Source organism: Candida dubliniensis, chromosome 3 (genome assembly GCF_000026945.1).
Source record: "Candida dubliniensis CD36 chromosome 3, complete sequence".
Classification (NCBI taxonomy): domain Eukaryota; kingdom Fungi; phylum Ascomycota; class Pichiomycetes; order Serinales; family Debaryomycetaceae; genus Candida; species Candida dubliniensis.
The window spans coordinates 1-136,856 of NC_012862.1; the positions used below are offsets into that span (position 1 = coordinate 1).

At 36.3% G+C, this 136,856-nt stretch overlaps 60 protein-coding genes and 2 pseudogenes across 60 annotated transcripts in view, besides 5 other annotated features; 32 read left to right on the forward strand and 30 right to left on the reverse strand. All coding sequences in view use genetic code 12, as the record gives it.

Annotated features, from left to right (window-relative positions):
- Positions 1-3,833: 3,833 nt before the first annotated feature.
- CD36_80010 lies at positions 3,834-7,974 on the reverse strand (annotated as a pseudogene).
- Positions 3,834-7,974: a sequence feature (Similar to S. cerevisiae YRF1, (HPR5)).
- A 2,722-nt stretch (positions 7,975-10,696) lies between these two features.
- Positions 10,697-10,943: a mobile genetic element ((subtelomeric)).
- A 463-nt stretch (positions 10,944-11,406) lies between these two features.
- On the forward strand, positions 11,407-13,032 carry CD36_80030 (annotated as a pseudogene).
- Positions 11,407-13,032: a sequence feature (tranposable element;~incomplete sequence; in-frame stop codon).
- Positions 11,446-14,040: a mobile genetic element (Gag & PR ORFs + duplicated fragment, (subtelomeric)).
- CD36_80040 (retrotransposon tca3 polyprotein, putative) lies at positions 12,869-13,516 on the forward strand (the record flags this gene model as incomplete). Its single annotated transcript, XM_002418910.1, has 1 exon — positions 12,869-13,516. The coding sequence occupies one exon, from the start codon at positions 12,869-12,871 to the stop codon at positions 13,514-13,516; it is 648 nt and encodes a 215-aa protein (XP_002418955.1).
- CD36_80050 (retrotransposon-related protein, putative) lies at positions 13,552-14,049 on the forward strand (the record flags this gene model as incomplete). The annotated part of the gene is made up of 1 exon (XM_002418911.1): positions 13,552-14,049. One exon carries the CDS (start codon positions 13,552-13,554, stop codon positions 14,047-14,049), a length of 498 nt encoding a protein of 165 aa, XP_002418956.1.
- Positions 13,975-14,571, reverse strand: CD36_80060 (retrotransposon-related protein, putative; the record flags this gene model as incomplete). Its single annotated transcript, XM_002418912.1, has 1 exon — positions 13,975-14,571. One exon carries the CDS (start codon positions 14,569-14,571, stop codon positions 13,975-13,977), a length of 597 nt encoding a protein of 198 aa, XP_002418957.1.
- Positions 14,059-14,944: a mobile genetic element (partial ORF1 (subtelomeric)).
- Positions 14,561-15,004, reverse strand: CD36_80070 (retrotransposon-related protein, putative; the record flags this gene model as incomplete). Its single annotated transcript, XM_002418913.1, has 1 exon — positions 14,561-15,004. One exon carries the CDS (start codon positions 15,002-15,004, stop codon positions 14,561-14,563), a length of 444 nt encoding a protein of 147 aa, XP_002418958.1.
- Positions 15,005-17,642: 2,638 nt separating this feature from the next.
- Positions 17,643-18,050, forward strand: CD36_80110 (40S ribosomal protein S24; the record flags this gene model as incomplete). Its single annotated transcript, XM_002418914.1, has 1 exon — positions 17,643-18,050. One exon carries the CDS (start codon positions 17,643-17,645, stop codon positions 18,048-18,050), a length of 408 nt encoding a protein of 135 aa, XP_002418959.1.
- A 27-nt stretch (positions 18,051-18,077) lies between these two features.
- On the forward strand, positions 18,078-18,851 carry CD36_80120 (component of spliceosome involved in mRNA splicing, putative; the record flags this gene model as incomplete). Its single annotated transcript, XM_002418915.1, has 1 exon — positions 18,078-18,851. One exon carries the CDS (start codon positions 18,078-18,080, stop codon positions 18,849-18,851), a length of 774 nt encoding a protein of 257 aa, XP_002418960.1.
- Positions 18,848-21,307, reverse strand: CD36_80130 (exocyst complex component, putative; the record flags this gene model as incomplete). The annotated part of the gene is made up of 1 exon (XM_002418916.1): positions 18,848-21,307. One exon carries the CDS (start codon positions 21,305-21,307, stop codon positions 18,848-18,850), a length of 2,460 nt encoding a protein of 819 aa, XP_002418961.1.
- A 74-nt stretch (positions 21,308-21,381) lies between these two features.
- On the reverse strand, positions 21,382-23,145 carry CD36_80140 (mRNA polyadenylation regulating protein, putative; the record flags this gene model as incomplete). Its single annotated transcript, XM_002418917.1, has 1 exon — positions 21,382-23,145. One exon carries the CDS (start codon positions 23,143-23,145, stop codon positions 21,382-21,384), a length of 1,764 nt encoding a protein of 587 aa, XP_002418962.1.
- Positions 23,146-23,258: 113 nt separating this feature from the next.
- Positions 23,259-24,716, reverse strand: CD36_80150 (conserved hypothetical protein; the record flags this gene model as incomplete). The annotated part of the gene is made up of 1 exon (XM_002418918.1): positions 23,259-24,716. One exon carries the CDS (start codon positions 24,714-24,716, stop codon positions 23,259-23,261), a length of 1,458 nt encoding a protein of 485 aa, XP_002418963.1.
- A 54-nt stretch (positions 24,717-24,770) lies between these two features.
- Positions 24,771-25,118, reverse strand: CD36_80160 (vacuolar transporter chaperone (VTC), putative; the record flags this gene model as incomplete). Its single annotated transcript, XM_002418919.1, has 1 exon — positions 24,771-25,118. One exon carries the CDS (start codon positions 25,116-25,118, stop codon positions 24,771-24,773), a length of 348 nt encoding a protein of 115 aa, XP_002418964.1.
- A 156-nt stretch (positions 25,119-25,274) lies between these two features.
- CD36_80170 (allantoinase, putative) lies at positions 25,275-27,071 on the reverse strand (the record flags this gene model as incomplete). The annotated part of the gene is made up of 1 exon (XM_002418920.1): positions 25,275-27,071. One exon carries the CDS (start codon positions 27,069-27,071, stop codon positions 25,275-25,277), a length of 1,797 nt encoding a protein of 598 aa, XP_002418965.1.
- Positions 27,072-27,197: 126 nt separating this feature from the next.
- Positions 27,198-28,346, reverse strand: CD36_80180 (2-enoyl thioester reductase; the record flags this gene model as incomplete). The annotated part of the gene is made up of 1 exon (XM_002418921.1): positions 27,198-28,346. One exon carries the CDS (start codon positions 28,344-28,346, stop codon positions 27,198-27,200), a length of 1,149 nt encoding a protein of 382 aa, XP_002418966.1.
- Positions 28,347-28,420: 74 nt separating this feature from the next.
- CD36_80190 (conserved hypothetical protein) lies at positions 28,421-29,149 on the reverse strand (the record flags this gene model as incomplete). Its single annotated transcript, XM_002418922.1, has 1 exon — positions 28,421-29,149. The coding sequence occupies one exon, from the start codon at positions 29,147-29,149 to the stop codon at positions 28,421-28,423; it is 729 nt and encodes a 242-aa protein (XP_002418967.1).
- Positions 29,150-29,852: 703 nt separating this feature from the next.
- CD36_80200 (myo-inositol transporter, putative) lies at positions 29,853-31,742 on the forward strand (the record flags this gene model as incomplete). Its single annotated transcript, XM_002418923.1, has 1 exon — positions 29,853-31,742. One exon carries the CDS (start codon positions 29,853-29,855, stop codon positions 31,740-31,742), a length of 1,890 nt encoding a protein of 629 aa, XP_002418968.1.
- A 52-nt stretch (positions 31,743-31,794) lies between these two features.
- On the reverse strand, positions 31,795-33,168 carry CD36_80210 (ADP-ribosylation factor GTPase-activating protein (ARF GAP), putative; the record flags this gene model as incomplete). The annotated part of the gene is made up of 1 exon (XM_002418924.1): positions 31,795-33,168. The coding sequence occupies one exon, from the start codon at positions 33,166-33,168 to the stop codon at positions 31,795-31,797; it is 1,374 nt and encodes a 457-aa protein (XP_002418969.1).
- A 166-nt stretch (positions 33,169-33,334) lies between these two features.
- On the reverse strand, positions 33,335-34,615 carry CD36_80220 (import inner membrane translocase subunit, mitochondrial precursor, putative; the record flags this gene model as incomplete). Its single annotated transcript, XM_002418925.1, has 1 exon — positions 33,335-34,615. One exon carries the CDS (start codon positions 34,613-34,615, stop codon positions 33,335-33,337), a length of 1,281 nt encoding a protein of 426 aa, XP_002418970.1.
- Positions 34,616-34,741: 126 nt separating this feature from the next.
- On the reverse strand, positions 34,742-36,112 carry CD36_80230 (kynurenine 3-hydroxylase, putative; the record flags this gene model as incomplete). Its single annotated transcript, XM_002418926.1, has 1 exon — positions 34,742-36,112. The coding sequence occupies one exon, from the start codon at positions 36,110-36,112 to the stop codon at positions 34,742-34,744; it is 1,371 nt and encodes a 456-aa protein (XP_002418971.1).
- Positions 36,113-36,246: 134 nt separating this feature from the next.
- On the reverse strand, positions 36,247-37,773 carry CD36_80240 (GTPase activating protein (GAP), putative; the record flags this gene model as incomplete). Its single annotated transcript, XM_002418927.1, has 1 exon — positions 36,247-37,773. The coding sequence occupies one exon, from the start codon at positions 37,771-37,773 to the stop codon at positions 36,247-36,249; it is 1,527 nt and encodes a 508-aa protein (XP_002418972.1).
- A 159-nt stretch (positions 37,774-37,932) lies between these two features.
- CD36_80250 (ubiquitin-like-specific protease, putative) lies at positions 37,933-40,479 on the reverse strand (the record flags this gene model as incomplete). The annotated part of the gene is made up of 1 exon (XM_002418928.1): positions 37,933-40,479. One exon carries the CDS (start codon positions 40,477-40,479, stop codon positions 37,933-37,935), a length of 2,547 nt encoding a protein of 848 aa, XP_002418973.1.
- A 644-nt stretch (positions 40,480-41,123) lies between these two features.
- CD36_80260 (26s protease regulatory subunit, putative) lies at positions 41,124-42,449 on the forward strand (the record flags this gene model as incomplete). Its single annotated transcript, XM_002418929.1, has 1 exon — positions 41,124-42,449. The coding sequence occupies one exon, from the start codon at positions 41,124-41,126 to the stop codon at positions 42,447-42,449; it is 1,326 nt and encodes a 441-aa protein (XP_002418974.1).
- Positions 42,450-42,573: 124 nt separating this feature from the next.
- Positions 42,574-44,934, forward strand: CD36_80270 (conserved hypothetical protein; the record flags this gene model as incomplete). Its single annotated transcript, XM_002418930.1, has 1 exon — positions 42,574-44,934. The coding sequence occupies one exon, from the start codon at positions 42,574-42,576 to the stop codon at positions 44,932-44,934; it is 2,361 nt and encodes a 786-aa protein (XP_002418975.1).
- Positions 44,935-44,964: 30 nt separating this feature from the next.
- On the reverse strand, positions 44,965-45,354 carry CD36_80280 (RING finger protein, putative; the record flags this gene model as incomplete). The annotated part of the gene is made up of 1 exon (XM_002418931.1): positions 44,965-45,354. One exon carries the CDS (start codon positions 45,352-45,354, stop codon positions 44,965-44,967), a length of 390 nt encoding a protein of 129 aa, XP_002418976.1.
- A 1,656-nt stretch (positions 45,355-47,010) lies between these two features.
- On the forward strand, positions 47,011-47,775 carry CD36_80290 ((dl)-glycerol-3-phosphatase, putative; the record flags this gene model as incomplete). The annotated part of the gene is made up of 1 exon (XM_002418932.1): positions 47,011-47,775. One exon carries the CDS (start codon positions 47,011-47,013, stop codon positions 47,773-47,775), a length of 765 nt encoding a protein of 254 aa, XP_002418977.1.
- A 371-nt stretch (positions 47,776-48,146) lies between these two features.
- On the forward strand, positions 48,147-50,252 carry CD36_80300 (U3 small nucleolar RNA-associated protein, putative; the record flags this gene model as incomplete). The annotated part of the gene is made up of 1 exon (XM_002418933.1): positions 48,147-50,252. The coding sequence occupies one exon, from the start codon at positions 48,147-48,149 to the stop codon at positions 50,250-50,252; it is 2,106 nt and encodes a 701-aa protein (XP_002418978.1).
- A 187-nt stretch (positions 50,253-50,439) lies between these two features.
- Positions 50,440-50,793, forward strand: CD36_80310 (protein FMP36 (found in mitochondrial proteome protein 36) homologue, mitochondrial precursor, putative; the record flags this gene model as incomplete). The annotated part of the gene is made up of 1 exon (XM_002418934.1): positions 50,440-50,793. The coding sequence occupies one exon, from the start codon at positions 50,440-50,442 to the stop codon at positions 50,791-50,793; it is 354 nt and encodes a 117-aa protein (XP_002418979.1).
- Positions 50,794-50,934: 141 nt separating this feature from the next.
- On the forward strand, positions 50,935-51,558 carry CD36_80320 (tRNA 2'-phosphotransferase, putative; the record flags this gene model as incomplete). Its single annotated transcript, XM_002418935.1, has 1 exon — positions 50,935-51,558. The coding sequence occupies one exon, from the start codon at positions 50,935-50,937 to the stop codon at positions 51,556-51,558; it is 624 nt and encodes a 207-aa protein (XP_002418980.1).
- Positions 51,559-53,955: 2,397 nt separating this feature from the next.
- Positions 53,956-54,678, forward strand: CD36_80330 (conserved hypothetical protein; the record flags this gene model as incomplete). Its single annotated transcript, XM_002418936.1, has 1 exon — positions 53,956-54,678. One exon carries the CDS (start codon positions 53,956-53,958, stop codon positions 54,676-54,678), a length of 723 nt encoding a protein of 240 aa, XP_002418981.1.
- Positions 54,679-55,005: 327 nt separating this feature from the next.
- Positions 55,006-55,644, reverse strand: CD36_80340 (U3 small nucleolar RNA-associated protein, putative; the record flags this gene model as incomplete). The annotated part of the gene is made up of 1 exon (XM_002418937.1): positions 55,006-55,644. The coding sequence occupies one exon, from the start codon at positions 55,642-55,644 to the stop codon at positions 55,006-55,008; it is 639 nt and encodes a 212-aa protein (XP_002418982.1).
- Positions 55,645-55,790: 146 nt separating this feature from the next.
- Positions 55,791-57,815, reverse strand: CD36_80350 (DNA replication origin binding protein, putative; the record flags this gene model as incomplete). Its single annotated transcript, XM_002418938.1, has 1 exon — positions 55,791-57,815. One exon carries the CDS (start codon positions 57,813-57,815, stop codon positions 55,791-55,793), a length of 2,025 nt encoding a protein of 674 aa, XP_002418983.1.
- A 212-nt stretch (positions 57,816-58,027) lies between these two features.
- On the forward strand, positions 58,028-58,840 carry CD36_80360 (metal homeostasis factor, putative; the record flags this gene model as incomplete). Its single annotated transcript, XM_002418939.1, has 1 exon — positions 58,028-58,840. One exon carries the CDS (start codon positions 58,028-58,030, stop codon positions 58,838-58,840), a length of 813 nt encoding a protein of 270 aa, XP_002418984.1.
- A 51-nt stretch (positions 58,841-58,891) lies between these two features.
- On the reverse strand, positions 58,892-61,798 carry CD36_80370 (triacylglycerol lipase, putative; the record flags this gene model as incomplete). Its single annotated transcript, XM_002418940.1, has 1 exon — positions 58,892-61,798. One exon carries the CDS (start codon positions 61,796-61,798, stop codon positions 58,892-58,894), a length of 2,907 nt encoding a protein of 968 aa, XP_002418985.1.
- Positions 61,799-62,356: 558 nt separating this feature from the next.
- On the forward strand, positions 62,357-64,930 carry CD36_80380 (ribonuclease Z, putative; the record flags this gene model as incomplete). Its single annotated transcript, XM_002418941.1, has 1 exon — positions 62,357-64,930. One exon carries the CDS (start codon positions 62,357-62,359, stop codon positions 64,928-64,930), a length of 2,574 nt encoding a protein of 857 aa, XP_002418986.1.
- A 198-nt stretch (positions 64,931-65,128) lies between these two features.
- On the forward strand, positions 65,129-65,701 carry CD36_80390 (telomerase subunit, putative; the record flags this gene model as incomplete). The annotated part of the gene is made up of 1 exon (XM_002418942.1): positions 65,129-65,701. The coding sequence occupies one exon, from the start codon at positions 65,129-65,131 to the stop codon at positions 65,699-65,701; it is 573 nt and encodes a 190-aa protein (XP_002418987.1).
- A 128-nt stretch (positions 65,702-65,829) lies between these two features.
- CD36_80400 (conserved hypothetical protein) lies at positions 65,830-66,459 on the forward strand (the record flags this gene model as incomplete). The annotated part of the gene is made up of 1 exon (XM_002418943.1): positions 65,830-66,459. One exon carries the CDS (start codon positions 65,830-65,832, stop codon positions 66,457-66,459), a length of 630 nt encoding a protein of 209 aa, XP_002418988.1.
- Positions 66,460-66,553: 94 nt separating this feature from the next.
- Positions 66,554-67,660, reverse strand: CD36_80410 (mitochondrial 54S ribosomal protein RML2; the record flags this gene model as incomplete). Its single annotated transcript, XM_002418944.1, has 1 exon — positions 66,554-67,660. One exon carries the CDS (start codon positions 67,658-67,660, stop codon positions 66,554-66,556), a length of 1,107 nt encoding a protein of 368 aa, XP_002418989.1.
- A 293-nt stretch (positions 67,661-67,953) lies between these two features.
- Positions 67,954-68,571, forward strand: CD36_80420 (ATP synthase subunit, mitochondrial precursor, putative; the record flags this gene model as incomplete). Its single annotated transcript, XM_002418945.1, has 1 exon — positions 67,954-68,571. One exon carries the CDS (start codon positions 67,954-67,956, stop codon positions 68,569-68,571), a length of 618 nt encoding a protein of 205 aa, XP_002418990.1.
- A 425-nt stretch (positions 68,572-68,996) lies between these two features.
- On the forward strand, positions 68,997-70,442 carry CD36_80430 (uncharacterized protein yil039w homologue, putative; the record flags this gene model as incomplete). Its single annotated transcript, XM_002418946.1, has 1 exon — positions 68,997-70,442. The coding sequence occupies one exon, from the start codon at positions 68,997-68,999 to the stop codon at positions 70,440-70,442; it is 1,446 nt and encodes a 481-aa protein (XP_002418991.1).
- A 156-nt stretch (positions 70,443-70,598) lies between these two features.
- On the reverse strand, positions 70,599-71,393 carry CD36_80440 (nuclear thiol peroxidase, putative; the record flags this gene model as incomplete). The annotated part of the gene is made up of 1 exon (XM_002418947.1): positions 70,599-71,393. The coding sequence occupies one exon, from the start codon at positions 71,391-71,393 to the stop codon at positions 70,599-70,601; it is 795 nt and encodes a 264-aa protein (XP_002418992.1).
- Positions 71,394-72,689: 1,296 nt separating this feature from the next.
- On the forward strand, positions 72,690-74,315 carry CD36_80450 (histone acetyltransferase subunit, putative; the record flags this gene model as incomplete). Its single annotated transcript, XM_002418948.1, has 1 exon — positions 72,690-74,315. The coding sequence occupies one exon, from the start codon at positions 72,690-72,692 to the stop codon at positions 74,313-74,315; it is 1,626 nt and encodes a 541-aa protein (XP_002418993.1).
- Positions 74,316-74,331: 16 nt separating this feature from the next.
- On the reverse strand, positions 74,332-75,543 carry CD36_80460 (pre-mRNA-splicing factor, putative; the record flags this gene model as incomplete). Its single annotated transcript, XM_002418949.1, has 1 exon — positions 74,332-75,543. The coding sequence occupies one exon, from the start codon at positions 75,541-75,543 to the stop codon at positions 74,332-74,334; it is 1,212 nt and encodes a 403-aa protein (XP_002418994.1).
- A 97-nt stretch (positions 75,544-75,640) lies between these two features.
- Positions 75,641-76,738, forward strand: CD36_80470 (cell wall biogenesis protein, putative; the record flags this gene model as incomplete). The annotated part of the gene is made up of 1 exon (XM_002418950.1): positions 75,641-76,738. One exon carries the CDS (start codon positions 75,641-75,643, stop codon positions 76,736-76,738), a length of 1,098 nt encoding a protein of 365 aa, XP_002418995.1.
- Positions 76,739-76,902: 164 nt separating this feature from the next.
- CD36_80480 (NEDD8-conjugating enzyme, putative) lies at positions 76,903-77,487 on the forward strand (the record flags this gene model as incomplete). Its single annotated transcript, XM_002418951.1, has 1 exon — positions 76,903-77,487. The coding sequence occupies one exon, from the start codon at positions 76,903-76,905 to the stop codon at positions 77,485-77,487; it is 585 nt and encodes a 194-aa protein (XP_002418996.1).
- A 97-nt stretch (positions 77,488-77,584) lies between these two features.
- On the reverse strand, positions 77,585-79,054 carry CD36_80490 (microtubule plus-end binding protein, putative; the record flags this gene model as incomplete). The annotated part of the gene is made up of 1 exon (XM_002418952.1): positions 77,585-79,054. The coding sequence occupies one exon, from the start codon at positions 79,052-79,054 to the stop codon at positions 77,585-77,587; it is 1,470 nt and encodes a 489-aa protein (XP_002418997.1).
- A 691-nt stretch (positions 79,055-79,745) lies between these two features.
- On the reverse strand, positions 79,746-80,648 carry CD36_80500 (increased sodium tolerance protein 1 homologue, putative; the record flags this gene model as incomplete). The annotated part of the gene is made up of 1 exon (XM_002418953.1): positions 79,746-80,648. The coding sequence occupies one exon, from the start codon at positions 80,646-80,648 to the stop codon at positions 79,746-79,748; it is 903 nt and encodes a 300-aa protein (XP_002418998.1).
- Positions 80,649-80,812: 164 nt separating this feature from the next.
- On the reverse strand, positions 80,813-82,915 carry CD36_80510 (serine/threonine-protein kinase, putative; the record flags this gene model as incomplete). Its single annotated transcript, XM_002418954.1, has 1 exon — positions 80,813-82,915. One exon carries the CDS (start codon positions 82,913-82,915, stop codon positions 80,813-80,815), a length of 2,103 nt encoding a protein of 700 aa, XP_002418999.1.
- A 1,482-nt stretch (positions 82,916-84,397) lies between these two features.
- On the reverse strand, positions 84,398-85,699 carry CD36_80520 (U3 small nucleolar RNA-associated protein Sof1 homologue, putative; the record flags this gene model as incomplete). The annotated part of the gene is made up of 1 exon (XM_002418955.1): positions 84,398-85,699. The coding sequence occupies one exon, from the start codon at positions 85,697-85,699 to the stop codon at positions 84,398-84,400; it is 1,302 nt and encodes a 433-aa protein (XP_002419000.1).
- Positions 85,700-86,365: 666 nt separating this feature from the next.
- Positions 86,366-87,751, reverse strand: CD36_80530 (plasma membrane-associated protein phosphatase, putative; the record flags this gene model as incomplete). The annotated part of the gene is made up of 1 exon (XM_002418956.1): positions 86,366-87,751. One exon carries the CDS (start codon positions 87,749-87,751, stop codon positions 86,366-86,368), a length of 1,386 nt encoding a protein of 461 aa, XP_002419001.1.
- Positions 87,752-91,762: 4,011 nt separating this feature from the next.
- Positions 91,763-95,569, forward strand: CD36_80540 (cell wall mannoprotein, putative; the record flags this gene model as incomplete). Its single annotated transcript, XM_002418957.1, has 1 exon — positions 91,763-95,569. One exon carries the CDS (start codon positions 91,763-91,765, stop codon positions 95,567-95,569), a length of 3,807 nt encoding a protein of 1,268 aa, XP_002419002.1.
- Positions 95,570-98,670: 3,101 nt separating this feature from the next.
- Positions 98,671-100,275, forward strand: CD36_80550 (hyphally regulated cell wall protein, putative; the record flags this gene model as incomplete). The annotated part of the gene is made up of 1 exon (XM_002418958.1): positions 98,671-100,275. The coding sequence occupies one exon, from the start codon at positions 98,671-98,673 to the stop codon at positions 100,273-100,275; it is 1,605 nt and encodes a 534-aa protein (XP_002419003.1).
- A 516-nt stretch (positions 100,276-100,791) lies between these two features.
- Positions 100,792-101,520, forward strand: CD36_80560 (conserved oligomeric Golgi complex subunit, putative; the record flags this gene model as incomplete). The annotated part of the gene is made up of 1 exon (XM_002418959.1): positions 100,792-101,520. One exon carries the CDS (start codon positions 100,792-100,794, stop codon positions 101,518-101,520), a length of 729 nt encoding a protein of 242 aa, XP_002419004.1.
- Positions 101,521-101,618: 98 nt separating this feature from the next.
- Positions 101,619-102,034, reverse strand: CD36_80570 (protein Pet191 homologue, mitochondrial precursor, putative; the record flags this gene model as incomplete). Its single annotated transcript, XM_002418960.1, has 2 exons — positions 101,619-101,961; positions 102,024-102,034. 2 exons carry the CDS (start codon positions 102,032-102,034, stop codon positions 101,619-101,621), a joined length of 354 nt encoding a protein of 117 aa, XP_002419005.1.
- A 470-nt stretch (positions 102,035-102,504) lies between these two features.
- On the forward strand, positions 102,505-106,209 carry CD36_80580 (regulator of (H+)-ATPase in vacuolar membrane, putative; the record flags this gene model as incomplete). The annotated part of the gene is made up of 1 exon (XM_002418961.1): positions 102,505-106,209. The coding sequence occupies one exon, from the start codon at positions 102,505-102,507 to the stop codon at positions 106,207-106,209; it is 3,705 nt and encodes a 1,234-aa protein (XP_002419006.1).
- A 738-nt stretch (positions 106,210-106,947) lies between these two features.
- Positions 106,948-108,432, forward strand: CD36_80590 (cysteine sulfinic acid decarboxylase (EC 4.1.1.29), putative; the record flags this gene model as incomplete). The annotated part of the gene is made up of 1 exon (XM_002418962.1): positions 106,948-108,432. One exon carries the CDS (start codon positions 106,948-106,950, stop codon positions 108,430-108,432), a length of 1,485 nt encoding a protein of 494 aa, XP_002419007.1.
- Positions 108,433-110,533: 2,101 nt separating this feature from the next.
- CD36_80600 (conserved hypothetical protein) lies at positions 110,534-112,063 on the forward strand (the record flags this gene model as incomplete). The annotated part of the gene is made up of 1 exon (XM_002418963.1): positions 110,534-112,063. The coding sequence occupies one exon, from the start codon at positions 110,534-110,536 to the stop codon at positions 112,061-112,063; it is 1,530 nt and encodes a 509-aa protein (XP_002419008.1).
- Positions 112,064-112,325: 262 nt separating this feature from the next.
- CD36_80610 (pre-mRNA-splicing factor, putative) lies at positions 112,326-115,889 on the forward strand (the record flags this gene model as incomplete). The annotated part of the gene is made up of 1 exon (XM_002418964.1): positions 112,326-115,889. One exon carries the CDS (start codon positions 112,326-112,328, stop codon positions 115,887-115,889), a length of 3,564 nt encoding a protein of 1,187 aa, XP_002419009.1.
- A 431-nt stretch (positions 115,890-116,320) lies between these two features.
- On the reverse strand, positions 116,321-118,438 carry CD36_80620 (fork head protein, putative; the record flags this gene model as incomplete). The annotated part of the gene is made up of 2 exons (XM_002418965.1): positions 116,321-116,808; positions 116,872-118,438. The coding sequence occupies 2 exons, from the start codon at positions 118,436-118,438 to the stop codon at positions 116,321-116,323; spliced, it is 2,055 nt and encodes a 684-aa protein (XP_002419010.1).
- A 1,667-nt stretch (positions 118,439-120,105) lies between these two features.
- CD36_80630 (COMPASS histone methyltransferase subunit, putative) lies at positions 120,106-121,443 on the reverse strand (the record flags this gene model as incomplete). The annotated part of the gene is made up of 1 exon (XM_002418966.1): positions 120,106-121,443. One exon carries the CDS (start codon positions 121,441-121,443, stop codon positions 120,106-120,108), a length of 1,338 nt encoding a protein of 445 aa, XP_002419011.1.
- Positions 121,444-121,677: 234 nt separating this feature from the next.
- CD36_80640 (vacuolar protein sorting-associated protein, putative) lies at positions 121,678-125,727 on the forward strand (the record flags this gene model as incomplete). The annotated part of the gene is made up of 1 exon (XM_002418967.1): positions 121,678-125,727. One exon carries the CDS (start codon positions 121,678-121,680, stop codon positions 125,725-125,727), a length of 4,050 nt encoding a protein of 1,349 aa, XP_002419012.1.
- Positions 125,728-126,614: 887 nt separating this feature from the next.
- Positions 126,615-129,941, forward strand: CD36_80650 (chitin synthase, putative; the record flags this gene model as incomplete). Its single annotated transcript, XM_002418968.1, has 1 exon — positions 126,615-129,941. The coding sequence occupies one exon, from the start codon at positions 126,615-126,617 to the stop codon at positions 129,939-129,941; it is 3,327 nt and encodes a 1,108-aa protein (XP_002419013.1).
- Positions 129,942-136,261: 6,320 nt separating this feature from the next.
- Positions 136,262-136,856, forward strand: part of CD36_80660 (plasma membrane H+-ATPase, putative) — a gene marked incomplete at both ends in the record, with an annotated part of 2,688 nt that continues 2,093 nt past the window's right edge. The window contains one exon of the mRNA XM_002418969.1: positions 136,262-136,856. This exon is cut by the window's right edge and continues 2,093 nt beyond it. Coding sequence (XP_002419014.1) covers positions 136,262-136,856 — 595 coding nt within the window.

Below are 136,856 nucleotides of genomic sequence, written 5' to 3' on the forward strand. Positions count from 1 at the left end.
GATCTACAAAAATCCGGAACCCAGGTCATAGCAAATACCTTCATTTTTATAAACTTCTCCTCTTTTCGCCGTTTTTACTTGCACAAATCATGAAACTTTTAAAAACCAACCCTCCATTGCCTCTTCTTGTTAATTGTTTTGCTTTTCTTCTTCTCTGATATCACTTCTATCTCCAAGTCTGATTTCATCTTCTAATCTTCATTGTTCCTTGTTCAGTGATTCTTTGTTTGATTTTGTTAACAAATTTCAACCCAACCCCCAACCTCAGGTAACTTTTCTCTCAGATTTTTTGTAAACTTGAGGTAAACCTTTTTTCTCGCCCCGGATTTATCCCGTTTTTTGCCCTCCCTTAAATCCGGGAATTACAAAAACCACTCTGAAAGCTGCACACGACATTCTGGGAATTACAAAAAAAGTCGCGCGACATGTTCTTCCCATACAAATGACCATGTTTTTGTAATTCCCAAAAAAATCTATTTCTGTTCATATCTCTACACACACTGCTCCAATCACTCTCAAACCAAGTGCATTGAATTTCTACACACCAAAACCACCTACACACCCCTTGACACCTCCTAAGAACTGGTAGTTTTTGTTCTGGTAAATTTTTGTAATTCCCATTTGTAATTCCCAAAATTCCTTGTAATTCCCAAATCGCGCACTAACAAAATTCGCACCAAAAAAAAATTTTGTAGTTCCCAAATCACTTTTCCATATGTATGTATTTGATATGCATTAATCTTCTACAATTCCGTGAATTGACTGGCCTTCTTTCAAAATACTATCCATGATGTTTCATTCTCTGATTTGCTTTGTCAAATCCAACAGAATTTCCAATCCCCCGTTCACTTCCATGTCCATTCTCTGATAGTGCTTCTTCAATTCTTTAAACTTTGAATTTGATCTGCATTAGCTTTTTCTCTGTCCGACATGCCTGGCGTTATTTCACTCAAACATTCCATTGAGTTTTTTTCATTCTCGAGCTAGACAACTGTCTTAAATTCTTAGCCTGGTTTGATTCTCTCTCATTTCTTGCCATTGCAATTGTTATCCTTCACTTGACTCCATCTGTTTTGACAACTCCCATCTTTAACTTAGTGCCATCTAATTTGACAACTTTGAATTTAAATTTTTCTTCTGTCACCCTGCTGTTTTGACCTTTTCTTGAATATCTAGCAACTCATAGCAGCATTCACAATTGCATATTTCATTTCATCTGATTGATTGAATATCTGATTGAATGAATAACTGATTTGTTGTTGATTTGTCGAAGAAGAAAGTGATACAATTTTTTTTTTTTTGTTGCGTTGTCTTTTCCCCACGTTACACCTACACTACACCATAAACTCTGAATGACAAACAATCGATTAAATACATAATCTACTCCTTACACAATCTACTTAAAATCTGCTCAACCTCCGAAGTCTTCCGCTCATAATCCTCTAACAACTTCTTCTCTTTGCAAGTCATCTTCTTATTATCGTCTATCTCGCCACTCCACAGCTGCCCCATAATCAGATTAATAACACGTCGCATCTGTCCTGCACTCACTTTACTCTGATCCCGTCCAGTCCCTGAAAGTGTCTTCTTCATCGTGTGTTTTGTCAAGTCAAAATCACCAATCCCACCTTCTTGTTCTCCTCTCGCATTAAGCAACTGCATCACCGCAACATCAACATCGTATACTTCTCCATACACATTGTAATACTGATTTAGCTAGACTGACAAACTTGATTGACATTTTAACCAAAGAATTGAAGTAGATGCACCAAACAAGCAACAAGTACTTATTACTACTCTCCTGTGTGATTGTCTATTTTTACCGGAAGATGTTTTTCCAATCCCAATTTGAGATAAATTTATTTCTGAAATATAGCCATTGAATTTAATTAGGTGCTCCAAATTCAAGCCTGTGTGATTGTCTTGTCTATTCTTCCCGGACATTGTTTGTTTCAATTGTCGAGTCTTCTGCCAATCAATCTATTCCAGAAAAGTGAGATGTAGCCATTGAATCAATTGAATGTGTCTTCCACAAATAACCGTTTTATCTATTCTTCAACAATGCATAATACAACTTCTTCTCTTATACTCATTGTCTTGGCCAAGTTCTCAAACAAAATCAGTAGCACTTCAAATTCTTGCAAACTTGACTGCCTTTCCATCCACATGTGCTTTGATTAGGCTAATTGTGTTAGATGTTGAACATTGCTAATGAGAGTTCCATCGTTGCAAATTTTCCAACAGGTTAAATCATTTCAGAAATCAGTATTTCTAGGTTTCAAATATTCTATTTCCCCATTCTTATATCAGTAGTAGCTTTATCATGCCTGTGATAGTGAAGTGTCAATGAAGATGAGAAGAGTATTAGTTGATTGTTGTCATTTTTTTCTTGCCAGCTGTAAAGTTTCGTCGACTCGCGAATTAGAAAACCGGGGAGTCGTTTCCTAATCCGGAAAAATTGTTATAGCTTAAATAAACATTGTTTTCTGTCTAAATAAACCCTCGAGAATCTTCACACAGAAGTACCCATCGATCTTTTTTGGGTCAACATTCTTGTAAAAATAAACCTAAATTCTTACAATATCGATGAAATACGCTGCTACTCGATCAAGACACTAGTCGTTGAGCCTTGCACTATAACCCTTTGTTGTTTTTCCTGCCACCTTTCAACAAAAACCTGACGCCCTAATAACTCAGTGAAAAAGAGCGAACCACACACAGTATTGTACAAAACCCATCTTAAATGACCTACCTAGCTATCTCCAAATTTCAACCTTCCCATCTCTTCGGGTTCGCCCTCTGCACTCCTTCAAAGTTAACCCAAAATATGCCCTTTTCCATGAAATTCTGATTTTTCCGGTCGTGTGCGCAAAAAGAAGCTTTTTTTCTCTTGACCTTAAAATCAACCAACTTTTCCAATCAACAGCAGATCAGTCTATATTAACGTTATAAACCTAAAAACTATATAAATCGCTTCTCCAGATGATATAGATTGCTTTGATACCCTTACCTTTACTATACGACCAAAATTGGGCGAGTTATAAAGTGCTAAAAAACATGACGCATGTCACCTTCCTAACAAAATTCTATATATCTGACACCTTGTCAGTGCGCATAGATTAAGATTGCAAAATCTCTGCCATTTTTTTTAGCCAGCCATTTGTTCCAGCTAGTTATTTTTTCAACGCTCCAAAAAAAAAAAAAAAAAAATTTATCATTTCTTCGTCCAACCATCTATCCATCCGTACGTCCTCCCCACCACCAACATGTCCTGTCATAGCTCATACCCGTTGTCTTAGATTAGTCACGTTGCCTATTTTGTCATCCCGTCTTTGTTGTGCTACATCTTCACATGTCTGTGTTACCCAGTTTGCCTTTGTCGTGGCATGTCTTTGTTAGTCAACTTGTCCTTGTTGTTACGTCTTTGCCTCCTCCCTGTTATGACTTGTTGTTGAATGTCTTGAGTTTTGTCATTCGTCCTTGAATTATCACCTTGTCTTCTATATCCCGTTTTTGTTACTTGCCTTAGATTACTTGTGTTTATCTTGACATGTCTCAGATTAGTCAATTTGCCTTTGTCATGACTTGTCCCCACTTGTCTTACATTAATCAACTCGTGTTTGCCCCGTATTTGCCATAACTTGTCGATAACTTTCTCAGATTAATCAAATTGTCCTTGTTGTGTCGTATTTGCCTACTTCCTGTTGTCACTTGTCCTAGATTAATCAACTTGCGTTTGTCACTAGATTATTCAACTTGTTCTTGTTCAACTTGTTCTTGTTCAACTTGTTCTTGTTCATCTTGCATTCGTCTTACACGCATTTTACATCCTATTTCTTATCCTTCAACTCCTTATACACCAGAACCAATATATGTTGATACAATCCTACCACCTGTGAACGCATCATAGCACGCATCCAATGATTAAACACTTGCATATCTCCCCTAAACCGTCTACATCTTGCATCAACAAACACAGTATAGAAATACAACAACGTCTTGTTCCCAATACAGCCATTGTGACCCTCATTTAAGCATCCACATTCTCGACATACATTTTCCCTGGGTACCTCAAAGTACGTCTCCCTAGCATGCTTCTCCCATTCCTGACCAGCAATTTGCACAGCACTCCCAGTCGATTCAGCTCCTAAAACTTTAAGCATCCACTCCTCCGGTTTAAATTTATTAATCTTCGACAAAACTCGTGCATACGTTTCATTCAAAATGTCTCTTCTACTGTTCAACTTCAACCCAGTATCATCCAAAAACAGACACACCAAAAGTTTCTCATCATAGGCTTGAATCATCTTGTCCAAATCATTTTCAATAACCCAATTCAATTGAATCCCACCTTGTCCATACTGCACAACCTCACAAACTTCATCCCCGCTCATTCCTCCAAATATAATCCTGCAAGCTAGACTTTGATGCACAATGTTATATCGCTCGCAACAGTTTCTCGAACACTCCTCATCATTCATAAAACACCAATCACACACCCCTTCAACCCTCACAACCGGATTACCTTCTAACGTCGTTTTATAGAACTTAAACCACAAATGAAGATTGTCAATACTAATAAATGTATACTTTTTGTCAAGCTCTTCCAATTTCCTCTTTGCCTGTTCTAGGTCACTCTCCTGCTCTTGTGCACTCTCTTCAGCTCGCCGTCTCTTAAATGCAGCCCCCAGCGCCTGCACCATTACTTTAACAATATCCCTTGTTTCACCATGTGTGTTCAGCACCCCACAACAGTTAAAATGCCCATCCCATTTTAACAGGTAAAACTGACAAATTTGTTTCTTAATGCACTCACCAACATCAACACTCTCATCATACCCACCGTCTCGATCACCACTGAGAAATAAAACATACAGCGGCTTGCTTCTAAGTCTACCTATGACTTGAATAACTTCCGGAACCGTTGCCAATCTGTCTAATCTTCGATATATCCAAGCCTACCGAAGCAGCTTTCGTGGCAAGTATAATCCGTGTCCTACTAATCTGCTTGTGAGCCAACGCAATGTCACTAGTTTCAGAACTGATGCTCACACTGTTCGGGAAAATATCACCAAACTCTCTAAGCGTCGCGAGGCAGCTAAAATAAACGAAAATGATCCTCTCGGAATAGCTCTCTAAAAACTGTTCAACAACACCAACCAAACAACCAACCCTCTTCTCATCATCACTCACAAATTTCGACTCAATATAAACATTCCGGTTCGGCTCACTGACAACCGCATTATATAGCTTCGGCGACAACAACTTTTCTTCCATCACAGATGCAAAATTCTGCGGCAACGTCGCACCCAAACTAATAACCTTTTTGAATGATCGTAATATCAGGTACTTGATTCTAGATAATTCGCGAAATTCGCGCTCCTCTAACAAGACCTGGGCTTCGTCTAAAACCAACAAAAACAACTCACCCGAATTTCCATAGCTTTGTCTGAAATTCAAAAAAAAATCCTTCACATGTGTCTTGGTAAGACTCTCAATCGTACCCACAATCAAATCAATACTATCATCAAACGCATCTAGATGCTTCACATTCAATACATTAACAAACTTTGACATCCGTTTCTCAAACTCAACAGCAACAACATTATACGGCAACACCAAAAAACTCACCTTCCGTTTACCACCTTCTCTTCTATATTTCATCTTATACGCAACTATAGCAATCAAGAAAATAAATGTCTTGCCAAACCCCGTGGGCGCTATAATAGCACGACTCAATGTACCCGACAAACACACATCCATAATCAACTTTTCTTGATGTATATCTTTCTCCTCATACCCACACGCCTTCTTGGCAGCATCAATATCCTCAAGCTCCAAACCTTCACCACCACCACCATCGTGAACCAGCTCCACACTTGACATCTTCTCACAATTCTGATCAACATCAATACCAATATACTTCTGATAGAGACCAAAAAACTTCAGCATAAACATCAGAATACTCACGCTGTGATGACGATCCCATCCTCCTGTATTGCCGTATACATTATCAGCAGTTCGCCAGTGGTGACCTTGAACTTTTTCAACTAGATGGGTAAGCAGACTCATGTCGATATAATACCGGACCATATACGAGATGGCCTGCCTGAGGTATCTCATTTTGATCACAAACTTGAGATCCTCATTGGTTAGCTTGGCAACTTTTCTGTAATAATGGTCATTGTGGACAAGGGTGTTGTTGGACAACAGGAATAGATACACACGATGGAAATCAACGGTCGTTTCATCAAGGTTAGGCATCAAAATATTCAAAAACAAAGGCTTCAACATGAGACAGTGTGCAATAACTAATTTGGTCACCACCGGCGAATAGTATCTTTCCCTAATATCAAACTTTCTGTTTTTACCAAAAGTCGTAATCACCGAAATACATCCATTGCGGAAAACAACATTCCTATCGGCAAACTGGGCAGCAGAAATATTGATTAGACGTAGCTCCAGCCCCCGGAACGTATTAGCTGAGCTCAAATAGACAATTATAAATAACAACTTTGTCATCTCGTCTATTGTCTCGACAACCTTATCGTTAACCCACGTCAGCGTGCTTTTGGTAAAGAATTTATTGTCCTGAATGTTCGACACAAGTCCAACATTCCCATAATCCGGTTTGTTCACATTCAAAAAATGGCTGTATGCATCGTCCATGCTTCGCTCTTGCTCAAGCATTTCACATATGCACCGGAAGTTCTCGCGGTAACTGAAAACAGCATTGGTATAGACCTTTTGAATATACGTCTTGTCCACGGTGACATCTTCAACATGCACAACCCCGTCCTTGAACGACTGGACTCTAAGTGCTGGCATTTGTACCAACTCATCGTATAACCGGCCATAAAGCGACTCAAGAAAGGCAAACAACCCAACAGCCGTGGGGCGATTGACAAATACCGCAAACTCTGCCTCACTCAACTCAAGGTACAAGCTAACCTTAACCATGTACTTGATGGCATCGAGAATTCGCGACATATAACTTGTCGAATAATACTGGTTTGTCTGGAAATTGAATAAAACCGGCGCAATCAAGACCTGGCACAACGTGCACCCTTCATCAAAACACTGCGACTTGATAAATTTCGTAATGTCACCGGCCAACATCTCGGTGTCCTGGCCACAATCGACTTCAAACCTCTCTCTGACATCTGCACAATACTCCAACCCACTGCTGGCTCTCAACAACGACAAAAACCGGCCAAAATGTTTGCCATACAGCATAATCGTGTTTTTTTGCAACCGTCTGATAAACCGATCATCACCATCTCTAAACGCAACACTCGCACCAGTATACGTTGCAACCCTGGCATCCCCCTTGATTTTCTCATAGCAAAACTCAAACACCCGGCGGCCCTGCTCCATCATCTCCCCAGTCACCAGCTTGTCATACATCTCGTCGCCATACTCAACATCACCAAAAAATTGGGTAATCACTGACCCACGCGACAAAACCGGCTGGCTCCCAAAATTGGGCCGCATGTCAAAGTTACTCCCCGTGACCTCAACCTTCAGGGCATACACAATAACATACCGTTGACCACCAAGCGCAACTTTTGTCCCCATAACCGGAACACCATCAACCTCCATTTGAGTAGGGGGGACAATATTGAACAAGTCGGCATTGTGGAGCCGAACATTGCCCTCTAATGGGTTCAACCATCTGCCCCCTAATTTCTTAACCACCTTCTTGTTCCTCTTTCTGTATTCAGTACCACACAAAACAATTTTATTGCTACCACTTTGCTCCTCAATAATGAAACCGTAGTAGTACAAGGTGTGAGGTCCAAGTCGAAAAAAGTCATTCGTGACATGAAGATTGTACAACATGTTGCGTGCTGCTTCAGGCTCAATAACTGGTTCAGACTCCTCCTCTTCAGCCCACTCCTCGTCACTATCTTCAAACACATCGTCTTCTAAGTACTCTAAAAGCGCTTCGGTTGGTTCGTAATCTGTATCCATTTTACTATAGATTCATCTACTATCATAATTAAAAAAAAAATTTCTACTAAAAACCGCCTTGAAAAAAAAAAAACCACGCCAACTCTTCTTCTTATTCTTCTTCTTCTTCAACCAACATGAATCAGATCACTCCAGTTTCAGCAATAGGGTTGGGGCTTGTGGGTTCAACAGTAAAAGTCCGTGGTACTATGTACTACTACAAAACAATACATGCCCAGCAGTTTACTCACTTTATCATATTCATCAATGACAATACCAATGCTCAAACACAAAATGTCGACAGTGAACCAGTCCCACAAGGAGTTAAAGTCAACCCCTGCCATATGCTCAAGATTGCAATGTTTCAAAGATTCGGGTCCATGTTTGTTGAGGCATGGAATACTTTTGTAAAGAAAAACCCAAGCTTCAAAAACAAAATTGATCCACAAAAAGTATTGCAAAAAGACTGTGGTGCATTCGACGGAACCGTCGACGTAGAAGTAGTGGGAAAAGTGTTTGGTAAAACATCAAATCTTGTTTATGTTGGAGCTAAACAATTAGAACTTCACCCTGCAAAGCTACAAGCTCAACCTGTGGCTTCGTCATCACAGCCTGATGAAACCGACATTTACGATATTGAATTCAGTGACGACGACGACCAACAAGTTCCCTCAACATTGCCTTCGTCTGTCCCAAGTCAACCTCCAGCAAAAAAATTGAAACCCACCCACGGGTTCAACATCACACCAGAATCAACAACCTTGCTGGGTATCTATAAAATCACAAAGATTGTTCCAAAAGAGATTTCTCAAATTCTTAGCAGAGAAAAAAACACCATTGTCGGGTACCGACATGTGACTGTTTATTTGTCAGACGACTACAACCATGGCTCGGTTACTTTGAATCCACCAGACGTTGAAAAGATGCTTGAAAAACATCGTGGCGAAACCTGGCAAACCAAATTGAACGACTTGGTCAACAAAATCGCCCCTATTGAATTAGTTGTAAAGAAAACCGGCGAGTGCTGGTATTGGTCGTTTCCTAATCCGGGAAAATTGTTATAGATTGAATATATATTGGTTTTGTGACTAGAAAAAAAACCCTTAAGGGTCTTTATGCAGCAAAAAAAAACCCCTGGTGTTTCGGTACTTGACAGTAGAAAAAACAGTGTTAATACTGATAACGAGCAAATATAATGTCATTACATTGGATATAATGAGTTCTTTCGTTCTTCTAAACTAATATAAAACTATGTAAATGTAATTAGAACAAATATAAAGAATATTACCAAACAATACTCCCAACAATCTCTAAGAAACTTTTTTGGGCCAACTTTCTTGTCAAAAATGAACTTAAAATTGCTGCCACCAACTGTATAGTATGCACCTATTCATGTGCCACTATCAACAATACAACAAAAGATGTAGCTTTTAAGAGTATGTGATCTCTAAATATGCGGTGTTAAAAAATCAGTGGTCAAAGAAAATCAGTGGTCAAAGAAAAATCAGTGGTCAAAGAAAAGTGCTACCAAAGATGTGCTCAAAAAATCAGTGCTCAAACAAAATCAGTGGTCATAAAAAAAACCTGTGGTCAAAAAATGTGTGGTCAAAAAATGTGTGGTCAAGGAAAATATGTGCTCAAAGAAAAATGTGTGGTCAAACAAAAAATGTGTGGTCAAAGAAAATGTGTGGTCAAAGAAAAATCAGCGCTCAAAGAAAAATGTGTGGTCAAAAATCAGTGCTCAAACAAAATGTGTGCTCATAGAAAAAACCTGTGGTCAAAGAAAAAATCAGTGGTCAAAGAATCAGTGCTCATAGAAAATGTGTGGCCAAAGAATGTGCTACCAAAGATGTGCTCAAAGAAAACCAGTTCTCATAGAAAATGTGTGGTCAAAGAAAAAATGTGTGGTCAAAAATCAGTGCTCAAACAAAATGTGTGGTCAAGGAAAAAACCAGTGCTCAAAGAAAATCAGTGCTCATAGAAAATGTGTGGTCAAGGAAAAAACCTGTGGTCAAAAAACCTGTGGTCAAAGAAAATCAGTGCTCAAAGAAAATCTGCGGTCAAAGAAAATGTGCGGTCAAACCTGTGGTCAAAAAATCAGTGCCCTTCAAATCTGCGCTCTTTGGCGCTACCCAAAATGTGGTCAAACAGAGAAAAAAAATGTGGTCAAAACTCGGCGCTACCTAAAAACGTGTGGTCAAAGAAAATCATTAATAACCTGCTACACAGAAAAGTTGCAACTATGGTTTGTCTTCCAACCGCAAATTCATTGATCTAGCTAGCACTCTACCAATTATCAGCTTACAGCATTCCGTGGTTGTCCGTCCACGTCTTTCCAAAATTGACCAAAAATCACTGTTTTTCAAAAAATTCTGATTTTTCGGGTCGTGCGCGCAAAAAAATCATTTTTTCTCTTGCCCTTGAATTTTTAACCTTTTTCTGATAAACAACAGATCAGTATATACTAAAGTTATAAGCCTAAAAACTATATAGTTTATCTCTCTGGGTTATGTAGATTCCTATGGTACCGTTATTTTTGCGCTACCACCAAAATTGGGCAAATTATAAGTGCTAACAAACATGTGGTCAAGAAATGTGGTCAAGAAAAAAACATGTGGTCAAGCTAACAAAGTTTGTTAGCACATGTGGTCAAAAATGTGGAAACGAAGTTATTTCAACTTGTTGAACTATCAATTTCAATTTATCGAAAGTATTAGGCTCAGATTTTATTTACCAAAGGTCTTGTTGTAAAACAGGATCTGCAATATTTTATGTGCAGTCCTTTTGAATTCAACTCAGGGAGTTCGACGAATCCTTTATAATTGCTAATTTATTATTCTCTATTATATACTACTTCTCTTTGGAAGACAATTCATATTTTATTACTTTCAATTATTACATACTGATAATTAGCTTCGAATCTATAGAAAGTTAGAGCAACATATATTGTCCGTCGTAATATCTAATTAATAAAACCTAGGAATACTTCAGTCTCTTCAGGTAACCAATTTTAGAAGAAAAAATCCCAACAACAAAAACCACAAAAAAATTTTTTTTTTTTTTACAAATTTCCATTCTAACAAACAAAAAACTCAACAAATTTGATTGGACGCTTTTCAAAGACAAGTTCCTAGCCAATCAAAATTTATCCTATTCAATACTAGCCAATTAAAATCATTTTCACCTTTTGATCGACAACTAGTTCAAATAAAATGATTATTGATTGACAATATTAGTTATCAATCAAACAAAAAAAAACATACAACCACACCTTTGCAATAATTTTTTTTTTCGCAACCTGCAGCTATTATAAAACACACAAAAACAACACAAAACCCACAAAACCTCACACAAAAAAAAAAAAAAATAATTTTTCCCACCCCAAATAATTTTCCTTTGTATTAATTTTTATTACCACAAATTTTATATACCGTTTACGGAACACCTGTTTAAACTCATTTTGGCAACTTTATCTATCAGTTATTTTTAATTATGAGTCAAACAAATCAATCTGGACCAAAGAGTCCATCTCCATCTTCATCTGACACGTCCACTTCAGCTACTACCGATACCTCGACTAATGCTACTAATTTGGCCTTTCAAGCAAGTGTGGAAGCGAGTGTCAACAAACAGTTACAGGCCTTCCAAGAACAGATGATGGAAATGTTCAATCAATTTGCTAGTCGATATGAACAGCAAACAGCACAAGGTATCAATCAAACCCGTGAAGAGGAAGCTCGTGACTTTCAAAAATTTAATTCTGCTGGTATGAAGTTGGAATCTCATGTCCAGGAGGTTGAACAAGAAACTCACGAATTGGAAAAGGAAGTCGGAGCTTTTGAAGAAGCTTATAACAAGCGTGTCCGTTTTGAAGACGAACGTTTTCAACAGGCTTCTAATGTTATGGCCCAAGCTCAGGACAAGGAATCGGACCTTCAAGAGCAGATTACTGCTTTAAGGGACCAAATGGCTGAGTTAAGTTCTAATCAACTGGCTACTCTGGCCAATGTTCCTAAACCAGTCTTCGTTACTACTGATGACATTGCAATTCAGATTAAACGTATTTTTCCACTGGCTGATTTGACTACTACTGATTGGGAACAAACCACCAACAAATTTCCAACCTTTATGGAAGCCTATGTTATTGATTCATCCGATGACGACACTATGGTTACTAAAATCCACCAGATTTAAAATTATTTCCATGGTAATAAATTAACTAAGTCAGCTTGGCCCTATGCTGCACAGCCTTATTTGCGGGGTGACTTAGCTAACGGTTATGGCTATGCCCGGTTGAATCCTCTCAATGCTAATTTCCAATGGATCGACATTTTGAATGTAATTAGGGAAAGTCGTAATTGGGGTATTTACAATATCCAAAGCACTGTTAAATACCAATTGTATGTTCCACAACCTGGTCAACGTGTTACCGAGTACGTCCAACAATTTAGAAATCTTGCCAGTAGTACAACAAGCTTTAAGAACCAATTTTATGGTGTCAAAGCAACCTTGTTAGGTCACTTATCCAAATATTTCCAGTCTGATATCATCCGTCACAACTTAACCACTATCAACAACGCCCAAACCTTTTTCACCACCGTTAACCTGATCTTTATTGGTGTTCATTTTCCAGCTACATCATCATCTGACAATTCTGTGGCCCAAATTGAAACAAACACAGACGAAAATATGGATGTGAATTACCTTAACAAATTTTCAAAGAAACCCAGTAACTATAGGTACAACAATAACTCAAACTTTAAAGAAAAACAACAGTATCAGGGAAATTTCACATCCAACGGATATAAGTCGAATAGCAACAATTATAATAAGAGCAACAAGGATTATCAGGGTTACAAACGTGATAATAATAGTCGTCGTTTCAAAAAAATTTATGAAGTAATCCTTTCTGAGAATGAATCCGACACGTCTGACATTGATGCTAATCTTTCTAAGCTTTCTTCTCCAGCTGAAAACAACAATGACGTCAATGAGATTGCTGAGCTCGACATCGATGATTTTGATTTCATTGCGAAGCATCGCTTATGTATTTATATTAGATATGGGTCGTTCAAATCTTAAGATAATCTTAGACACTGGAGCCGCAAATAATTTTGCACCAGTATCTATTGGTACATATTATAAGGATGCCAAAATTTTCCAACTCAAGAATATTATTCGAGTAAAAACAGCTGACGGAACTATTCATGAAATTACCCAAGGATGCAAAATAATGTTACCACCACCTTTTCGCACCACTTATTTAGTCAATGAATTTGGATGGAAAGAGGGACAGTTATCACAATCTTCATTGTTGCAGGACCTCCATGATGACGTACAAGTTCGACTTGCTGAATTGGACGGTGTAAATACAAACGTTGAAAAACATAATGATCTTAGGGTTCGTCGAATGGCTTATATTAATCTGATGCGACAACCGTTCCAAAAACTGGCTTCATTTATGAAAGGCGATTGGATTCTTCTTTTCTCAATTACAGTCCATCTTCCTGGACGTCCCTTATCCATCATCCCCCAATCTGGATATTCCTGTCAACAGAATTGACTATTCTCACCCACGCCCACAGTCTTACAACGACTATGAAAACTCTCAATCAATTTGCTAGTAGATATGAACAGCAGACAGCCCAAGGCATCAATCAAACCCGTGAGCAGGAAGCTCGTGACTTTCAGAAATTCAATTCTGCTGGTATGAAGTTGGAGTCTCATGTCCAGGACGTTGAACACGAAACACATGAATTGGAAAAGGAAGTCGGAGCCTTTGAAGAAGCTTATAACAAGCGTGTCCGTTTTGAAGACGAACGTTTTCAACAGGCTTCTAATGTTATGGCTCAAGCTCAAAATAAGGAATTGGATCTCCAAACCCAAATCACTGCCTTAAAAGAACAAATGGAAACTTTCAGCACTACCCAACCGGCAGCGGCATCAACTGGCCCCAAGTCCAGCTTTGTTACAACCGAAAACATCGCCACTCAGATTAAACGTATTTTTCCCCAAGCCGATTTAACCAACAACGATTGGAATCAACCTACAAACGAATTCCCACCTTTTATGGATTTCAAAATCTTGCTTTGCTAAATTGTTGAAATGATTCCCTGTAGCATGTCCGTTTTGATTGCAACGGAAGCAATGGTTGCCGTGTTTACAAGACCATCTTGTATGGAATAAAGTAGGGGAAGTGGTGCAATATTTGGCAATGGATACCAAATCTAATTTGTGATGTTTCCAAAAGTATCTGCTCTTTTTGGGAACATTGTTTCCGGACCATCCAATCATAAAATAAGACGTAGCATACTTGCCAGCCTTAAGAGGTTGTTTTGTAAATTCATCTGCATTGTTCACTTCACTTTTCAAAATGCTAAATTCGATATTCTCTTCTGTAGTGGTGATATTTGCTGCCTGCTTGAGTGCTGGCATCCATTCGTCGCTCTTGTTATCAAAAAAGGCATGTATCAATGTTTCAACTTTCCACTCCTCAGCTGGGTGGAGAAAACGGTAAATACCGATATTGTCGTGATGGTTGTTTTTAACAACCACCTTGTATTTGTTTTTATCCACTTGGACATCTGGATATTTTTCTAAATGGCTTTCAATAGCCATTTGTGTCTAAATTTGGAAACATATCGGAAAATTTGCCTCCGGTTTGTGAGTAGATAATTCTGTATGTACCGTCTGTCATAAATCTTACTCTGAATAAGTCTTTTTCCGCTGCGTAAAGTAATGCCTTCTCCATGTCGGAGTTGACTCCTTGTTCTCTAATCTTGTCTGGTATGGTTTTTTTCAAGTGGACCTTGATGACCTCTTGTTGTTCAAAGTAACCTCCATCCGAGTCTCTTTCATCGACCACATTGGTGTGGTCACCAGTATATTGGTCGGTCACCATGTCGGAGACACATTCTCTAATAAACGCCTTACTGGCGCAGTCTAATCTGTTGAGCATCACAGGCCATTGGCTTGCTCCAATGCTCTTAACATAGTTAACCATATTCTCCAATTCCTCCAACTCACGGTCGGTATTTGCATGGGGCTCCATCTCTATTTCTTTTTTGCTTTGGCCAACTGGTGGCCGTACGTGCCCGTCTTGGTACTCCCCTTCTTCGGTGGTGGCGGTGGCAGCTTTTCTGCAAAATGCACCAACTTCTCTGCCATGGTCGGCGGCTTGGTTGTCATAATTAAAAACGAAGCTTAAACTCTCTGAATGCAATAATATGAAAACGCTAATGTTTTATAAACGGGCCTCCAAGGTGTACTTGTATGTAAAAACTGAACGCAAAGGACCCACTTGCTTTCGATGGTATATTGCCAATATTTGTAATAACATCCTCCATTGTTGAAAATGATAAATTTGGAATAACAATAATAAGTTGTCTTGGTAGTTTCTGTTTGAAAGGTGTTTGCCCATGACTGGGCCCCCTTCTGGTGAAGAGTAGTTGTTGTTGTTGGTCTTTTTTTTTTTTTGGTTGTCCGTTTTTTCTTTTTGTATTGCCTGGTAAGTGCACACACCAATTAACCAAACCGTACGGATGCCCCAGCTTATTGAAAATTGGGGGTGCTTGTCACCCCCTCAGGATGTTGTACGGATGCAACACAGCTACGGATGTCTAACTTTTACGGATACAGCACAGTAATGGATGTCTAACTTTTACGGATGCAATAGTGGTGTAGAGAGAACTTGTACGGATGCAATACAGGTGTAGAGAGAACCTTTATAGGAGTTACTTTGAGTAAATTTGTTAGAGCTTGACATACAAACCAAATGGGCCAGTGTTGTATTTTCCTGATTCACAGATAGGCCATTTAGAGTTTGTTTTGACTCACTGACAAACTGAAAAGAGTTGTTCATTTTTGGTTGACAGGAATAGCAATTAGAGCTATTTGTTTTAAGTTAGAAAATCCAGCTAGAGTTTTTTATTCTGAAAGTTTATAGACAGGCCAACTACAGTTGTTTGTTTTAAGTCGTAGATAGATGAATTGGAGTGGTTCGTTTTTAAGATTCATACATAAATCAAATACAGTTGATTGTTTGTTGTTTCCTTGCAAAAAGACTTGTTTGTTTTTAATCGATTACAGTAGATTTCATTTAACTTCTAATCAATTGATCTGTTCCATATTTGTTAAGATCGAAACTTATTTTTGAGTAATTTATCTGTGTATTTTCGATCCTGTTTCTCACAAAATATCCCCAAAAAGAACAGTATCCCCAATCGACGAGCAAGCCCCTTATCCTTTGCTTATAAAACAGGTGTTTTACTTCTCTATAAATATAATGGCAGCTCTACCAGTACTGGCTTGTCCTGCTCTAAGATCGCCTTATCCTCACCTCATCGTGACTAACCTCCATCATATTTATTGCCATCCTTCACAAGCTTGTATTTTAAACTCAACCTCAAAACTAAACTGGGTGATCACATACCTACCCGTTATTTCCATCTTCTCAAGAACGGCCTTAGGAATATAAGTTTTGACGTGCCCCGTTGAGCGTATTCGCCCCAACACTCTCCATATCGATCAGGTGCAAGTCTTGCATCACATCTCCCATCTCCACAAATGTGTAAAACTATCCTCAAACTTAATAGGGCTGCCCATGTAACCGTGCTGGCCAATCAAGTACAACGCAAACTCTATTCACACTAAACGTGTAACTCAAGTAAATCGTAATCCCACCTGCCTATTGATACTCTGGGTGATATCCAGCAAGTGCCCAATATGGGTAGTAGACGCAAAAAACGACTCCTCGACATGATCCAGCTCTAGTGACTTTGCCATTCCAACATGTGTGCTTTGTATTCCATTTGTTTGCGATAAATTGTTTTCAAATGATGAAATATTTTTTTGGGTTAATCTTAGGTCGCGCACCATTTCTAAAAAGTATGTCTAATCCAAATCAAGTTATTCTTCCTGGGGGTGCTTGTCACCCCTAATTGCGGATGATAGTTCGTACAGATGCTAGATATTCTGTGGATGAGAGCTTGTACAGATGCAATGTCATTTACGTATGAATTTTAGTTCAGCCAAGGGGTTGGTTTTTGATCTACCCCTAGAGTAGTTTGTTTGTGTGTTTTTGGTGTAGCTTATTGTCCAAATATGAACAAAAGTTAAGCATCAACCGAACCAAATACCAGAAATAGCATCAACTCTGATCTATCTAGAAACCGTCTACTGGTTATTATACACTACATTGACTCTGTTCTAACATTATACTCTTAGCTAGACCTATATACTGTTAGTATGAGTTTGTGGGGTTAAGACCCAACACAAACAAAATATAATTTACGGAGATACTAACTACTATCCGGAGTTACCAAATTTGGTTAGGAAAATCTTATTTAAAACTCTTCCAATCAAAATCAAGGCAGAACTCGAAACAACTGAGAACCATCATAAAATCCAAAATATACTTGCTCCTTATCCAATTGAATGATAAAAATATCAAACATGTAGACAAGAAAGGCTGATCAAAAAGAGTAGATTTATTTTGTCGCACCAGCAAATTATAGTCGGGGTTTGCGCCCCTGTCTAGGGCTATAGCCCTAATCACGTGCCTACAATTGTTTTTTTTTTTCCTGAACCACGCACATTCTCCTTTTCCCACCAAACTCGTTTACTACATCAAAAAAAAAAAACATCTTCCTGAAAATTTCCACACTTCTTTATCCACTATCCTATCAACAATGAGTGACGCCGTTACCATCAGAACTAGAAAGGTTATTTCCAACCCATTATTGGCCAGAAGACAATTTGTCATTGATGTTTTACACCCAAACAGAGCCAACGTCTCCAAGGATGAATTAAGAGAAAAATTAGCTGAAATCTACAAGGCCGAAAAAGATGCCGTCTCTGTCTTTGGTTTCAGAACCCAATTTGGTGGTGGCAAGTCCACTGGTTTCGGTTTGATCTACCAATCCGTTGCCGACGCTAAGAGATTCGAACCTGCTTACAGATTGGTCAGATACGGTTTGGCTGAAAAAGTCGAAAAGGCTTCCAGACAACAAAGAAAACAAAAGAAGAATAGAGACAAGAAGATCTTTGGTACTCAAAGAAGAGCTCAAAAGAGAGCTGCCAGAAGAAATGCCGATTAAGGGGTGTAGCCTATATATTACAATTTAATGTACAGTAGATATCAAAAAAAAAAAAAAGAAAAATTCGTAGACAAAAAGAAAAAAAAAAAAGTCTTCTCTTCTTCATCAATGTCTGAACGTAAAGCAATCAACAAGTGGTACCCTCCAGACTACGACCCATCAAAAGTCCCCAAACGTAAAAAGAATGCTAGCCTGACTATCAAGATACGTATGATGGCACCCTACTCGATGCGGTGTCTCAAGTGCGATGAGTATATCGGCGCCAGAAGATCGTTCAACGCAAGAAAGGAAATCACCAACGAAAAGTACCTCAACATAAAGATTATCAGGTTTTATATATCCTGTCCGGGATGCAACAACACAATAACGTTCAAGACCGATCCCAAGAACGCAGGGTACACCCCTGAAGAAGGTGCAGTGAGAAACTACGAAAAGACCACCAAAAAGGAATCAGAAGATGATCTACTTGCCAGATTGGAGAAGGAAGAACAGGAAGATAAAAAGTACCAACTCCTCAAATCCAAACGTAAGAACAACCCATTTTGGAACGAACAGACCGTGGGGATGGAAAACCTAGAAAAACGTTTACAAGAACAACACAAACAACAATTGCTAAACGAACAGCTCGAGGCCATCCAAACCAAAGCCAGTATCGATAAAGACAAACTAGAGGAAAAAGCAAGAGAGAAACTACAGGTTAAAATCAACAGGCCAACAACTAAACACCGACTTCCTATTCCTACAACCATCAAACTACCTAAAAAACCAAAACTTGTAAACTACTCAAGCGACTCCGACTAATCCTGAAACTCAAAGTCATTCAATGTGAATATCGGCACGTCTGGCGGTTGCACCTCCTGGTGGTACTGATCCTTAATTTCCTGCAACTGCGGCACCAACTGCTTCACCTGTGACTTGTCCATATCCTTGCGGCACAAACACACCCCTCGAATATACTCCACCGAACAATCATAAAATTTGGGAAGTACCTCATGCTGCCACACATCTTTTACATTTTCAACCTCACACTCCCCCAACACCAGCAACAACTCAATGGCATTGAGCGACGCAAAAAAGTACTCCCCATCCTTCCTCGTAAATAACGGGTCAAGTCCACTAAAGAAAACCTCAATATCCCTGGTAATCCCCTCACTAAATGACTTGTACTTCTTTGTCGCCTTCGGATCAATCTTCTTGCCGTCACCGTGCAATACATTCTCATAACCAATCCTAATATACGTCGGAATAAAATTGTCCAAAAAAATAACAAACAACAACTGGTAAACCGGGTACACACAGTACTGTCTCATCTCTCCCATATACTCACTAATCGTCTCTACCACAAGCTCAGCAATGGTAGGCTCGCCCGTCTGCGAGTGTCCATCTTCATACCATTTCTTCGTAAACAACTTGCACAACGCCGGCGTAAGGTCGTTCATAATAATGTCAGTAATGGCACTCAAAACTTCCGATATCAACGCATTCGAACTCTCAGATGCAACATCAAACGCCTTCCCAATCCGTGCATGGTAATTCGTATGCACCTTCTCTTTATACCCGGGGGCAAACTTATCGTTCATTATATCATCACTAATATCCAACGAGTTTGCCAACGCCGCCAAGTACTCAATCAACCCTTCTCTCGAAAGCTTGCTCTGCTCTTCTGGCGACAAGTTATCAAGATCCACCACCGGCGGTTTCTTTCTAAACAATCGCTTGGCCTTGCTCTCCTTAATCAAGTACTTTTCATTGTTAAACACCGACATGTACCGGTCCATCTCATCTTCGACCACCTCCCGAAAATTGGCAATACGCTTGACATAGCACTCACTCCAACTCTCAATAACCTCAACCAATATCCGTGAATACTTTGACTCTGCAGCAACATCCGCCTGCTCCTTAAGCATCGTCAACGCAATCTTAAAATCCGGCATAACATACACATTAAGCTCAATTGTGAGTTGCACCTCATTCTTATTTGCATCTAAATCCTCAATGGTCAGCTCGATAGGGTAGATATCTGGCGCATTCGGCCTCTCTGTAAAAGTTTTCGTCTCTTGCCTAATCAAATTATCATTCCACTCCCTCATTTTCGTGGTGATATTCTTCAAGTAATCGTCCAACACATTCCCTTTAAGCTCTTCTCCAATAATCGACTTCTGCTTAACCCCAAACTCAGAAACAAAACTCCCATACCTCGAATCATACAGCAAGATCTTGAGCAAGTCTTCAGCCGGTGGGTCAGCACTAATAAGGTCCATCGTAAAATCATGCAACCGATTATAATACACATCCTGAATAAACCCACTCACGCCCCAATTGCCAGGAAACAACTTATCCAACGTGGTATACACAAACCGCATCTCATCCTCTAACCAGTACAACCCATCATACACAAGGATCTTGTCATTCCCATAATACTCAACACACGAATCAAATATCTCATGAAGGTGCGCCCGCAACTTGTCAAAGAAAAACTTCTTATAGTTTCTGCACCTCCCACGAAACGTCTTGTAGTTTACCGTCTTTGGATCACTCTCAACCATATCCAAACTCTTCATCAACGACACCTTTAAATCCTCATTTTCCTCCCACGTAACCGCAGCAATAATCTTGAAAAAACACTCAAAATTCCCTTCCTTAGTAACCTCCGTCAAACTCTGCACCCCTTCATTAAGCAACTCGTCAAACAACTTGATCGTCTTCTTAATTGGAGAAACAACCTTATACACAATCGACTGCAAATCATCCGACAAACTCGTCGAGTACACCTCCAAATAATCCACAAAGTTCCTGGCCTGAGTATACGCATGGTGGATTCGAACAAAATTCGGTAAGGGATACGTTAAATCATTCTGCAACTCTTCCAACTCCCCTTGAATCATCTCATTCAACTTATTAAGAAAACTCTTGAACCCAGAAATATCCTCATACAAACTCCCCACTTGGTGTAAAAACTGATTCACCATCGTCATCTTCTTGATCGTGTCATACTCCCTAACTTCTCCAATCGTACGATCATGTACTTGCTGAACCTCCCCAATTCCCCCTTTAATCGAATCAAGTCTCTCCATAGTGTTGTTCAAGTTCGCTAAATTCTTCATAATCGAATCGATCTGCACCTGTGTCGTCGACGACAACTTCACATCAACTGACGACTTTTCCTTAAGAAACTGCTGCCGAATACTGCCTATCTTGGCCAAATCATCTTCCAATTTAATCAACTCACTGATTTTTGACAATGTAGAGTCGCTCATGATTACTTGTAGAGTAAACTGTGTTGTCTTTTTTTTTTCGGTCGTGTATTTTTTTTTTTTTCTCTCCTATATACTCAATGTTGACCACCTTTTTTCGAATACCTTCTCCCTTGATACTGGTACGGATTCCCCATCATCATATTTGGGTTACCAAACTGTGCGGGCGGTGGCACAAACCCTTGTGGAGGGTAAAACGTAGGATCACCATAAAATACCGGCATCTGTGGCACAAACTGTTGCTGGTACATCATTGCATATTGTTGTTGTTGTTGTTGTTGTTGTTGTTGCTGCTGTTGTTGTTGCTGTTGCATCTGTACCACCATAGCTGCAGCTGCAGCTGCTTGTTGTTGCTGGGGCGACATCGCAAACTTGTTAACATACGGTATAGGACCCGGCGCCACCATCGGACTAGGAACAAACTGTGACGGTGCAACTGCCCGTGCACTAAACAACTTGTCGTGACTAACATCAACTGTAGACGTCCATGTAGGCGGGGTCTGGAACGACTTTTCGTATACTACCGGGCCGTCCTTGTGTTTTCTCCGGGTGGTAACAAACATATTAAACCCAAACTTAAACTCGCCCACTTTCTTGATCTGGCCCTCCTTGGTTGGCACTCTACCTATCCCACCAAAGAAATCTGCAGCAGAAATTTGATAGTGTTTCTTGACATTCCCATTCGAATATGGTCGGGGGGATTTCTTAAAACTTGGTGGCGAAGTAATTGTTGCGTGTTTCGACGATGGCGTAAACACCGCAGCTTTTGGATTCAACTTATACGTCTTTGGCTCTTTCTTTATTTGCTGCTGCTGCTGTTGCTGCTGCTGCTTCTTCAATATCTCATCCTGTTTCATCTTATCCTTTGCCAAAATCGGTAACAAATCCTGAGGCATTTTATGTGGAATCTTAAAGTTGGCACTAAACTCACGCAACGAATTGATCTCACTCTGTGCATTTAACCTAAACGATTCATTTGGTACTGGCGGCTTGGGTGGAATAGAGTCGGGCTTCTTCTGTTTCAAACTAGAAACAATGGCCGGGTCATGGTGCTGGTGTGTGGTGGCACCTTGTTGTGCTGGTTTCGAAATACTGGCATTCCGTAATGCCGCCATCAACTCGTCGCCTCTTCTATCAACCCCAGAATACTTGTCCTCCTCGTCTACCCCACTATCATCCACTATCACCCCTCTTTCCTCCAAAATGTGTCTATCAGTGGTCGCCTGCTGTTCAATCTCTTTAGCAATTCTCTCGGCCTTGGCAACACGGTCTTGATAATCCGGGGCCGAAGTATCGATCCTCGTGGTATACAAATGCTCATCATACGTAGACTCAACACCAAACTTTTCCTGGTTAACCTTAAACTGGTCCCATTCACTCCCATCATCCTCCAACGTCATCTCAATCTCGTCTTCTGGAACCCACCTCTCAAGTTCACGCTCCTTGATCTGCGTCTTGCCGGAAATATCGGCATCAGTCTTAAACTCGGGCGGGGCCTTAATCTCCTCACCCACATCCACATCAACTTCCAAATCAATCAAATCCTTGGCTTGGATAATCAAATTCTCGGGTAATTTATCAAGGTTATTCTTTTCATTAAGCAAACTCGCCCCTACAAGCTGAGGCTTTAACAAAACTACCGACAAGGGCGACCCTTGTGAAAGATCCGACCCAACTAATAACCCTTGATAACGCGAGCCATCAGTGATTGTGGCAATACACTTTTTCCCCATGGCTTTGCTCATCAAATACACTAACCTCTTATCGTCATTGGCAAAACGCGAGTTGGAACGACGGTGTCCGTTCTTAACGTTGCTGGCACGATTCGACTGGCCTTTCATACTGTTGTGGTTGTTTTGAAAACTGGTGTTGATAGAAGAAATTTTTTTGTTGAGGTTTCTTTTTTTTTTTTTTTTTTTTTTCTTGTCTTTTTATCGTGTGTTGGTTTCACACACTAACAACATATATTATTCAACCCCATGCCTATATCCACACTATCTACAACTTCCCAGTAGAGTAAAATAAACTCTTTTATAAACTCCAAGTCCGCACTCGAATACGGATCAAGCTCCATCTCTACAACATCTTGGTACGTCAACTCTAAACTGATCCGTTCCGTCAATGGCTGTTCGTCAGTACACGCCTGGTCGTCCAACACCTCCAACACCACCTCATTAATAATATAAAACCATTTCTTTGTCAATTTATGGAAATACCCTACAATGTTTACCAAATCAACCAAATCAACCTTATCCTGAACATGCGGTGGTGGTTGGGGACTGCCCTCCAATTGCTGACCAGCAGTGGCAAACCACGAAAATGCCGACCAAATAGATTCCGTCCATGAAACCGGCTCAGTAGCTTCAGTTTTCCACCATTCAGGCATGTCTTGGGCTACACATTCCCCATCAAACGTTTTCCACGTGTCAGTTCTTATAGACGACAAATCGTCGGCGGAAATATCAGTATCGTTCGTAACCCCATCACTTCTGGGCAACTCCAGGTATATCAACACAAACTTGTCGTAGTCCTTATTTGTAGCTTTAATTGGCCGTTGCTCATAGTCAAACACTCGTGCCCATTCATCAATAACAACCCCAATATCGTAAACCGGACTCTCTTTCAAAATATCATCGTTTGTACTGCCAATGTACCCCTTGAGCTTTATCAACTCCCCTGCCATATCTGTCAATCCAATTTGGTATACCGGCTGTGAGTATGTTGGCACTGATGTTTGCGAAATAAAATCAATCTCCTGTGGCACAACCGACAACAACGATATCAAATAGCAAAACGAAGAAATGTTATACAAATTATCAACACCGTTCGGCAAAATATCTTGATCGTCATGGCTCCTACTGCGCTGGTTAAATAATAATATCCTCTTCCTTAACAAACTCTGTTTATACAACACAAATACCAACGGACCCAATGTTCGAAACATCTCCGGCAAATTCGTAAGCAAATGGTTATTAATGTTAGGTGTAACCTTTGGGATATCCTGTAGTTTAGCAAAATCAGTATACTCCCGCAGATGAACAAACTTGACTAACTTCTGGTGCACTTCCTCCACATACTCCCACCCATTCCTGATAAACTCGTTGGGTTTCCAAACACTGCTCCCAGGATCACACAAAATACCTAACGCAAACATCTTGACATTGCTTCTATCAGTACTATCATTTCCAATCACATACTGATAGTACCTACTCATCCCATAGTACACCCTCCCCTCATGCCAATGACTTAGCAAAACCGTCGACTCCCCATACTCGTGTATTCCCGAAGGCAACACCTTATACTCCAACCCATCAAACTCAAACCCAGGGACTTCTGCTTTCGACCATACTAGTTTATACCCCGATCGAATATCAAATTCTGCTAGAAATACGGCAATTATATTCGTACACATCCTATGTGGAGAGAAAAGAAAAGTTACAAATTATTTTTTTTTTTTTTTTTTGGCTTACGCTCTGATTCTCAATATAAAGTTGACAACAACAGCTACCAATAAGAAAATACACAACATTGTTGGACCAAATCTATCATCGTATGGCCCTGACCCTCTCAATCTAATAGCCTTGGCTCTCCAGTGGTATGTAACCAACGCATAAACCATTGTCAACATCGCAATAAACGTAAACAACCCAGCAGAAATTCTTCCCACATAATCACCAAAATTCAATAACCCAACACCCAAAGACCCTAAAATAACCGTGAAATTCAACCACGAAAGGAATGTTCTCTCATTGGCAAAAAAAACCTTTGGCTCAACTCTAGCTGGTAATGCAATTCTCTTATTAGTAGACGACATGAAGACTGATGAAAAAAAAAAAAAAAAAAGAGGTGTCGAACTATCACTTTTTTTAAGAGATGGACAAATTTTATAGATGTTACATTTTTGTGTGCTCGCCGCATTTATTATTATAATTACTACCCACACGCACACGTGGGATACTTATCGTGTGACCTACTCCAATCTCGGCTCTAAAATCAAATTACCCATCGGCGCGACCGAGAAACCTCTTCCCATTGCATACACCGTATTACCTCTAACCAAAGTCTCCAATACCCTCCCTTGAAACTCCATACCATCATACGCCGTCAACTTGTTTTTGAAAAACGTTTCCTTATTTTCCACCGTATATTTCGTGTCAGTATCGAAAATTAACAAATCTGCATGGTACCCGACCCTGATCGTACCCTTACAATGACTCAACCCTACCTGTTTGGCAGTATTCAATGAACACCATTTGTTGATCTCCGCCAAACTAATTGGGGGATCCAATTTAAGCCCTTCAGTGTACAATATCGGCAACCCAAACCCAACCGACGAAATCCCACCCCAGGCCTCAAAGAAATCACCTTTCTCCATCCCCTTCAAATCCGGCGTGCACGGAGAATGGTCAGAAACAACAGTGGTAATCACACCATTTCGAAGCGCTTTCCATAACAATCTACGGTTATCGTCAGTTCTAATGGGTGGACAGCACTTAAAATGGGTAGAACAATTGCCAATCCTTTCAGCACACAACGACAAATAATGGAAACACGTCTCTGCAGACACCGGCAATCCCTTAGCTTTAGCAGCACGCAACAATGGCACGGCTTCGTGCGTAGCCAAGTGCACAATATGGAGTGGCACCGTTGGCATTAACGTCGAACAATTGATAATCTCAGCAATAGCGGTGGTCTCGAAATTATCGGGCCTCGATGCCAAAAACGTAGCATACGCCGTGGGATCGATATTGGCCAACTTCGCATTCTCCTGCTGCGCCAACAACAACGGAGTATTGCTATCCTCCTCGGTATAGCTGTATGAGCGCAGGTGACGTGTGTTTACCTTCCTGGCATACTTACCAAAAGTAGGCTCTGCCCCTGCCAAAATCGGCGTGTGTGCCAACGCCTTGGCTTGCTCGTCAGACAATACCGACGGGTTTATCGACCCAGCATGGTTATGTGGTAAGCGACAATTCTCATGTTCGTGGTGGTGGTCGCCGTGGTCGGTGCTTAGCAACTTGACCACTGGCGTAGGTGCCCTATGAATAAAACTGGCTGACATCCCTAAATTGAAATCCTCAATATCGGCCGTCAACGTATCTGCCGAATTGCTAAAGTCCCCCTCCTCATCTTCTTCAGCAATGCTAAACTGGGCTTTTCTTTTGTCCTGGGGCTGCATCTCAGCATGAAACATCAACAACGTCTTTTCATCTTTAACTTCTTTCATGGCTGCTACAATATGTGCTGGCGTAATAGCAGGAAACTCATCAACCCCCGACTCAATCAAAAACGCTTTAAATCCACGTACACCCATTCGGATCAATGGTTTCAAGTCGTATAAATTATCAGGAATGAGCCCGCCCCAAAACCCCACATCAACCCAGGTTTGGCCTTTGGCAGCATTGATCTTTAAGTTAAAGTTGGCGACAGTGGTGGTAGGTGGAATCGCATTCAACGGCATATCAATCACTGTAGTCACACCACCAGACGCTGCAGCTTTCGTCCCTGTCTCAAACCCTTCCCATTCAGTCCGGCCCGGCTCGTTCAAGTGAACGTGTGCATCAACTAGCCCGGGCATGATCACTGATGGCGTTACATTTCTATAGTCTATAGGGAAAACATTATAGCTTGTCAAAATTGGATCACTGGGCGGTAACACTCTATCAACAACCTCTAGTATCGTTCCTGATTCAACTGAAAAAATAATAGTAGCTGGTAAAAGTGTGTCGTTGATTAACACCCTTGTAGACGATAATGCTCGTGACATGGTTATCGATCAGAGAAAGAAAGTGTTCTACATTCGACGAAATTTAGAATATATATATGATTTGAGATAAAGTTTTTTTTTTGTGTAACGATTCGGCCAAAACCGAAACCTGGAAATCGGATCCCGCTAATATGTGATCAACTGCTTACCGGCTTTAGAATTGGCTACCCCATCTTTATACAACTCGTGCAATTCCTTACTACCGTCAAACTTAGTTTCATTCGACTTGGCATCCTTCAATTGACCCGATTCGTACCATTCAATAATCTGATTCAATGTTTTCAACTTTAATTCCCTATTGTGTTTCAACAACTCAGTCACCCAGAACCCAGCACTAGTAAAGTTCTTGAAAATGTGTAATGACGTGGGGATAGTTACTGGCTGGAATGACATCCCCCCGTACGTCAACATCAACCCATTATTATTCAACTTTCTTGCAATACCAGTAGAGCTTTTCCCACCAACACAATTGAGTGCCAACTTTGCTTCACCACCAGACTCTTTAATCCAGCCTTTAATAGTAGGACCAAACTCTTTCGAATTGTTCTGCTCTTCAGTAATCACTTGCGTGGCTCCCAATCCCTTCAACTCACCCACAACCTCTTCAAGATTAGGTCTATCTCTAATGACCGATATCGAGTTGAAATTCAACAATTTCCCAACCTGCGACGCATACTTACCCACAGCAGAGTTGCCACCATTTTGAATAAACCAATCCTTTCCTGGGGTCAACTTGACGTAATGGGTCAACATAAGGTAGGCGGTCATGGGGTTGACGGAGATTGTGGCCCCTTGGTTGAGCGATAACCCGTACGGTTTGCCACTGGTTCTAGATTGGGTTGGGTTAGGCAATTGAATAAAATCCTGCTCCTCCCCTAAAGCATGAGTTCTCCAAGTACCAAAATTGACATTGGCTGGGATAACCCAGTCGCCAACCTCAAGACCCTTCACATTGTCTCCAACCTTAAGAACTTCAAATAACCCTTCGTTCCCACATGGTGCTGCTGGCTGTGATGTCCCAAACGCAGTAGTCTTTTCTGGTTTTGATGGGTAAACCCCTTGGATTTGATTAATATCGGATGGGTTTACTGGCGAAGCCAACGTTTTCACCACAACTTGGTTCGGAGTTAAGTGATCGTCGTCGATCTCAAACTTCTGGGTGAACAACACATCTTTGGGTTCACCGTGTTGGCTATAAAGCACAGCTTGAGCAGTAATCATAGTTCTGAATTGGTGAGTAGCTAACAAGCTTGGACGTTTCAATAAAGAGTACATGGTTGAAGAAAAAAAAAGAGTTGTGTGGATCTCAACGAAAAAAAAAAAAAAAAAAGAAATATGTGTATTAAATTCTACTTACTTAATCGTTGTTGCTTTTGCAATCTTTTCAACTTCGTGTTTTGATAAGTACCTAAGAAAAAGTAAACCACATTGAAAAACACCACCCAGAGCTCAGGCGGTACAAACTTTTGTGCAATCACGAGGGCAATTGAGGAAGTCACTAAAGAACTCTTCAATACCCCAAAATACCCTTTCTTCAACCCAGCACGTACAATCGCAACAACCTTGTTGAGCTCGGTCACTGGGTCGATTGTACCCTTGGGCAACTTGTAATTATTGATCAACGCAATCCAAGAAACAAAACACGCAGCAAGTGTTGGTGTTACCGTACTCAACGACGTCAAGATCTGTAAGATCTTTCCAGACTTTGTCAATGGACCTTTAAATATCTTACTATTAATGATAAAGTACATGTAGTGACTAATTGGAGTGGCAATACAACTCCCATAAATAATCATCGTCAACAATTTCTCAGTAAACACATGTTTGATCTTGATACCAGCAATCTTCGTTTCCTTGAATTCGTTAGTTATCACCGACGCAACGGTCTCGTTCAACCCAGAAAACACCCCACTGGTGATTGATTTCGTCAATAACGGGTACTTGATTATATATGCCAAGTACTGGGCATTCAATGATTGCAAGGCCGACATGGCTGGTGGAAAAGTTGTACTAAAAAAAAAATTCTTTTTTTTTGGGGTGTTGGCTCTGTTTATATAGATAAGCGGATTACTCCGCATTGGTTAATTATCCGTCAACACGCCAAGCTTATCTCCCAAGTACCCTATCTCTTCAAAAATCACATAGATTTCGTGAAAATATTCATCAAAAAAGTGCAACCAATCGTATCTCACCAACATAGCTAGTCCCACACTATTTGGGTGAATCACCCAAAACAATAGCAATTTCGTTGCCCTCCCAGTTTGTAATCCCGGAAGAACACTACGAGAGTAACTACGTCATTGTAAGATAACCACGGAAATTTGTTTTTACGATAAAATTGCTATACCAGAAGTTTGTATCCCTTATTGTACCCCACTTATTCGTGTCAAATAGCAAGCTTCCGCCCAATCTTTCAGAAAAAAGAAATATTATTTGACATGTTGTGCATAATTAACAATATTTTTTTTTTTTGCCCTATTGTTACTCCGGAGAAACACAACTTAGTTATATTGTTCGTGTTACACAAACACCAAACGTTTGTATTAACTAGTGTGTTGGATCGACACCATTCGTACATCCAAACTATAGAATTTACAAAAGAGTCAGCTAATCAGCTGTAAATTATATGCACTCCTAATATAAGCACGATATCTTTAATTGTGCTACTCCCACCTTGTGGCTTCTCCCCCACCCCACCATTGTTTACTAGCCTTGCATTATAAAAGAAGCCCACTTTTCCCCCAACCTGCCTTGCTGGTCTAATTTACCAATCAGTTAAAAATGGCTACAACCACCAAACCAACTGCAAACGACGACTTGTTTGAAAACTCAAGTTCTTCATCCAGTGTCCCTCACAACAAAGAGGTCTCAGAGTTAGAGTCTGTAAACTCTGCTGCTGAAAGAGAAGGCGGTGAACACGGTAATATTTTAGCACAGTACACCGAGGAGCAAGTAATGCAAATGGGCCGTAATTACGCCCACAAGTATGACTTGGATCCAGATTTGTTTGGCAGAGCCGCGGTCCTTGCTAGAGCACCCAGTGCATTCAATTCCATGTCCTTCCTCACCGACGAAGAAAAACAAGGATTATACCTCGAAGCAACCAAGAAATGGCACATCCCCAGAAAATTGATAGAAGTTATTGCTGTTGGTGCGATTGCCGCTGCTACCCAAGGTATGGACGAGAGTACCATTTCTGGTGCTACCTTGTTTTACCCAAAAGCGTTTGGTGTGACAGAAATGAAAAACGCCGACTTGATCGAAGGATTGGTCAACTCAGCACCATACTTGTGCTGCTCAGTCATTGCATGCTGGACATCCGATTACTGGAATAGACATTTGGGTAGAAAATGGACAATTTTCTGGACCTGTTTAATCTCCGCAGTCACTTGTATTTGGCAAGGGTTTGTCAACAACTGGTGGCACTTGTTTATTGCCAGATTCTTCCTTGGGTTTGGTATTGGGGTCAAATCCGCTACTGTTCCTGCTTATGCCGCTGAATGTACACCAAAACACGTTAGAGGTGCTTTGGTCATGTTGTGGCAATTCTTTACCGCAGTAGGGATCATGTTTGGGTTTGTTTCGGCATTGGCATTCTATTATGTGCCCCACAAGAGTTTTGGTACGGGGTTGAACTGGAGATTGATGCTTGGATCGGCATGTATCCCGCCCATCATTGTTTTATTTCAAATTCCTTTTGTGCCAGAATCACCTCGTTGGTTAATGGGTAAAGATAGACACAAAGAAGCATTTGAGTCGTTGAAAGCGTTACGTTTTGAAGAGATTGCTGCTGCGCGTGACTGCTTTTATCAATACGTCTTGTTAAAGGAAGAAGGTACTTATGACATACCCACCTGGAAAAGATTAATCCAAATGTTCGCCATTAGAAGAAATAGAAACGGGGCAATTGGGTCATGGATCGTTATGTTTATGCAACAGTTCTGTGGCATTAACGTTATTGCTTACTATGCCTCGTCCATCTTCATCAAGGCACGGTACAGTGAGGTTAGTGCATTGCTAGCATCATGGGGGTTTGGTATGATTAATTTTGTCTTTGCCATCCCTGCCTTTTTGACAATCGACAAGTTTGGGCGTCGAAACTTATTGCTATTTTCTTTCCCATTAATGGGGGTTTTCTTATTAATTGCTGGGTTCGGGTTCTTGATACACGACAGAAAAGGGCAATTGGCTATGGTCACCACCGGTATCTACATCTTTTCAGCAATATATTCAAGTTCAGAAGGCCCAGTCCCATTCACATACTCCGCCGAAGCATTTCCATTATACATTCGTGATTTGGGTATGAGTTGGGCAACGGCAACCTGTTGGTTCTTCAATTTCATCTTGGCATTCACATGGCCAAGGTTGCAAAACGCCTTTACCCCAACCGGTGCCTTTGGCTGGTATGCGGCCTGGAACGTTATTGGGTTCTTCTTGGTATTATGGTTCTTGCCAGAAACTAAAGGGTTGACATTAGAAGAATTGGACGACGTGTTTGCCGTGCCAATGTACGAGCACGCCGTATACCGTACCAAAGAGCTCTTAAACGGGTTCCAAAGATACATCTTGCGCCGTAACATCCCTCCAATGCCACCATTATACCACCACCAACGAATGGCTGTTACCAATCCCGAATGGAACGATAAAACAGAAGTTGACCATATTGAGTAGCTTGTTTTTTTTTTTTTTGTTTATTGATATATAAATATGTACACATCTTTTACTATCTTAAGAAATCTCTCAAATATGAACCTAATTTGGTGGCACCATCCTCCAAAGCATCTTTCAACACCTCTAAATCCTGGTTTGCGTTTCCCGAAAATTTGGATGCAAATTCCCTAGCACTTGCTTCCAAGTCACTTAACCCACCTACCCCACTATTAGATCGTCCGCCACGAACTCCACCACTTCCTCCTTCTTCTTCTCCAAAATACGAAGACGATGAAATAGATTGTGCACCATTAAACGCTTGTAGTTTAGTTTTGGCCTCTGCCTTTGCTTGCTCGTCAAATCTAGGCCCTCTACCGAAAAACTCGTCCGATGAAATACCCTTTTGAGAGCCATACTTGTTGGAAACTTCACCAGTATACTTTACTTCCTTGTATTTCTTTGCAGTACCACCACTGCCTACTATATTATCCCCCTGTGTCATACCAAACCCTAACTTTTGAAATTGTTGGGTTGTTTCTTGGATGGGTGCAGGCGTTAATTTCACCTCATCATTTTCTTTTTTCAACGATAATGAACTTGTAGTTGGTTGCTTCTTCGGCTCAACAGCAGCTACTGGCTCAGTAGGCTTATACCCCAATTTCTTGGCTTCTTCGGCTTCTTGTTTGGCCTTTTTTTCAATTTCATCAAAGTCAATATCTTCATCCGTTTTATTGATTCTTTTAGCGGCCAAACGCGAGTTTCTGGGCCCGTTGCCCTTGCTCGATAATATCGACTTTTTCGCAGCACTATTAGTGCTTTTCAATCTGGCCGAGGTCGTGGTCGTACGCACAACGGTTTTCTTTTTCGTCAAGTCGTCTGTAGAAGCATTTGGCGTTGCAGCTCTCGAAGATAATGGCGAAGCAGTGTTGGAGTTATTCACTGGCTTGTTCCAATTGGAAAAGAAATCGTCAGTCGATTCGCTAGGAGAGTCGCTTAAAGACAAAACATCAGTAACATCCTCTAAGGTGACAACATCTGGATGCTTGGCTGCATCTTGTGCTGCCTTTTGCTTTAATTTCTCCTTATACTTGTTGGCACAGGGCGAAGTGTATTTGGCGGTTGCATCGACTCCATTCTTGTTATTGACAAATTGGGACCCACCATTCTTGAGGAAAAAGTCCTTGGCTTGTTGGTTGCCCCCAAACTTAAAGTTTCTTAACTGAATACGCTGCCATGAGTCTAAATTTGATGATTTGACAAACGAAATATGGACACCCAAGTTTCTATGTACCGCAGAACATTGTAAGCACAAGAAAATCCCAAATGGAATGGATGTCCACGTAGGGTTCTTGTTCGAACAATCAAAACACACTTGGTTGGCTGGGTCTTTTTTCAATCTATCAAAGATTTTCGATGCTTCTTCCTTAGTTGCTATGGTATCCGACATGATTAGACCAGGGTTGTTTATAAAGTTTAGCAAGGCTCTATTTTGTTGAGATTTTTTATTATGTTTTTTTTTTTTTTTTGGTGGTGTTGTTCAAAACTTGGAAAAAGGGTAGTGCCCTGGATAAAATGACACCTTCTCTTTTTTTATTAATATATATACAAGCTATTTAATGGAATGGTCTTGAACCGCCACGGGCAAACTCAACAATCTTCCACCCATCAGTCACCTTATTGTCGAATTCCTCAGGTATTCTTGTCAAAACCATGGCGTAGGTGCTCAACTGGATGTGATCTTCAGTACCGGCAGCAATTTCACCTGTTTTGGCTTTTCTATAAAGATGGATTTCTTGGGCTCTGCAACTAACAACAATTACTGGAACATCATTAGGCTGCAAGCTTTTACAAGTGACTATGTCAACCCCTCTGATATCCAACACTCTGCTATCAGAGAAAAGTCCCTGTTGAATAAACTGTTTGTTATTGGCCTCCCACACATTATATGGTGCCTCACTAAGCCATTCCTTCAACACCTTGGCATCATTTTTAATATACGCATCAACAACTTCAGGAACAATGTAGTTAGTTAATGTTCTTTGGAAATCAGTAAGACGGAACGATGGGTCCATCAACTTTAATTGCTTAACAACCTTTGCTTGTTCAGTCTCGGAAAAGAATCCAGTAACCTTTTCCACAATAGTACGAATCAATGCTATCAATCCATTTTCGGATTCCTCCCATTTTTCTTGTAAATATACCACACCACGGCCTATTGGTGACTTCAACTTGAAGTTTTCCCATTTCTCTCCCACGGTTGGACCAGTGGCTTTATGCTCAGTGGCAACCAAAGCACCTCCTGCTTCTTCGTTTTCCTTGACTGGGCCTTGGAAACCCTGTTTCTTTTTTCTTTCCAACTCCTTCTTTCTCAACGCTTCTCTTTGCTCTTTTGTTAAAAACCCACCATAGGCAGTGGACGATCCATCATCAATGACTTCAGACATGTCCTTATAGACCTGGGTTTTTCTAACTGGCTCAAACGCTTTATCAGCAACATCAGCTGTCACTCGAACACTGGTTCTCACACCCTTACCAACAGGAGACTCCCAGGCCTTGTATGCTGCATCTCCAACAGTTTCTGCACCCTTCTTTAAGACTTTCCCAGCAGCAGTACTACCCAACTGCGCCTTGGCATAGGCTTCTTTGGCTCTTTTAAAAGCTTCAGACTCGGCCATTCTTCCCGACTCATCCTGTAATGCCTTTATGTTTTCCTTCAATTCGTTCGACTTTTTCACTTCAGTCTTAAATGTATCAAAAAAAACCTTCAAGGGAGAGTCAGACGACGGTGGCTTATCGTTCAAATTAACATTTGTATAGTGGAAACATCTTGCTGATATTAATGGTCTTATAATAGCCGTCGCAGGCTGTTTCTTTATTATTCCTGATCTTAGCATGGTGTATTCTAAAAAGTATGTATACTATGTACAAGTGATGGTACCTAACAAATATGGGCAAAAAATTTTTTCCTTTTTTTTTTTTTTTTTTTTTCCAAACAAAAACCACCACAACTCCCACGACCTTTATTGTCTGCGATTCAAAAATTGTCCCAACTTAACCAACCCATAAACTGCAGCTGTTCCCAAAACACCAAGCCCAACATTATTCAAAATACAGTTTTGTCTTTTCTCTATCTCAATTGCCTTGGCATATGGAATATCGTCTCTGAACGAAATCATCGTGTACAAAGGCAACCACTTGTTCTTAAAAATCTTACCTAACGAATAGTCTAACTTCTTCTTAATCAAATATCCAATGTCTACTACTTTTGATGACATTTCGTAGTAGTTGTCTAAAGCCAATTTGCATATAGCATCCAAGTCTTTCTTTCTGCTGGCAGAGTACTGTGTAAATGCTTCTTCAATGTCTCCATTGTTGGTGTCAATTAATTCCATTAAAATTCTAACATCCTCAAACCCACAATTCATACCTTGCCCATAGAAAGGAACCATGGAATGCGCAGCATCTCCCAAAATAATACCTTTGCCATTGCTATATGGATAACAACTGACTTGCATCAATGACCCTCTTGGATTGGATTTGAATGCACTCGACAACGCGTCCTCTCCTATTAAACCAACAGCATCAGGGAAATTGCGTCTAAAAAACTCTACAAACTCCTCACTAGAAGAAATATCCTCTATAACTGACCAGGGACTGAAAAATGTTGACGTAAACGACCCATCCTTATTTGCCAAAGCAATCAACATAAAGTTGTGTCTGGGCCATATATGCAAATGGTTTGCATCAATGGAAAACTTATTGTCAGGGTCCTCACTTGGCGGAATATACAATTCCAAATACTGCATGTCAATATACTTTTGCGAGTAATCCATTCTCATTGTCTTTTGTAAATGGTATCTAAACTGTGAATGGGCACCATCACACCCAACAATAAAATCAAAAGTAGACGTCTTAGCATCATTGTGTGCGTCAATAAATGTCATTCTGCTCGTATTCAGAGTATCCAATTTCACCAACTTGTGCCCAAACAATACCTTGACATTTGACTTGTCCAATTCGTCTAACAAGCAATTGTTCAAAAAAGAACGGTCAATCGAGTTGATACTCTCACCATTTAACCCATAGACCTGCGATTCCTGTTTAGTCCCTGTAATGTCATGTATCATTCGTCCTTTCATGGGTATAACGTGCTCTAAAATTCTATCTGCCATGGCCGGATCAACATACTGTAAAGCTCTAATCCCTCTACTACTAACAGCTAAATTGATCGATCTCAAGTTTCTCTGTGACGAATCAACCGTACGAGGATCTGGTCGATACTCAAATAATGTTACATCATATCCTTTTTTGGCAAAAGCAAGGGCCGCCAAACACCCAACTAGACCCGCCCCAACAATCCCAATGGTCTTTTCACTATCTTCTTCCAGCATAATCAGTGGTGGGGTTAAAGAAAAAAAAAAAAAAGGGGAGTTTTGCAAAGTCGTACCATTTTTTTTTTTTTTTTCAGGTGATTAGACACTTTCACTTTTATTAGCATTTTTTTTTTTACACACGTACACAATTCTCAGCTTGGTTGAATCTTAGCCAACTTTGCATTCTTCTCTTCTATTGATTTCTGTAGATTTTTAATTTGTTGTTCCAATTCAAAATTCCTTTGGGAAAACTCTTGGTTTGCTTTAATCGTATTGCTCAAGTTCTCTGCCATGGTCAAATTCTGGTACTTTTCTTGTAGCTCAGCCTGTCTCTTCAACAATTTTTGATTCTCTATCTCGGCTTCAGACAAGTCCTTGGTATACTGTTCACTCTGATCGGAAATCTCATAATGTGTTGCTTGTAGACTATCGATTTTTCGTCTCAAGTCGTTGATTTTTACCACTAGCTCATCATTAACTTCCTTCAAATTTGTCAACTCATTGCTATTGTTGTTCATAGAATTGGCATTGATCAAGTAAAACTCATTCTCATACTGAATAACCAGAGGCTCTTCCGCCAAGACCTCCTTAAAATCAAATTGCACCTCAGATACAAATTCGGGACAACTCAAAAATTCAAGCAAGGCATCTCCATCCAACTCCTTTATCTTTTCTAGATTTCTGCGGAACATATACAATATCAAACGAAGCACAAAATCAAAACCTTCAAAAACAACAAAATCAAGAACTCGCAAACAAATCTCCTCATCAAGCAACTCACTACTAAATAGCTGAACCAAAATACCTCTAAATAAAGAGTTTAAATTGATCCCTTGTACACTAATGTGCTTGAAAATATCAGGCAAATCTTCTTCCAATGATCTACTGACTTTATAGAAAAACTCATCCTTGTTCAAACAAGTGTACAACTTGTTAAATTTAAGAAGCAAATACAACACATCCTCTTGTGAAGCATCAGGAAATGTGCCCAATAATATACAAACATTGATGATAAATCGGCTAATTGGAAACTGCATCACCTCCAGGCTTTCCTCACTCTCTATTTCAAATTTCGAATTGGTCATCTCGTTAATGTAGTAATTAAAAACAATTAAAACCTCCTTAACCCTGGAATCCACATTCAAACTTTCAATATATTCATCTCTCAATTGTCTCGACTTGGTTAATAGACTGGAGAAGGTTTCTCTCGAGTTGAGTTTCTGTCTAACAAGTAGAGTTTTCAAATAGACCAAGTATCTAATATTCAGTGGTACCCCCGCTAAAACCTTTTCCTCCAACTTATTTATCTTTTTATTAAGTAAAATCAGGTTCGTATAATCATTAACGATATCGATCCAAAATTTGGTATTGGTGTCGCCATCTTCCACTTCCAATTCATTCAATTTCGATCGGATTGTATTTTGTCCAATTGAATTATTCACAAAAAGATCTGAGGTCTCATTCAATTGAAGAGAAGTGTAAAGTTCCCATTGTCTAACTGCAGATATCTGCGAGACTGAATCATTCAAATCAAAACTAATTCGTTGATTGGCATTTGCTGCCGGTGGAAGATCCGGAAGTTTCTTGCTCGCTTCAGTTTCAATGGAAATTTTCTCTGCAGCAGAATCTACTGATTTCCTAGCAGGCAATGGAGGCGGAGGAGATGATTCTTGTGACATTGGATAGCTGTTGTTGGTTGTAAAAGTACGAAAATTACTTCTACGTACGCTGTGTCTTTTTTTTTTTTTTTGTTTGTTTGTTGTTTGTTTGTTTGTTGTATATTTTGATTTTCTTTACGTAATCATTTTCGTTCCTGTATATATACATAAATCTAGAACTCACTCATGCTTTCTTCGTTTTCTACCAATATTGTCAAAAATCGTTAGATTCATAATATTCTGCTTAGCCCGTTGACGAGATCTTGTGGCGCGATGACGAGAATTTCGGTCCTCTTCTAAATCAATCACATCTACTTGGAGATGTTTGCCAGAAGTGGAGTGTTTTGACGCCGTATCTGGTTCAGAATTGTTGTTCTCATTGTTTTTGGACAATGATGAATCATCAGATTCAGTAGAATCACCTTCTTGCTCGTCCTGTTTAGCTCGGTCAGACTTTGGTGGTGTTCGCATCGCCTTGATTATTGGACGGATATCAATCTCCTCAAGTAAATGATCCTGTCTTATTCCGCTAGTCTCTTCATTCAAGGATCTATGACTCCCATTTCCATTTGGGGCAAAAAATACACCTGGATCAATTCTTAGGTTCGAAATTGCATCATCAATTCTAAGAGTCTTATTTTTGGGTCTATTTTGATTTTCAGTTTCTTTCTTGATGACTTCATAATTCCTAATAAATGTCTCTTTAAGCTCTTGTTCTGTTGAAACCTCATTCTGTGCATCCTTAATAAAAGTTGCAACGAGTTTTTTCACGTCATCCGGTATATGCAAACTCCTCGGGAAAATCTTATTTAAAGTATCAATAACAAATCTGGGAATACTTTCATTACAAAACTCCTGATTTAAAACAATATTCTTAAAAACAATATTTGATTGCTTCTTAGTTACTGAATCCAGCAGCGGGAGACTTGGTTGCACAATTGTTTTTGTGTCCACTATTTCCACAATATCGTCGTCATCTTCTTCCTCGATATTGGCACCAGATGTGTTTCCATTTGCTGGTATTTGCTCACTATGTAACTTCAACAAAGTGTCAATCCAGTACCTCCTCATCTTGTTTCGCTCATCAGCTAGAAAAATGGTTCTCATAGCTGCTCTTTGGCCTTTTCTCCAAAACGATTCACATGCCTCTATATTTAAAAGCCATTTTTTCACATTATAAATCACATGTAAACCACAATCATTGTAATTGTTTTGTCGTGGAACTCTAGCAGCAGTAACCCTAATTTGGTCGGTATTTACATCGTAATTGTATTTGTCTTTGCAGTAATCAATCAAAAACGCCTTTAGAGGTTTCTTGACGTTATCTCTTCGTAGACCCAACGAATCAAACACAAATATATCAACTCCCCATTTTTTAAACTTTTCTTCAGAATCTTGTCGTTCTGTGTCGGGCTTTTCTCCTTCCAGTTTGATCATTTCTAGCAAAGTTGGTAACCCTCGGATGATGCAACAATACCAATGGTGTTTTTCATTAATGGGCATTATAATATGGGAAAAGGACATTAAATCTATTTTTTGTACCCATCGTTTTACTCTATCGTAGTAATCCCCTGTTTTACCAGACATTAATTTGGTGTAGAAAAATGAATTAAAGGCATAAACGTCCTCTCGCTTAACGAATCCTTGCGTAATTGCCTCCTCTATGTCGAAGCGTATGCAAAAGTCCATCACGGCATCGTTGATCCAATCGTTGTTGTATAATGTGGCAAAATCCTTAGCGGTGATTCGAAATATTTTGTTATCAGGAAAAGTATACTGCAAGTCAGGATCAAATGGTGCTGGTTTCTCGTATGGAACATAATCATCTTCAACAAAAATGCTTTCAATAGCTGGATCATCAGTGGCTTTCACTATATCCAAGGGATCCTCCTTATTTTCTTCAGCAACCAGAGACCAAAACGCCTTGGATTCAAGTCGAGTTCGTACTCTGGAAGGACGATTTCGAGAAACTTTCCTACCAGTAAAGTCGAAATCATTATCATTCTCTAGCTGTACTGTCTTCTCGAGTCGCTGTAATGCATTCCCTGATAATGTTTTGCTGGGGTCAACTTTATTTGTTGGATTGTTCTGGAAATACTCTCGTACCTCCTTATCTCTCCCATAATGTGATGCAATAATGGTCTCATGCCCTTCATCTAGTTCCATCACAAAAGCCTCGGGTGCAAACGATAGAGATTTTAATTGAGTGTCTATGTTGATGAGGAAATCTGATTTTGGTGAGTCACGTTCAAAAATGCAAATGTACTCTCCGCTCCTTGATATCTGTAGTGAATGCAGTCGGTGCATCGTGCTCCTGTAATATGCGCCTCCAACTTTATGAAATGACTTTAAATTGATTGATACAGCTGGCTCGTCTCGCAAATCTTTTGCTGGAATAGTGACTGCATTGCCAAAGCAATCCCTTATTTGAAATTCTGTCACGTCCAGTGAAACAGTTGGTGAGCTGTTGGTTTTTAGTATCTCGGCCAATCCGTTTAGTCTATGTCGACGCTCTTTTGCGCGTTCCAATGACAAGCTTGGGTCATTCACAGCCGCGTAACTCTCCTTCATGGTGATGTTTGATAAAAATGTTTCTTCAGGCCCGTTATTCGAATTGGGTCGATCCGTGGCAGTACCCAATGTATTGACTGGTTTGTAACTACCGGAACCAATGGAGGTACCCTTCCTTTTTAGAGAAGGATAGTCTTTATCTTTTAGACTTGACATAGATTATGGAATGCAAAAGACATATAAAACAAGGATTTGCAGAGAACAATTCTTTCTTGTGTTGTATGTTGTGAGTGTCTGGGTTTTTTTTTTTTTTATATGCTATTTTTTAAAATTTCTTGATCTTTGTTGTATTGAGATGATACCAACACAAGAAAAAAAAACAATACTGTTTACAAATCGGGTAAGCATGTACATGAATAACCATAACGATACCTAAACAGCTTGCTTTCTACTATTCCAATTTACACCTGAATAGCTAGGTTGATACAAAAATGTAAATTAGTAGAATTGATTAGTTGAATTTTTTTTTTTGTAAAGTTTGGCCAATATTTTTGGTCCAAAAAATTATGCCCAACTACTTTTCATTCTACTCAAATGTTTACATGAAACTTGTCAGTCAGAAAATGTACAATTACAAACACTTATCATCAACCACCACAGCTACTTCCCGAAATTCTTATTGACTTGGCAGTAATACAACGTTTGGTAGCAGTATCACCAATCCTACTTTTGAGCAACGCACACATTTTAGTTTAAGATTTTTTTTTTTTCTGCGATTTCAAACTCTTTCTTGGTGGCGAGTTTTCCAATCGAAACATAATCATACAAACCAAAACCACAAACAATTCATACAAGCAATCATGGGTCAAGGTCCTTCAGGAATGCCAGGTGGCGATAACCTTAACAAGAGGAAAGATGATAAGAAAAAAGAAAAACCAAAGTACGAACCACCAGTAGAATCAAAGTTTGGTAAAAAGAAAAGAAGAGGCCCTGATATGGCAGTTAAATTACCCAGTGTCTACCCCAACACAAGATGCAAATTGAAATTATTAAAGTTAGAAAGAATCAAAGACCATTTGTTGTTGGAAGAAGAGTTTGTTACCAACCAAGAAGCATTCCAACCTACAGAGGCAAGACAAGCAGAAGAAAGAGAAAAAGTCGACGAATTGAGAGGATATCCGATGGCAATTGGGACTTTAGAAGAAATAATCGACGATGATCATGCAATTGTGTCTAGTACTGCTAGTTCAGAATACTATGTGTCAATCATGTCGTTTGTAGACAAGGGGTTATTAGAACCTGGGTGTTCGGTTCTTTTACATCATAAAACAGTGGCAGTGGTAGGAGTATTACAGGATGATGCTGATCCTATGGTTTCAGTAATGAAACTCGATAAATCCCCTACAGAATCGTATGCTGACATTGGAGGGTTGGAATCTCAAATTCAAGAAATCAAAGAAGCTGTTGAATTGCCATTGACACATCCTGAATTGTACGAAGAAATGGGAATCAAGCCTCCGAAAGGGGTGATATTATATGGTGCTCCAGGTACTGGTAAAACCTTGTTGGCCAAAGCAGTTGCAAATCAAACAAGTGCCACTTTTTTGAGAATTGTCGGATCGGAGTTGATCCAGAAATACCTAGGCGATGGTCCAAGGTTGTGTCGTCAAATTTTCCAAATTGCTGCTGATCATGCACCTTCGATTGTTTTTATTGATGAAATCGACGCCATTGGTACAAAGAGATACGAGTCTACTTCTGGTGGTGAACGTGAGATCCAGAGAACCATGTTGGAGTTATTGAATCAATTGGACGGGTTTGATGATAGAGGTGACATCAAAGTTATTATGGCTACAAATAAGATAGAGTCGCTTGACCCTGCATTAATCAGACCAGGAAGAATCGATAGAAAGATTTTATTTGAGAACCCTGACGCTAACACAAAGAAGAAGATTTTGACCATCCATACTTCAAAGATGAGTTTGGCAGATGACGTTAACTTGGATGAAATAGTCACTGGTAAAGATGACTTGTCTGGTGCTGATATAAAAGCTATATGTACAGAAGCTGGGTTATTAGCATTAAGAGAAAGACGTATGCAAGTCAAAGCTGAAGATTTTAAGTCGGCAAAGGAAAGAGTATTGAAAAACAAGGTCGAAGAGAATCTTGAAGGTTTGTATTTGTAAGCGAAATGATATAATACATACAATATTGTAATACAAAGTACAAACAAATTTTTGTGGATTTTTTTTTTTTTTTTTTTTTTTTTTTTTTCTCCATCGGTTAGAACTTGTTTATCACTAGCATCCAATGATTCTCTGGTTCCAAAGAAGGGGTGGACTACGACAGTTGTGGCGACATGTTTGTACCAGTGTGACACCAGAATCACTGCCAGCTGTATATCTAAGTAAATTGGAAAACGCACGAGCAGAGACGAAAACCATATTGCCATTAAATTCTTTTGCATCATTGGGTAAAGTGACAAAGTTTCAGAATGCAACCAAGAGGAGAATTGATGTATCACGACATTTGGAGTTAGAGATCCAGTCAGTTTTCCATCAAGTTATTAAATTGCATCATTGGTTCAGCAACAAAAAGGTTCTTGAAAGTACAGTAGACTTGATAAATAGAGACCGGGGCCAGATATTAATTATGAGGATCCAACTAGACCACGTTTTCACCTCCCATCATGTACCGTCAGCAGCCGAAAAGAAAGAAATTGACAGCCTAATACATAGTGTGGTTAAAAAGATATTTGATTCTAACCTAGATTTTGGCATGAAATTAGACAAAATGTATCCTCCAGTCATAAAATATTATCAAACAAGCGATGCGTCCAACTATGTTCAAGCCACTTTACAAGTAGAAACCCTGCAACTCACGGATCTAAACTGCAATATAAAAAAAATGGCTACAAAATTCCAAAACCTTCATAAATTGGCGTCATCAATGAAGAGAACAGACCAAAAGTCACCACCATTGGCTTTTTATGGCAGCTTGAAAAAAACTTCATCAGGTGTGATTCAAGAGATAATATTATCAGAAGCACTACAAGCCAGGATATGTAACCGCATCAAGCAAACAATCGCACATCGTGGGGAAGTAAGCATTCTCGGTGAAGAACCAAAGGCGTCTGCAATAATTTCTCAAGTAGGCAAAGAATTTAGATTGTCAATTAAAACCAATGTGTATGTTGAACAATACCCAAAGAAATTTGCCTCGTTTCATTACAAAAGAGATTTAAGCGAGATGAATTATGAAATAGTACAATTAGTTTTTAAGGGCCTAAAGGGTACAGGTATCGAACTTGACGAGATTTATACACTAGATTCTTTAGTGAAGGAGAATTCGGTAGTTCTGACATCCAGCAAATTAAGGATCGTGTTTGCTGAAGATTATTTAAAGCCAAGTGATTCGACCCTCATATTCCCCGAAGTAAACGAAGAGGTATTGCCGAAAAGACGTAAACTAGATCGAAATTCAAAACAAAGAGATAACAAGGGATTCAGATTTGTTAATTTTGACAAGTTACAAGGGATAGGTTTAGCAAGTTATAAGAAAGCGGGCCCAGAAAAACCTTGTTACACAGTGACCTTGACAGATTGGAATACAGGACGAGGAGGAGGAGGCTACCGACCGGTTTTGGGATTATCACCGCTCACAGTAACTAGTGTAGCAGGCAAGAATTTTAAAAATCCTACAAACAGAGAAGTGATTGAACTAATTGGGTTTCTGATACTTCGCGAGCTTCTGTGTAAATGGGCTATAACCAATTTGACAATCAAGCCAATTCATATAATAAATGGGTTTCTTGCTAGTGTACGATCAGCAAAGCTCATGGAACAAAGCCCAAAAGGGTACATCAAGCTTGACTTGATCAATGCCGTCCAAGCATATATGGGGCTCAAATACTTGGAGGAAAACAAGATTGATGGAATTGCAAAATGGTATAAAACTAGACTCGAAACAATAAATCTAAGTTTTTATTTCGATAAAGATACATGGATAACTAAACAACAACCCAAATTAGAATCCTTATGTCAATCACACGTCGCTGGGCCTTTGGATTTAACACTTTTTTCACAAGTAAATCGGCCAACTTTATTGAAATATTTACCCCATAAACTTCCGCCCATACCTCGATTGAATAACAACTTTCTTTATTCTTTTATTCGATTATCTTTCTCGCATCCTTTCCACAATAAGAAGCACAACAAGTTGATTTATTTTAAAAAGTCATTAGACGGGTTAGGAGATGCCATTTTGAAACGGCTCTCCTGTGAATATTTTATGAATGTGCTGCAAACAGACCCAACCTTTAAATGGAACATCGATGACATTCATTTCATCAATACAAATATACTTTTTGGCAGATTGGCAATTGCCTATAGGTTACATGAAGGCATACAAAACGAAAATTACTCAACATTTATCAAAAACCGATTATTGGGCCCATTAGACTCGGCAAATGTATTCTTGGGTAATCATTTTGAAATTCTTGTTAGTGTATTATACCTTGATAATCCTGAAACTTGTAAAGAATGGATGTTTAAAGTGTATGACGCTATTAGGGGCAACTTGACAACCTCTAACGAAACCGAAACATTTTTGGATAAAGAAAAGTATATACGTCTTTACGAGCACCAGTTAAAAACACATACACTTTATTGAATATGTATATATATATGTATATGTATGGACTTATTTGGGTGGCAAATTCGGCTTACCTATGTTATTGGCCTTTTTCATTTTGAGTGGGATTGTCTCTTTGAAAACAACTTGCTTTCGACATAATGGACACAACCCTCTTCCTCTTTGACTCGACCTGACCTGACCTCTGGCATGTGAGCTCGAAATACTATGTTCTATACATTCCAAGCAAAAAATGTGTCCACAAGAAGTTGTTGTTGCCATATTAACATCGTCAAAACAAATGGGACATTGCACATCTGATAGTTTTTTTGTGATTCTTCTTTCTTCAGATTGGGAAGGATGGTCTAACAAGTCCTGAGTCAATTTTCTGAATTCGAGGACTTCTATTTCATCGTCTTCATCATCTGAAGAAATGTTGGTTACATTGGGAGTGGACATTGTTCTGTAGAATGGAGTATATAATTTAGACAACTTTTTTTTTTTTTTAGTGCATTCAAAAATGTATTTGTAGGTCGTTCACCATGGCTATTATTGAGTGGTCTAGACCAACAGAACAATATCTGAATCAAGGTTGGGGTTGTCATGTATGCCTGAAGATAAGAAAGAAACGCCAATGTGCAACCTCGATAAGGATATAGGAAATTAAAGCTTACAAAGGGGGCTGGAGTGCAAACTTTATAAACAACAAAGCCATATTTGGGAACAATAATGAGTTATAAAATCAAGTGTTTGGAATTAGCCCGGAACCTTGGACTTGCCGAAAACACGTCAACAACAACAACAACAACTGGACCTCCATAAATACTTTCTTAAAGGGATATTGGAATGTTGTTGATTTTCCATTCATGTAGTTATTACTGCCCGATTGAGTAATAATACTCGCCAGATCTTCTCATTAGTAAACTAAAAAAAAAAAACTACGTCATCAGACGTCGCTTGCACGTGATAATTGATAAACAGTTTTTGTGCTTGTTGAGTGATTTTACTGAACAGAGGAAACGATTCATTCATTCCTATGACGTCGTAGGAGTTAGTAAAACCTACTATAACAATAGACTTAAACCTCTTGAACAAAGTGTTATCCAATCAAAAAAGAGAATGCTTTCTGAAGCAATGTGGAAGATCACCTTGAAAAACGACAATTATTGGTACATGTAGATTAATTTAAGACATACTGCAACAACAAGCACCAGTAGTTACCCTGTATTCAACCAATAGTATACCATGTAATCCAAGATAGATATGTGTTGGTTAACTAAGCACCCACCATAACACTGTCAAGGAAAAACAAAAAAAATGTTGACAAGAAAATTACAGAAAAAGAAACGATTTGATACACAAAATGATCCGAATACAGATTTATTCCGGGTAGTTCCTTAATAGCAGCACGAGGTACATTCCTACACAACTACGAGAAGTTTTGAAATCAAGAAAAAAGAAAAATTTTATACCACACGTGATATCTATAACTAAACAATCACTTTGGTAGAAAAATTTTATGGCGATGGGAGGTGGTGGCACCACGAGCTTTGCTAGTCTGTAATTGCCTACTGGTGCAATGCTCTTTCTTTTTTTGAACCATTGCAATTGCAATTACCTTTGATCGTTGGTATTGATACAGTTTAGTCTTCTATTGTATCTAACTTCTGTAACAACACGAATCAAACTAGTGAAACATATTATGACATCATCGCTAGAGATGAGAGATTTTGCAAAGTGCTGTTCGCAGTGATAGATTAGGATTAACAAAGGATTTTGTAAAACAAAAAAAAAGACTAAGATATTCTGATAACTTTTTTTAAAAAAATCTTTAAATTAAGCGTTGTTGCATATAATTGTATCCAACAAAAAAGAAAAAAAAAAAAAGAAAGGGAAAATTTCTTTTTGAACCATAATAAATTCTCTTCTTTGCTACTCATCTACATCACTATCATTATCATCTACTGATGTTAGACAAGTCAACGTGTAACACATTTTTTTTTTTAATATAAATATCCAATGATTTCCACATTCGTAAAAATTTGTAATCAGTATAACCTCATCAGATTTTAACTAATCAATAAACACTCATTCATATATACTTTAACTACTACAATGACTAAAACCCAACAACCAGCTGTTTTTTACGTTAACGCTGCTTTATTCGACTGTGATGGTACTTTGGTTAACTCCACCGGTGCTATTTCTGAATTCTGGAGAGATTTCGGAAAAACTAGACCTCATGTTGATCCAGAAGAAATTATTAGAACCTCCCACGGTTGCCGTACATTTGATGTCATTGCCAAATGGTCACCAGAAGATGCAATTGAAGAACAAGTTACTGCATGGGAAGGTGCTATTCCAGACACTTTTGGCCACCACGCCAAACCAATTCCAGGTGCCGTTGAATTAGTCAAATCATTCGATAAATTTTCTAAAGAAGCCACTGAAAACGGTAAGCAAAGATGGGCCGTTGTCACTTCTGGTACTTTGCCATTAGCTACCAAATGGTTAAAATTATTGACCATTGAAAAGCCAGACTGTTTTATTACTGCTGAAAAAGTCACTAAAGGTAAACCACATCCACAAGGTTATCAATCCGCTAGAGACGCTTTGGGTTACCATGATGCCCACTACAAGGTTGTTGTGTTTGAAGACGCTCCAGCTGGTATAACCGCAGGTAAAGGTGCTGGCGCCATGGTTGTCGGTATTTGCTCAACTTACGATCCAGAAAAGGTCAGAAAAGCTGGAGCTAATATTGTTGTCAAAGATTTATCCAGCTTTAGAATTGACTCATACAACAAGGAAACTGACGAATTCAAAGTTGTTGTTGACGACTACTTCTTTGCTGATGAACAATTTTTACAAGAATCTGCCTAAGTCAGACCTAGAATTAACCATTGTATAATAGAATATCAGGATAAGTTTGCCTTTTTTTTTAGTTTTCAGATTTAGAATATGTTTTCTTAAATTTTTATAGAGTGTACAATACAGGTTAGGATCGTTTATTTTATGGAATAATTTGTTTCTGTAGATTCCGTTTTACAGTCGCGGTTGTATGTTGAACCCTTCTGTGCTTAGTCTGGTATGAGTACTGTCAGCTACCATATGTTCTTTCTCAGCTTAAGGAAAGAGAGAAAAAAAGTATTGTAAGCCACGACCATGCGATGGCATTGAAAAAAAAAAAAAAAAAAAAAAAAAAAAATTATACTTCTAGACCAACAACATATCAACCATTCTCCCTACACATCATGTCAAAACCAGAGCTATATGACCAGTATATGATCACATCTCTTCCTCGTACGCCTGACTTGGACTTATCTGAGAAAGTTGTGGTATCAACAATAAAATACATCGACACATCTATTATTGATATAGGGGTTTCAAAATCAACCATATCCAGTTACATCACCAAACCTACACCGAAACTATTATGGTCTTATTCATTGAATCCAACAACAATGGTTGATTGTATGGATGTATTAGTCAAAGACGACAAAAAGTATTATGTCTGTGGTTTGAGTGATCGAAAAAAGTTTAGGCTTTTATTGCTTGAAACGACTCGTTCAATTACCGAAGATGGGAATGCCAATTATGCAACAACCAATGAATTCGAATTGAAATTAGATAGGAAAGCTGCTGCAATTAGTTTTATGTCTCCAGAGATCATCACGGTTGTTTATGTGAACGGGTCTGCTGAAGAAGTTGAGTTTTCCGAAAGCACTTTAAAATTTAGTGGTGTGAAGTACACTGGTACCAAAAACAAAGATACCGTTGTCTACAGTGAGTTTGTCAACGATTTAGAAGACAATTTATTACTTACAGTTTCCAGAAATTCTAAGAACACAATTTACAAGTTGATATCAATCAACTCCAAGAACTCCATATTTGAAGTCAACTCGCATTCAGTTTCAGGGGTGTCTGATGATGCCAAGTTTTGTTACTCGTCAGGGTCATTATACCAATATACCAATAAAGCCATCGAGTCACGTCTGATCACCAATTTCAAAATCACAAACACAATTTGCGTTGACAGTATTATAAACGACGAAGAAATCACATCCGTTGCTGCCCCAGCACCAGATCGTATTTTGATTGGTAATGCCAATATGATTTATCTCATAAATGTTAGGTTTGCTTCGCTTTTATCATCATTCAAATCATCATCAAGCTCATCTCATCCTATCCCTGATAAGGTGTTTCTCAATCAAGTTGTCCCCGTCAAAGGCAATTCGACCAACTCGTACATATCCATGGCAGTTTATCTCAATTTGAAAAACAAAGACAATAACGTTTACTTGAATGTCATTGATGTAAATGTCGGGATGAACAAATTGAGTGAATGTTTAGGCAAATCATTAAATAAACTGAAATCAACTTTCCATGAGATCCCTGAGTTGTTCAATATCCAAGATACTTTACCTTCAAATGGCGAAATCCAAGAAGTTTATCTGTATTTAAAAGACGCTAGAGAGGCACAAGATTTGAATAAATGGGAATCCATACTAATTCCATACTTGAAGAATAAAAAGACCTGGGCCCAAATCAAGAGTTTATTGAGTACAAAACCATTAAAGACAGATAAAGTATACGAATTTAAGGAATTTGAAGATGACAAAGATAGAGTTATTGATATTGGATTTATTGAATCAGTTTTAGAGTTGATTTTCACTGAAGACCCACTTGCCTTTGCTAATGAGGAATTTGTTCCTGAGTATACGTTGATGTATCTTTTGACCAACCCATTATTCCCAATAAAATTTACCCTGGGCTTGATTGAGTTGTTTAGTATAACAGGCAACACAACCTTATTGAGACAGGCAGTAAATACATGTCCTAATATTCCATGTCGTGACTTGTTGGACCAACTTGTGATTGAACAAAACAAGGAGACGTTACTTGATCTTATCAATAGATTAATTGGCGAATTTTCTCGCAAGGAAATCACAAACAACTTTAAACAACTAATTCAATTACAGGGAAATGCAGTGGACGTGGTTGAATTGATTTCCAAGTTGATTGGCTTACCAGGAAACAACAATTGGTATTTAATCGAAATTTTGATTGATGTCAATGGATTATTCAATTGGGATATGGAAGATATCAAAGCTTTGGAAGAAATAATTTCTCACAAAGTAGAAGCATTAACTATAAATAGCTATAATTTGACTTTATCTCATCAAGTGATGTTGCATAACAAGAGATTATCGAAAAAAGCCAAAGAAAAGGGGTCTTCTTCACAATTAGATAACCTCTTAACGTTGACGAACCATACTACAAGTGCCAAGTTTGATGATGCATCAGAAGAGGCTAATGTAAAAGTTCCTGTCTATTCAGTTGAACGAGTTGCTTTTTAGAATTTATATAGTAATAGATATACACAATGTAGTAATAGTATTTTAAGTGGTTGGTTGGTAACTTTTTTTTTTTTTTTTTTTTCAGTGCATTCAAAAAAAAAAAGAAGAGAAAGTGGAGGGAAAATTTTTTTGAAACGTATTTTACGACAGGTCAACCCATAAATCGCATATAAGAACGCCACCAGTCATGTCATCTACATTATCAGCGTATAGAAACGCTTTAAGAGCCACAAGAATTGCTTTCCGCCAGGATCTTCCTATACTTCAAGCAGCAAGAATGCAACTCAAACAAGGTATAAGAGACAACTCGAATTTGCAGACCCAACCAGAAATAGAGGAAGCTGTACAAAAGTTGAATGATGTTGCTAAGTTCTTGATTCAAAATATTGTTCAGGGAGAGAAACAGCAAGATGGAAAGTATTTTTTGAATTTCCATGAAAAAACGGAGTTGGGTGACAATGAAACTATCAAACAAGGACGAAAAGAAATGGGGAGTTTGGCAGGTAAAAAGGGAAACTCCATCAAATCTTGTAAAGACTAGAAGGGGGGGAGGAAGCACGTACATAGACACGTTTAGTTCATTGTAAATATATAATATACCCAAATTGTAATCGATACTGTTGAAAAAAATAACCAGAAAAAAAAAAAAAAATACTCATGAGTCAATTACTTTCAACATTCCATGCCACCACCAGATAAAGCAAGAAGAGACGTTCTCATTTCTAAAGCGTTATCATATTTACTCAGACATGGCGCTGAAAAAGAGAAACTATCCATTGATGAACAAGGATACGTGAAAATATCCGACGTGTTATCGCATCAACGACTCAAGAGCTTGAAAACAACTATAGAGGACATCGAAAGAATTGTACGAGAAAATGACAAAAAAAGGTTTACAATTAGAGATGAAATGATATGTGCCAACCAGGGCCACTCGTTAAAGGCAGTCAAAAATGATAATTTAGTTCCGATGACCATTGACGAGTTAAACCAATTGCGTATTTATCATGGAACTTATAAGACTAAATTGCCGATAATAAAGTCCAGTGGTGGGTTGAGTAGAATGAACAGAAACCATATACATCTCACTTGTGACCAATATGCAACATGCTCGGGGATAAGATATAACGCTAATGTGTTAGTTTATATTGATGCATCGAAATGTATTGAGCACGGTATTGTGTTTTACAAGAGTTTAAACAATGTGATCTTGACAAGTGGAGATAAGGATGGAAAGATTAGTTGGGAGTTTATAGATCGAATTGTTGACCTTGAAGGTAAGGAAATCTACAAAGAGGAAATCTAGAGATGGTGGCACTTGGCCGAGACTGAATATCACAACTCTCCAGCAGTACCAAACTTAATCTAGAACAAGTTAGAACTGAAAATCTCTAAATAGAACCATAAGCAAACTATGTAATTGCATAAACTGCTGCTATATCTTCCGTAGGTTTTGACATCTAGATTGTTCCTAAGGTCATGACGAGACTTGAAATTTCTATTATAACTGGTCCCAGACACAATCTCCGTAGAATTCAAAAAATGCAAGCGAAAATCCAAAACAAACAATACACAAGTTTCGTTAACATCCAAAATATCATTCGATTTGCTTCTCTATGCAATACAATGCCTGGAGTGTTCCTGAAACAAAAACGAAAGGGGCAAAGATATCAAAAGCTGTTAACATTTTCACTTATTACACATTGCAATGGAAAAGCACAACCTTTTGTTTTGTTTCGTAACCAAAAGGTACAATCAACCCAGACTTATCTCACATCTAGTTCTGATCTGACTTAGTAGGGCAAGGTTTTCACAAAATTGAAAAGCATTACGTGGATTATTAATAGCATACAGTCATCGCCCTAATCTTCTGGCGTTGAGTATTGTTTCATAATTTTAGACGATGAAAACCAATACACTTCTTACAGGACAATTGAGTAGGTAATAAAAAAAAAAAAAGACTACGCCAATTCTAGTACCAGCCAAAGAGTTTTCTAGGCCTAGACGTGATATTTGTTGCTAATTTACCATTGAACAGAGTAAAACGTCGAAATTTACTAATTTAAACCCTGGTAAATCCTTTCTAACATTTACCGTTTTTAATTTCACATACAAAAGAAACAGAGAGTATCACCATACTATAACATCTTACAGGGAAAGAGTTTCGGCTTTCCCAATCGTAGTAGTAGACGAAGCGCGTGCATTATTATTTCTATTTTTGCACCATCACTGTGGTGGACCATTTTTCTTTGTTTGCCATTTCCGAGTTTCAAGATCAGGGCAACGAACATTGACATTCTATATTTAAAACTACACCATATAAGACTTATCGTACGATGGGTATTGTTTTCAACCGTAAATGTACTGGTTATAAATGATGTGTGCTAACCCTAGCGAACGGTAAGACGATATGTGAAGGAACTGAAAACCTCAAGAAGGCTCCACCCACCAAGTATAATAAAGAACAGGCCGAAGGGGGTTCTACTACTCAAATCTTCATTTCTGGTGTATGTAGAGTCTCTTAAATTATAATTGAAAAATAGGACAACAGAAAAAAAAGAAAGTTGTTGTTGTTCTAGAATTGTAGGTGCTAATATTTGTCTATGTATCTGTCGTCCTTACTAAAAAAAAAAATAATCAAGAATCTAGATTCAGCAATACACAAAATTGAAAACATCTTCCTCCTCACAAATATTCTTAGAACTTACTTCAAAAATTTTAGATGAACCCGCCTGGCATTAATTGATTTGGGCATTTTTTTTTTCTTGGTTCTAATGGTTAGCAAAAAGTATAGACGTTAGAAATAACTACTCCCGTACTGATATCGTTTTTGATTTATAATTACAAGCCAGGTAATTGGTACATATGCTCTAAACAAGTAATTCTGCTCTATGGACAAGCATTTAATATCATTATTCCCGAGAAATTGCCATGCGCAAACAGTTATTCAAGAGGCGACTTGAGGAATAAGTTTGCTACTTTTCATGTTGCCATGTTTCTGTTTCTTCTATTCAACATTTATTGCATTGAATTGAAAATAAGAGGTTGATAGAACCGTTGAATCCATAAATCCCATAATTATTTAGACATACTAGAATATTTATATAGGTATAATGACCATCTTGTACAAAAAGGGGATTGCAGAAAGAACTTTTTTTTTTTTTGATTGGAACATAGAACCCGTAATGAAACTAGAAACAGGAAGTCGAATTCTAGACCAACAATTTCAATTCGGTATGTCGCCTCAAACTTTCCCAAAAAAAAAATAATTTTGTGCTTGTTCATTACGTACGGGCGTTATGCATTTTATTCAACATGCGTTCTTCTTTCTTTCTTTTTTGTTTCCTCTTACGTTGTGGTACTAACTGGGCAAAGTCTATATATATATATATATATACCAATGGTATTTCCATATTCTGTAAATCTCTGATGATCACTTTTCTTTGACTGGTTTGGCATTTCATTATTATCTTATTTTTTAGCGACTAATTTACGAAAGTGGACCTTGGTAGCACTATTCCTTTAAACCATCATATATCAATACTTCCAAACCTACACCACAAATCAAATACACTAAGAAACCAAGCCCCCCCTTTTTTTTTGAAACTTGAGTTCATAAGTTTTACCTAACCGCAGACAAGTCTATTTTTTTTTTTTTTTTGCAATAATTACTATTTTTCATATTCTCAGGCTTCCTTGGATTATGTTTATGGACAATCAACAGCAGACAGTAGTAACACCAAGAGCACATACATATTATCCTAAAATGCATACGACGCCCAAGCAACACGCGAGATCCGCATCATCTAACCAGACAACAAATTTGGCACCCCAGGCCCCTAACAGATCATTTTCACAGAACCATTTACTACCCAATGAACCAACCACAGAGAAGTCATCACATAATTCATTATCAACTTCAGATAATAAAATATGCCAGTGGTATTGTTGTTCCTGTGGCCAGTCATACGGATCGGTGCTCTACAGGGACGATTACCGAGAGGTTAGACCCAATGGCCAACCACCACAGAAACGTGCAAGAAGCTTGGATTCATCCAATTATATACTCGACAGCTTAAAGTACTACAGTCAGGTTGTCTACAGAGATCATAAGCACGTAATATCTAATGCATCATTTTCATCCAGCTCTAGTGTTAACAACAATGCCGACACAAACTACTTTGATTGCAAAACAACCACTACTGATTCCTCCACACAGAGCACCGAAGGATCACACAGTCCAATTATAGCCCCAAACACACCCATGTTGTCGCCTTTACATCTCAATCTTAATCACAACAGCTTTATTGATTACGGTGAAAAAGTAATATTGAATATACCTACCAGATTCACTTGTCATCGCTGCGATCATATGATGTGTCCCTATTGTCTCAAATTGAGATTAAAAGATTTAGATATAAGCTAAGATAGAGTACCGGTCTCCAATTTTAAAGGACTTGTATTTTGTATTACTACCTGCTAATGTTTTAATTGTTTGCTTTCGCTTTCAGATTTCATTTCTTGACTTATATTTTCTATTTGGTTTTTGTCACCGCCCCCAGCCTTGCTTTTGGAGGCCATTGTCATTATTTCATTTACTTCTCTCTCTTTCATTTATCGGATACATAAATGAAATGTAATTATTGTTTATCAGGATATAGTTAATTTCTCAATATAGGTTTTTTTCAGGATACTAAAACTAACTATAATAAATCTCTAATTCCCTATTTAAGTAAATCGTATCTGTATATATTTACTTTCTATTAACGCTTTTCCTATGTAACCATTTGTCTCTATTCTTAACTATCTTTGATTCGGACCGTGGTACTACTTTACTGTTGAATGATTGTATTTTAACATGGACAGGTCCTTTTTTTAAAGCAACGTTTTTCTTTGCCTTCAAGAGTCGCAACTTCTCTTCGAGTAAAGTCTTTTTATCTAGTTTTGGTGATGGCTCTATATCATCTAACCTTATATGCCTTGGTTTCAAATTTGATTCCAGTGCTTTGGCTGGTTGATTGATTATTGATGCAACATCATCTGGTAGAAACTCGGGAAGTTCAAATGGTGATTGTCTACTCTTTTTCAATTGTTGTTGTTGTGTATTGCGCAAATCCAATGCTTTCCTTTTCTCCCTTTCTTGTTTCTTTAATTCTGCCTCAGCCTGCTGTAACTTCTTCTGCTCTAATAAAATCTCACTTCTAGCTTTGCTTGTACTTTCCTCCTCTGGAGCATCATCGGAATCAGAATCTGAGTCGTCCGCTTCTTCAGACAGATGAATATCCTCTGGTTGTACTGGTGACAGCGGATTTATATTTTCTTCATCGCTGAAATCATCATCGGTAAATTTTTTCTTTATAGGTTGATGAGCCTGGCTGCGAGTTAATACCATTTAGTGTTTCAATATTGTTGTTGCTTAAAGAGATGGATACTAGGCATCCCAAAAGTTATTTTTTTTTTGGAATTTTTTTTTTTTTTTTTCACGCCTTGTAAATGTCGCATCGCTATAACGACAAATCTATTCAATCTGCATATCTCCTACATCCTTTCTTGCACCCAGCTATTAACACCAAAAACTTGCCATTTCAACCTTGATGTATCCATAAGAACATTCTTCACATACTTCTTACGGATCAAATATTGTATAGTATCTGTTGAAATATCCATTCCGTGTAAAACCATCTGTTCTATAGGATTTACAATAAGACACCTTTCAAACATCCTGATTAAGCTGACACCATCAATTTTATTAAAACTAAGATCGAGCACTTGGAGGTGGCTGGATATTCTCTCTAAATCCTTATTTATTTGTACCATTGCTTGTTGATCAATATCCATGTCGCTGAGACAGAAATGACTCAAATGTGGACATTTATTCAAAATATCATAAAGATACATCATCTTTGTCGAATGAAGAACAAACGAAATATAAATCGAATGGCCAATGTTCAAATGTCTAATTGATTTACCACTAATTTTCAATATCTTTAAAAACCCTGTCACTGATAAGCAATTCTTGTATAGATCTAGTTTATGCAAGTTTTTCAACTGTGGTAAATCAGTCAAACGGAACTCAGTTAGCGAGATTGCCGAAACAACAGACGACTCTCTAAAGGTAAACTCTTGCAACTTGAACGCTGGTTTATAGTTCACTAACATTTGGAAAAAAATTAGCATATTAATGGCTTGGTTGTTTTCGAGGTACAATTTTTGCAATTTTGGGGTTTGCATAAGAAACTCCCCAAACTGTGGTAGAGTAGTGGAGAAATCAAATGATACCAATGTTAATTCAGTCAATTCGGGGAAAACTCGATTTAGCAAAACTGGATAAGGACTGTATGTTTGTGGTGATATGGGGTTAGGATTGTCGCTTAAGAGCTTTGGATGATTAACCAAAAGCAACCGTTCCAAACTATACTCTTCCAATTCCTGATCTTTAAACTTTCTAAATAACTTATCCTGAATAGGAATCAAATCCAACAAACTTTTTTCAGAAACAAGCACAACAATTTCTAATGTCCTTAATTTTCTAAACATATTCAATAAAGCATGTCCGTACTTTATACTGCAATTGATCCCTATTTTCAAACTTTCTAGATTCTGAAAGTTCAACAACTTCCATCCTGATTTAGCAAGCAAATAGAACAATACCTGCAAATTAAAATTCTTATCCATTATAGATAAATTTCTCGGCAATATTCCTTGCTCGCGTATTAAAGCGTCTAACACTTTTGTTAAATGCTGTTTATTACAGACGTGGTTAATCCGGACATGTTCAATCAGTTTGGAACTCGAGTAAGCACATATTTTTCTAAACAATCGAATACCTGAAACAAATTCATTCAAGGCTATATTTGTTCTACATTTAAACTCATAGAGCCTGGGAATGGATGTTAGTGTATAGTACCATAATTTGGAAACAGTGTGACACTTCAAAATTTGTTTCATTGGAACATCCTGGAAAATCAATTCCAAAATATCAATTGGGAAATAAACAAATGGATCGGTGGTTTGTATTTTAGTTTTCTTGACAAGTGTTGTGTTTTTTGTTTCAGCTAAGGTTCGTTTCCGCTTCAATTCAACATTTAACGCCTTATATTGTGTTTTCAATGATGTAAATAGTTTTCCCGGTACAGTAATATTGTAATCCTTAATGCTTTTCTCAATAATATATATCCCTTCTTGATAGCATTTGTATGCTTCCACTTTCTTATCTAGGCTATACAATATCTTCCCCGTACGTAAATAACCTTTACATCCTATCGGTTCAAGCTTAATTAGCTCACGTCCATCTTTCAAGGCGCTAGCTGGCTGATTCAACTTTTCAAATGTTGCTGCTCTTTGGTCAAGCAAGGACCCCAATTTAGGGTGAATGGTTGGTCCAATTATAGGGGTTTCTAGTAGATTGTAACTTTTCCTTATTTGTTTGATCGTAGATCGTGGTAGATTCTTCAATTGGTTTATCAATACATTGTAAGCGCCGAGTGCTTTTTCAAAATCTTGTGATTTGAAATATAGTATTGCTAGCTTGATTTTATCCTCAATTAGACTTGTATCTGTCATTATTAATCATACTTCTCTATTTCAGAGTATGTAAGTATGTGTTTTGATTTTGATGATTGAATTTTTTTTTTGTTTTGGTGTCTTTCTTTAGTCGCGCCCACGCCAGACACAAATCAGTCTACACAACCACCACTGCACCATTGGGCAACCCTTTGTTTCCCTTAGAAGTTGGTCACCAAATTGGACTTTTCTAATACATAATTGCATATAATATGATCTTAGTGTTGGTAGTACTTCCACTAGTTATGTTTATTGCAACTTTTGCTGCCGGTATCGTACCTTTGAGGTTAGCTGTGGCTCAACACCATTTGAAGTACTTGTCATTTCTAAGTATGGGAATATTGATTGGAACAGCCATGATGATTATTTTGCCTGAAGGAATAGAAACATTAAGTCAAGAAACTACAGAAGTTTCTCTGTATGTGGGGCTTCCCCTCTTGCTTGGCTTTTTAACAATGTATATTATCGACTGTCTGTTTTCAACCAATGTCAAAGCGCAAGAATCGTCAGTGGTAGAATCTATCATCGGTTCACCCATCACGTTAGGATTAATATTTCATGGGATTGTTGATGGGATAGCATTAGGTTCATCCTTTGCATCGGGAGAAGTAATGACTTTAATCATATTTGCAGCAATCATCATTCATAAGATTCCTACAAGTTTCAGTCTATCAACGATTCTTTTACAAGAGGGAACTTCAGATTCAAAGTTATATTGGCATGTTTTGTTGTTTGCCTTGCTGAGTCCATTGGCATGTTGGTTGACTTTTGTGGTTATAAAATTGATCAATACTAAAAGTAACTTGGTACTCGGTGTTTTGTTCTTATATTCAGCTGGTACATTCCTATTTGTTGTCAACCATGTCATGCATGAATTTTCATCGAATGATTTCTACGCATTGCCTACAAGCGTTGAAAGTGAAATGACCGCAGTGGAATCACATTCTAAGATTCCAAGAAACGAACTCATTATATCATTAGTTGGAATCTCAATTCCAACTCTACTTAGTTTTGCAAAAGAATAAATATATATATATATTGATGTACAGAATTTGCCAAACAGTCACATGCCCACACTAACTACCAAAATAGGGATTGATATCATCAACAACACTCTCTGAACGGTTTGTCATCTCCACAGATTCAAAAGCCACTTTCGAACTGCTTCCATTAGCTTTCTCATTGTCATCATTGTAAGCAATACCTTCTTCTTCTTCTTCATCATCATCATCATCTTCTTCTTCTTCTTCTTCTTCATCACTATGAAACTGGCTATCGTCCCCTTCCTCGTCAGAGTCATCGTCATCGCCAGGAGTATACTCTTTTTCATTACTATGTTCATCATCACCTAAACTACCTTCATGAGACAATTCAAGTTTACACAAATCATCATCGTCGCTATTAGCAAACAATTCCAAGTTTGCCAAACTCTCTCGATTGCCATTCTTCAATATCCCCTTCCTCTCTTGCTCTAATTTTTTGATCAATTCTTGGTTGTTGGGTCCTTTGCCTAACTGCTTCAAGTTGAAAAACAGATTGTTATTCTGCCTTGATAAATTATTATCTTTCAACCTGTTCAACCCAATATACGAGTTCCGATGTGAATTGGAACTTGATACACTTGGTAAATTTGGCTTTTCCCTTTGACTCAGCCCTTCCTCAGCTTTATTGAATGACTCCAAAGATTCTTTTGATCGTTGCTGCAAGTATGGATTGTTCTTATAAGGAATTCTATCGATAGTCAGTCTTGATACAGGACGATCGGTATTGCTATAATCCATATTATTTCTGATATTCCCTGAACTTCTAGCTTTTCTAATCCCTCGTCGGAACGTAGTCGCTGGTCCATTTGAATTCTCCGAGTCATCGTTTACTAAAGTAGAATCCCCAGAAGCGTATCCCTGAGTCAACTGCATTAACGCTGTGGTTGAAATCCCTTTCGACAACTTTTTATAAGGAGTGGTTGCTCCGCCAGCACCAGAATTAACAGCAGCATACGAAGCAGCAACGTCTACTTGACTTCCATCTGTGGCACTCATAGAATTTCTCTTTGATCTTGGCTGGTGTTTATTGGAGGTTGCATTGGAGGTTGAATGATGTCTTTGAACGCCAAGCGGCCTTTGCTTTTGTTTAAGCGGAGTTGCTGGTGCCGTGTTGAATTGAGCATTGTCATTCATGACTGGAGAAGTGACCAAATTCATTATTTGTTGTTTGGGTTTGTAGTACAGCTGGCTGCGTCTGACACCACTGCTGTTGGATGTGATTCTATAGTTTGCCGACGTTATAATTCTTCCTCTCAAAATTGTTATTGCCTTGTCCAACGCAAATTCAACACTACAGTGGTTATGAATTATTGACACTTTGGGCCACGATACTTTGGCACCACGGCATATGAAATCGAGCATAAATTCTGTATCTGGATTCTCAAACAAGTTAACAAAGTCGCTCATCTTGTATTCAGGAATAATAGTGATATCCCCAGAATAGTTTTGCGACAAAATCGATATCATCTTGTTAGACAAGTTTTTGTAAACATCCAATTCATTGAGCAATTGCAAATAGTGGATTGCCTCGCAGGAAACAAAATCGTAAACATTGTTCAAAAGGTGCTTCATCTTGTATATCAAATCGTTCTCAACTTGACCACCTATGTTGCTTACTGATACTCTCAATATGGGAACAACATGCGGGTTAACTTGAACAGCAATAATGTGATCAACATTAAACATTTCCAGCAACCTCGTAATTGGTAAATCATTATCCACTGATCCATCGACGTATTTCATAGACTCATCATTATTCCATTCGTGAATTTCGTTTGTTTTGGGGTTTTTCTCATAAACTGAGCAGGAAGGAAAAATTCCTGGAACTGAACAACTGGCACATACTGCTGACCAAATAAGGCAGTTTGGTGCAGTTAAATAATTCAATAACCGTGTTTGCTCGTGTACAGACGCCGGTGATACAGTAATGTTTAAGATTTTCCCCGTTCTATTGTAAGCTTCCCTGAAAGTCAAGTCGCCTAAAAACCCAATCATGGTATCTTGCAATCCTTCAATATCAAATATGGTTCCATATTTGATCCAGTGTCCCAAATAGTACAAAACTTTCTTAAAGGAGCCCTGGATTTGCGAGGTGTCGCAGTCAACCACATCAAAGATATTAAATTTTTTGGTTGTGATAGTACTCAACAATTCAAAGGTCTCCTCATTATTATGGCAGCACAAAATACTTGCTACAATTGAGCCAGCAGATGAACCACTTATAATTCTTGGTAGCAAATTTGCTTCAAATAAAGTTGTCAACACACCAATATGGAAAATTCCAAATGTACTGCCTCCTGAAAGCACCAACGCGGTACGTCCAATATTCTTTCTAGTTTGGATTAACATCCCCAATAAATACCTATCGTTCAAATTCACCTCGTCGTTGGTGACCAAATACTCCAATGATAGTTGACATTCTCTGACATACTCTTCGATTAACTTCTTTGTTCCCACATAAGCGTGCCGGTACAAATTCGCATCCCCCATATTACCTATATTCCTTATCCATTTTGTTCTAATGTAGTACAAAAGTAGTTTGTAATCGTGATTCAATCTGGCTCGTCTCATCTCGTTGAGGTTCCTGTAGATCAAATCATAATCGTATATATCACTCTTTGGATCTGATTTCCACGCATTGTTACCCAACAACTCATCTAGTTTCAATGATGTGTCGTACCATTCTCGATAGGACGTTGTTACTTTTTGTATCTCTAATAGTTCATTTATGGTCTTCTTCTTATCGTCCATTTCAGGGAAAAAGTTACCTATAATCGGTAACGATCGAAGTGAAAACCCAATGTAATCTGTTTGCTTATTTTGGGTCGGATTAGTCTTATTGTTTGGATGTAATGATATATACTGTTGGAACAATTCCTTAATGATGGCGTCTGAGGACGTTGTTGATACAGTGGGCACCAACGTTACTTCAGAGCTCATGGTCGATTTAAAGCTAATAAAATGGAGACTGTTATACTCTGATTAACTATCAGGCCCTTTTCAAAATAGGGAAAAGGAAATGTTTATGTTGTCCAATGGGTTTTGTTTTTTTCTTTTTATGATAAACTAAATAATCTATTAATCTACTTTTAGGTGGAGTAAAATCAAAATCGTACAAAGACCAAATTGCACATGATAATAAAACTCATGACAAAGAGAACAGCAAAAAGTCCAGCATTGACCATATGGTAGCATTGTGTGCGACATTAAATAAAAACTGGACGACATATAACGAGATGATGGCATTAAAAAAAAAAAAAAATAAACTGTTTCCACCATTGACTCGAATTAATACATAAACCTCTCTCCAAGCATTAATTTAACGGTTTGATTTCACAAAACTTTACAAAACGAAGAGTATTTCTTCCGAATACCTTCCTTTTTTTCAATCGTTCTATAATTACAAAGAGTTATACTGGGAGACGCCACAAGCTTGCATCAATTTCTTCCAACAATAAACTAAACGAACCAAATCGTCCAGTTGCAAGAGGGACCCTGATGTTTCGAGTTACTACAATCACACATTTGACAGATGATACAACGAGGCCCCTCATATGTTTAACCACAAGAAAAGGGTTCAAATACCTTTTTGGGAAGGTGCCAGAAGGAACTCAGAGAGTAGCTAACACCTTTGGATCTGAAGTCAAGTTTTCCAAATTGCAAGGGATTTTTCTTACCGGGTCAATTCTCTCGTGGTCGGATATTGGTGGCTTGCCTGGGTTCTTTTTGACCGTTAGTGATGCAACTAAAAATGGGCTCACCGTAATGGGTTGCGAAAGAATACTATCATACATTCTAGCAACATGGAGACAATTTGTTTTCCGAATGGGTATTAAGTTGCACATTTTGGATGCACAAGCAAACCCCACTCTAGAAGATGAGGAAGTTGTTATTTCCCCGATAACAATCAATCCAGCCCATCAAATATCACCACCAGAAAATTCAAGCAAGCTATTGCGTCAAATCAAGAAATTGGCATCATTGATGTTTCCTTTAGATACTAGTCAAGTCAACAGCCGAGATCCAGAATCTTACAAATCAGACCCTACCCAAAACGATATTCATACACATGTTCATTTGCCCTCAGCATCTGAGGTTGTTACGACTCAAAAATCAATTTCATATTGTATTTCTTTTGTACCTGTGCTTGGAAAATTTGATCCGAAAAGGGCAGTGGAGCTAGGCTTAACACCTGGTCCTCAATTTAGAGATTTGACTAATGGATTATCTGTAGTCAACAAAAATGGTGATATCATAGCTCCCGATCAAGTGATTGCCCCAAATAGAATTTTCCGCAAGATATTAGTTATAGATGTGCCCAGTAATGACTACTATGAGAATACAATAAATTCAAATCGTTGGTTTGAACATGATCAAACTAAAAATGCAGGCGAGGTTGGGTTGGTTTATCATATGTTGGGTCAGGATTTGCAGTTAGATTTATTGGACTACAAAAAGAGGTTTTTATCGAAATTTCTGTCTGATACATACCATGTTATTAGTCATCCTTCGATGACAAATAATGTAATTATGAATGATCGTTTCATTTCGAATACAATGAAGATAAAGTCAATTTTGAACGAGAATTTCAACTTGGTCAATCTGGAAACATTCAAGCCATTGTCTGATAGTCACGTGGATAGACTACATGCCTTGCAACTGTATCATATCAATGACAATGGGGTAGTACCGGATTCGTCTGCTGCTATCAAGACTACAAATAAATCCTTATTTGACGAAGAGGTCGGATCATTAGATATTCCAAATGCTGCCGACTTTGAGAGCATGGAGAAAACCAAGATTGAATTGGATTGTAACAGGCATAACAACTTGAAAGATAGAGTGCAAGTTTTTATGTTGGGAACAGGATCAGCATTGCCAGCCATTTGCAGAAATGTCTTGGGGAATTTAATCAGAGTGCCATATCAGGATGGCTCAGGGACGATCTCTTATCGTTCTATAATACTAGATGGAGGCGAAAATACAATTGGCAGTTTGCTCCGTCTCTTTGGTCATGAGAATGGGAAAGAGTTTTTCCAGATATTCCAAGAATTATCGTTAATTCATTTAAGTCATTTGCATGCAGATCATCATTTGGGGATTGTTTCGTTGATCAATGAATGGTTCAACATCAACCAAGATGAATCGAGAATATTGTATCTCGTAGTCCCTTGGCAATTCATTACATTCTTAAAAGATTGGTACTCTTTAGAACTGCAGTATAATAAAGTGTTTGATATGAATAGGTTGGTATGCATTAGCTGCGAAGATTTTATGATGGACAATAGAACTCCAGAATTTATCAAAATTGACATGGACAAGTTTGAAGAGTTTTATGACAAAGGTAATTTGCACAAACCAATACCCAGGGATAGATTATTGCTGGTGGATCGCAAAAAAGTGAAAAATATGTATGAAACCGTGGGATTGAATTCTGTTACTACTGTCCGTGCATTACATTGTGCCTGGGCGTATTCAACTACATTTGATTTTAAGTTGAACGAAAATGGCGACACATTCAAATTATCGTTTTCCGGAGACACAAGGCCGAACCCAAAGTTTGCTGAATGTGGTTATGGAAGTGACCTTTTAATACACGAGGCTTCAATGGACGGGAATTGGATTGAAGAAGCTATAGCCAAAAAGCATTCTACAATGATTGAAGCTGTTGCTGTTAGCAAGCTCATGAACTGTCCTAAATTGATATTGACTCATTTCAGTTCTCGTTATGGTATATCCAACAATTGTGTTCCTAAAAGTGAGTTGCAAAGTTGTGCTGATAATTTGGACACGTATCTTAACAAAAGTCATTGTGAGCTAAATATATTTCTGTCAGAGTCACCAAGTAACTTGAATTTGGAAGAGATAGATTTGTGGTTTGCCTACGATTTAATGGGTGTTTGCTATGGTGACTTGCATAAACAGGAGCAGGCGTGGCCATTGTTGACTGAACTTTTCCCACCAAGTGCTGAAATAGATCATGAGAAAATTAATGAAAAAAAGGAAGCAAAGAGACTTGAGAGATTAGCAATAATGAAGGTGAAAAAGAAACGGAAAATGAGTCCTAAATAGAACTAATTGTGTATATAGATAATAAACAGGAATCCCAAACTTCTGGTGTACTATAGGAATAAGTGTGCATTTTGATTCGCAGACTGAAAAAAAAAAAAAAAAAAAGTAAAGTGAAATGGAAATACGAAAATATTCAACCCTACTCAGCCGTAACTTGTATTCGCTACCTGTACCATTCTTAATCATAGTGTTGATTCCATGCAAAAATCTGAAAATGACGTACCTATGATTATGCAGTCAAGCTGGTTGGTCAATGAAGTGATTAAATCTATTAATAGCAATGGGCAGTATATCAATTCATTAATCAAAAAAGACTTTCAACCAACAGTTTTACCAGTTTCGTTTGTTTTGAGAATATTAAAGTTCACGGCAACAACTGATTCAAAAGACATCACTGCAGTATTGGCGGATTCAACGCACAAGATATTCGCTATATTTTTGTTTTCTCCTGCAATTGTTGATTTTGAGAACAAGTATCATCACAGAATGACTTACAACACTCGAAGCAGTGTGATACGTATACATAAAGCCAATTTGAGATTTATGGACCAATCCACTGTCAATAAATGTTATAATATGAAAACTAATGGGAACTTGGCAATTGCAGTGCTAGAAATCTTGGAGTTTGATATATTCTTGAAAGACCAATACCTGTTTATTACTTCAATTGAAAACAGATTGAAGTACGTTTATGAAGATACAAGATACGATCAGCTATGCAGGGAGAAAATGCATAGACCAGAATATGACGATTTGATGTGTGACATGTAAAGAGCTGACAAAGTTTATAATTATAAACGTTTGTTCCCCTAATACTAAACTAGTGTGTGCATTTTTTTTTTTTTTTCTCTTTGAGTTTTCCTTGGGACAAGTTTTGCAACACCTTTTTAACATAATCAATGGCGGAAGCAGAACAGAAGGATAGCTCACCAAAGTCGCTTCCATTACGACGCCATTCTGATGTGCTTGTTACTACTGGTACTACCTATAGCGCCACGACTCCGAATTCATTAAATGAAGGCAACTCTATCACTTCTCATCGGGAATTGATTATCCCGTCTTCTTCAGGAGGAGAACAACAAAGTCCTATACTAGATTTGGTCCATCCAATTTCATCGGGGAATTTGGCGACGACTTCACAAGAGACACGGACAAGAAATTGTATTAGTTGGTGCACTGGGTTGTTTAACTTTAGAAACTCGCCTCAGGAGACCGCTGAGAATCTGTCTTTATTACCAGTTTATCATGTCCGATCTAATACATCACCTATTGACTCAGCTGGAATAGCAAGCAATCTATCCGAGTTCATAAGAAGATTGTTACCAGGATTGGCGCGAGATCAATATCCAAATACTTTCTCTTGGTTGTTGGCAACATTATTAACAATCGTATTGATTGCAGCTACATTAGGTCTTTACTTTTCAGGCAATTTGCTGGGGCTTCTTGTTCTATTCAAAGCTTTGGTTTGTTCAGTTTTCCGCCAATTCCAACCTTCAGATGTTGCTTTACCACTCTTTTGCAGAAGCTAGTTGATAAGAAGAAAAAAAAAAAAAAAAAAGAATTTGCTCTGGCTTTCCATTTGCTTGGATCTGTTATTTACAAGATAAATAGGCGATTATATACTTATTTAAATTTGTCATGATTTATCAAGTGCCCTTTTCTGTTTCTGATTTGATCTGGGTTTGGTCTTAATCTAGTCTTCTGGAATTTCTTCAAACCCCACATCGATTGCGAAACCTTATTCGATTTCGATTTTCCTCTACCACCACCATGAGGATGGTCACAAGCATTCATGGCGACACCTCTCACCTTTGGTCGGAAACCTCTATAACGACTTCTACCTGCTTTACCCCAAGAAATCAATTGATGTTCTTTGTTAGAGACTACACCCAAGGTGGCATGGCAGTCTAAAATAACGTATCGCTGTTCGCCCGACGACAATTTAATAACAGCTCTGTTTTTTTCAGGATGCTTAGACAAGATTTTACCAAATGTTCCTGCAGATCTGACTAGTTGAGCTCTATCTCCTGGGCGCAAACCAATATTATGGATAATGGAACCTACTGGTAACATTCTTAATGGCAAACAATTGCCCCTCTGTAATATTCTGGCAGACAACAATGCATCATCGATTTCACCATTATTAGTTCTTTCCATTTCCTCCATGAAATCCTTTGGTATACCTTGTCTGAAACTTTCGACAATATCACCGCTTCTCAAACCTTGTGGAGCTAAGATATACGATAAATCCCCAGTCTCTAAATGTTTAAGTAACGCAATATGCCCCGATCTGTTTGGATCGTATTCTATTCTGACAACTTCTTGTCTTCCGGCATTCCAACGGTGGAAATCAATCAATCTTGCTCTTTTCTTGTGACCACCACCTCTACCACGAACAGTGATTTTACCTTCATTATTCCTACCGCTACTTCTGTGTGATCTTGCAACTGTTAATTCCTTGACGGGTCTACCCTTATGTAAATGATCATGCACAGGCTTTTTATAGTGAGTAGACCCAGGGTGAGAATGTACTGGGAATGCATCTCCGTAATTCTTCATCTTTGTTAACTTTAAACTTAATTCTCTTTGTTTTCTGTATTTAATATCCTGAAGTTCCAATTCGGTAAACTCAGATGTGGAGTTGAATCGAATGAAACCTCTGCTGCATTTCAATAGACTAACTGCCGGATTTGCAGCATTTCCCAACCATCTCCTTGTTATCGGTAACATGATATGACGGTTTTGTTGTCCCTGATGTATATTGCACTGCTTCGAATAATAAAAAAATTTTCGTTTTTCTTTCTCGCCTCACGAATCGTGATACCAAACTGATAAAATCTTGAAAAGTCGTGTAACTTGGTAAGTTCTTTTTCATCCAATAAAAAATCCTCACAGCGATCTTTTCAACTTCTAAACCGATATTCTTTGTGGGAGAGAGAGAAAAAAAAAAATTTGGAACATAAGAAAAAGAGAAAGAAAATTTCAACAAAAGAACATATCAAGAGCATCAACAATACACAGCAATGATTTCTCGTGTCTTTTCCCGTTCATTAGCATCAGCTGTCAAGTCTACTAAGCCACCAATCCAATTGTTTGGTATTGACGGTACCTATGCCAATGCTTTATACTCAGCAACAATACAACAATCCGACATGGCTCAAACCTACAAGTCTTTAGAGAAGATCGAAAATGTTATCAAGGGAGACCCACAGTTGAAGAACGCTTTAACCAACCCATCATTAACCAAGGACGACAGAGTTGCCATTGCTAAATCGGTTGCTAGCGACTTGGGTTTGGATAAAACCACTGCCAACTTCTTGACTGTCTTGGCTGAAAACAACAGATTGGGTAACTTCTCCAGTGTTTTCCAAAAATTCGGATTATTGAATGATGCCTACAATGGTGTTGTTGAAGCTAAAGTCACCTCAGCCAAGCCATTGGAATCAAAAATTTTAAGGAGATTACAAACTTCAATTGGCAAGTCTTCATTTGTTGGTGAAGGTAAAACTTTGAAATTGACCAACCAAGTGAACCCAGAAATCTTGGGTGGTTTAGTTGTTGAAGTTGGTGACAGAACTGTTGATGTTTCTATTGCTAACAAAGTTGCTAGATTAAACCAAACTTTGAGAGACAACTTATAAGCATAAGCAGATTGAAGGAACTACAATTTTAAAAAGAGGCTACGAATTATGAGAAGGTGATTTAGATTCTGGCCCTCTTTTTTTTAAATATTCATATTATTATATTCAAGAATAGTGAAAAACTAACCTTTGTCATTTACTATTCTTTTATACATAATTATAAACGATAAGAAAAATGTTTTGACAGAGAAGACAATTTATTTGTAGAAATAGTATTCAAGAAAAATGTAGTGCTTGTTTGGTTCTTTGATAATCCATGAAGGATGCTTCCAAACCATACGATTGACACATATTGTTCTGAATTTAACACGCGAAACGAAATACTGAAAAAAAAAAAAAAAAAAACAGCGAAGGATAACGAAAAATAGAGAAGAATCAATCACATAAACTCTAAATCCAGTTTCTTTTTTAACATACCATTAAATATGGCAATTTCGCCCAAAATAAAAGCCCTTGTTGATTTAGCAACTGTTATTGCAATATTACTTAATTTTTTTGTTTACTTTTATCCAGATATCGTCAACCCTACAGAGAAATGCAACTGGCATAATGCTCCTGAATTAAAATCGAAATACACATTTTTGAATAACAATTTGCCGACCGATTGGGTGAATATATTGCTCTTGAATTTCCCCAACCTCAAGGAAGACAAAGATATCCAGAGAGAACTTGAGAGCAATGATATTCATATGCTATTATTTGGAGATCCTCAAATTAATGGGAACTGGCCGCTGACGAAATATATCAAGAGATTGGATAATTATGGCAATGACTATTATTTAGGACACATATACAACACCATGAAAAGAAGATTGAACCCATCACATGTCACTGTTATGGGAGACTTATTTTCGAGTCAATGGATTTTAGATTCGGAGTTTTACAATCGTACCTACCGATATGTTGAGAGATTATTTCCTCAACCATTGGAATATAAGCAAAACGCGCTTGAGGTACATGCAAGACATGAAAATTATAACTGGCAACAATGGTTAGAAGATGAAAAGGCGATGGATCCTGTTCACCGATTCCAATCTCGTGTATATAACGATGTTTACGATTGGGTTTATAGAAACAGGTCAACCCCAAATTACGACCAACCCTTGTTTATCAATTTAACCGGTAACCATGATATTGGATACAGTGGGGATGCGACTTGGCAACATATGGCTAGATTTCATTTATTGTTTGGGCAAAACAATTATGTTATAAATTACAAAAAGGGATCTCCAGATGAATGGAGAATTGTGGTTTTAGACTCGCTAACATTAGAGGGACCTGCTTTGCAAGAGGAGTTTGTGAACTATACCTGGTCATTTTTAGAGAATTTGCGTGATCGGGAAAATCCAAACTTTAAAGGGTCTACTATCTTGTTGACGCATGTTCCAATGTATAAGAAGGCCGGATTGTGTAAAGATGGCCCTGAGCATCAATACTACATAAACAATGAGAAAGAGCCGTATAAGAATGGTAAGTTGAGATCACATAATCATTTGGCTTATGAAACAACCCAAAATGTAATGGATATTGTGTTTCCCAACAAAGACAAGAGCGGAATTATATTGACAGGACATGACCACGAAGGGTGTGACGATTGGTATAATTATATCAATAGCGAATGGACGGCTTCAAAAGAGAAGTATTCTGTTGAACGTGAATCTGTAAGGGAAGTAGTTGTACGTGCCATGATGGGAGAGTTTGATGGGCAAACGGGAATTTTAACTGGTCATTTTGATGATGCTCGTGATACCTGGGATTTTCATTTCAGTTACTGCTCTTTTGTTATTCAGCACTGGTGGTGGGCCAGTAAAGTTGCTCTACTTGTGGTTATCTTGTTACAATCCTTTGTGAAACTCTTTGGGGGAATATAAACTTGTTAGAACTAGAAAACATGCTTTTTCAACTAATACATAAATAAAAAGTTACATAGGAATATAAAGTCAGAGATAATATAGAAGAATTCCTGTTTATTTTTTGTTTTTTTTTTTTTTTTTGACAAACAAATACAGTCAACGACTCTTGTTCTTTTAAATAGCTGGCGCTTCTGTTTTAGGTTCCTCAGTTGATTTTTCGACTAAACCTTTGCTTTCCTCCGAAACATTTTTGACTTCATCTTGAGCCAGTTCAGTGGCTTTCTCGTCAGTCTGTTTGGTATTGTCGTCGTTTACTTCCTTACTGTTATCTTGTTGAGGTTCCTCTTTAAGTTCTTCCTTGATGGTATCGTTTTCAGTGGCTTCTTTGCTGTTTTCATTTTCATTAATGAATTTCTTAATTTCTTCTTCAGCACTTGTGAAGCTAACTTCTGGAGATACTTGAATTTGCTTGACTTTCAAGACACCATCAACAAAAATCCAATGTGATCTAATAATCCCCAGAGGGTGTTTTTTAGCACCTAAAGCACCAATCAACTTTTTTTCCGGATCAGATAACAAATCGTACTCAGCACTTTGTTTGGTTTGGAAAGTCTTCTGAGCTTTGATGCTATCAGAAGAAACACCAAAGATTGCAACGTCCTTGTAGTCCTTGTCGAGTTTTCTGAATCCAGATACTTGTCTAGCACAGCCACTGGTGGATGCACGTGGAAAAGCAAAAATAACTACATATTTAGATCCCTTGGCAACTTCAGCTAAGTTTATCTCTTTTCCATCTTGGTTTAGCAAGGTAATTTCTGGAATTTTTTCACCAATCTCCAAACCAGCATTGGGTTTTGCTGTGTTGGTGGAAGTTGTTTTAGCTTTCTTAGTTGGTGGTTGTTCGACGGCAGCCTCTGGTTCTTTGGTAGGTCTAGCAGCAACTCTTGCAGAACGACGTAATTCAGGCATTGATGGTTAAATTGCTTTCAAATAAATCAAATATAACTTGAAAAAAAAGAAAGAAAGAAAGAAAAAAAAAAAAAAAAGTCAATTAAACTACAAATTCTAGAATGACCAAGTAAAATAAATCAATGAACAAGAATGAAAAATATTGAAAGGTTGGGGCAATGATGAATTCTCTTTTTCCTTTCTGTATGATTCTATTTTGTGGCTTTTACCGCATTGAAAAATTATTTTTTTGTAGATGTGTGGGACAAACCATAATTTATAGAATTTCAATTTCAAAAATTCCTCAAGAAAATTCAGGGATAAAAAATATAAAAAAGAAAGAAATCTCTTACCGTGTCAGTTCCTACATATTTCAATTAAAATTACTCTATCAAACTTACTAATTTCGGTTTGTGTGAAAATCAGAAGAAGATTCCACTAAATGATGTAGAAAGTAATGCTTTTCAGTGTTTGGTTTTTCTTTTTTTTTTTTTCGTTTCCCTAATTGTATATACTCAAATTAGATTTTAGGGGGTAGCAAAATATGAGGATTAAAAGACAAGGTTGTAAGCGGAACCGATAGTTGGCATTTAGCATCTCAAATATTAGTCAAACGATATACCAAGTCATGTCACTATTATTCAATGATCGTTTAGCAAGACTTGTACGAATGGGTATTGTGGTGGTGGTGGTAGGTGTGTAAGTGGAAATATTACTTGCATCTCCCCACCCCCTTTGTTGTAAGAGACACTACTCCTGAAATGCTTCTATGCAGTGAACGTTTGCGATATGACCTTGTCACTTCGACGTTGTCCGTTTTATAATGGAATCACAAAACTCTTCATAGAAATGCTTCTGATGTTGATTATTTGTAACAATTTTGGAAGAACGTTATTCTCAACCGGGGTGTTTGATGTGCTACGACATTGTGCAACAATATACCAGTCTGTAATTTTTCCTTATCAATTTGTACAAAATATTAATGAAAAATACAACATTGAATATTTCTAAACCATTTTCAAAACATGATCTTGAGAGATACTGAATTTAGTAAAACAACACTCCAGTTGAACTCCAGATCATTATGTAGAAGTTGTAATTGTATTATTTGCTAGTTTTGCCATTACCTTTTGGATGTCTAGACACGACTTGTAATTGAAACAACCTTTTTTTTTTTTTTTTTTTTTTTCAGTTCTTCATTTCGTTGTTTGGGACAAAATCAATACACTTATCTCATTAGTAGTAGAACAACCGCCTATCAATCAATCAATCAATCAAAAAAGAATAAATACCACGGACAGTAACAAGTAGTAGATTATGGCAGTAGCAGAAATCAAAAAAGAAAAAGGCTCTAGCATGTCACCTGCACCCTCTTCGCCCATTCAAATACTAAGTACTGAACCTGATGCAAATCCCGATAGTAAACAGGAGAAATTTACACCGAAAGATATATTGCCGGGATGCAAAGTGCATGTTTCTAAAGATGGGGAGCTCAGACTAGCAGAAATTTTACAAGAACATATTAAGAAAGGCCGTAAAGTGTTCTATGTGCATTACCAAGATTTCAATAAACGTTTAGATGAATGGATTGAACTCGACAGGATCGACTTTACTCGAAGTCTAATTTTACCAGAAATAAAAACAGACACAAAGGAGAATAAACTGAAAAAGAAGAGCAAATCCAAAGGCCTGACAAAGCTGTCCAAAAATAATACCACTGCCAATAGTACAACTGGTACCCCACAGCCAAATGATGGACAGCCTATTATGGGAGACGATGAAATGGATTTGGAAAACTTGAATGTCCAAGGATTAAAGCGTCCTGGAGAAGAATTTAGTAGGGAAGACGAAATCAAAAAGTTACGTACTAGTGGTTCCATGACCCAAAATCATCTGGAAGTTGCAAGAGTAAGAAATTTATCAACTATTATATTGGGTGAGCACATCATAGAACCATGGTACTTTTCCCCGTACCCTATAGAATTGACAGAAGAAGACGAGATATACATTTGTGACTTTACACTTTCCTATTTTGGGTCCAAAAAGCAATTTGAGAGATTTCGCTCCAAATGTTCAATGAAGCATCCGCCAGGTAATGAGATATACAGAGATTCAAAAGTCAGTTTTTGGGAAATAGACGGGAGAAAGCAAAGAACGTGGTGTCGGAATTTGTGTCTATTGAGTAAATTGTTTCTTGATCATAAGACATTGTACTATGATGTTGATCCCTTTTTGTTCTATATAATGACTATCAAATCTGATCAAGGTCATCATGTTGTGGGGTATTTTTCCAAAGAAAAAGAGAGTGCAGATGGATATAATGTTGCATGTATATTAACTCTACCCTGTTATCAAAAGAGAGGGTTTGGGAAATTATTGATCCAGTTTTCGTACATGTTAACCAAAGTTGAGAGAAAAGTGGGATCGCCTGAAAAACCATTATCGGATTTGGGATTATTGTCATATCGTGCCTATTGGACAGACACATTGGTTAAACTATTAGTGGAAAGAAACAGTCCTGCCTTATTCCGCAAGAATAATCCTCAGCTAGAATACGATGAAGCAGAAAATGGCAAAGATGGCTCTGCAACTCCAACACCGGGGCCAGGGTCATATGCTTCCCAATTCTCGACATCAGCTAGTGCCCTTGCTTCACGGCTGGGACTAAATTCATCGCCAGTTTTTTCTAATGAAATTACCATTGAGGACATTTCATCGATAACATGCATGACCACGACCGATATATTGCACACATTGACCACATTGCAGATGTTGCGATACTACAAGGGACAACACATAATTGTGTTGACCGATCAAATAATGGAATTATACGAAAAACTAGTCAAGAAGGTGAAAGAGAAAAAGAAGCACGAGTTAAATCCAAAATTATTGAACTGGACGCCGCCTCTGTTCACGGCAAACCAATTACGATTCGGGTGGTAAATGTGTAGATATATATTTAATAAGATGTTCCCCATATTCTGATACTTTTATCGCCATGGCAAGTCAATAATCTTAACCCAGACATATCAAAAGTTGAAGCGTAAATTGCCGATTGTTCAGGTCCTGCCAAAGACGGAGATTGTCCAGATTGTTGTAAGCTACCACTAGCGTAATTATAAAACTCAAGTTTACCATCATCATATCCTGAAAACAAGGTGTTTGTAACTGGATTAATTGCTAGGGAATTAATGATCCTGCTATTATCTCTTTGATTTGGCAGTAATTGGCTGGTTCCAAATTCATTTAATAATTCTCCCTTTGGTAATAACCATTGCTTTATTTCGCCATTTGAGTCACCAGATATGAATGTTGCTTCTTTGGGATGTGACTTCATGCTTCGTATACTTTTTGAATGGTTAGTTATCAAAAGTTCGGTTTTCAGTTTTCTCAAGTCCCATAATCGTATAGTTCCGTCCATAGAACTTGTGATAACTTGTGGATCGCTATAATCGGTCTGAATGGATGTTATATCATTAGTGTGACCCAATAATGTCATCGCCTCTACCCTGCTTCTAATGTCCCAAACCCTTACCACACAATCTTTACCACCACTGAATAAAACATCTAGCTCAGGGTGTAAGCCAATAGTATAAACCCCGCCCAAGTGTCCATGATATGACCGTATTTGGCATCCGGCATCAGAATTACTTCTTTCCAAATCCCAGCACCGCAAAGACTTATCTTCACCCCCTGAAAATAAATATGGATGACGCTTAGAGATGCACAATGATCGTACCCCTAGCACGTGTCCAGTCAACACTGCTTTAAGTGAATTATTTTCAAAATCCCATATTTTAATAGTAGAGTCTGCCAGCCCAGTAACATACCACTTGTTGGTTATCTCATCCAATGCAATTGCTCTTATCCATCCTTGATGTGCACCTGCTAATGTTCTCAATAATTTCCATTCTAAAACAGGGGACTCTTCCAGTTTGGGTGCAGATGATACTATAAGCTGGTTTGTCTGGTCATCTACACTGCTCTGTTCATGGCTTTTCAGTAGGTTGTTGAAGTAGTAATCTAATTTGACATTATTATACATAGCTTCCGATAAAGTATCTTCTGGGGGTAATATAGAGTCATCGGTTGACATTAGAATATCCCGAGAGAAAGCAGTTAATGACATGATTCTATAGTTTTTTAGGTTGAGTTTTATAGGCACTGACATCAAATGTGTATTTTTGTTTTTGATTTTTTTTTTTTTTTTTTGTCTCTATCTCTTCCCCAGTTGTAAAAAGATACAGTGATTGCAATAAATCTACCAGATGGAAGTACAAACAATTAGCAAAGACAATGACGAGTTGCCAATTATAAGAGAGTTGTATAAGGTCATCACCCTGTCATTGCGATCTCAGAAAATAATCCAAATAGCCCAGATACCTCAAAATGGAAACTCTCAGAGTAATATTGTCACATACGATGACGAAGATAATGACACATTAGAGATTGGCATCTCAAAACCAACGTATTTAGCTATGTTCAAACAGTCACATGATTATTGGTATAAATATATGGAAATAAACAAATGTACATTAGAGAAACTTGAAATAGCAACTTTGAGTGAGCTTTATTTGATGACATTGGGATATTTGATAACGGCGAATGATCACAACAGTATAATGAACTTGCACGAACAGATTGTAAAGATACTAGGAAATTTTGAGACTGACATTGAAATTGTTAGCTGCTTTCTAACAAGCAGGTTGAAGCGAATCAATAAGAGCAGTTTACTATGGCATTGGATGAAAAAAATGACGATTTTGGTAGTATTCAATAAACTAGAAGGAAAGCAAGGTGGCCAAGGTCTTTTATTGGGCAACCAGTTGTACAATAAGATTATTTCGAGGGCATTCAAAAGCTGTGAACTTCATTTCATGAACTATTATGCCAACAACTTTATACATTGGATTATGCAATGCACTATGGTCGTGCTAGGTGTCGATGATGGTGGTTATTTATTCCACCAGTTGCAGAAACACTGTCACGAAGCTCCACTGGATAGTTCATTGTGGACAAATATGAAGAATTACATAAAGTGCATGCAAGGGTCCATACAAGCTGATAATCAAATTATCAAAGAGTATAACCAAATCAACATGAACTATGATGCAACATTGCAAAACCATTCCCCGAGTCCATTAATTTTAACGAAAGAAAGTGACGAAGATATAATGGTCAATGAATTTCAATGGCTAGTGAAAGTTCAGTGCAAGAATGTGATCCCCTTTTCTGTTTTAATTGAAGCGGCACAGACAAAGAGAGTTCTAAAGAAATTAAAAGAGCTTATCCACTTGCATGAATTCAATAAAAATCTTGCAAAGATTGAATCTTTGATTGAATTACGTAGTCGTACGATAGAATAACAAAAAATAAAGGTTACTTCATGGCATGCACTGGTCTATGTGTAGAGAAAAAAAAATATTAGCAAGTGAAAAAGTAGAAAACCAAGGCGATTTTTTCTTAAGAATACTTGACACGCGAGGTATTAAGCACCATCCCCCTTTTGTAAATATCTATTTTCGAAAACATGTTAAAGATACGCCAGTTGCAGAAGAAAAAGCAAGAGGAGGCTGAAAGGCTTGCCAAGTCTCAATCTCCAACACCCACCCCAGGTGATTCAACGACCCCTTCCAACGAACGAGTTTCACCAGCGCAAATTCGTGTGCAAAAGGATATCTCTGAGTTAGATTTACCTTCATCAATAAAAGTGACATTTCCAAACCCAAATGATCCTTTCAATTTCAATTTACAATTAATACCACAAGGTGGATACTACAAAAACGGGAAATTTGAATTTAAAATCGAAATAAACTCAAATTTTCCGATCGACCCTCCAAAAATCAAATGTTTACAAAAGATATACCACCCAAATATTGACTTACAAGGAAATATATGCCTTAACATTTTGAGAGAAGATTGGTCACCTGTGTTGAATTTGAACGGAGTGTTTATGGGATTGAATATTTTGTTTTTGGAACCTAATCCAAACGACCCACTAAACAAGGATGCAGCCAACGTTTTAGTAAAGAACAAGAAACAATTTGAAAGGAATGTTTATAATTCGATGAGAGGCGGTTATCTTGATCTGGTTTACTACGATCGTGTCATTTAAAATTCCTTTATTCGTGAGTTACCTTGTTCAATTGCAAATATCTAATATATAGATACATACATACAATAAATACATACACATATCCTGTAATCTATGTTTAGTTCCATAGTTTGATTGAATTATCGGCACTTCCGCTAATAAATAGACACCTCATTCGTTTTTCAACTTCTTTCAACAAATCTTCCTGACTAGTTGGAGTCAGATCACTTGCCTCCTTCAACCGAGCAAAATCAATGTCGTTTATGAATCCATCGTGACCTATAATAGTTTTAACCACATTTACTGACCCCGTTTCCAACAAGCTAGACAAATCCCAAAACTTGATTGTCTTATCATCACTACCACTAATAATAAACCTCCCATTTGGATGCACGCATAAACATTTGACCCAGGACAGATGACCCCTGAGCTCGGCAATCATCCAACTTTGAGAGTTGTTGTACTTTGAAGGAAGTGGTGGTCTATGGGGTGCAATTTTTGGAGGCGGAATTAACCATAACTTGATCGTGTTATCTCTACTGGCAGTTATACAGTATTTGAAGCCCAACTGGTTATATGTCTTGTCTTTTAGTAGTTCCAAAGGTATTGTAGGAAACTGCTCAATATTTTTAGTTATGTACTCATCGAGTATTTTGTTGGCTTGCAATGCAGGTAGAAATTTGACTGTTTCCACAACATGGCCATGACCAACAATCATTGCTAAACCTGCTCCACTACTTGCATGAGACAATCTCGCCAGCTGGTCATTTGAACAAGTTAACACAAAATCCCCGTTATTATCCAGCAGTACAATATCTAAATCTCGACACCATTCACTGTGGCCCACAAAACTCTTTAAACTTATGCCTTGAAAAATATCCCAAACTCGAATATTCTTGTCTCGTGATACAGAATACAAAATGCTATTATCAATTGGAGAAAATTGTATTGATGAAACTGTGTGCTCATGCCCATTCAACGTACGAATATGATTAAACTTCTCATCCCAAATTTTGATAGTTAAATCGGAGGAACAAGTAGCCAAATAGTATGGCTTTTTATAGGTAAAACATATCTTGTTGATTGCTCTTGTATGTGCTTTAATCATTTTTTCTGGTATCGTATTGTCGTCATTGGAAATATTCCATATATATAGATTTCCATCGTTGCACCCATTGAGCACCAAGGGTAAATTTGGATGTAACTTCACAGTCGTTACAATATTTTCACATTGATAGCTTTGCTTAGCTGTACCCTTAGGTATCCAGTTAATTTTGTCCTTACTTAAAACAATACCATTATTATCGGAATTAGAAGAATTAATAATGTTATTCAAATTACTAATTTCATTTTCAAGATCGATGATCTTCTTTTGAAGCCGTAAAACCGTCGACCATCTTTTCTCCAAGTAATTATCTACTTTTTCAACATTATTAGACTCCTGTGTCCATTGGTCTATATTAAGTATTTTGGAAAGTTGGTCGAGTAAAGCATGATTGTCTTGTTGACACAATGGCTGTAAATACTGTATTATAGCATAGTTTAATTCAGTTTGCTGTCGTTCCGTCAATATCAGCAATTTTTCCATGTTGATTTTAACTATGCACTGGGTCTATAATTTGGAAACGTCTATTTAATATGTTATTGACTATAAATTGATTAATAGTTGATGAAAACTTTTTATTGTGTTTTTGTTTTCAATTTGAGTTCATGAGATTTTTTTTTTTTTTTTGTCTTGCTTTTTTTTTTTTCCCTGTTCGTCATAGTTAATTATACCAAACTTGTCAGTTTAAAGTTGGTATTTGGTGTCCTGTCAACTGCCAACTACAGGAGTAGATTAATTAGATTTGACAGGTAGTAATATATCACGGTGATTTTAAATAGTGTGTATAGAAGAAATATAATTATTTAAGTAACTTAAGATCTGTTAAATATTCGGAGATTATTGAAGTCCCTGATTTAATAATAATAATGGAACACCGAACGCGTCAAGTGTTGGTGTGACCACTGGAATAAACTCATTTCAAGTCACAACTAATTACGCTTCTGCAAGGATACAAGTCAGGATTCAGCCAAGTTTAGTTTTTTGTTGTTGAATATTGTCTCCGGTGACTAATGCACCATTTAAAATGCAATCAACAATTATCAGCTTTTTTTTTTGTATAGCTCAAACTTATGGGTGTGTTTAAAATACATAAGATAGAGTTATTACTACAAACTTTTTGCACAGTTTTATACTTCTAACATTGAATATGTGAAACAGTAGTGAAATTGTTTGTCTATGGCAGAGTTCCTTTTAATGCAGCAAATCTAGCTTTTAAAGCATCGAAATCAGATTCTTCCTGTATTTTAGGATCGTGATTCTTAAAGACAGGTTTGACTGCCACACCACCCAACGGTTCCGCTAACCCAAATTCTTTCTGTCCTCCATCATCATCATCATCATCATCATTGTCATCATTATTGTTCTTATCACCCGTGGCATTAGTTGCCTCTTCTTCCTTTAATCCACTGTAGGGTACATTATAAGCTCTTGCTATTTCACATAAATACAAGTCGACCAATGTTTCACTTGGCGGTTCAATGTCACATCGTTTAACAACTTTTTCCGGTACTTCTTCGCCATTTTTGTTATCTAATATTGGCTGAGCAAATTCAGGTCCACCAAATTTATATATCAAAATGTCTTTAATTGTGATCAATTCTTTCAATTCTGTATGGTTAGCAGAATAAATAATACTATTAACGGCTTCCTGTAAATTCTTTTCAACTGTAGTTCGTTCTAACAATATCGGTAAACGTGCCAATAATAACTCACAATACAATTCTAAAATCTCCAATAATTCAATATATATGTCATCGCGGATTATGTTTTCTACTCGGATCTTACTACTCGACTCTTTTCCTTGAGATAATAACTCAGATAATTGACGTCTTTGTTGCTTGGTGATGGCAGTTTTCTTCTCCTGGATAAACTTTAATTTACTTATTGCCATTTTCAATGTTGTTTTCAATCTCAATGGATTGAGATGTGGTGGTACTGCAAGTGGTCTAGCCATGATCCAGAAATGGGTTATATGTGAATTATATTGTATTTCAATTGGACTTGGTGGTCTCTCTTTCTGTTGGAGGTAATAATCGTTGTGACTTTTTTTTTTTTTTTTTGCCTCCTCTGTTTGCATTCTCACGTCAGTTCTTGGGCTAGAGCCCTCCCGCTAGCCAAGATCATGTATAGACTTTGCTAAACTGTTTATAGCAGGTATTTATCTATATTTATGAAATAATTCAAACTATAATAACACTAATGTTAACCAAAATAAACTAAATACTTATATGCCTGACCGCCTTAACCTTCTTTTACAATGGTATGCTCATGTGGAGGTACTCCTTTCACCAATACTTCATCGTCATCTTCAATAATATCTAATGTTGCATCAGTTGATTTTGAAACTGATTTAACTGTGCAACACTGAATTTCTTTAATCCACTCATCTTCTAGAATTTCTTCCATGGTTGCTCTTTTCTTTGGGTCAACCTCCAATAATCTTGATATAACCGGTCTAGCAGCATGGGGCAATAATCTCATCAATCTATATGGACCATGAATCTGTTTATGATGTGATTTCTTCTTATCATCCGAACCGTGCTCTGCATCTTTTAGTCTTTGCTTTTCTTCCTCTTCGTGAATTTGTGCCAATTGTTTTTGATATTTAGGATCAGCATCTCGCAAAGCCTCATATTTCTCTTTAAGCTCATTCTTTTTATCTTCAAATTCTTGTAGTTTTTTGTCAATGTCGTTTAATTGTGCCATAATCTCTTCTGCTTGCTCGTCTGTTAAAACAGTAACAGCTTCATTTGACTTTTCCTTGCCAGTAGTGGAAGTAGCATTTGTTCCCAGTTCGGTTTCATGAGAATGATGATGCTGTGGTACACTTTCAGCATCTTTCATTTCTTCATCCTCTTTATATGCATCAGCGTCATTCTTATCACCCTGTTCTTCTTCTAGCTGCTTTTTCCTTTTGTTCAGTCTAACAATTGTATTCTTTAGCTTACGCTGTTGCAACAAAAGTTTATGACATTCATTACTCAAATAATAATCATGGAAGTTATCATCATACATGCAATAAAGACGGAAACTGTTATCCTTTTCTGGGTTAGGTATTTTCCAGGGGAATCTCTTTAAAGTCATACAACAATAAATTATGGCAATAGACCATAAATCCACAGGTTGTGGATTATAGCTATTTGGTGATTTTAAAACTTCTGGAGCCAAGTAAGGATCAGATCCAACAATACCATGGCACGGTTGAATCGAATTGTTACTACCAAACTGTTCATAGGGATACTTGAAAATGACAGCACTACCAAAATCAATAATTTTCAAAATCCCTTCATTCGTTATAACACAATTATCCAATTTCAAATCACGATGCGCCAACCCTAATTTGTGCAAATATGCCACACCTTCAATAATTTGTTTCAAACAACAATTTATTTCTGCTCGAGACATTTCTCCACTCATAACAACTGCAAAAAAATCTATTGGTGCATATTCCATAATCTCAAAATAACGATTGTTTTCATGGATTATATCAATCGTTTTGATGATGTTGGGGTGTCTCAAAGTAGAACCAATACAATACTCAGCAGTACATTTCCTAGTGTAATCCTTTAATGATTCGGTAGATCTTTTGGCTCTGAATTCTTTAACGGCAAATGTCTTAGAGTCACTGGGCCTTGTGATTAATTTGACCGACCCACCAGCTCCACTACCCAACTCTTTGCCAATCTTACCGTACTTTTTCACCAATGGGGAGTTGTCATCCGTGAAGGGATCTCGATTGCTATTAACAGAATGTGAAGCATTGTACAAAAGTTGAGAAGATGTTTGATTGATCAAAGTGGCTAATGAAGTAGATGACTGTTCACGTGATTGTAATGCACTACCGTTTCCTGATCCTGCGCCTGGTGAATGGACCTGGGCCATTGGTGGGGGCGAATGGAGTTGATTGCTATAATGTCCCAAGATACTATGCCCTTCCTTTCTCGGATTTGAAGTTTTCTTTGTTTTGAAGAACTTTTTCAAATCAACAACTGAGCCAGATGATTTTTTATCGGAGTCCTCGCGGTGTAAACCTGATGCATGAGGTTGTGGGGATTGAATTGATGGGACGGTAGTGGCTGTACCGGTATTGGAGTGAATAGGAGAAGGGTTACGATGGTTTGCACTTGAATTAGCTTGATGAGGGTGATGGTTATGATGATGGCCCTCGGATGAATTACTCATGACTGGAGAAGTCAAGGACTCGCCAGATTCATGCTTTCCAATGTGGAACCCTAAAAACTTCCGTGCACTTCCGTGAGAATGGTTTGAAGTTGACAAGGACAATTCGTCATCTTTATCGTGTTTATGTTTTCCAAATAGTTTGAGTTTATGTTTATCTGGCATGATGAATGTTGAGGCAAATAACAAATAGGAGGAATCTGGACCAAAGGATATTTACAAGCAAATCTTGAATAAGCTAAAAAATGATTTAGAATTAAAACAAATTCACAAATATGGAAAGCCTTTATAGTCAATTAGTCATAAAATTGGGACTATGAACAATGTGTGGTAAATGTTGATATTAAGGTGGGAATGGTTGCTATATGATTGGTTAAGGAATTAAAGTACTCTCGTGAGATAAAAAAATGAACAGGCAAAAAAAAAAAAAAAAAGGAAAAAAAGAAGAGGAATATAGAAAAAAAAAAGAAATGTAAGGGAATTCAATTCGGCAGCACACAAACTTAAAACTATAGACAGGAAAAACGGAACGGAACACCCAACAGAAACAAGAGGATTCTATAACTTAAAGTTGTATCAGAGGATATATAATGTATAGTTAGTTTGATTATGAGGCGAAGAAGAATGGTAGAAGATTTCAGTGCCAGCTAACCCAACACTCTATTAATAAGAGAAAATGAAATAGAAACAAAGCAACTACACTATAATCAATTTGGCAAATATAGCCAGTCAGGAATTGTTTTGTTTTTAGATTTCGTTTCAATATTGTAAGCAGTTGCCATACAAACCAACTGAACAATTAACTATAAATACCAATTTGTATTACTGTTTTACTTGAGAAACAAATGATGAACGATGAATTATCTGTGGCAGTTATGTTGTTTTGAGACATCACCTATGTCCCATTCGCTTCACAAAACAACGTAATTTAATTGGTGCAAAAAAAAAAGAAAAAAATTATTGTGCGAGACATTGCAAACTTAAACACATCATGAGACACATCGACATTATTGAATAAACATCAGAAGCCACCACATGGCTTTATTTGATAATGCTAATGAGCCTTTAATTAACGTGTTCATTTGATTGCCTTCTTTTTTTTCTGTTTTTCAAATCCGGTTAATAGACTCAGAGATGTGTTTTCGTACTTTGTTGTCAACTCCATGGGTATTGTTTAACTTTGTGTTTTAACTTTCCCGTGCTGTAAAATCAAATAGAGATTGAATCGCATGTGCATGATGTCAGATACATTGTTAATCGATGATACAAACAATTCAAAATATATACAAAGTAAAGTGATAGGTTTAATGCTAATTCTGAATCGAGAAGTCTATCTCCCATGTACCGTCTTTATAGTTCGGAATGGAACCATTTCTAAGAATAATAGAAAGGCTAATGGATCCCAGACAAACAAAAACAATAGCAATAACACCAGAAATGGCATGTCTGGCAAAGCGATATTTCTTGTATTTTGCAACTGTCTGTAATAACATATAAAACTTACGAATTGGTCGGTTTTCCATCAGATATATCTAAGTGTAATTCTTTCATTTATTAAAACAGTTAAGTATATATGTACCCTAAAACGTACATACACCTCCAATCTCCAACAACAGGGAAAAAATACCTCTTAAATACATTTGTTTCCTACTTTTTACTATAAAGTCTTTTCATATCTTCAGCTTTCTTCACTGGTTTAGGTAAATGACGATGTCTGGCAATTCTATTAATTTCCGGCATATATTTGTACCTTTCTTTCAATTTATCTTGGTATTCTAATTTAGCTCTTTGTCTACTGGATTTGATATTGGATCTTGAGGAAGCATCAGATCTCCACACTCTCAAATTTGTATCGTCTGAGCCACTTATAATGTACTTCGAATCAGTGCTGTACTTAACACTGAACACTTTTTGCATACGTTTGGTATGATAAACATCTTTGGACCTTCCATCCAAGGTCTTCCATAATCTTATTGTTTTATCATAAGATCCAGTCACTAACTCTTGACCTGTTGGAGCAAAATCAACATCCATTATAGCTCCAACATGGCCCTTATACACTTTAAGGGTCTTTTGCAAATTTCTCATATCATAAAGATATCCATTATGATCTTCATTCCCAGTAGCAAAATTGAATGCTTCCATTGGATTCCATGTAATACAATTATTTCTCAAACTTGTAACTACTTTATGTACAGGGGTATTGGTTCTAATATCATACAACACAATTGAATTGTCTGATCCTGAGCTGGCAATTATATTTGTTTCTGTTTGGTTGAATTTAACTGTGCCCACATTATCTGCACCCCATGATAAATCGGAAATGTGTTTTGATCGATTCACATCCCATAATTGTATAGTGGCACCTCCAGTGACAAATAAATCGTCATCACGATGATGATCAATACCTTTGAATGAATGCTCACCAATAAATGTTTTCAATAATCCACCACTGGTTTTTCCTTCAAGTAGATTACTATTGTTATGATATATTTCATCAACATCATCATTAACTTTAACATCAAAATCATCACTATTGACAGACCATATTTTGATTGTTTTATCATCTCCACAACTATACATCTTGTTAGCATATATGCAAATCCCACTTACCATTCCGTAATGGGCTTTAAAACTAGCTGTTTCTAATCGATCAGTCAAATTCCAATATTTGATTATACCATCTCCTGATCCACTAGCAATTTGATTAGTAGCTTGATAATTCTTAGCTATAAAATATACCCCATCTCTATGACCATCACCTAATTGTCCAATAAATGGTTGAGCAAACATCCGTTCTAATTTAGTTGCTTGTAATGCTCGAGTATACTCTCTAGCACGTTCAAAAGGATGCAAGGCGGGATTCAAGTTACGAGGCAATGCTGATTCTTGAGTGTTTTTCACTGGTATATATGTGTCAGATGATCTGCTTATTGTTTTAACTTTCATTGTGTGTATTATGGAACGTTGAATGTATGGTTGGCAAGTTAGTTGTTAAAGGTACTTTTTGGGTCATCTCATTGGAATTTTATTTTTTTTTTTTTGGTTTGTTTGTTTCATGCTATTTGTATACAGGTACCTACTAATTCACAAATATTGTGAACCTGACCATGTCTCTTGTTCTGGTACAATTGGGCATAATATAATACGTACTAGAAAATTAATTAATACATTATGGCTACTATTTATATATATATAGACTAATATGCTTGTGTGAGTGCCGAAATAATTTAAAATTATGATACATTAGTTAAACAAAATAGGTAAATAAAAATAATAATGAGAATATCAGTATTATTCTTGAGAATTGTTGCAATTGGAAATATTAAAATTCACTTTGCCATGTACAACATCTTCCAGATTATAAAACTAGCTATTATAGCAACAAATTAGTAGAATTCTACTCAAAGGTATGATCTTATCAAAAATATTGATATGAAACTTTGCTGGGGAGGGAATTCAAATAAGATTAGGGTGAATAATTAAGCAGTATGATGGTGTAACGGTGTATAAACAATCTATCATCTTTCTTTTGAAACGCAATAATAAAACTAGTAAAACAAGAAATATATGAATGGCTGGTTTAGGTGGTTGCCCCCTTTTTTTTTTTTTTCTCTATAAGGATATATCTAAAACCAATCCAACATCATCGACAATTGGTTTTGCTAAATCTTCCAAAAATGGAATCAAATCTAACAATTCGTTATCATGCAGATCACTGAACCAACTACTGATAGGTATAGAATGATCAGGGTGGAATATATATGATGCTGGTGAATTATCAATTATTATGGTATCTTCTAAGGGACGACCAATTTGTGATAAATTTTTTATAAAATTGCCTTGATAATTGTAGCAAGAATCTCGAAACAATCGATGATGTACCGAGTTGTATAAATCTAGCTTGTCTAATAGTGGATCACCATATTTCAGTACTGATGCTGTGAAAACAACAACTTCGTATAGTTTGCCCATTTTTTGTAAAAATTCATCAACGCCCGGTCTTTTCACAACATAAACATGATGTATTTGATTATCTATCTCGACTGGTATGACAAAATCGGCACTCCGTAAGTATTTGAAACTTGAATGTACCAAAGTTTCATCAAGATCTAATATAAGACACTTTTTGTTACCAAAATTCTTATCTTTTTTACCCAATAAAAACCCTGTTTCTGCATTGAATGCTTGACCATCTTGTAATTTAGTCAAATCTTCGAGTGAATCATCATCGTCGATGTCCTCTTCTTCATCTTCTTCTTCATCTTCTTCTTCCTCATCGTCATCGTTATCGTTATTATCGTCATCTTCACCATTGCTGGCTTCATTCTTTTTCACGTTGCGATTCTCGTTTTGATAGGTACTGCTTGAGTTCGTGTTTGTATGCGTGCCTCCATTCTCTGGCACTTGAGTTATTATATCACTAGTATTAATTTTAGTATTATTAGTGTCAGTTTTGGTTGTATCATTACTAGACTTTGGTGTGTTATTATTTGACTCATCATTCGTATTAGCTATGGTTTCAATTTCATTTATCGATTGATCATCATCTAATAGATCTTTTTTGGATGGTTTCAATGCGTCAACTTCATCTTCCTCATCTTCATCTTCATCTTCATCCCCAATCACATCAATATCGTTATCTTTTATTAAATCGGAATTGTGATCATTAATACTTGCGTTCTTTCCATGTCGCCCTGAAGTGGTTTTTGAAGGCAGTTTAGATGTATTTGTCGTTGGTGTTCTTGTTTTTGTTGTTGTAGTAGTAGTAGTAGTAGTAGTAGTAGCTTTGGTTGTCTCGGTTGTATTTATCTTTTTTGCCTTGTCTTGCTGATTATTCCGCGATGAGTTTCCCTTCAAACTTGCAGATGTCACAGCTGCATTACTTTTCTTGGATGTGGTTGTTGCAACACCATTGGATGTAGATGGATGATGTATCTTGTCATCGTTATCATCTTTCGACTCTATCGAGCAACAAAGCAACGACGAAAGTAATCCCATGTCAATTAAATATCAAATATGGAAAAAAATAAATAAATAAATAAATAAAGAAAAAGAAAATTCACGTCTATAAGTTTAAATTATAGGAAGAAATGCAAATTGGATGGGAAAGTAAAAAAAAAGAAAATTTAAATAACTCTGAACTTTGTTTTCTTTTTTTTTTTTCTTCTTCTTTTGATTTTTTTGGGTTTTCTGTTTTTTCCTCTTCTTTCTTCTTCTTGTAGTAGTAGTACTAAAAAAATATATTATAAAATACAAGCTTACGGCTAAATTTCAGTTTCAAGTTCTCGTTTTGATTCTTATTTGACGTGGTGGGACCCAGAGCCAACGGAAATAGATGCGATTCTTTTTCTTTTTATTTAATTCTAATAATGAAATAGAGTTGTGTTGTTATATTATGACGATGAATAATGATGTCCCCTTCAATGGCCCCCTTATACTAAATACTGATAATGACTGTAGTGATGTCAAAATGTGATAAAAGATAATTGAAATTTGGTTTGATGAGCAGACAGAAAGTAACCCCCCAAAGAAAAAAGAAAAAAAGAGAACCAGGAAAATAGAAAAAGTATGAAATATTTGAAATTAAGATTGTTCTCGAATATATTAATTTAACTTTGTTAATCTTCTTTTTGGTTTATTTTTTTTTTTTTATCTTTTGCTATTTTTATTTAATTATTCGGGGGAGGAGGAAATTACTTGGTTGGTTGGATGCCACAATTAGTATTTGGGAATGAAACGTTGACTAAAAATGAATCTAGAATAGAGACTAGGCTCCATGGACATATAAAATTATATATATATATATGTTTGGGTCTGTTTGAAGTAAAGTATTGTTTGGTTGAAATTGATACCTAATACTAATAGCTGGGAGGGAGAGGGAGGATCTCGGTTTAAATTGTTGTTGTTGTTGTAGTTGGTGATAGTTTGAACTGAATGTAGCAACAAAGGATTGTTTGTTCGTCCTCTTTTTTTCTTAGCGTTATTTTCTGGCTCTCTTTTTTTGTATTTTCGACACTACCTATTTGTTGATAATGTCGTGTGTGACATTTACGATACTTTGAACGACATCTCAGAAACAATGAGAGTTTCACTTTACATGAACTAACTCAAACGAGAGTTTACAAGGAAAGCTAGGCCATATATGTTAGGATAGTCTCATGCTCATTTGTCTTTATAACATATATATCTGTTTGGAAAAGGAGTGTAGGCAATTGTGACTCTACGTATAAGAAAAATGGATTCATAACATGGCAGTCGATTTACAATCATGTTGACTTTGTACTTTCAAATTGAAATTCTCGATTAGTTTATGGACTCATCTGTTTTCAAAACTGAAAAGAATCCAAAGCAAAAACTATGGATTTGCTTGGGTAGAATGGCCAAACTAACGGGATCAATAATTTTGTTTACGTAACTGAAATATCCGTAATTTCTTCATCAGTATCATTGGGGTAGTCCATGGTTGTTTCTGCAATAAAATATTTTTGTCCAAATTTGGGCTCAACTAGGTTACTAAACTTCTGTTTAAATTAAAATAATTTGCACCTATAACAGATCAAAAAACTATTAGACATCCTTTATTACCGTCACAAACTTTGAGTGTTTCTAGCAATATCTCGTATTTCAAAATATATCTATCCACCCAAGTTTATGGTAAAATACAATCAATATTTAAAAATAATTTCGTTACAACCAACGAATATTACAAGAGATGTAGTTAATGAAAAAGCATGCTTTCTTCTCTATGCTCTGTTCACTTATTATATGAAATTATTACTATAGTCGACATATTTTAACGTCAATTAAGAGAACAACTGACCAAACAATCATGTAGTTTCAACTATTTTTTTTGGTAGCGCTCAAAGTTTCAAGTACAACAAGAGTTCTGCCTGCTTTGAAATGCCAAATAGCGTAGTCTGATGTTTCAACACAAAGTCTTTTTAAATCAGAACGGAAAATAAGAGATTTAGGTAAACATTTCATAGCATTAGTAAACTCTTGGCGTTTTTGGATTGGTAAAATATCTCATATCTTGTTAATTGCAAGAGTGTTAAACTTAATACAATACACATTCTGAAAATGAATGGTTTCTTTTTTTGCAAGCGTACAAAACAGGGTTATAAATTATAACCCAATTACTAAATGTGCTTTACAATAGCTTAGAGAAGCAAAGACCGCTTTGATGTACATCACAATTTACACGAATAAATCCCTCAACAACAACAAACGAATTGATTTGTTACCAGTACTCGGTATGAAAATCAATCTTATATCCGAACCCAGTGTTCTGTTTGTGTCGTTTATTTGTTTACCTTTAAAAATTTCCTATACAAAGATTGAATATAGGAAATGTTCACGGTCAAAAGGATATTAATTGTTACTCTTAAACAATGTAAAGAAGAAAAAAAAAATTTGAATAAATAAAGGGTAGAACAATTGAGTTTATTACTTACATTGTCATTTTTTCTTATTATTTGTTTTTTTTTTTTTGCAGAATAAACACGAGAAAACAACAATCACAGTACTAGTAAATAGACGAGAGATGATAAACTAAAATACAATCATTAAACCAAACATGAACGTACAAAGAAAAAGACTAGAGAGGCGTTATAGGCAATCGCATTAATTAATTACCGATCCCTGTCTGTAATTAAAGAAAACAAATTATTTTATACTTTCTAATTCTAGTTCCTTTTAAAGAATGCATGACATCAAGATCTAGTTTTTAGTTTGATCAGTAGTAGTAGGTAGTTAGATGTATCTAGAACGCTACAGATAAAATTTTTCAAAAGCAAAATATGACAAAACGATCATGTCCAGTATATTTCTTTGAGGGTATTTCATTTGGCCCTTTTTTTTTTTTCATCTTTGTCCAACAGTAGTATTAGTGTCATTATTGTTTTAGACGAATAATTGGTTTTGTATTCACCAGAAGATTTAGCAAATTTGAAACAGGAAGATTTATGGGCCCACCCAACATTTTGCGACAATGGGACCCATAAAAGCAATGTTTACCATGTTCAATACTGTGAACAATTGATTACACCCATTGGTACAATAATAGAAACACAATCACCAAAAAAAAAAAAAAAAGAAAACAAAAAAAATTTCAATTCCATCGGCAAAGAGTGAAAAGAGAAATAAATTACTCTTTTGCCTCAAGGTTATACCACATTGAAAGTGCTCTTATTCCCCGTTACTTCATTATTGTCTGTATGGTTCTTTCCAAACAAAGTGTTCAATTGATTATTTCACATCCACAAAATAAGCCAATCATTGGGAAATGTTTGCAGACACTTGGCAATTGGTACATGACAATGAGAACGCGCTAAATAGAAACGCAAGTGTGGCCTTTATGGCCTTTAATATTCGATTAGTAAAAGCTAGAGTACGAAATGGTTAGTTAAAATCACGGAATCTCCAAACAGCTTGCCTTCATGATTAAAACTCACTTTTTTTTGTTTCTGAAAATAAAGGGTTAAATATCAAGGGTTACAAGGGTCTAGCTAACTATCTAGTAAAAATTTCTGTTGAGATTTCTTCGTATTAGATACGCATTATCTTGCAGAATCACCAGAATACGTGCCAAATTGAAATTTCTTTGCAAGAAAAGTAACACCATACTTTGTTCAGTATATTCACAATATCCAAATTATGTACTTACAATAATGCTTTGTTTGTTTCAGAAAGTAATTTTAAAAAAAGATTCTTTGACACTAAATCTGCTAGAGATGATGAAGGCTGCGTTAACTATTGTGATATAATATTCAAACCTATGAAGAAAAGAGAATCAATTTGCAGCTTTTACGAGCAAAACTTCCAGGAATATCGTAAACAATATGTTTCATATAATTTTTGGACCATATGTTTCTTTATGGCAAATATATACGCTAAACATTTGATTATTTAAACAGCTCTGTTTTCCCTATGAAGATTTGGATTTAGTATTAGTTTTGGTTCTTGTTTCTTTTTTAGGGTATTCTAGTCATCAAAAAAGTTTTTGTTCCAATGTTGTTAAAAAACTTTGTTTTCCTATTCATTGCAACAGCAACCACTGTGTTTGCTAGTTACGATGTTTCTAGCTCATTAATTCATTATCATGATTTCGACTTTAATGTCGGTGATATTTCCATTCGGAATGGTGCATCATTTTCATTAGTTAATACTTTCGATTGTCTTTTTAAAGGAGATCTTACCATTGAAGAAAAATCCAAGTTATACATTACATCTACTGGTAGAGCTTTATTACTCAATGTCGCTGGATTATTCAACAAAGTTAAAAATGATGGTTTATTGGTTATCAACACTATCGAGTCTTATGCTGCAGCCATTTGTAACATTTTTGGTGCTTCATTCGTTAACACTGGTGATGCTATCTTTGCTTTCCAAGGGAAATGGTTGCCACCAATTATTGCCTTTACTGCTCAACAATGGCAGAATTATGGACGTGTGCATATTTTTCAAAAGTTCCCCTCAAAGGCTTTGGCTATCTTGGGTCGTTTTGGTGGCTCAATTGAAAACTATGGTACTCTTTGTTTTACCAATCTGATTTTTAAACAAGTAACTACCATCGATGGTAGTGGTTGTATTGCCTTAGAGAAGAGCTCGTCATTTTTCATTGAAAATTCGTTGTTCCCAATTGATAAAGAACAGGTTATATACATGGGTGAAGGTAATCCAAGTATACAAGTTGTTGCAACAACATTCCCACAAACATTTAAAGTTGCTAACTTTGGTGGTAACGGTGCTCATAAAATTGGATTGAATTTACCTTTATTGAACTTACCACTTCTTAATAAACGTGGTTGGTCTTATAATGAAAGGACTGGTATTTTGACATTGAAAGTTACTGATTTACTTACCCAAAATTTTGATATTGGTCTTGGTTACGATCCTTCTAAATTTGAACTTTGTTCCGATGAATCTGTTGGATTCCTTTTTGTTTTCCATGGTGCTATTAAATATAATGGTCCAGCCCCAAATCCGGGCAGACCATCCATTTGTCAAGTTTGTCCAGGACTTCATCCTGCTCCAGGTGCTGAACCAACTACTTCAACCAACTCTATCACTACAACCAAAACTGATGGTTCCATTTGTACTGAAATTGATGCTGTTGTTGTTTCTTCTGATCAATCTGGATCCTGGTATACAAGTACTTCTGGTATTAGCACTGTCTGCGGTGCCACATCTGAAGCTCCTATTCCAAACCCTCGAGTTACTATCACCACTACTTGGACCCAAGTCACTACTGCTACCGTCACTGAATCTGGTACCAAGACTGACACTGTGATTGTCCAAGTCCCATATACCCCAAATCCTCAAGTTACTGTCACTACTACTTGGACTGGAACCTATGTTACTGCAAGTACTATTACTGGTGATAAAACCGATACTGTTATTGTTGATGTCCCAGAAACTACCACTTCTTGTTTAACTACAACTAATACTTGGACTGGAGAATACATAACCACCATTACCACTTCTGGTTGGGTCATTATTGAAATTCCAACTGAAAGTGTTGCCACCTATGTTTACACAGACTCACAAGTGACACCTACTAAAGCTACTGCTACATCTGAAGTTACTGCTGTAACAAGTGCAACTACTGGTAATGATAACACTGCTTCTGCAACTGGTGCTACTGGCAACAACAACAACAATGATTCTACAACTGGTGCTACCGGTAATGAAAAGAATAAATCCACACCTTCCACTGCAGGTAATGTCAACACTGCTGCCACCACTACTACTGGTAACGGAAACAATGATTCTACAACTGGTGCTACTGGCAACAACAACAACAATGATTCTACAACTGGTGCTACCGGTAATGAAAAGAATAAATCCACACCTTCCACTGCAGGTAATGTCAACACTGCTGCCACCACTACTACTGGTAACGGAAACAATGATTCTACAACTGGAGCTACTGGAAACAACAACATTGATTCTACAACTGGTGCTACCGGTAATGAAAAGAATAAATCCCCACCTTCCACTGCAGGTAATGTCAACACTGCTGCCACAACTACTACTGGTAACGGAAACAATGATTCTGCAACTACTACTGGTAATGTCAACACCGATTCTACCACTAATACTGGAAACAACAACAACATTGATTCTACAACTGGTGCTACTGGTAATAACAATAGTGCTTCTACAACTGCCACTACTGATAATGTGAACACTGCTTCTACTACTGGTGCTACTGGTAAAGATAACAATGATTCTGCAACTACTACTGGTAATGTCAACACTGCTTCTACCACTAATACTGGAAACAACAACAACAATGATTCCACAACTGGTGCTACTGGAAACAACAACAATGATTCTACAACTGGAGCTACTGGCAACAACAACAACAATGATTCCACAACTGGTGCTACAGGTAACACTTTATCCACGGTCACTACTGGTAACGATAACACAGCTTCCACTACTGGTGCTACTGGTAATGACAATAGTGCTTCTACAGCTTCCACTACTGATAATGTGAACACTGCTTCTGCAACTGGTGCTACTGGTAAAGGTAACAATGATTCTGCAACTACTACTGGTAATGTCAACACTGCTTCTACCACTAATACTGGAAACAACAACAACATTGATTCTACAACTGGTGCTACTGGTAATAACAATAGTGCTTCTACAACTGCCACTACTGATAATGTGAACATTGCTTCTGCAACTGGTGCTACTGGTAAAGATAACAATGATTCTGCAACTACTACTGGTAATGTCAACACTGCTTCTACCACTAATACTGGCAACAACAACATTGATTCTACAACTGGTGCCCCAACAACCAGTGATTTTAGTGGCTCTACAGAATCTCAATCCAGAGAAACCAAACATACCAAATCAAAGAACACCGAGACACATAAAACCAAATTGACAGAAACAAGCACTTCTTTGGCTGCCATTTCATCATCTCTGGAATTCCCCTTTGAAAATACTTCAAATCTGATTTGTCAATGTACTCCAGTGACCGTCACCAAATATATCCCTCAGTCGAACATCCCAGAAAATACTGAATCTACAACTCAATCTACTTCTGCTTTAACTCCTGCAACAAGTCAAGAAATAGCTTCCCAGCCTTCTTTCCATAGCAAAGTTGAATCCACTACTGTTGTCTCGTCTGCAACAAGTCAAGAAATAGCTTCCCAGCCTTCTTTCCATCGCAAAGTTGAATCCACTAATGTCGTCTCATCTGCAACAAATCAAGAATCAACCACTAACTTCTCTTCAGAAACCGATGTTCAGTCAAGTTCTCAATTTGTCACTCCTACTAATGCTGTTCATTCTTCATTATCAACAGAATACTACACTACTGGTGTCACTTCTTACTACACAAGCTATGTCACTGTTACTGCTGAAACAACCAAAGTCGTCACCTTGACTTCTTGTGCTAATGATGTTTGTCATAAAACAACTGCAACAACTGGTGTCACTGTTGTCACACTCAGTACTTCTGATATCCAAACTGTCCTTACAACTTATGCTCCATTGACTCAAACAGTGACTTTGGGAATCACTGGTTCAGCAACTTTTGATTTAGGTTGTCCAACCGGCCACTTTGGTTACAAGGGCTACATTGGAAAAGGTGTTGAAATTAGTCCAAACGGAATAAAGGCTAATGCCAATGCTGGTTTTAATGTTGGTTTTGACGCAATCAAACGTGACCAAAAAGTGGTAAACTCCACTAATGTCACTGTTCAATCTTCTAAGAATGCTGGTGCTATTAATTCCATCTATAGCAGTATTGAACTCTTATGTGCTGTTACAGCTATTATGGCTTTAATTTTTTAAAGAAAAGAAATTTAATCGAAATAATTCACCTTATTAATTGCTATATGATATTTAAAAATAAATATTAAATAGTCACGTATACCTTTTTCTGAATATTTTGTGAAATACACTTCAATATATGAACACTAAAATATAGTTTATCCTATCACAAGTTATTTTAAGAGTTATGATATAGTAGCTTGAAGTCACAATATTACAAATAGTGGCTTAAAAATTAAATACACAAACACGATACAACGATTGGGGTCAATCATTTCAGTGTCACGTTTTCGAGTTATCAAATTCAGGAAAGATCAAGAGTTGACCAGAGATTAATAGTCAATATTTGTATAAAGATTTTTGGTATGTTGTTTTTAATAAACTAATTTAAGACCCATTGGTTGTACCTACTATTAAGATTGGAATTAGCTATTTTAGTTAATCGAAACTGAAATAAGCAATTGACCGGTGACAAATTCCTCATGGTCAAATATCCCAGTGAACAAATTTACACTTATTACCTCTATAAAACCAATAAACAAATTTCAATTGATGTTGTTAATATACTTTGATTGTATTATTGACAAATAGGGTGGTCATCAAGAAGTTGTTGCAGCAAAATTGGGCATTGAGCACTTACATTCTATAGATTTTTTTAACCCCCTTTGCCTCGGCAGTCGTGTAATTTTGTAATCTAAATAATTGTTCATGCACGAGTAGAATGTTTCATTTAGTTAAGAAAGCAATTAAAAAAATAGCTTCAAAATAATTAATATTATGATCACTTAAATTAAAGAATGATTAGATATTGCAAAATAGCTTAGGTTGGTAGAATATATGTTTGGAATGTAAAAACACCCCATGTTTGCGTAATTTCAATTACCACTAACCCTACTTAATCGCAACCCTGCTATCCTGCATATGTAGTCATAATTAAGGACAAAGAAAAAACAAAAACCCGCCTCTAATAGACCAATTTTGGAATTGGTACATCATCTTGACGTATCCCTGGCAATATCTTGATGAAGTAGTGATGTCAACCTCGGAAGAGATGTAGAGCATAGTTATGTTCTCCTGCCCCCTATCTGTTGACAAGTTTAACTTAAAATCTACAAGATATATTAACCTCAGCGTATAAAGATATATAAAGTTTTGTTCAGGGTTCGGGGGTGCTAACTTGTAACATGAATAGAATAATCGTCTTCTGGTGTAACGACCACACGATTTGCTGATTCGGAATTAACTATACCATGACCGTATCACGGATTTACAAAATTAATGGATTTGCTATCCTGTGATAAAAATTGTCCAACCAAAAAATCTAATCATCACTCGTACTCCACATATAGGAAAATCCCTCTATTAGAAAACCAAATCAAGCAATTATTATCAAGTTGTGTATTGAGTATTTTAGTTATGAAACGAAAACAATACAAAAAACAAAAAAAAAAAAGAAGACAATCAATACAAAACTGATCCTAAAAATAGAAAACGTAAAACCAACAAACTAAGAGAAGCATGAAATTCAAAGACACTGTATGACCGTTAATTATCGGGTCGGGTAAGAATGGAAACAGTTTTTGAATTTTGGACACTATTGTAGCCTAATTGTTCGCGTACCATTTTACTCTTAGTTTTCTGGAGTTCATATACTGTCGGGTGCTTTTGGACAAAATTAATTGTTGCTAAAACAATACTGTGCTTTAGCTTGTATTGTTTCCTTGATGTATAAAGCTATCAATGGACTCTAGACAAACAATATTTACAAATCGAGCTTTTATTTGAACCAAATAGGTAATAAAAACTGCCAAGAATCTAGTAGGAACAGGTCAAACCTTCTTTTTCTTTTTTGTTTTTTGAGGAGTAATTTCCTTAAAGGGTATCAAATTGCAAATTATCAACTACTACGATAAACCTATTGTGATTGGTCTGAAATCAAAGTAGTCAACAATATACACAAAATTGTTCCTTCCCGAATTTAATTTCCGTTTTCTTTAACTAAAAAAGAGTAAGAGGGTTCACAAAGTTATAGCTTTCAGTACTAGAAAGGTAATTTAGTACTTTTGGGGCCGGCATACGTTTTTCGTGTTGTATCATAGCTCAGTAATTTCATTAGCAATTTAATTAACGCTTTGTACATGATACTACTTTTATTTGCTGCAAATCTGACAAAAATTTCCTAATACCTCTTTGTTATAAATCGGAATGTTTGATGATTAAAATAGATTGAATTGAACATCGTTCAATTTTCTGGTCTCAGAAAGTTCTAGTCGTAGTATTAAATCTTTCATCATACTCAAGCGAATGAATATATTGTCCTCTTTGTAACCAATTAAAGAAAAAAACAATATTCCCCTTTCATTATTCCATTTTCTCAAAATTCATTGTCCCTGTATTCTACAATCAGTTTCAAATTATGTAAGAATTGGTTATGAATTTGAATCCTTAACTCACGTAACTTTGAAAAAGAAAGTATATTTGTGCGTATAAAAAATATCCACCAATAATGGTTATTGAAAAGATCTTGAAAAATTATGATGCAATATAATAAAATTAATACTAATAGCAGTAAAGAATTATAAACTATTAACAACTTGATGTTTATTGCTTTTGAATAATTATAAACGCGTAAACTACAAAGCATATTTTCATTTATTTATTTATTTATTTATTTCAGTGAGTCTCTCTACTTCGTATTGTTGTAATTTCTTCTTCTGGTTGCATGTTTCATCACAAAATGGCTTTGATGCAAAATTCAATATGATATAAATAAATCAATAATTAATAGCCTATAACTACTTGTTTTCTTATTTATTTCAAATTGGATAATGCAAATCCCGTTACTAAACACGACTAAACACAAAACCGAAAAAAAGAATGAGTAAAAATTTGACACAAAATGTAGATTTGCAGCAACTTTCTAATTTTTCAGAAATATCAAATGATCTTTTTCGTCAACATCTTCAACTACTTTAAACAAACTAATGCTTCATCCCTTTCACTTTCATTCAAGTATATAAAGATATAAACTTTTCCTTGATTTGGATACTATTTATTTATTTATTAATTTATTTTTTTTTTTTCTTTAGCTCAACATTAGTCTTTCGCTTTCATAATCAAAAATGTTATTGTCAAATCTTGTTATTCCCTTATTGGCTACCAGTGCTACTGTGTCAGCTAATTTTGATGTCACTTCCTCATTAACCAAATATGCCTCATTTGATTTTGGACTTGGTGACATTTCAATTCAAGAGGGTGCTTCCTTTTCGTTAGTCAACACTTTTGATTGTGCCTTTCAAGGTGACATTAGCATTGAAAAAGATTGTGAGTTCGTTATTGCTTCTACCGCTAAAGCCTTAAAACTTACCTTTAACAATATCTTCCATAAAATTGAAAACAAAGGTAAATGGATTGTCCACACTTTGGAAGCTGCCGCTGCTAGTACATGTAATATTATTGTCCAATCTTTTGTCAACACTGGTGAAATTATTTTGGCTTTCAAAGGTCACGTTTTGGCTCCAATCATTAACATTGCCGCTAACCATTGGGTCAATCATGGTTGTTTACATATTTTCCAAGAAATTAAATCAATTTCTGTTGCGATTTTGGGTGTTGTTGGCGGTGAAATTGAAAACCATGGTACTATCTGTTTAACTAACCAACTTTGTAAACAAGTTACAAAGATTAGTGGAGGTGGATGTATTGCTTTAGAAAAATCTTCCTCATTCTATATTTCCAACTCATTCTTATCAATTGATGCTCAACATACTTTCTACTTAGGTGCAGGCAACCCAACCATTCAAGCTCAAGCAGTATCACTGCCACAAACATTCAAGGTTGCCAATTTTGGTGCTAATGGTGCTCATAAAATTGGTTTGAATTTACCTTTGTTGTCTATTTCTATTGCTGGTAAGAAAGGCTGGTCCTATGACACAAAAACTGGTATTTTAACATTGACTGCTAATGGATTCATTTCTCAAAAGTTTGACATTGGTCTTGGTTACGATGTTTCTAAATTCGAAGTTTGTACCGATGATTCAGTCGGTATTGTTTCCGTTATCAATGGTTCTATCAAATACAACGGTCCATGCCCACATGCTGGAAGACCATCAGTCTGTCAAGTTTGCCCAGGTGTCCCAACCCCTCCAGTTATTACATCAAGTGCCACTGCTATTACCAGTACCCAATCAAAAACTGCTAGTTCATCTACTTCAAAAGTTGCTACTACTAGCACTGCTAGTTCATCTACTTCAAAAGTTGCTACTACTAGCACTGCTAGCAAACCTAAACCAACCACCCTTTCTACTAGCTCTATTGCTTCTACCAAGACTACAGCTTCCTCAAAAACCAACTCCGTTGCTTCTACAACCACACCAGAAGGATCTTACTCCACCTCATTTGTAACTGCTACTGCCGAGACCACCAAAGTTGTCACTATCACTTCTTGTTCCAATAATGCTTGTCACCCAACTACTGCTCCTACTGGTATTACTGTCGTCACACTTACCACCTCCGACATCAAAACTGTTGTCACTACTTACTGTCCATTGACCCAAACTGTTACTTTGGGTGTTACCGGTAGCAAGACTGTTGATTTGGGTTGTCCAACTGGATACTTTGGTTACAATGGTTACATTGGTAAAGGTATCAGTTTTGGTCATGATGGTGTTGCTGCTAGTGCCAGTGCTGGTTTCCAAATTGGTTTTGATATCTTCAATGACCATTAGAGAGTTATCCATTCCAATCAACTCCTACCAGCTTATTCATCTTTTTATTTTTTTTTCGGCAAATAACTGGTACAATCAGAACTTCGTTTTTGGTATTTAATTTCTGTTTAAATTTACTGTTATTTTGAGTTTCACAATACAGTTTTCATTGGTTTATATCCTTTCTTTCATATGGTTATTTTTTTTTTTTTTTTTTACCTTTTCTCTCTTTATTAAAAGTATTAATTTTTCTTTATCTTATATATATATCTAATAATATGCCGAATCTATACTTAACAGATTAACTGAAAAACGAGAGAAACGTAAACAATGATTGAGATTAGGTACTACAGAACATTTCTTTCGAACGGTAATATTGTATTGTTTTAAGTGGTATTGCTCAACTCTCTACACACGCCAGTTGTTTTTTTTTTTTTCTTTTCTTTTGTTGACTTTCAAGTGATTTATTTATTTTTTTTTCACCTTCTCATGGTTGTTGTTTATTTGGCACACTTGAATTAGTCTAAAACATACAAAATGACAAACACCGATGAATCATTGTCTATGTATTTTGATGATGACTTTAATCCATCTGCATATATTGACAAACTTGTACATACAATAACCAATCTGAATCCAGCGAGCTCAACAACACCGGTTACGGCATATTCAAAACTGTCATTAACAAAACTATCCAACGACATATCCCATTTGATAACACATCTTGATTACTACACCAACATGATAACCAATGATAGCTTACAAAAGAAATTAGATGCATTAGATAAATCAAATGAAATAATCAATAATAATGAAGAGAATGGCACCACGAGATTGCAGTATCATGTACATGTTTTTAATAACGCCGTGTTGTCTTTACAGACAGAGCTAAATGAGATCAATAAACAGTTGGATGAGTCAACCATCAATAATGAAGCTATCCAGAAACTAATCCAATTAAAACAAGTCAAATCTAATCTTACAAAGGTCTTGAGTATATTTGAGTTAGTCTACAATTCAATCTCGCAAGATGATGAACTTTCTTTTACGGTTGATAAGTTTCAAAATGCCCTTGATGATTTGCTTGCCTCGATAAAAAACCAACTAGAATCCAGTGACAAAAATGACAAGTTATTAGCGCAAATAGATAAACTACTAGAAATGAATGGCTTATTCACACATTTGTCGAGATTCAACACTGCTTTCAAAAAGTTCCTTACCAAATTATCAAATGAGAAGGAGGTATATTTAAACAAGAAAAGGTGAATAGATTGGAGTGGGGAGGCAACTATATACAAGATAAATATAAGTTCATGTTTTTTTTTTTTTTTGTCTTTCTTCCTTAACCAGCACCATGGTAGATTTTAATCTTTCTTTTCTTGAGCTTGTTGCTGTCTAGACAAGTTTCTATTCAACACATCCAATTTTCTTATTTCCTCACGAGGATCAAAATTCCCAGTAGATAAATTATCAAAAGTTTCATCGTATTTACCAGTTGATAAAGGTGCATTACCTCTCATTCTTTTTCGCATATCAAACATCCCATTCTTGCATTCCATAAAGGCTCTGAATTGTGCCTTACATAGTTCAGGCAAGTCCTTTTTCAATTCGGGATCAGTTAAACATTCTTTCGGTGTGTGTCGATCTAGTAGAACACATGGAGATCTTTGTAAACATATAGCAAGCGCCTTTCTTTGATCTTTGCAACTATACCTCGGTTAGTAAATGAAATAATTAGTAAATTCTTTTGGGTAAAGTTGGATACATACCTAGCACCCATTATATTCTGTATGTGGTGTGATATATATTGATGTTTTTTTTTTTTTTTTCGTTTTCGGATGATTTTTACTTTCCTTTTTATTTCTCGGTTTAGAACTTTCGCTCGCCTCGTGGTTATTCAAGGAACATAAGCAAACTCCTATTGTTTGAAATTAATAATGTACTAAGGGACATTTCAACTAGCAACGTTACCATGATAAGCTAATCATAGAATTAATGTTCTCCAGAGAAGTGTTTCCTTGTAATCTTTACAGGTATCTTTATTCCAAATGTAGAGAAAATGAAAGCCCTTTTCTTTACAATTATACCAGTCATCAAATTCTCGCTTGGAAAGCAAAAAAAATAAATTACAACAAATGAAATCATAGTCCAGACATACTTCTAGAAACTTTTACAAGAATAAGAAACTCACATAAATACACATTCATTTCAATAACAATACACTGTTTTCCGTATATCTATTGAGTATTCATGACTATAACATTTATACCTGGAGAAGTGAACAAAAGCAATTATTCTGTTGCTCATTCGAATTGGAAGAACCACCACATTGTAGCGTATGGTTCTGGGAACAACTTGATAATTACTGGTGGCACAGTACAGCCAACCAACAAAAACCCCAATCCATTTAATATAGACAAGAGTTTACAAACAATATATTTGGATAGAGATCCTCTGGCTATTGATATCAATCCCGTAAATGGATACATAATAGTTTCCATAGACACCAAAATACTCGTCTACAAGCCAATGAATGAATACATGAAAATACCTAAATGGCAACTGAGTATTGAAATTGACGTCAATGGGTCTACAATAAATTGTATTAAATGGGCATCAGAGGAAAACGAGATTGTTGTAGGAACAGATTCGGGATTATACTTGTTTTATTTGTATGAAGAATATGGGGAATTGAAATATAGAAAACGATGGGAAACAATCCAAGTTAGCCCTGTGACTGACATAATAGTCACACCCAATTCAAAAATGATAATGACGAAAAGTGGGTCCTTCGATAGGCTAATTAAAGTCTGGACAAGAATTAGCTATGGTGATGAAAACACTTTGTTTGAAGTTACCTATTTACCACACCCACGGGGCACATTTGTGATGGATTATCATTTGAAAAAACAAATCACTGAAGACAAAAAGAAGGAGCTTGATGCATCAATGGCCAATATTAAAAATATTAGAGACTATATAAATAATACAATAGACGAAGCTGAAGTTATCTATTCGTTTTGTTCAGACTACAAGTTTAGAGTGTGGGCTTCATGTGAACAAAGTGGTCATAATCAGATAAACAATTGGGCCACCCTTGATTTAAATGGAGTTTTCCTGAAGATCACTACAGTTATTGTGATAGAGAATTATCATTTACGTGAAACGTTGATTCCTGCTTTGAAGAACAGTGATTGCACGTTATTCAACGGGTTAGATGTTAATGATTTGGATTTATTGTTTGTCGTATCAGATACTACAGAAGTAAAGATTTATGCCATCACAAATGTGTCACAGTGCCCACCGACCAAGATTTGTTTTACACCAATATCAGGGAGTTACCGTTTTGGAAAAAATGAATATCCATTGATCCACATTCAAGCGAAAACAGAGGAAATATCAACCAGCTATATTGAATCAGAAGAGTTTATTACCACTGTATTGAAACCATTATTGGTGAAAGGGGTTTGTATATTAAATGAAAGAGTACCCTATCTTACATTTTTACTACATGATAGAGTTAAGAACACATTGAGGTTCAATATCATGAATATTGCAAGGCTAGCACGTGACGCGAAATTTGAGTCTGTATTGATAAATAAATACCAGGGCCACACCAAGTCAATTAGAAAATTGGTCAAGTCAAACTCGTCATTCTCGCAAAACAATGTATTGCTATCAATTCTGAACTTCCCTCAACATAATTATATTTGGGAACCAATGTTGCTCCAAACCAATACCATGTCAGTAACTAAAAGATTCCAGATAAATGTGGAGTCAGGTATATTGAATGCTGTAATAATCAATGATGTAGAGCCACCAGTAGATTGGAAACGAAGACACATTGTTATTACCGCAGGCAGGAATAGCGAAGTTAGTGTTTGGGATTGTAATGGATCAACTAATGATGATCAACCGGCAGATTTAATTACCGAGATCAAAACTGGCGTTGAAAAAGAGCCATTGGTATTTGTTTTAACTGAGTACCCTGATAACACACAGATACAAAGGAGGTATTGTATTGTGGCATTATATGCCCACGATCAAATCAAATCTTGGAAGCTTTCTTTGCAATATGAACAGAATAAGATAACTGATATATTATTCGATGAAGAAAACATAGCATCACTTCCTCAGGAGGAAGAGATTTATCAAGCAACTGCTGTGGATGCGTTTGTATCCGAGGCAAACAAAAGTTTGATTGCGGTAATTTCCAAAAATGGATTATTGAGGAGCTATTCATTGGATTTTGGCAAGTCTATTAAATGGGAAAAAGTTAGTGAACTCGAAACAAATGTTTCAGCTGCTAGCAAGATTCATGGTTCAACTGTTATTAACAAATTTGCTGTGGTGGATTCCACTGGTTATAAATTGTCAATATGGGATGTCGTGCAAGGGGTGTTAGAATATGAAGAGACTTTCCCGGAATCAAATGGGCCGGTTACGGATTTAGACTGGACATTTCTTAGTGCATCAAAGATGAAACTGACCTCTAATGCTCTTTTATCTGTTGGATTTAGTCGTTTTGTGTTATTGTACACTCAGTTACGTTACGATTATACTAATAAAATCCCCGCCTATGCGATATTGAAGAAAATTGACATTTCAGATTATACATCACACGAGATTGGCGACCTGATCTGGCTAGATGGAGGTTACTTGATCATTGGAGCTGGTAATCAATTTTTCATTGATGATAGATGGGTGAAATTAGGGTCCAGTGCGATTGACAGTACCATACGTCAATTGATGAGTGGATACACAAATGATGATGAAGAAATGGTGTTTGATATTTCTTATTTAGTTAGAGTGCTTAATGGTCCATTACCAATCTTCCATCCACAATTTGTTATACAAGCTTTGTTTATTATGCAGTTTACCGCGGTCAAGAAAATTCTTGTACAATTGTTTCAAGTGATTCGAAGAGGAGATATTATCACGTGGGATTTGAACACCGATGTTGAGAATATGTTTCGTAATGATGAAATATATCAACCTAAACGAAGAATGTCATTAACATTGGATACATTCACCGAGTTTAACAACGAGGTGGCTGATTTATTGATTGAAAGACTTATGAAGATCTCTTTACCTTTGTTGACTCGACACCAACAATCGACTTTGATATCCACAATATCTATAGTTAAAGATTTTACCAAAGATATGTTGGTAGAATTGGATCCCAATGGAATTAGATATTTAATTCTGTTGAAATTATCCAGTACTGCAACAGCTACATCAACTACTTCGGCCACTACAAAGAAACGGTTAGCTCAAATTCAATGGGCCATGATGTGTAAGACTCCTGACATTTTACTAGAACATGTTATTAAGCATTATGGAGGCAAAATTAAATGGAAGGAAATGAAGGATAGTGGTATGCCATTCTGGGTAGAACGAAGTTCATTTATTAAACTATTTGAAAAAATGGCGGCTTTAGAATTCAAGGATGCACCATTGGGTAGAATTTGTTTATATTATCTTCTGTTGAAGAAAAAAGATATTTTGATTCGATTAATCAAACATAAAGATGATAAAGAAAAGAATAAGATTATTGGCTTTATGCAAAAAGACTTTACGCAAGCTTCAAATAGATCTTCAGCTTTGAAAAATGCTTATGTTTTATTAGGATTGCATCGATATTTGGATGCGGCATATTTTTTCTTGTTGGCTGATGCTGCTAAAGATTGTTGTAGGATACTTGCAGATAAAGTTGATCCTGACCTTGCAGTTGCTGTTGCCAAAGTATATGGGGTTGAAGATATAGCCGATAATCAGTTGCTGATTTCAAACATGGAGTATTTACACGATCCAATTCTTTTGTTGAACAGTGAAAGTTTTTACAAATCAGGGTTATCAGAGACCCTTATTAGAATTTGTATGATTTACACAAGAATGGGGTGTGATTATATTGCATTGGAATTATTGAAAAACTGGAAGTTTTCTGATAAGTAGGTTCTGTTGGTATGCACTTCAGTTTATGTGTTGAAATCAATAATGTATAATATCCAGTTCAACAAACAATATTGCAATTCACTATAATTGTTTCCCGGAGGTTTCAAATTGAGGAGAAAACTTTACGTTGCGACTACTCCGAAATCCATTGTTGGTATAAACGATTGCGAGGGGAAGCAACATATAGTGTAATGAACGATCATTGTATTATCAAGACCCTAAGAATTAAGTACCCCAACAGAATAGATAAAGATTTTTTTTTTTTTTTTAATGTTGGGACAATTGTTTATCAAGTTAAACCTCCATAAGTTCCAACAAGAATTGTATTAAAATATTTTAGTATTTGGTTTATAGGTTTTCTACTAGACTCCGATTCCCGGCCCAATGGTTGTTGTTGTTGTTGTTGTTGTGGCTCATAATTGAATTGTATAATTATATTCATATTATTTACGCATTTACACTACCATTTATGTAGATTGCTGCAATAATTCATTGACTGCATAAAACTAGAATTGGCCACAGAGGAAGAAGAGGAGGAAGACCAACAACATCAGAATGCAAAAAAAAATTCAACAAACAAAAGAAATCAGAAAAACGATTTCCAACTACGACAAGGCTTATAACGATTAATTTTATTTTTTTTTTTACTTCTTCTTCTTCTTTCTTATATTAAGCTCTTTCTTTCCTTGCCTTTCCTTTCCTTTCTTTTACATATATACATTTATCCTTTACAATATAATGACAATTGAATCAAATTTAGAAACCAATAGATCTGAAGAATTAGACAATTTATTGACCAAATTAAAACCTCGGTTACTTGCCTATATTGATGAAGCAGACCCTAAATCATCCAATTATAAACCGGAATCCTTAGGTACTTTCCATGAACCAAAATTTTTAAAACAACAATTTATTGATCCAGATAATGATTTAGATACACCATGCACTGAAGAAGAATTATTTGAAACTATTGATAAGGTCTTGAAATTTTCAGTAAATACTTGGAATCCAGGTTTTTTAGACAAATTATATGCGTCAAATAATCCTATTGGGGTAATTTCTGATATATTATTGAGTATTTTAAATACCAATTCTCATGTTTATACTGTTTCACCAGTTTTATCAGTGCTTGAGAATTATATTGGTAAAAAATATGCTCAATTATTTTTCCATAATGAAACTTGTGGAGGTTTAACTTTTAGTGGTGGTTCTTGGTCCAATATCACCAGTTTACAAATTGCCAGATCTTTAAAATACCCTGATACTAAAGTCAAAGGGAATGGTGATTACAAGTTTGCATTATATACCAGTAAACATTGTCATTATTCTGTTGAAAAAGGAGCTATTTTATTGGGGTTAGGATCAGAAAATGTATTTAAAGTTGATGTTGATGAAAATGGGGTAATGGATGTTAATTCTTTGAAACAAGTTATTGAAAGAACCAAGAAAGAAGGATATACCCCATTATATATAAATGCCACTGCCGGTACTACTGTATTTGGGTCTTATGATCCGTTCTTGGAAATTAGTAAAGTTGCTAAAGAACATAATATCCATTTCCATATCGATGGGTCTTGGGGTGGCAATGTTATTTTTTCACCAAAATATAGAAACAGATTAGCTGGAAGTGAATATGCTGATTCCATTACTGTTAATCCACATAAAATGTTGGGGATTCCAAATACTTGTTCGTTTTTGTTATTACCTCAAGTGGCTAATTTCCAAACCGCCATGTCATTGAAAGCTCCATATTTGTTTCATGGACGTGAACTGGGTTCTGATGAAAATTATGATCTTGCTGATGGTACCATGGGGTGTGGTAGAAGAAGTGATGCTTTCAAGTTTTATTTGGGTTGGTTATATTATGGTGAGCAAGGCTTTGCCAAACGTGTTGAGCATGCTTATTCTATTATGGAATATTTTGTTCAATCAATTGAATCAAATCCAAATTTTGAAATTGTTGGTCCTCAATCACCACAATGTCTTCAGGTTTGTTTTTATTATCATCCTACAACAGTGAACAAATCAAATACGGAAATAACAAGATATGTCTCGAGAGAATTGCACAAATTAGGGAAATATTTAGTTGATTTTAGTCCTAACCCTGTTGACGATACTCAAGGTGAATTTTTCCGGGTGGTGTTCAATTCTCCTATTTTGAGTGATAAAATTGTTGACGAGTTGATTGCCTCAATAATCAGTGTTGGCAGAGAATTAGAGTAAACAAGGAGGTGATATCTGCAAAGAAAAAAAAAAGCTTATCAATATATATTCTATAAATCATGATTGTGATATAATGTAGTTTGTTATCTCTATTGAGACTCAAAAGTATTTATCAATACTCGCTTATCTGTGGTTTACTGTTATCATTTGACAAATGTAGTTGAAGATACACCAGAATCATGATTATGTAATTGACCCCAATGAGGAATTTTTTTTCCACTCCAAAAAAAAAAAAGAAACCAATATTCATTTCATGTTGCATTTAATAAGATATGATGTAACATGATTTTTTTTCATTACAAAAAGGATAACTTGGTTGCAATTCGAATACAATATAATTTATAATTGCAACCATTCTTGTTTTACCCCAGATTTGTGTATGATTCTTCCCCACAGAATCTAACGAATTCTTTAATACAATCCCACTGGGAACAACAATACTCTCAAGATCTCAAACTTTAAATGGTGTGGGGAACTCATAAGCTGGAAATGAAGATTTGTATCGGTGAATTATCCGAAGTAACCTTTTATTGTTTTGTGGTTAAAGCCCAATTCAATTTCGTAATTGTTGATTGATATCAACGGGTTGTCATTTTCAACTGATATAGTACATAGCTTATCAGGAGGAAACACATCTTCAAGGTTTGCTATATGATGTGTTTTGGTGTCGTTCTTTTGTTAAAGTTTTGAATTGCTCAACAACTGTTTTGAATATTGTCTGCGGTTTAGCTATATTCAAGAAAGGTATCTAATACTTATCATCTTAGATATAAGTTATTTCAAACCTACCGATTCAACTAGATTCTCTCACACACAAAACTACTCTTGAAAAGCCTTACGCACGGCTTTGTAAAGCAACAGAAACAAATGTCTAAGGCGTTTTGTTACCAGATTCGATAAACTTTGTCGAATGATCTTGGGAGTCTTGTATTTAATGGCGTTATAAAGTACATGTTTTATTTTTGACAATAGCTAGTAAACAATATCTTTCGGCAGTTTAACTCAATTAAAGACTGATATCCACAAAACATTATATTGTAGCTACGGGGAAAGAATTAAACCATCCCTCAACCAAGCAACAGTAGTAGAAGAGGAGCATAAAAAATGGGCAAAATGAAAAAAAAAAAAAAAAAAAAGGTTTTGTTGTAGTGATGGGTTCAATCTATATACAGGAAATGTAACATGGTAACATTCAACGAATTTTTTGGATTTAATTTAGATAAGTTTCTTCCTACAAGAATCGATTGTTTTACATAAGCCACCCCCCTTCTCCGTGATAAAGACTTTGTATAACTGTAATATGAACTGAAACACCCTAGCTTCTTTTTGACATTACCATTCTGGGTTTATTCAGCAATGGTTTATCAAGAGCAAGAGTTTGACATTGACAGGAAGGAAGAGGGGGAGACGCAGAATCTTGTTCGTCGGAAAAACATGAAACGAAATTATTCCCTTTTTGAAGCAAGGAAAAAATTTTATTGGAGGTTACTATAAAAGTGGAGACTGCAATGCGGCTATCTATTGTTGGCGTTATTATTTACTTTTCTCTCTATACCCACACGATGAACCGTATCAACAATTCTACGTTAACACAGAAAAGAAGCTCATAAAATTCTTTCTTCTAGTATAATCTCAAATCTATAAAGATTACAGTATTTGGTGTCATATGGATTTCTTGGTTCCCACTTCTTTTTTTTTTTCTGGTTTCATGTTCCATTTTTAATTATAAAATACTACCCACATACAATTTGAATTAGTCTATTCTATTTTTGCCCAAAAGATACTTGATTGAATTACTTCCAGTAATAAAACTCAAAACTATTTCCATTGTTTAATCTAATCAACGTCACTCGTTAACTATTAAAGTTTTGGTTATTTCTTTGTATTTAGATTGGAAAGCTTCAAAGATAAAGTGGAGATACAAACAATTCAAAAAAAACTATATCAAAACCAAAGATTTACGGCATTCAAACGACCCTTGCTTTGTATCTATAAATTCTAATCAATATACCTGGATATTATAAAATTTATGGAATAATTGCTTCTTTCATTTTTTAGAAAAAGAATAAAAATTTCACTTTAACCCAACTAGCAAGCCAATATGGAGAAAGATCAAACCAAAATGGATATCAATTCCAATTCTAGTTTAAGTAACAAAGATTTAGAAGTTCAACCAGAACATTTAGAATTAAAACATCATACAAGTGCAGAAATTGAAGCTAGTGGTAATTGGTGTGACAAACAAATCAATATTTTGGGAGCCAAATTTCGGTTCTCCAGTGCTATGTGTCAAATAGTATTACTTGCCTTTGTGGTGTTTTTGACTCCAGGTATGTTCAATGCTCTTTCTGGGATTGGTGCAGCTATTAGTGATAAAAAAACAGCTGATCTCGCTAATACAGCATTATATGTGACATTTTCAACTGTTGGGTTTTTCGCTGGTACTATTTGTAATGTTATTGGTGTCAAAATGTCTTTGGTGTTTGGTGGGTTTGGGTATGCAATTTATGCTGGATCTTTGTTATCGTTTAATCATAATGAAAACAAAGGATTTGTTATATTTGCCGGGGCCTTTTTAGGGTTTTGTGCCTCTCTTTTATGGGCTGCTCAAGGAACTATTATCATGTCATATCCAACTGAACAAACCAAAGGAAGAGCCATTATGGTATTTTGGGTTATTTTCAATTTGGGAGCTGTCATTGGTTCAATTATCCCCTTGGCGGAAAACATGCACAACCAAGGTTCATCTGCCAGTGATGGAACCTTTATTGCCTTTATTATTTTGATGATTTGTGGATCAGTGTTGGCTAATTTCATGTTACCAATTTCTAAAGTTTGGAAATCAGATGGTACTAGAGTAATGACCAAAACTCACCCTTATTGGAAAGACGAATTGATTGGATTGGGTAGAACATTAATCAAAGAACCAAAAATCTTGTTAATGTTCCCCATGTTTTTTGCATCAAATTGGTTCTATACCTATCAATTCAATAATGTCAACTATGGTCGTTTCAATTTAAGAACAAGATCGTTAAATTCATTATTATATTGGTTAGCACAAATGGTTGGTGCCATTGTATTGGGTTATATTCTTGATTTCAAGAAATTTAGACGTTCAACTCGTGCCAAAATTGGTTGGGCTATATTATTCGTCACTAGTTTAGCCATTTGGGGTGGAGGTTTGAAATTTCAAATGAGTTTCACTCGTGAAGAAGTTGAATCAAAGCCACCAAAAATCTCACAATTGGATTTCAAAGATGGTGCTTATATTGGTCCAATGTTCCTTTATATATTTTATGGTGTATTCGATGCTATTTTCCAAACTTATACAATTTGGGTATTAGGAGCAATGTCCAACAATCCAAAAAAGACTGCTCTTTACGCTGGGTTTTACAAAGGGATTCAATCTGCTGGGGCAGCTATTGCTTGGAGGTTGGATTCCCTTGAAGTTCCATATATAAACTTGTTTGCATCTTCATGGGGATTAGTACAAGGCTCTTTGGTTTTGGCAATTCCATTAATATTTTTTATGATTAAAGACCACACGGCTTTGGAAGACGATAATATGGGAGATGTGGTTGATGATGCAGAGTTAGATGTTGTCAAATCCACAACAGTACATATTGAGTAATGATATATAATGTTTATAATATAGTAGAATTTACAGATTTATTTTCCTGCTCTTCAACATACTCAGCAAAAGAAGACAATTGGTCCGTCCTGTTCAAACGATGTTGGTAATGTTTTAGATGTGTTTGTGTTATTGTCTCTAAACCAGTGCTGAAGATGATGAGCGTGAGATGGAAATAATTTCGAAGGAAGAAAAAAAAAAAAAAAATACCACTACTAACTAAATGTAGACCACTTTTTTTCTACAAAACAGACACATTATAATGTTGATCAATGATGAATCGATATACTTGTATAATTTAACTTTGAAGCCACCTTCCCATTATATATCGTCGATAGTTGGACACTTTTACAAACAAGGCAATTCCACAAAGAATGCGCAACAATTGGTTCTTGCCTCATACACCACATTACAACTATTTGAAGTAAATGAAGAAACAGGCAAACTTGAACTTCAATCTTCCCAAAACTTGCTTGGCACAATCAATAGCATTGAAAAAATTTGTATTTCTGAAGTTGATGGGGTAGTCATAACCAGTGATTCTGGGAATCTATCAATATTGGAATACGATAATACAAGTAAAAAATTTATTTCAAAGATCCAAGAACCAATGACAAAAAATGGATGGGGGAGAAATTATGTTGGTGAAAACTTAGCCATTGACCCAGAGAATCGATGTATATTAGTAGCAGCAATGGAGAAAAACAAACTATTGTATAAAATAGAGTCAACTTCTCTGGGTAGCAAGGAATTAAGTTCACCCTTGGAGGCACATTCAAAACAAGTTTCATGTTTAAAAATAGTTGCATTGAATACAGATCATAACAATCCATTATTTGGAGCTCTTGAATTGACTCCTGAGAAAAACTTCATTATAAACTATTATGAATTAGATCAAGGTTTAAACCATGTGGTCAAAAAGAAACCCGCTTCATTGAATCTGGATCCATTACCTGATGATGTCAATTATATGATCCCGTTACCTGGCCATATTGGAGGTATGCTTGTTTGTGGATCCAATTGGTGTTTCTATGATAAATTGGATGGTCCTAGAATATACTTACCCTTGCCAAGACGAGACGGACAAACTCAAGAGTCAATTATTGTTAATCATGTTACCCATGTGTTAAAGAAAAAGAATTTTTTTATATTACTTCAAAACACATTAGGCGATTTGTTTAAACTAACTGTCGATTATGACTTTGATAAAGAAACCATTAAGAATATTTCAATCACTTATTTTGACACGATTCCTCCAGCACTCAGTCTAAACATTTTTAAAAATGGGTTTTTGTTCGTTAATGTACTAAATAATGACAAGTTGTTGTATCAATTTGAAAAATTAGGAGATGATTTAGCAGAAAATGAATTGGTCATCAATTCTTCAGATTATGATAGTTTGGATAATGTGCGAGGAACCGACACCACCACATTCAAATTGAAAGGATTGGATAATTTGGCATTGATTGATGTTTTGGAAACGTTAAGTCCCATAATTGATTCTAGAATTAATGATTCTAAATTAGTCACTTTATCTTCTCACTCATATGTGAAATCGATAACGCATGGTGTCCCAACAACTACATTAGTTGAGTCGCCCTTACCTATAACTCCGACAGATATCTTCACAACAAAATTATCACTAGAGTCGGCCAATGATGAATATTTGGTTATATCGTCATCGTTATCGTCAAAAACATTGGTACTTTCCATTGGAGAAGTTGTCGAGGATGTTGAAGATTCTGAATTCGTGCTTGATCAATCTACTATATCCGTACAACAAGTAGGGATTGCATCGGTGGTACAAGTATATTCCAATGGTATTAAGCATATTAGAACCGTAAACGGGAAAAAGAAAACTACTGATTGGTTCCCACCAGCAGGAATAACAATTACTCATGCCAGTACTAATAATCAACAAGTTTTAATTGCGCTATCTAACTTAAATGTGGTCTATTTCGAAATTGACTCGACAGATGATCAATTAATCGAATATCAAGATCATTTAGAAATCTCAACTACAATAACAGCAATGGCAATTCAAGAACACAATAGTGAAAAAAGTTCATTTGCAATTATTGGCTGTTCTGATGAAACGATTCAAGTGGTCTCGTTACAGGAAGATAATTGTCTTGAAATCAAATCTCTACAAGCATTGTCGGCAAATAGTTCAAGTTTGAAAATGCTAAAACTGTCTGGTAAAGAGACACACGTACATATTGGTATGGAAAATGGTGTTTATGCAAGAATCAAAATAGATACCATAAATGGGAATCTTTCCAACAGCAGGGTTAAATATCTTGGTTCTAAGCCGGTAAATTTAAGTGTCATTAAATTCTCTAACGAAATTGAAGGAGTATTAGCTATATCTTCAGCACCTTGGATATCATATTTGTACCGAGACTCTTTTAAGATAACACCATTGTTAGAAATTGACATTACGAATGGATCTTCATTTATATCTGAAGATATTGGTGGTGAAGGAATAGTGGGGATAAAAGATAATAACTTGGTAATATTTTCAGTGGGTAAAGAAGATAGTGTATTTGACCCTCTGCAAGATTTGACAATTACCAACACTAAATTGAGATATACTCCTAGAAAAATGATCACTCATGGGGACCGTTTGTTTATATCTGAACTGGAATATAATGTACAAGGTCCATTTAAGTGCAATATAAATGGCAATGTGAAGGAAAATGTTGATGAAGATTATTATGAAGCATTTGGATATGACCGCAAGCAAGATAGCTGGGCGTCGTGTATCCAAGTTGTCGACGACAAGACAAATCAAGTTATTCAAAGCTTACAATTTGAAGAGAATGAAAGTATTGTTTCTATGAGTGATGTCGCTTTTAATAAACTGTTGTCGTCTGTGCATGCTTCACATCTTGTTGTTGGTGTGTGTACAAATCAAACTATTTTGCCTAATTCTTATGAGAAAAGTTATTTGTATACTTTTAAAATTGGTAAGAAACATTTACAATTGGTTCATAAAACTGAATTGGATTATATCCCACAAGTGTTAGAAAATTTCCAAGATAAATTATTAGTTGCATCAAACAATCATATACAATTATATGATATTGGACAAAAACAATTATTGAAAAAATCCACCACCATAATTGATTTTTCACAAAATATCAATAAAATCATTCCTCAATCGAATCGAATTATTATTTGTGATTCTCATAAGAGTTCTATTATATTTGCCAAATTTGATGATTCTCAAAATCAATTTGTTCCATTTGCTGATGATATCATGAAACGACAAATCACATCGATTATGAATTTGGATATAGACACATTAATTGGTGGTGATAAATTTGGAAATATATTTGTTACTCGAATAGATGAAGATATTTCGAAACAAGCTGATGATGATTGGACAATATTGAAATCTCAAGAAGGAATTTTGAATAGTTGTCCATATAAGTTACAAAATTTGATTGAATTTCATATTGGAGATATAATAACTTCATTAAATTTAGGTTGTTTGAATTTGGCCGGTACTGAAAGTGTCATATATACTGGATTGCAAGGGACAATTGGATTATTGGTTCCTTTAGTTTCGAAAAGTGAAGTTGAATTGTTATTCAATTTGCAGCTTCTTATGCAACAATTTCAAAATAATCTTGTTGGTAAAGACCATTTAAAGTTTAGAAGTTATTATAACCCAATCAAAAATGTAATTGATGGTGATTTATTAGAACGCTTCTTAGAATTTGACACATCATTGAGAATTGAAATTTCTAGAAAATTGAACAAAAGTGTTAATGATATTGAGAAAAAATTGATAGATTTAAGAAATAGATCGGCATTTTAGAGTTATATGTTGTATAAAGATTGCATTCCTTGCAACACTCCTCGTAGAATACGTAGTAATGAAAAATGTAAAGCATTTATTTTTGTATGTGTAATTAATACGTATAATATATGAATATACGTGTTTGTATTGTTTCTAAATCTACCTTGTCAATGAAAGAAATAGATAAACAACTGTTATCAATTCAAAAAGGACAACAAGAAAAAAAAAAAAAAAAAAAAACAGAAAGAAGAAAATTAAAACGGGAAATACTGGAAACTCCCTTGGTTATGTTGTTGAAAGAAAGAAGATACATATGTATATAAAACTCCAAAATAAACAAATAATAGATCACTCATAAAGCAACAAAAACACATACAAAACTAATAGTAAATAAAAAGACAAAGCCGTTATATCTGTGCATGTTGTTGTGTATCAAGTAAATACATTTATCACAGATCAATCATTTCAGTCCGTTGATCTTTTTTAAACGGTGAAGTGGTTTCATCATTTGTCCTATCATGCTTCATTTTTCTATTCAATGTAGGACTAGTATTCCCCACTTCTTCACTACTCTTTCTGACTGGGGATTGTCCATTGGGAGTGCTAAATTGTACGAAATTCCAAAACGCTGGTGAAGATTGATTTGTATTTGGACCACCAGTTATATTTTTCCCGTTATTATTAGTGTTATTATTATTATTATTGGTGCTTGCAGAGTTGCCCTTTGATCCTCTTTCCGGTGTATAGGCTTCTAAAGCAGTGATTTTTTTTGGACTGGCGAAATTCAATCCAATGTCCCCATTCGTCGTGGTAGAAGCAGTTGGGGCAGTTGAAGTACTATCATTAGCAGAACTACTGAAATTGGACGTTTCATGCAACTGTGTTGTGGTATATGATGCGCTTCTCGAATGGCTTTCTGTTGATACTAATTCAAAATCTTTTCGTTAGTAGCTGCTACTTCATGTCAATATATTAATTACTGGTTATTTCAAATACATACCTGTGCCTTTGGCCAACTTTGGTGAGTTGTTAGAAATCGATGGATTTCTTTTTAGGGAATTCTGCTCCGGTTTAATATTACTCAGCGTATAGCCTTGTGGTTGAGGTTGCATCATTGGTTGTCCAAGCTGGCCAAGTGGTCGTCCCAATTGATTATATGTTTGGCCAATGTGCTGCTGCTGCTGCTGTTGTTGTTGTTGTTGATACATAAGCGGGTTTGGTTGCTGTTGGAATGGGGTGTAACGACGATCGTTATTTGGCATATTGTAAATGTTGGACTGTGTTATATATCCCATGGTGTTGTTTTGCATAGGATTCGGAGGAATCGGGTAATGTGGTTGTGAATTCTGTTGTTGTGGTGGTGGTCGTTTTTGTTGTTGTTGTTGTTGTTGTTGTTGCTGAGGTATTGGAGCAGCAGGGCCATTATGTATCTGTTGATCCATTGTATATTTGTGTGATTCGGGTAAATGGTTATGAGTAGCCAAATGCAAACTCAACTGTCTAGAAACTGATGAGCCTCTTCTGGTCTTCAGAATGGTTCCATCGGATATTTTATTTAAAAATTCTTCCTTGTAGGATTCACTAATTTGCCATTTCATGCCTTTTCCTGGTTCATTTGGTCTTCTTGGCACTTTCTCAAACGCTTTATTCAAGGACAAGTTATGTCTAATGGAGTTTTGCCACCCTGTTTTCGAGTACTTATAGTATGCATAATGATCAGCAATCCAGTTGTAAATCTCAGACAATGACATTACACCCTGAGGATTTGATAAGATTGCTTGAGTGATCATTGTTGCGTAAGAATAAGGAGGCTTGATATCTTTGGCTTCCTCTTTCGACAAATCTTGGTCCAAATTTGATTGAAGCGAGTTTGCTGAAATTGATGAAGGCGAATGGGTTAGATGGGCTTTATCAAACATTTGAAAACTTGTGGAGCCACCAACACCAGGTCCGCTTGAAATTCGTTTGTTTTGGTTCTGTTGTTGTTCCTTGTACTTGAGGAGACATTTCTCCAACATTTTGGGTGCAACAACTGCTGGAGCATCTGGTAAAATAAACATCATTTGGGTACCACCAATATCCAAGATCGCTCCCGAGTGTAACGCATTGACATTTGGAGAATCAACACTCACTTTTTGACCGTCTATTCTTGCACCATTTCTTCCAAGAACTTTTAACTCCCAACATCTTAAATCTAGGTTATAGGTAATGGCAGCATGCAGTCTGCTGACTACTTTAGCTGGACCCAAGTCGATATCTATCAAGGGTGTGGTTATGTTGGTATTGCTGGGTGCAGACAATTCCGTGTTTCTTCCAATCGAAACTGCCAACGACTTGACATAAAATGTCCAATCTTTCCCAGCAATCTTCGCATAAGCTTGGATTTCTGTGGCTTGATTTTTGTCATTAGCATATGCAATAGAAACATTGGTTTTTTCTTCCGGGGCCAGTAACGTGGATATCACCGCATTTATCATATCCTGAGGGTCTTCAAAAGTACGAAGCAATCCATTACTATCTAGTTCGGAAAGGGGACGTTTTTTAGGTGTAATGAATTGTCCTGACATTTGTAAATAGTGGGTGATACTAGCAAAAAAATGACCAAAAAAAAAAAAAGGACAAAGAAAAATTTTTCCCGTTTTTCCTAATTGAAAATAAAAAGAAAAATACGAATAATCCAAATATAACTAAACTGTAGTAATTGACTTGAATCAAAGTATGTATTCAAGTAGAGCTAAAAAGATTTTTCAAAAAAAAAAAAAACAGCTGGTATGTGGTGTAATTATGCTAGAGTGTTGAATGAATTGGTGAAAAAATAATGATGAATCTAAATGCAAAAGAAAATATATAAACAAAGGGGAAAGATATAATAATGTGGAAATCTAGGTTGTTATTGTTTGGCTATCGCTAGTAAGTAAAATTGATCTTCTTGTATGGTGATTCTAGCAATTGTAACACAAGTATTGGTGAATGAATAAGAGTGTGTTATGGTTGATAAAGAAGAACGTATAGAAAAGTTAGTTTGCTGATTTTGTTTTTGTTTATGTTTTTTTTTTTTTTGGTTGTTGTTTTTCTTTCTTTGAATCTTTTTGTTTTGCTTTTTGGTTTTTGCTTTCTCAAATTCAAAATTCAATTTTTCGTTCTTTCTTTTTTCGCCTCACACACAAATTATTTATTGAGATTTTTATTTGACTTCTTGTCTTACACGCACTTCCCCCTCCCGTTGTCGCCATTGCTACTACTACCAGTCGTCCTAAATCTTTCGATACGACCCCCGTATATTAATTGTCAAAGAAGAAAAAGAATATTGGTCATAGTTTTTTTGTTTCCATGAGTCATAAACTATAGGATTAGGTGTTTAGACAGAGATTAACAAAAAAGAGTAATGAAATTGGTTAGGCACCAACGGAGAGAAGGAGAATCGGGTGGCAGTCACGGCGCTCGACGGAACACGGAACGGAAAAAGGAGTGTGTGAATAATCAAAAATGCATTAAAAATTTTTCAATTACGCTAACAACCATTTTTTCATTAAATTAGACACTTGCTGGATATGATATTCCTTATACTGTTGAAAAGGTGAAATTTTTGTTTTTGTAGGGGGGGGGGAGGTTCAGAGCTGTGTACACCTTCATTTCCATTGGAGGGGGTAAAAGCAAACCAAAAGGCAACACAATACAACAAGAAAAAAAAAAAAAAAAATGTTCTATCAGACTATACTCAATTCTCCTGCATCATGTGAGCTGTATCAAATCATGGTACTCAATTTTGAAAACTATTTTACAACACTCTTCGTTTAATGGATACACTACATTTTGTTCTATCTGGATTGGGGTTATTCTTTTGTGCTAAAAACCATCACTATTTCGTCTACAATATCAATTTGATCCTTTAGCTGGGACAACTGGAAACAAATTGCAAACGGGGAATCTAAACAACACGAAACGAATATTGTTTTTCCTTGCCGCGACTTTATTTTATTTTTGTGACTCATCATTCCATCTTGCAACAAGATATCACGTGACACTTAACTAATGATTTCTATCCAATCACTATCCCTTCGTTTGATCTATCTTTCAAACTTTTGGTGTATTCTAATAACTAGTTAACATCACATGCAAATTATGAACAACTATTAATAATTATAGTCTAGTTTCATCAAATGTTCTTCAAAATGAAAATCTATATAATGGCTTCACATGGGAGAATGCTGTCTACCTTGTCAGTACTGAACTTTCAATCGTAGAAATTCTTTTCATAATTAATGGGGATAATAAATGAATCCTGGGTTATATCGAATCCTCGAGCGTCAGTTGTGTCCATTTTTAACACATCAGCAACATAATCCTCCTCTTCCAATCGCTTCTTATGTAGCTCATCTTCATCTATAATATCAAACTCATCTTCCTTTTCTAAATACTCAATATTCTCTTCAATCTCAACAAAGTCAGGTGCCAATGCACTCCATTTTTGAGGAAATTGTACTGACCAAAGGTATATTATTCCACTATCTAATCCAATTGATCCTATTGTGCAACGAGAATAATTCCATTTGACGTCAACCAATTCTTCATTCGACCCTTCTAGGATTTTCACCAATGACGCCATGGACGTTTCCCAAAGATATAGATCATGCGAGGATTGGCCATGGGTTGATGCAACAAGAAACTCTGCGTTGTGATTGAATGACACTGAATTCCATTGTAATCGATTCACCACATCTTGATATTTATGATCAATTTCAAAATCCCATTCGTTGGAATCTTCCACATTTATCAAATCCGGTAGGTCAATCTGTCGTATTATTCGATCTGACGAATTGACTGCTAATTTTCTTCCATTTTGAGATATCATTAAGTTTTTTATGTTTGAGTTGGCTAATTTTATTGAACGGACCAATTTCAACTCCCTTGTTGATGTTGTAGTATCAAATATATTTAACCATCCTTTACTGGTGCCAGTGAAAATATAATTACCCTCATGAGTGAATATCAGCACCAATGTCATGTGTTTTTCCATCTTTTTTCTTTTTTTCCTTGCAACTTCTTCTTCATCATCACCTTCTGTAGGTTCATTCATTTCTAAAGGTGTCGTTGTTAATGTAGTAATTTGAGGTGGTTGATCCTTTATTGTGAAATCTACATAAACTGGTGAATCTTCAAATAATGAAGCAGTGAAAATAAACGGGTTCGTGGGATGCATACAAGCCAGCCATATTGGTCCATCAAATTTGACTTGCCGAATAACTGGTGAATCATCAATATCTGTATTCACTTTGCTTAAATCCCATAGCTTGACCCACCAATCCTGTGAAGACGTCAATAAATACCTTCCACACTTGGACCACGTAATTGAAGTAATAGGCCTTATATGACAGTATTGGTTTAGATGTGCTATTACCCCACTAGATACCATCTCGTATATCACTATTGATCCATCAGATAAGCCCGATGCTAAATAATCACCCTTGTGGTTGAATTGGATGGCCACTGAATGACCATAATTTAAGGTATTGGTTAATGTTTCAGGAAATTCTTTAGCCACCGAGAATGGATCTTGTAGAGATAAATTCATAATTAATTGGGATTCAATGTGGTTGAACGATTATTTACACAGATAAAAATGTTTATCTTTCATTTTTTCGGTCCTTCCCTTTTTTTTTTTTTTTTTCATCTTCGGCCAAGCTACACATATTATCAACGCGCCGATCTACTGACTCGATTTTGGACAAAGAAACCGAAAATACAATTTTAAACGAAATTGAGTTGACAGTATAGTCACAACTAGAGTTTTTACATCCCATTTCAAATGGTGCTAACAGATCTGGTGTTCAATGAACTATCAGCAAAAACTCTACTTTCATCGTCATCACCTAGCATTATATCAAACTCGACATCAAGTATATCTGAATCACTGCTACGGAAAACCAGATTTGATGATCGAGCAACTACCAAGACAAGTTTAGCATTGAAATCATACAGAAATAACAGTAACCCAAAATTACCAATATCAACATTAAAAGAAACTCGAATCAATGGAGGAGGAGGAGATGATGATGGTGATGATGATGAGGTACTTTTAAAAGATATTTTCCAATGGAATGAATTGAAGACAATATCAGAAACTATCAATTCTCCTGAATTCATCAATTTGCATGGCTCGTGTTTATTTGTCAAATCCAATGCAGTATATATTGCCATTATCACCAATCGTGGCAATATAGTGATTTTTAATTATAGACGAGAAATAGATTATATATTAGTGCCGACACAAAGTAATGATGAAACCTGTGCGATTTCATGTATTGCATTTTCGTCTGATTGTTCCTATTTGGCAGCGGGATTACAAGATGGCTCTATCAGGCTATGGAATTTGAAACGGGCAACTAAGGGGAATAGTATTCCCAATTTGCCATTCTATACCATATATCCAATTAGTCTAAAGTCGAGGTTTACCCAAAACATTCAAGGTCATATCATAAATACCAGAATTACGTATATTTCATTTGTTGGAGAGTCGAATTATCAATTAATCACTGCTGATGATTGTGGATTGGTGTTTTATCATAATGGTATTAAAAAATTCATGAATTTAATCTATGTCACCACCAAACTTTTAGGTAAAAATGATGCAAATTTGGATGACAGTAAATTCAAAATTCGCTGTATGGAAATGTTACCTTTGGGTTCAGCACATCAAATAACTGATAAAATGGGGATACTGGCAATTATGACTGATGATTTATTAGTGATTGTATCTACAATTTCTTTGAATGATGATACTGTACTGTATGTCAAACAGCATTTTAAAATAGGCAAACCAAAACTTGTCTTGCAAGAAGAAGGGCTCCCTTCGCACTGCTTAAGTTGGATGCCCTCGATGCATACGAAAGCTGGATTCACCAATACTCGATTGGCATATTGTTGGAATAATGTATTGACAATATTGGAATTGGATAACAAGAGTCTTTCAGGAAGAATGCTAGATTTTATTAACAATGCTAAAGATAGAAATAAAGTTATTTCAAAACTACCGTTCAAAAAAATTGCTAGATTGATTGATGAGCGAATAATACGTGACATTAAATGGCTTCAATCTGATGTTTTATGTTTATTTTTTGATGATGAAATGATAACAATTTATAGTAATGGATCAGCGTTGGTGCCAGTTGCAAGTCAAACAATTGGTAACATTTCTGACATAAACTTGTCTAAACATAGAGTTCTATACAATCGTGAGTCGAAATTATTTATTGGCAAACTGTTAGGATGGGCAGATATTCTACTAAAGAAGTTATCACAGGGGTTATACGCCGAAGCATTGGCTATTGCTGATAGCTATTACAACTCGAATTCAGTAGGGAAATTGACAGTTATTGGATTGCCACAAAATCGAAAGCAACGGGCCGAATTGATTGAACCTTATCTTGTTAAAATAATGAGAGAGGCAATGCCGCATTTGATACAATCAGATCGTGAGTCATACATTACACTATGTTTGAATATTATAGCATACATTGCTGTACCAAATGATTTACTTGAAACCCTATATGAAATTGTACAAGATGATTCGGTATTTTTCCAGGCTTTGGAGCCCTTTATCTTATCAGGATTAATACTTTCCTTGCCACCAGTTGTCTTGAAAGCATTAATTCAGTATTATGTCAAGGGTGAGAATCACCCCTCTACCAATATGGGCGATAATGGTGACTTGTTAACTGAGATTATATGTACATTGGATATAAAACTGTTGGATATTGATTTGGCTATTCAATTATGTAAACAGCATGATCTTCGTGAATGCTTGGTTTACATTTGGAATTTTGTTTTGAATGATTACCAAACGCCATTAATTGAATTCTTTGTTGATATAAACAATAATCCATCTTCAGCAGACAATTTTAAAATTTACACATATTTATCGTATATTCTAACTGGTCGTCAATATCCGATAGATAAATTTATTAATAACGACATGGCAGCAAAAAAATCTATTTGTGATATATTGTTTACAAGCTCAACAATTAGTTCTGTGCCAACAAGAAATGGGAACACGATTTTCCCTTATTTGTACACTTTACTTAAATTTGATTCATTAGAAATGTTATCTTGTATTAATGAGTTTTTCGAAGATCTGTTTTTAAATGAGGATGCAAAATTGAATCGTCAATATTTGCTAGATGCATTAATAGACATTTTTGAAGCCAATGATGAGCATTTTACAGATTTTGACAAGTGTCAATTACTGATTTTTATTGCTAGAAATTATCCCAAATATAGTCAATTTTTGAGGTTATCAGATTCAATATTATCCGATGTTTTCAATCGATTATGTGAAAATAAATCGGAAGCTATTTTTCAAGATTGTGAATTGGCACTACAGAGTTTATTGCCTTATTTTGAACCAGAAGATGATTATTATGTGGAAAAGTTGGAAATGGCAAAGTATTATAATGTGTTGATTAATATGTATAAATCGGAAGGGATGTTTTCACAAGCGTTAAGGATGTGGTTGAAACGGGAACAAGGGAATATTTCTGACCAAAGTCTTGATAACCAAACGCCAGAAATGGACATCGGTGGTCGTAATAGTAATGATGATCATGATCATGTCGATCAGTTATATCAGTTATTGGAAAGTTCATTTGCATCTAGCAAGAACCCTGGTGATCGATTGAATTTGGTTAAAATAGTTAAAGAGAATTTTGGAAGATTTTTGAAGTTAAATGATGTCTCAGATTATAATACTGCCAGATTAGCGAATTTGATTGAACAATTCTCTCCTAATTTACATTTGGAAGTCTTGAAACTTACTGGTAGTGGTGATGAAGGTGATGCTAGTAATGAGATTGTGTTGAGTTATTTACGCGAAGTGTTTCTAGTTTCCAAATCAATTGATTTAACCCAATTCATTAACAGATACATTGAACTATTATTGCTATATAAGAAAGACAAAGAAGTTGTAAGTTTTGTTAAACAATGGAAAGATAAAGTTGATTATGATGTGGCGATGCAATTATTTGAGAACCATAATATTATTGAGCCTCAAGTGATACTTTTGGTTGACCAAGAAAAGTTCTCAACGGCATTGGAACTTATTTTGAAATATATTGAAGATAATGTTAATGATACAACTTTACAAGAGCAATTTTCTAACCTTCTAGATTTAGCAATCGAGATTTGTGAGAATCCCAAAAGTCTTGTCATTAGCAAAGTTGAAGCAGATGAGTTGAAATCAAACGAAAAGTTATGGCTTGAATTGATTACTAGATTGGTTGTTCTTGCTAATTCAACCAATACTGTCGTTGGCTCACCATTGCACAAATTTTTCAATCAATTTATACATGATTGCTTTAAAAGGATTAGTGATCATAAATTGAATAATGATTCGAAATCATTATTTTTAAATGTGTTCAATAAGTTTTTGCATCAATTTCCTGAAAATGACCCCACAAAGTTTGCCACGCTTGCTAATATCAAAGATGTGTTACAACAAGTGTTTATTTCATATTCGTACGAAAGTGAAATTTTGAAAATAACTATGCGAATGTTTAATCGAGATATGTATAAAAGCATGATGCTATTGCAAGACATCAAATTAGCCAAATGGGATATAACAACAAAGAATTGTGCAAATTGTGGGAAGCCCATGTGGGGTAAACATATTGATAGTGAAGATTTGAATCAACATTGGTTAGCCTGGGAGCATTGCCAAAGACAAAAACTCTGGGGTAATGTAAAAGACGATACCTTCCATGATTTGAAGTTGATATTCTTTTCGTGTGGACATGGTTATCATTTCAATTGTCTTGAAAGATTGGGTGTTAATGATTACTGTGTTATTTGTGGGAAGAAGTAAAGATGCAAAACTAAGTGAATTGATTCATTTGGTAGCGGTCACGAAAGGGAGAATCAGGAGAACCAAGAGAAGCCAAGCGAGTTCGATTCTAGATGCAGGATATGTGGTTGGTCTTTGTTCGATCTGCCTAAATAGGAAATATGTAAACAATAGAATCAATTCTTGTGAGAAAAAAAAATTTCTTTCACAACCTAAAAATAGTAATAATAGTTAACAACAACAACAAATAACATCAATTTTGCTACAAAATATAGCAATGGGTAGACACTATTAGTTAGTTAGTTAGTTAATAATTGTTACTGTTGATATTTTCACTATTTAGTAAATGTAAGGTTGAAGAAGGTAAAAAAAGATGAAATGAAACACGTTCAATTGAGGTACAAAGTGTATATTCGTCCTGAAAATTCCCGTAATTAACAGAATTAATAACAATCATCAAACTCTCAATGACTATAAATGTGTGGAATGAAATTTGATTTGTTAGCTCGAAGGGCTAAGCATATAAAAACCTTCTCCTCTCACTTTTTTGTTCCCGATTTGTGATTCCATTAATTTTCCCTTTTCAACCAAATTTATTTTTAACCATATTCCAAATTATTATAATACCATCACTCTTCTTTCTTTCTTTCTTTCTTTTCTTCTTTACTTTTTTCTTATATCCTCCTTTCCCTGAATTTATTCATTTGGTCTTTTTTATATTCATTTGCTTCTAATTGAAGAAGAGAAAGGAACAGTTCGTTTATATTACACCCTTATCTTATCCTCATTCGTTTTCGGTATTTTGGGGGAGTATTTATTTTTAGACATCGTTTTATCCAATCTAGACTAAGCTCAGGTTCACACTCGCCTCCTCGAGCTTTTATTATACCATTTTCATCCCTTTCGACATGGCTAACCCTGATTTCAACAACAAGAACAATCATAACCCTTTCGACAATGTTTCTGATGACGATGATGATTTGTTTGATGACATTGAACCTGTTCAACAAGGTTCTCCATCACAGCCTCAACATCATCATATAGCTACTAATGCCAATAATAGTTATCAGTTTGATAATACTCCGTATCGTCGATCATCGTCGTATGATGTGTACAATAATAATCCTTTTGTTAGCAACACTAGTTACACTAATACTACTACTACTCCACCACCAATGTTACAGCAACAACAACTGCAAGGCTTGTCTCCGTTACAGCCTCCTTTGTTTAACAGCAATGGTAACAATAATACCCATTATCAACAACCACAACAGTATAACAAGTATAGAACTCCAACTAGTTCCAATTCAAATTCCTCCTACAGCACTATGGTTGATAATGATGATTTCCAGTTGCTGAGAAAGAAAACTGTTGCTTTCACTGAACCAGAATATCCTCCATTGACGTATTCACCTGGTAAAAAAAGAGATACTGCCACCAGTACTAATGTTTATGACTATGATTTAGAAAATATGGATGATGCTTCTTTTGTTGCCAATGGTGGTGGTGGAGTGCACGCTGATTTTGCTGGTGACGATTATATCATTAATCCTTTACAAGATGCTGATGATGATGATTCATTGGATCCATTTGGTGATGATGAATCTTTGTTTCTGGACACTGGGGAAGAAATAATGAGACGCGGTACCACCATTAAGAAGAGACATTCTACACGTCGTGGTGGTAGAAATGGGACATTAAAAAGGGGTAAGAGTACAAATACTGGATATGACGGAGAGAATGAAAAACTTGTCAACAATGGTGAAAATGGCAACAATGGCGATGAAGAAGAAGATGATGATGATGATGATGATTTCAAGCCAAAATTAACTTACACGAAAACCATTAAGAAAGCTAAATTAATCAATGGTAATTATGTAATTGATGCACCGGTTCCCAAAACTTTATTGGAAACTTATGGTAAGAAAATGAATTATCATCAGGATAATATAGCCAGAGAGATGTCATTTGTTAGATACACTGCAGCTACATGTGGACCTTCAAATTATGTTAAATTCAACTATAACTTACGTCAAGAATTATATGCTCCCTCTCGACAAACGGAAATTATGATTTGTATCACCATGTATAATGAAGATGAAGTGTTATTAGCAAGAACATTGAAAGGGGTTTTCGAGAATATTAGAGATTTGACTAATCGATCCGATCCTAATTGGGGTGATGACAGTTGGAAGAAAATTGTTGTTTGTATTGTTAATGATGGTCGGTTGGAATTGAACAAACGGACAGAAACATTATTGGCTGCCTTAGGTATTTTCCAAGATGGTTATGCCAAGTCTAAAATTAATGACAAGTCTGTGAAGGCACATATCTATGAGTACACTTCGACCGTTGGAATAGATGCTGTCAATGATAAAGTTCATTTAGCTTGTAATTCAACTCCAGTTCAATTTTTATTTTGTTTGAAAGAGAAAAATAGTCGTAAAATCAATTCCCATCGTTGGTGTTTCCAAGCGTTTGCTCCAATACTTAATCCCAAAGTAATAATGTTGTTGGATTGTGGTACCAAGCCTTCGCGTGATGCATTCTTCTATTTATGGAAATCATTCAAAGATCCTAATGTTGCTGGTGCTTGTGGAGAAATGAGAGTTGCCTTGGGTCCCAACAAGAATTTATTAATGAATCCGTTGGTGGCAGCACAAAATTTTGAGTATAAGATTTCTAATGTGTTAGATAAACCGATGGAATCGGTGTTTGGATTTATTAGTGTGTTACCAGGGGCATTTAGTGCTTATAGATATGAAGCATTATTAAATGTCAATGGAGAAGGTCCATTAGAAAAATACTTCAAGGGAGAATATTTACATCAAATGACAACAGAGGGTGATTCCAATGATCCTGATTTCGACGATGAGCGTGATGTAAAAGAGAAAAACTTCCAACAAGCTGGAATATTCACTAGTAACATGTATTTGGCTGAAGATAGAATTTTATGTTTTGAATTGGTGGCCAAAAAGAATCATAATTATATTTTACGTTATGTTAATGAAGCCAAGGCTGAAACTGATGTTCCGGAGAAAATCGATGAGTTTGTTTTGCAAAGAAGAAGATGGCTTAATGGTTCCATGTTTGCAGCTGGTTATGCTGTGTTCCATTGGACGAAAATTTGGCGTTCAAATCATTCTCTATTTAGAAAATTATTTCTTCAATTGGAGTTTTATTATCAATTGGTTACCATTTTGGTGTCGTGGTTTTCATTGGCAAGTTTCTTTTTGGTTTTCCGTATTTTAACTGCTAATTTAGGGTCTAGTGATATGAATTTCAATGTTGGTAAATATCTAGCCATTATATTTTTGTGGTTTTATGTTGGGTCTGTTGTTTGTACTTTTGTTTTGGCATTTGGTAATACTCCAAGGGGTACGAGGAAATTTTATCTTGTTATTGCCGTGTTTTTCGCTGTTTTAATGGCGTACATGATGTTCGCAGCCATATTTTTGGCTGTACATACAGTCAATTCGATTGTCCATAATCACAAGACTGATTTTACTATTGCCTTGGTTTTCACTAACACCAAATTCCGTGATTTGGTGGTATCTATGGTTTCCACTTATTTGTTATATTTTATTGGCGCATTTATGTATGGGGAACCTAGTTTTATGTTTACTTCGTTTGCCCAATACGTGTTGTTATCTCCTACCTATATTAATGTTTTAAACATTTATGCCTTTTGTAACATTCATGATGTCAGTTGGGGGACAAAGGGTGTGGAGCAAGCCAAAGATTTGGGGTCTGCAAAATCCTTTGGCAAGAATTCCGATGAATTGGTGATGATTGCACCAGAGAACTTGACACAAGAATTGAATGATAAATATGTTGCCACATTGGATAATTTACGTAATATGATACCAGTAAAGGATATACCTCAAGAAAGTAACAAGAAAAAAGATGATTTGGCATATTATGCATTTATTAGAACCATTACGGTGTTGGTATGGATGCTCACTAATGCCATTTTGATTGCTATAGTGTTGGAAGCTGGTGGAGTCGATATCTTGAGTGGTAATAAATCAGGTCAAACCAACGCTGATGGATCCATTTCTGGGAATTCTCAAGTATTTTTAACGATCATTTTATGGATTGTGGCTGGGTTAGCATTGTTTAGATTTATTGGTGCATTTTTATTTTTGGTATTTAAGACTTTCCGTCCACTTAAATGGAAATTGAGAGCTAATAGAGAGAACAAACGTAATAGGAACCAAAATAGAAATGTCTAACAGCGCAGTGTATATTAAGAGACCTTTCTGTACATATTGTACATATAGATTTATATTAAATTGTTTCTTTAGTTTTGTTGGGTTTGCTTCGGTTCTTTTCTCTTTATATGGTTTAGTTTGATAAGCTGTATATACTACAAGTACATGTAAGCTCTTGGCTGAAATTATAGTAAATGTTTGTGGAGGGACAACCCTAACTTTGGGGGACTAAAACAATCTAATTCTCTTCCCTCCAAATCCAAAACCATTTGGTGATAATAAGATCAACGGCAATTAAACAAAGAGATTAACATATCGATTGAAAATTTATAAACATAAAGAAATAACTTTTTTTATTATTATTATTCCGTCTACTTTCTGTTTGGGCTGTTTCAAAACCATAAGGCGATTTACAAATTAGCATTTGCTTATTCCGTAAGAAAACTAATAGGCAAAAGAAATTAGATGTGGGGGGGGAATAAATGTGTATTATAGTTTTTGTCCTTCGAAATCATAATCTCCGAAATGGACTAACAAGTTGTTTGTTTGTTTGTTAGTTGGTTGGTTTCGTCAAATGAAACTGTCATTATTTACACTACCTCCATTGACCGTAATCTTAATCCAATTAAAAACGTTTGTTTGGGGAGGAGGATGGGGGTACAAGAAAATATTGGGGCCCTTTGTGTGTGTGTGTGTAACAAAAACCGTTGAAAAAAAAAAGAAACTCTTATTTCTCCCATGCAAAATTTTAAATCCCTCAAACAAAAATATCAATTGAAATGAAAGGAACTCACAAAATTGTGTCAATTTAATCAAGCATCTACCTAGAGATATTGTGACTCTGTGTGTATCATAAGCGGGCAGAAGTGGGGTAGCAGTATAGAGAAGACATTAGGATAATTGGTAATATAAGAGCTTCCTGATTCAGTATTTTCTCGACTGTGGTGTGGTTGGATGTTTAATTTGAAAAAATAGTACTTGTAAATGTAAAGGCATAGTACAATACAACTATCAGTATCAGTTAGTTGGTTGCAAACTATAGTTGATTGGTTTTCTTACAATAGCAATTTGTCTTTTTTTTTTGTAATTTTTTGTATATTTTTGATCATAAAAATATGATTCAACTACCAAATGAACTGAAATACTGTGAGAGCCAGAATAGTTACACCAATTCTACTATCAGTTTACAATTCATCTTTACTAACTAGAAGACCAATTGACATACCCATAACATACATCCATGTCACCTGTGATACCAGGTTCTAATATGTTTGAAAGTTGTTCTAGGTGGTGGCTGCCGTCCTTGCCGTTGTGGTTGTCCTTGTTGTTCTATTTCTTTTTTGAGGTCTTATTTTTTTTTTCTATCATACATATATGCACGACATTTTTTTTTTTTGCTTCATCTTTATTGACATCATCATCATCGACAGCTCCGGTTTATAGCCGATTGTGTATCACTTTCATCTTATAGCCGAGTAATCACAAAAATTATTGATAATCAGAAACAAAATCCAATCGGAACAACTAATTCTGGAAAAAAAAATTATATCAAACTTAAGAAGAAAAATTCACTCGGAACGAAGTCTCACTTAATAAATCTCCGATTTTGACTGAATATTAAGCATTACGCCACTGCTTTACTTGTTCTGATAAGTAAACAATTACAATACTATTCATAGCTAATCTGTATTATGCCACCCTGCCTACAAGAACAAAGTTAACGTTTTCCAAATCTATATACATTGGAATCTATGTTGCATGTGGTAAGTTTAAGGAACAACCAGTGAATGTCCTATTGTGATTGTAGAATGTTAATTTCTGCTTATATCCGTAAAAGCTGAGTTATGTAAAACCTTTCTTCAATTGTCCAGAATTAAACTTTTTTGGTAACAGCTATTGAAATTAAAGGGAAATAGGAATCCAGAATCAACTTAGAATAGAGTTCAATTTTGACCGAAATGTACATTTGAAAACTTAACAGGAATCTATATTACTTCAAAGTAAACAATGTATGTTTCAGAGTATATCACGATTGTAATCTGGACATAGTCCGTGAGTGCGGTATTTTTTTTTTTTTTTTTTTTTCACAAGATGTAATAATTCCATGGATAGAAAACAGATATCGGAATACATAAATCATGAGAACCTTGTTCAACTCGTGATGTAAAATGATATTATATGGGCATGTATGTATGGATTGCAAACAATACCAATCAATTGTCTAGAATAGCCTTGCTTATTCACATATTAATATTTTTATCAAACCATTGATCGTTTATGACATCATTCGTACGGTATAGTTATTGCTGTCATAATAGAATTATAATAGAAGTCATCTATCGGTTATCGTTTATCGTATATTGTTGTTGTTTATCATCTAAAATCTTATCGTTCCTCGCCTATCATGGTTTTTTCCCCCTTCGACTTGGTTGATCTCCTGATGAAAATGACGATAAGAGTCATTAACTGATACAAACTTATTTGAGGACTATCACATTCTTGTAACTGACCACTAAAGACAGCAAGAGCGTATTACGAAGGGTCACATTGGTTGCTGCAATTTAGTTCTCGCTATGATAAAAAGAAGTGTTTAGCGGTTGCACAACTTTATGGCTAAAGGTCAGTTTAAAGCTATTGCCAATAGACTGTTTGATTGTAAGATCACAAACGACTTCCAATAAAGTCAGCTGTTTGAACAAAGTGGGATAAATATTGATTGCAAAAAAAAAAAAAGAGAAGCTGTAGTTGGTGGTCTCAAAACGATTTGGCACAAAAGTTGAAAAACGAACACCAAGTTTCGCACGGAGTATTTGGGACATCAATTATAAAAACGTAGAACGACATTTATCTCTTACGATTGAAATTGAACATTAGACAGCCACATGAATCTCATTTAAACTTATAAGACAAAGTAACGTTGCCATGAAAACATCGTACCATTAATTATCAATTGACTATTTGGAAAGAAAAGAGGGGGGGGTGTTCATGAACTGATTTATTTCTCATTTTTATACTTTTTATACTTTGATAATCAATTACTAAAATTGGTTCCATCTGAAATTTTTGAAAAAATCGATTTTTCTTGTCATGCATAAACCAGGAATAAACCAACTTAACAATTAGCTATTACAAGGAGGATGTATATTAATCAAGTTCAATCACCACCACGTTTACTATCAAAATTGAAATTTCTTTTTTGGCTTATTGGCATAGGTTAGTACCAGCCGCACCTAAAACAGCACTCTAAGATGAACGACAACACAAAACATCCACCAGGAGTTTCACCATTTCAGACAAACTCTCTGTATGTGTAGGTGGTATTTGGTGTTGTTTTACATTCACCCTCTGTTCTCCCTATTCCCCCGCCCCCATGGGAACATGCATTATATGTTTAGGGAGTGGATGCATATATAGATTGTTTATTTCACCACAAGACATAACAACATCAACTATTATTAATCAGCTAATAATTCATGTACATTAACAAAGGCATTTCTGTCTTATCCTTTTTTCTTGACTTGTTTCATTTTGTTGTAAAGCAATAATCCCAGCTTACATTATTATCCCCTCCCGATTGAAAAAGAGTTTTGAGTTTAGATTGAATTGTTTTGTCACATTATCAACTTTCACGCTTCTGGAGTAATGGAGTCCGTTTACAAGATTAGATTTACAGAGTCAATTTTAGTAATTAATTTCTTTTTCTTTTGTCGTTGGTTGGTTGGTTAGTTGGCGGTAGTGAGTGTGCGATGCTCCCGACTGTCCAGCCTCACGACCACTATGAACTTGCCCAAATTGGTAGACGCATCTCTCCTCTCTGTACCATAAAAAACTTACTCATATTATACCCCTCTCTGTCAATTGCCGCCAAAGGACGGGAAATAGAATATGTTCTGATTTCTTTTCTTCACACCCCCTCCCTGTTACCTGCTTCAGAATACTGAAAAGTTGAGGCATTGGTACTAACTACCACTGCTGTTGCTCGCATAAATATTCTCCCCGTGGAATTAGAGAAAGGGTAGTGCTTGTTAAGGCTATAAATAGACAATTAATTAAGTGCTGATAACCATCTCTGTATTAGGACACACACACGCACACCCACTATTAGCAATCATAACCTAATTTAATTTAACTTACAGTACATATGATAAATAAGATACATTTTAACCAGCGTCGAAATAGTAAAATCTATGAGAAATGTGGATGAATGGGAAAGAAAAAAGAATAAAAAGGAAAAACCAAAACAAAAGAAATTTCACTTGACTAAAAAAACAACAATAGAGACATAATATCTAAAAATGTCGCACATTACAGGAACAAACTGACACAAACTAAACAACAAACAAAGCTCATCAAAATGAATAATAGAGAAGTTTATATCACCAAAATTAATTTCATCAATTGTAATTGCTAAAAGTGATGAAGACGTTTGGAATTACATTATTTTTTTGGCTGTTAATTGAAAAGTAATATGGCCTAGCCTGAAAGATAGACAAATGGAAAGAATAGCAGAAACTCCACACACATTATAAATCTCTTTTCTTTTTTGGCTCTTATCATTGAGAAAACCCGAAAAACCTAAACTCAGAATTGGGAGGTTACATTTTCTTCATATAAAATAGTAATAATTATAACCACAATTCGAAAATAAACCTTGGTCTTGTGAAATGCAACTGAGAATACTCACGAGGTTGCAATTGCGGTTGTTGTTGTTGTACTGAGATCTTGATTACAATTATTACTTTCAAGCCTTGCTAAATCTCACATCTTTGTAGAACAGAACGACATAAGAAGAAAAGGTCTTTCTTTTATTCTCTAGCCCTGTATTAGATCTACTTGGTTCAAGACTAGGCTGGGAATGTAGAACCAACAACACCACGGAAATTAATAACCAACTAGGCCCCGTACGTTTTATACGATAAGAACAACAAATAGTTTTTCTAAATTAATTATCTAAAAGCAGAACGGAAAAATTTGCGGGAATTTCTTACTTGTATTCGTGGTACTACCAATTACTTAGTAGCTAGCCAATCTGACAAAAGATAACAGTAATAAACATGCCTCCTCTCTCTAATAAGTCAATTTATCCAGCTACATAATCAGTATTAATTGCAATGTCCAAGCACTTATGTATTAGTTTTTAGTTTAGGATTTAGTTTTTGGAATATCCACACTATATGCAAAACATTTTGTTTGTGGTGCATTTAGAGTGCGTGCTTTTTTTCGTAGTTCCCATACTCAGCGGAAACAACAACATCAATATTATCAACGTCTAAATAACCAGGAAAAACAAAATGTCAAAATCTAATTGGCCAGCATGGAAAGATGAAGAAGAAAAAAAAAAAAAAACCAAAACAAGAATTGTCAAATATTACACTAATACACAAAACCAATAAATTATTTCCCTCAAATTATTCAAAATCAAAACAAAAAAAAAAATAAAAACGATGCAAAAAAAATGTCGTACAGCTAGATTTTCATCTTTGCACACAAAACAGGTTTTATTCTTGCCGGTGGGATTTTTACTATTGGTAACTACCACTACTACTAGTACGTCGACCAGTAATAATACTGAAAAGATATGGATAACATATATTTTTTTTTAATCCAAAGTTGTTAATAAATGGCATCTTTATTTAATTGGGCCAAAAGATCTTTTTGTTTTGTGTGTGTGTGTGCAAAACCAAGAGAAAAATTACGTAATTCTTATGTCCATCTGGTGGTGCTGGTGCCTTCCGGTGGTGAATGGATGTGATAAATTCAAATTATCTATTATACACGCATACGCACCTGATATTATTATTATGCTTATTATTTAGTGCTTGGATGTTGCCGACATTTCGGTTGTCCATCTTTGTACATTCTGCACTAAAATTTTCTCTTTTGTCTCTCACTCTCTTTTAATGTTTTGACTTTTTCCCAATCTTGCCGTTCCCATTTCCCAACTCCCGCTCGCTCGCATTTTTCTCAAAAAAAAATTTTCCCTTCTCTCTTTATAATCAAAACTATATAAGAACCATTACAATTCCCATCAATTTATTGCTATCGATTGTATTTCCATTTTTACCTTTTTCTTTTTCTTTTTCTTCTTCAATTAGTTTAATTTTTTTTTAAAATAACTTATTCTTTTCAACTTTAGAGGAAATTAAAAAGGAGAAAGAAAAAAAAAAAAAGACTCACACCAACTGAAACTGTCATTTTTTAATATTTATTTATACCACACCATATAAATACCTAGTTTTTTTTTTTTTTTTTCGTTTGTTAAATCACTTTTTTTTTTACTCAATCGATATTTTGGTTAATTGATCTTAAGAATAAGGGATTTTTATTTATATATATAAACCATGAGTGCTACTGAACCAACCAACGAAAAGGTTGATAAAATCGTCTCCGATGACGAAGACGAAGACATTGACCAATTAGTCGCTGATTTACAATCTAACCCAGGTGCTGGTGACGATGATGAAGAAGAAGAAGATGAATCTTCTTTCAAAGCTGTCCCAGAAGAATTATTACAAACTGACCCAAGAGTTGGTTTGACTGATGATGAAGTCCATAAAAGAAGAAAGAGATACGGTTTGAATCAAATGGCCGAAGAACAAGAAAACTTGGTTCTTAAATTCGTCATGTTCTTTGTTGGTCCAATTCAATTCGTTATGGAAGCCGCTGCTGTCTTGGCTGCTGGTTTAGAAGATTGGGTCGATTTTGGTGTTATCTGTGCTTTATTGTTATTGAATGCTTTTGTTGGTTTCATCCAAGAATACCAAGCCGGTTCTATTGTTGATGAATTGAAAAAGACTTTGGCCAACACTGCTCTTGTTGTTAGAAACGGTCAATTGGTTGAAATCCCAGCTAACGAAGTTGTTCCAGGTGATATCTTGCAATTGGAAGATGGTACCGTTATTCCAACTGATGGTAGAATTGTTTCTGAAGATTGCT